A 115353-nucleotide genomic window follows, 5' to 3' on the forward strand; every position below is an offset into this window, starting at 1 on the left:
CAGAGTTAGGGTTGGGAGTGGGGATGGGTTGATACAAGAACAATGGGAGAAATTTGTGTTTATTTGTTAGCGCTAAGCATGTGCAAGGGCATCGGACCTCCCTATATGGCTCCAAACTTGGTGAATGTGTCAGGCGAGTACAACCAATGCATTCAAATGTGTTTAACGCTACTGACCAAAGCCAGATTTCTCACCAACATCCCTGTTTAATAAAAATTATTTTTTGTGATAACTTTTACGTTTTAGAAATGTCTTGCAGTGGCTAGTTACTAAATTGTGCACATTATAATGCCTTAAATCTTCGGGGCTCATGATTTAAGAAATAGTAACGTAAGAAAATTATTATTTTTTGACATTTTTTATGAGGAAATTATAGATTTATGTAGTTTCGTTGGGTCAATGGTAACGTTCCAAAAAGCAAGAAAATATTGCAACTTAGTTTGAAAGCTATAACACGTATACTATACTAAATACACTAATTTGGCCTTCTTTATCCATTTGTTATTTACAAAGGTATGTAATTACCAATAGTACAATATCCATTTTATTCCATTTGACATGTATACCTCAAACCTCTTAAATAATGAGGAATAATACCTGTTATTTCACTGTTTTCTGCTGTTACTAGAATGTAAATTTGAAATGTATCCTTTTTTTAAAAAGAACTGCAGAAATTCCAATTTAGTTTGTTTAACATTGAACACAATGATGAGTTGGTGTCCTGAGGAATCTTCTGTGAAATATAGTTATTTGGTTCACAAATAAATCTTTGAGTAGTGATGACATTAATTAATTTTAATGTGAAATATATCACTTCACAGGTTAAAGCAGGTGTTTTTTTTTTTAGTAAAATTCCAATTTACTAGATTCTCACTTTTAGTGTTAGTTTTAGAAAAAAAAAAAAAAATAATGTTGTTAAACTTGCTTTGAAAATGGATCTTAAACGTATGTTTTTCCAGTGCCAAAATAAATATAGCTCATTGCCTTGATATTTCCTTAATTACTTCAATGGTTGTACACTTTTTCATCAGGAGGGGACCTCATTAAAGTTTATTAACCTATTTTCTATCTCCATTTTTCAATAGCTTTCTAACAATCCATTTTTATTTTAGACAGGTTTGAGAGAAGTGCTGACCTGACACCCAATTTTTAAGTTTGCAGAGATGATGCAGCCAGTTCTGAATGCAAAATTTGATTTTGAAGTGCTGAATTATATTGGATTTCTTGTGGTTGTTTCAAAACCTACCTACTAAAGGCAATATTTGATTATTGGCACCAAATTAGTTTTTGTATCATGATTCAGCATTTTAGTTTACAATATTGATATAATAAAGTATGATATTCACCTATTGATGCCCATGCATATGGCCTCCAATCACAATTTCCTCCTCCTTGAAGATGTTCAGTCAATAACATTTGTTATACAGAGCTTTTTAACATAGTAAAACATACCGGACACTATAGGAGCATTAACAAACAATGTTTGATACCATGCTACACAAGAGCATGGAGTCATACATGACAGAAAGAACATTTTGGCCTACTGTGTTCAAGCTGACCACCAAGAGTTTGCACTTCCTCTCCCCTGATTTAGTGTCAACCTTCTATACTATGGTTATTTTACATTAAGCAATTAACCTATCTACCGGCACATACTTGGAATGTGGGTGGAAATGAGCACATGGGGTGGGTGGGGGGACAACCCACATAATCACAGGAAGTACAAAGTCAATGCAGTTTAGCAAGCAAGGTCAGGATCGTGCTCGACTCACTGGAGCTATGGGGCAGCATTTGGACAGACAATCAGTAGCTATATGGTAGGTTTTAAGGAGCATCTTTGAAAGGGAAGAGAAACATTGTGGGAGACAGTTTTGGAGAGAAGGGAAGACTTCAAACTTGGGGGGGCCCAAATTGATGAAGCAAAGTTACCAATAGTGGGATATAGGAAATTAGGTGAGATTTGTGCACAAAAACAAAACCATGCACATCTGGAATACTCAAGTGTTTTTGGTCAATAATCCTTCAATAGATCTGTGATGCTTTTCCAGCATTATCTGTGTTCATCTTAGTTTTGTGTATTCTATTATCTCTCCCAGTTCACTTTTTGAGCTTAAGCCAATGGCCCAGAAAGAATATGAGGAAGATGGACCCAGTCTCATTTTAATTCATTTCATATCATTTAATTAATTTCATCTTAATTCATTTTAACTTTCCAATTTGTATCATTGGATATTAATCAAATCAAACAATAGATTCAAGGATCTGCAGATGCTGGTTTACAAAAAAACCCAAAGTGCTGAAGTAACTCAGTGGGTCAGGCAACATCTCTAAGGCATGGATAAGTAATGTAACGTTCATCACCTATCCATGTATTTCCATGATGCCTCACCTGCTGAGATTTACCAGCACAAGAACAGGCCATTTGGCCGACTATGTGCCAAATTAAACTAATCCCTTCTACCTGTATATATTTAAAAGTCTCTTAAATGCTATTATTATATCTGCTTCTGCCACCAACCCCTCGCAGCATTTTCTAGGCGCCTACCACTTTTTTTTTTTTAAACGTACCTCACACATCTATTTACAAATCGGTAGAGCAGTGTTTCTTTCTGGTTGCCCTTTTTTAATCAAGACGCTTTGCAGTATATGGCAGTGCTTAAGTAATTCAGTAATTCCCCCCCCCCCCCCCCCCCCACCTCCTTTGGAGAAGGAGGGGGGGAGGGGAAACAGTGTGTTCAAAGATTTGGTACTATTAGTGCTTCAAATTATGTAAAATAATAAAACAAAAAAGCTGTGGTTGACTGCACAAGTAATAATTATAGCAGTTCAATTATTTTTATTCAAGTTCACTCAGCATTATGAATCTTTGAAATTCTCTACTCAAGGCAGTACTGTATTTTATAAGTTTCACTCAATTTTTGGAATCTAAGTGAATTAAGGCAAGAATGGGAAAATCCTGTTTGGGTAGAAAATTGGCCCTGATAATTATTGAATTGACTAATCACACTTCTTATTTGCTTATGGTAATATCTTATATCACTCATGACTTGGGATACATCCTTTGTAGTCACAAAATGTAAGCATTGCATAATTCGGTGAAATGAACTATTCAAAGTGCCTTTAACTGAAGGCTATCTCAGAATAGGTGATATTTTACCTTGTTCCTGAAACCAGTCTTTTACTTTAGTGGAGGTAATGAATACATATTAGTTATGAAATGGTGATTTTATTTTACCTGATAAAGCTGTGTGAAAAGATCTACCAGCCCATAGGAATTTTGGCTATAATCAATCTCAGTTCATGTATTTTGTTCTTTTGTTTAAAATACTATACTGCAATATTAAATGATTGTAAGGTACAAATTGTATCTTCCACCCAAAAAAATTGGTTCATTTAGTTTATTATGTACACAATATCACTTTAATATAAATATAGGTATTAATGTTTTAATTTTTAAAAATCACTACTGAAAAGTAGAAATTTTACTTTCTTGTTTTGGTGATCTGTTTTTTATCATTGGTAGGTGACAGGGACAGTTGCATTTAAGCAATAATTCTGAAAATGTACATTTTGGTGCATGTGGTATTCAAGGTGTCTAAGACTCAAAATTGACATTGAGCTTGTGTGTAACTATGCGCATGAAGTTACAAATATGTTCACACATTAATTTCTAGGCCCAGGATTCATTTTCTTATTTCCACAATCTATTACCACACCAGTTGCGTGCTAACCAGTTAGCGGAAAGACAATACATGATTCCAATCGAGCCAGTCATAGTGTACAGATGCATGATAAAATAAATAACGTTTAGTGCAAGATAAAACCAGTAAAGTCCGATCAAAGATAGTCTGAGGGTCTCCAATGAGGTAGTTAGCAGTTCAGGACTGCTCTCGTTGTGGTTGGATGGTTCAGTTGCCTGATAACAGCTGGGAAGGAACTGTCCCTGAATTTGGAGGTGTGTATTTTCACACTTTTATATCTCTTGCCTGATGGGACAGGGGAGAAGAGGGAGTAGGCAGGGTGCAACTCGTCCTTGATTATGCTGGTAGCCTTGGCGAAAAGGTGTGTGGTATGGATGGAGTCAATGGAAAGGAGATTGGTTTGTGTGATGGTCTGGGCTGCATGCACAATTCTCTGCAATTTCTTGCTGGCTTGGATGGAGCTGTTCCCAATCCATGCTGTAATGCATCCCGATAACAAGCTTTCCACGGCGCATCTGTAGAAGTTGGTGACAGTTGTCGGGGACATGCCAAACTTCCTTAGGGGACAAATCATTAAACCTAAGGAAATAGAGTCATTGGTGTGCTTTCTTGGCCATTGCTTCAAAATAGGTGGTCCAGAAGAAGTTGTTGGTGATATTTACTCCAAGGAATTGGAAGCTTTCAAACATCTCTACATCGACGCTGTCAATGCAAAATGGGGTATGTTTATCGCTTCACTTCCTGAAGTTAGTCACTATATGCTTTATCTTGCTGACATTGAAAGAAAGGTTGTGTAAAAAGAACTCCAGATGCTGGTTTAAATCGAAGGTAAATACAAAATGCATTTTGTGTCTACCTTTGATAGAAAGATTGTTGTCTCGACACCAGGTCACAGGGTTCTCAGTCTTCCTGTACTCTCATCATTATTTGATATCCGGCCCATAATTGTGGTGCCCTCTGCAAATTTATAAATTGAATTAGATTTGTACATGGCTGCACAGTCGTGGGTGTACATGTGTAAAGGGGGCTGAGAACGCATCCTAGCAGAGCACCAGTGTTGAGGATTATCGTACTGGTTGATTTGTCCCCTATCATCATTGATTGGGGTCAGTTTGTCAGGAAGTCAAGAGTCCAGTTACAGAGACTCCCAAGTCCCGCGAGTTTGGTAATGAGCTTGGATGGTATAAGGGTATTAAAGGCAGAGCTGCATTCTATGAATAGGAGTCTGATGTAGGTGTCTCTCCTATCCAGGGATGAGTGTAGGGCCAGGAAGATGGCATTGTCTGTGGACCTGTTGTGGTGGGCGAACTGCAGTGGGTCAAGGCTGCTTGGTAGACTGGACTAGCCTCTTGTAGCATTTCATAATGGTGGATGCTAAGGCCACGGAAGATAGTCGTCTAGGCATCAGATCTTGCTTTTCTTCAGCAACAGGATGATGGTAGTCTTCTTGAAGCAGGTGGGTACCTCAGAATGGAGTGGGGAGAGATTAAAGATGTCTGAATACGCCCGCAAGCTAGTCTGCGCAACTTCTAAAGACGCAGCCAGGAACTCCGTCTGGGCCGGTTGCTTTCTGTGGGTTCACTCTCAGGAAGGCTGATCTAACCTCTGCAACAGTGACCATGGGAAAAGGTGCGCTTGAGTCTGAAGGGACGGGTGTCATCACCGTGTGAGCCTTCTGCTCAAAGCAAGCATAAAAAGCATTCAGTTCATCAGGTAGGGCCTCACTATCACCACTGATGTTGCCTGATCTTACTTTGCAGCCAGTTATCGTATTCAGACCATGCCACATTCTGCGTGTGTCCGAGTGATTACACTGGGACTCGTTTGTCCTGGTATTGTCTGCATTGACACCTGATTTTCCTGTACTTCACCTACACATGTAGTATTTTCAATAGCCTGTTAACCTTCCAGAATGTCTTGAGGAAACCAGAGCTCCTGGGGGAATGTTTGCAAACTGCAAATTTGTAAAAAGGTACTTTGTAAAGATTTTCACCTGCAGCTGTAATGTAGGTAGATAAATGTAATGGAGAACTTTGTTTTTGAACAAATGGTATTTTTAAGGTCATCATCATTATCAGCGTTGAAAATATCAACGGGCATGGTGCCTTACAATGACATGTGATCGCAACGTCTACTGAAGTGTGGATGGCCATTGGCTCACTAGGAGCTCATCTGCCCTTTGACAGGTCTTGTTTTTGGTCCTGCTTGGGGGTCCACAGCCCCCTCCTCACCTGGCAAACCAGGTGGGGGAGACGGTTTAGTCACCGAAAGGATTACATGGTACCCGTGGGGGGTAAATCCTGCCGACCTGACCATTTTTAAGGTGGAGATTGATTGATCCTTGATTAGTAAAGATGTCAAGGGTTGTGAAGAGAATGGGATTGAGAGAGAAAGAGAGATCAGCCATGATTAAATAGCAGAGTGGACTCGATGGGCCAAATGCCTAATTCTACTCTGATTTATGAACATGTTCAGGGAGTATGAGGCAAGATAGTGGGGTAAGGATTTATGGGACATTGGCAAGGACAAAATATTTTTTTGGTAGAATGCTGCATTTATGTTTCATTACATCTTTCAGTAAAGGGCAAAGTTGAAATTGCCTAGAGCTGAGAACATTTGATCTTTAATCTTTGCTGCTTCCTGATTGCAATTTGATGTCACTCATAATTGTTCTCTTAAGAAAAACATGTTTTATGTACAAAAGTAATGTCCTATGGATGTTGTCAATCTAAAGTGACAACAGAAAATGCTTAGTGAGTCAGATATCATGTGAGGTGAGAAAAATAAATATTGACATGAAAGCCAACAAGCTCCTCTGTTTATTTTCTGACTGCAATCCCTTTCTGGACTCGCCAAAGAGCTCAGTTGTGTCCAATGATGTAATTCACCAACTTATTGGAAAATTTGCTCAGATGGTGCAGCAGGCTAAGGGTGCAATGCCCACAGCTCTATTTGAAAGAGATGCCTGCAGCCAAGAAGAAGCAAGGTGAAGAGAGAGGTTCCAAAATATTGCAAATCCTTGAATTTTTACAGGTGGCAAAGCTGAGTGTGAGGATTTACCATCTTTTGGTTTCATGGATGGGGCCAGTTCCAGCCTCCCCATTTCACATGGTCAGGGCTTCTGTTCAGCTCCAGTGTGATTTTGACCAATTGGATTATCCTTGAAGCAGACATGGTCAGTATGCAGTTGCAACACGTTTCAAAGATGAATGTGAGATGGAGTCCCTTGGATCAGAATCTGGATGTGTTTTCTATCAAATCCTTTTGTCAAAATTATTTTTTCCATGTATTGATCTGAAACATTCATGTTTTTATTTCTCATCATAAGATTACATTATAAAGCATACACGAATAATTAAATCTAGAATACATTAAGATAATACAAAAATAACTACTCCCCCCCCCCCCCACCACACCCCCTCACCCCACACCCATCCCCCCCCCGCCCCCCCCCCCCCCCCCCCACCCATCCTCCCCCACGACCGCTCACATTTTAAGCTGTAATAAATCCCTTTTCCACTTGTCATGCATGCTAAATGGCTGCTATGAGTGGATGGGGGAGTTTGAGAGGGGGTGATGCAAGGGCAAGGGGTGGGGGTGGTGGGGGATCAGGGGCGTCACAACGGGAACCCGTCAGCCGCGCTAGTACAGTTGGGGGCTATGCGTGAGTGGTGGAATATTGCGTTGGGGGACCAGGACTCCCATGTGAGAATGGGACCCTACGGGTCCCACCGGCACTTAAGTCTAGTTATCTCTAAAGTCTAAAGACACGAACACCCTTCAGTATTACTGATGTGGACACTTACAGAGAGATTGCAAACTCTTGTATAAAAACTAGTATAAGAAACAATTGGTTCTTCTGCCATGTCCTTGAGGAGCCCTGAAACTCACGAGGACTGCCCCGAACACGCGGCTCAGGTCACTCCCCCACCGTGCGCGCACGCGCGCCAGTCACGCATCCCCGAGCGCGCACGCGCGTCTCGAGGCAGGATCCCCCTGCGCCGGTTGGTCACGTGCATTCGGTCGCCACACGTCATCAACGGCTCCAGTCCGGATGTAAATGGCCGTCGCCGCGTCAATCACACGAATCGGCCCGGCCTTGCCCCAGGACGGTGGCGCGCTTGGTCACCCTCTGTAGTGCTGGGAAAACCCGCAGCGTTGAATGGCCCGTCAGAAAGGCTGGGGGGAAACACACACTAAATAACGGCGGGCGGCTAAAAGCTCCACGTGTAGCCGAGACTGAGCCGCATCGGCTGTTATTTCGTCCTCATTCCTTGTCCGTTCAGTGAAGGAGCCTGCGGACGCGGGGTGCGATGAGACAAGGTATTAAAGCTTTCCATTTCTCCGGGCTGAGCTGCGGATGGTCGTGGCGGTTGGAGTGGGCCAAGCTGGGCCTGTCACTCCCTCCGGCACCGAGCGCCGGCAGAGGCAAGTGGCCTCGGTTCCTGCCGTTCAGGGCTGATGATCAGTCCTGCTGTGGAGGTGACTACATCACCGGTGTCACTCCACCCTGCCTGCCTGCCAATCTCTTTTAATTAAAAAAATATAACAAATCCTAGATTACATGTTCACGAGAGAGCTGCAGGTAAACTGCACTTCGTACCCGTGTGTCGAGAGTGCTGAATAGCAGCCCAATTACTGAGCTACTGAGCTGAACCCTTAACCTGGTTTGTTATCGCCCTCTTCACTGCTTCCAAATCCAGAGATGCAGCTACAAACTCTCAAAATGAGAAGTCACGCTCATGAGAAAATATGTCTGTGTGGCTACATTACGCACAGAGAAATTAGTGCGGTCTCATAAAATCTACCACGATTCACCATTTAGATGGTATGCGATTTCCCCTTTTATATTACACTACTGAAAACTTTCACTTATGGAGAGCGACTTCCACAGTCAATCGTATGTTATTTCCATGTAGTTTCAGAGGTGACTGGTATTTCACAGCCAGGTGCGAATCGAAGCTCTTCGGGCATTTATCTCAAAAGAGCAACCCCGGCAAATTTCACTTGTTTTGCTTTGCACTGTACAAGTGAAATGAAAAAACAATAATTCCTAATTTATTATTTAAATTGTTTTACCAGCAAGAACATGTAAATGCGAAATAAGAGCCCCTTTGAACCTTCAAGCTTGCTCTGTCATTAATCAAGATTATTTATTTGAGAAAATATATATATATTAATAATGAAAGAGTAATGACAGCTACATTTGAACCCAAAGATCGTTATAGGATCTTTGTTTGAACCCACCATCGAATAAGATGGTAGTGAGTTAAACTATTGTACCATTTAAGAAGTCTACTTTGGTAGATTTTTTAAAGTTCCTTTCAACACTGTTATGTTGTAGATCTGCAACATGTAGTTGTTATTTTGTATGTTTATTTTTGATACATTGCATAGGCTTGAATCTTTACATTTTCACATTGGGAGGTAATTAGATACCTGTTGCAGATGGGCAAATCACACTTGGGTGGCATGTATCACTTGCCACAAATCAGCCCATGCTGAACAAGCCTAGCGTTCGGCATAATGTTTAGTTTAGTTTACTGTCGTGCATACCAAGGTACAGTGAAAAGCCTTTGTAGTGTGCTAACCAGTCAGGGGAAAGACTAGACATGATTACAATCAAGCCTTCCACAGTGTACAGATATATGGTCAAGGGAATAATGTTTAGTGCAAGATAAAGTTCAGTAAAGCTCGATTAAAGAGAATCTGAGGGTGTCCAATGAGGGAGAGTAGCTCAGGACGGCTCAATAGTTGTTGATATGATAGTTGAGTTGCTTGATAACACCTGGGGACAAACTGGTCTTGAATCTGGAGATATGCGTTTTCACACTTCTGTACCCCTTGCCTGATGGGAAAGGGGAGAAGAGGGAGTGACTTGTCCTTGATTATGTTGGTGGCTTTGCCTAGCCAGCGTGAGGTGTAAATGGAGGCAATGGAAGGAAGGTTGGTTTGTGTGATGGTCTGGATGCGACCACAATTCTTTGCAATTTCCTTGCCATCTCATTTGTTAATGAGGTTTAAGCCAATATACACATATGTGACTCCATATGTGATCATTCAATTGGGAACTAATACCACACAGTAGCCTCATGGTGCAGCACCAATTTAATCCTTAAGAAGGTAAAGTTGTAATAGGCCTTGGATTTTGGACCAATGGAACTATCATATGTGAAATATATGAAATATATGGGATGTAGTACACTTGCAGTTTGTATATCATGGCATTGCTTTGGTAACTTTGGGGATTGGGGAGAAATCTCAATTATTGTTTTGTGTCCTTTTGTGCTGTAGAAGGAATAGATTCAAATTGCTAAATAGCATCTCTTGAACACTTAAATAACTTGGATTTTGAAACAAGTTTTAGATCAGTGTTAATGTCAAAACAACAAATAACAATTGTAATACTCAAACTATGAATTTAATCCAATTTGTTATTATCAGCTCAGTAAACAGTAAAAAATCAATTAAAGCTGAAGTTTTTGTGAGATTACACCATGTTTAATTACAGTAGTAAATTTTAATTTTCCCTATTTATTTTTTAGATTTTAATGAAATTGCTGAGCCTGAGCTGATCAATTGCCCAAAGTGTACAAAGAAGAAAATACATTTATGGAACCAAATCTTCAGAAAACCTGTGAGGCTGATACAGAAGAAGCACAAAAAAAAGTTGCATCCATAAAAACTTCACAAAGTTCTGCAGACAGCATTTCTCACGTGAATAACAATGGACTGGAACCTTCATCCAGTGCTTTTGAATTGGAGATCCCCGATGAGTGCAGTGTGCATTTAGGCAAGAGCTCTTTGGGCACTTCTGATATTACAGAAAAAGGCTGTAAGCGCTTAAAAAAAGAGGATAATACAGACGGGGATACTTTGCCTGAACCTGAAATAACCAAATATGTTGCAAAATCATTGCTTGCTCTTAAGACATCAGTGCAGCCACTCATAGGAGACATAAAGCTGTGTCCAGAAAACGTCTCAGAAGCCATTTTACAGCAAAGCAATAAAAGAGAAAGACGCAAATCAGTACACCACTCTTTTGAACATGCGCATTCCACAATGGTCAAGGATACTGTGATGCAAACAGAAATCTCTTCAAATGAAACCAATCTCCACCCTAAAACCGTGGTTACACGTCAAAATATTTATCATATTGAAAGGCATTCAAATAAAGGCCAGCCCATTGATCATTCAAGATGTTCTGCAGTGGACAAGAACACTGTAACTCCAAATGAATTTGGGCTTGAGCCTCATTTAACTTCTGATACATTACCTTTACAACAAAATGTTAGCAAAAAAAGGGGGAGATGCAAAAATATTCAAAGTACCTTGGTGTGTGGTCCAGCTGTAGATCTTTGTAATGTTCCAACTGATGGTGGTTCTGGCGAGGTACGGTCAGTTCCAGTAGTCGTACCAGTGAAACTGCCCACTAAACAAGGAAGAAAACCTAAAAGTGCCATGGTAGTAGCAGTGCAGGAAATTCTCAGTCACAGTAACATTGAAAATGGAGATGAGAATGAGATGGGAAGTGTTCAACAAGTGAAAATTACAAAGAAACAAGGAAGGAAGCCTAAGAATTCAAAAACAGTGTCAGTGGAAGAAGCAGTGCCTCAAACACCATCAATGGAGAATTGTTCTAGTTTTGAGAATGGTGGTGATAAGGAGATGGGAATGCCTGAATTAACGAGGATCCCAAAGAAGCGAGGAAGAAAACCCAAAAATGCAAAAGCAGTACCTGTTGAAAAAGTAATGCTGCAAATATCATCAACAGGAAGATATGATAATGCTGGGGATGGAATTGACAATGAAATGGGAGTATCGCCTATGATGAAAATCCCGAAGAAACGAGGAAGAAAGCCTAAGAATATAAAACCAGTACCTTCTGATGTACCACAACCTCCATCAATAGAGGTGTGCATTGATGATGACAATGGTGAAGCCAGTGAAAGACAAATGGTAGTACCGCTGAAGATTCCGAAGAAACGGGGAAGAAAGCCGAAAAGTGAAATGGTAGCCCGAGAAGAGAACACAGATACTCATGGGCTATTGAGACCAATTGTACAAAAATTATTGGAGCATACGGATGCAGATGAAGAACTAAAAGCAAGTGGACGACCAAAGAGAAGGGCAGCCAGAGCGTAAGAATTTTGTTTGCTCTGTGTATGGTATTGTTTATTCCTTATGTGCAGGATGCCCTGGAAGGAGTGCAGAGTTTGAAAATTAGACTTTTAAACTTGCCATGAACAATGTATTTACATACCAAATTAGTGTTTTCAACACTTGAATTAATTACATTGTTTGAAATAACCATAAGGCATGTCTTGATTCCTTACTGCCCTGAGAATATAGAAGCAGCTCCGTGCCATTTGGCCCCTCACCCTCATGTCTCAATGCGTATTCAGTGAGATCTTGGCATATCTTATACCTCAAAATCGTTTTTCTGCACAAACCCCATGTTTTGATTCCCTAAATCTAAAAAGATCTATTTCTTGAATATGATTAAGAAAGAACTGCAGATGCTGGAAAAAATCGAAGGTAGACAAAATGCTGAAAAAACTCAGTTGATGAGGCAGCATCTATGGAGAGAGGAAATAGGCGACGATCGGGTCGAGATTCTTCTTCAGACTGATGTCGGGGGAGAGGGTGGTGGGGAGAAGGACAGGTAGAGGTGGAGGCAATAGGCTAGGGGGAGAGCTGGGAAGGGGAGGGGAAGGAGGGAGAAAGCAAGGGCTACTTGAAATTGGAGAAAATGTTCATACCGCTGAGGTGTAAACTACCCAAGCAAAATATGAGGTGCTGTTCCTCCAATTTGCGTTGGGCCTCACTTTGGCAATGGCAGAGGCCCAGGACAGAAAGGTCGGAAACGAGCATCCTCAGCCATCCTTGGTACAGAATTTGAAAAGTTCTTTACTTTTGCGTGAAACAAATTCTGATGCCCTGAGAGGCTTAGTATTTAATTTTGGACCATGACGCATGTTAATTGACAATTGCATTTCAATTAAGTCACTCACTTACTTAGTTTCACAAAAAAGTAGAGTTGTTTGGCCCATTGGATTCATAGCAAAGTACTCCCATCAGTACCATTCCCCATCTATTTCTCTGTAGCCCCATAATTTATTCTCTCATGAGCCCATCAACTTCCCTTTAGTTCTTTTTGCCATTTATATATACTAAAAGGTAATTACAGGAGCCAGTTAATTTAGCGCCACGTCTTTGCTGTTGTACGACAAATAGATCAAACTCAGATCCCTGGAGCTATGTGTTAGCTAACTGCTGCACTGTCTTTTTTTAAAAAAGGTTTTATCCTTATTTTTCTAATTTCATTGTTCCATTTTGGAACATATGGCAATAAACCACTATTGACTCTCAACTCTCTCTTATTTGTGAACACTGACGTTTCTGCTGATGTACTCTTCGCTTTGTACCCATATTCCTTGCCTCCACTCTTCTATTTTTGTTTAGATCCTTCCTTATCTGACAAACCCACTATCCAAAAAGGTCTAATGAGTAGAGTGAAGGCAGTGTTTTTTTGATTTTGCCCCTCATCACCTCTGGTTGAAATGAGAAATATAAAATAGTAAAATTGACTGCAACATTTGCGAATAATATGCATAGGTAATGATTGGTTAGCACGCAACAAAAGCTTTTCACTGTACCTCGGTACTCCTGGTTGATTTCCTTCTGTCACTGAGGGAAGTAAGTTCCTTCAAGGTAATGTTCAAAATAAAAGTACTTGAAACTACTAGAATGGAAGTGTTAGCTTGCAGTCCTGCTTTGCAGAGCCCTCACATCAATGTGAGGAGAAACCATCATAATCTTGAATCTTAGAACACTAATTTTTGTATTTTTGTTTATCATTTTGCAAAGATAGTGGCAATTTTTAAATGATTTAGGTGCTTATTTTAATATCCTTGCCCTCCCTCATAGATTTTGTATTGAAATGTTCTACATTCAAATGTACAACTGCATTTTATTTGCACCAATACCACCATTGACAATGAAGGTATAGTTTCTCTCATTGTCGAGAAATGGCTTTAACCTGCAACTGCTGAAGACGTAACAATGGAACAATAATGTAAATAGTTGCCACTTCTAAGCATGCTCAGTACTTCAGAAAACAATACCGTTTTCTAACTGCCAATCAATATGAAATATGGGGGAAGCTTAAGAGGTTATCATTAACACGATGTATATCATAAACTTGGGATATTCCAAAATGCTTTATGGCCAACAAATTTGCTAACGTCATAGAATAAGGAAAACGTTAGCAGCTGCCTTATATATCGCAATGAAACGTCCATTGAGTTGACCTTTTTCCTTAGTTCTGTGGTTTAATGGACAAGACTCAGACATCCCAAGGATTGAAACGTTGATAATGCAGCACTCCCACAGCACTGCCCTGGAGTGACAGTCTGAGTTAGGTCACGAGTTCTCTACAATAGATATTGAATCCTGAATCCTCCCACTTACCTCTCCCTAGGGTAGCCAGAAACAAGTTACATTTGTAAATTGTTTTATCTTTATCATTTGTTCCAGTGCCTGTGATCTGCTTCAAACTCTAAAAGTAAAATTTGATGTATAACAACAACCACATGTTTTGTCTAAAACTTACTTTGGTATTCTGATGCAAAAGCTAGAAATTTAGGCAGATGAAAGATGAATATTTCGTACATCCCACTCAATTTCAGTATTAAAATGCTGAAGGGAGAAATTTAACATATAGATTTGCTTATTAAATATTGTTACTGACTTTTTTCAAATAAAATCTCAGCATATTATTTATAATATATTAATTTGCATGTTGTGACTACTGTTATCTTGCCAGCATTTATTGTCCAGTTATTGTTAATGAACACGTTTTAGAGAGCTGTAACCATGAACTGGGCCTGTGGGCTTAATAAGAAATAGGAGCAGGAGGAGACCTTTTTGCCCTTTGAGCCTCCTCTGCCCTTTATGAAGATCATGTTTGATATTCTACCTCAACAGCATCTTTCCATATCCATCTATTCTGCTAATATATAGTAATCAATTATTTTCGCAGAACTCGATAAGTGAATGTCCACAGTCCTCCGGACTAGAGAATTTCAAACATTCACCAACATCTGAGTGAAGCAATTTCCGTCCATTCCCTGCATATTCATCTGTCTATCAAAAAAACTCTTAGACACCACTATCATATCTGCTTCCACCCAACCCCCTGGAGCATGTTCCAGGCACCCCCCACTGTACTTTATAAACAAATCTTGTCCCATACATCTCCTTTAAACTTCTCCCCTCTCATCTTAAAGTTCTGTCCTGTAGTTTTGACATTTCCACCCTAGGGAAAAAAGTTTTCTCCACTAATCCCATCTTAAGTTAAGAACACTTCCACTATGTAGGGTGTTCTATATTTGGACCCTACTAAGGGCTCGAAATTAACGGTTGCCCGGGTGCCAATGGCAACCTACAGTCCCACTGGGCAACCTGAAAGCCATGCCATTTTGCCCCACTTGGCAGCACCCGGGACACCTCTCCTTTAATTCTGAGTGATTCCCCTCTATATCTCTCTCTCTCTCGCTCTCTGTCACTCTCTATCTCCACCCGCCATTTGTGTCCGGGTTTCGGGTCTCGGTTCTCGAAGAAAGGAAGAGGCGGAGACAGTGGGCTGAGGGAGACCTGGGAAGTGGAGGAGAAAGCAGGGACTACCTGAAATTGGAGGTCCAAGTTCATACTGCTGGGGTGTAATCTGCCCAAGCGAAATATGAGGTGCTGCTCCTCCAATTTACGGTGGTCTCACTCTGGCCATGGAGGAGGCCCAGCACAGAAAGGTTGGATTCGGAATGGGAGGGGGAGTTGAAGTGCTGAGCCACCGGGAGATCAGGTTGGTTATTGCGAACCGAGTGGAGGTGTGGGGCGAAGCGATCGCCAAGCCTACGTTTGGTCTCACCGATGTAAGACAGCTGACACCTAGAACAGCGGATGCAATAGATGAGGTTGGAGGAGGTGCAGGTGAACCTCTGCCGCACCTTGAAGGACTGATTGGGTCCTTGAATGGAGTCAAGGGGAGAGGTAAAGCGACAAGCGTAGCATTTTCTGCAGTTGCAAGGGAAAGTGCCAGGAGAGGGGGTGGTTTGGGTGAGAAGGGATGAATTGACCAGGGAATTATGGATGGAGAGGTCACTGCAGAAAGCCGACAGGGGAGGAGATGGGAAGATGTGGCCAGTGGTGGGATCCCGTTGGGTGACAAAGCTGGAGAAAATCAGCGAGTGAGGCAGCATCTATAGAGCGAAGGAATAGGCGACATTTCGGGTCAAGACCATTTTTCAGACTGATGTCGGGAGGGGTGGGGGCGGGAAAAAGAAAGGAAGAGGCGGAGACAGTAGGCTGTGGGGGAGCTGGGAATGGGAGGGGAAGGAGGGAGAAAGCACGGACTTCCTGAAATTGGAGAAGTCAATGTTCATACCGCTGGGGTGTAAACTAACCAAGCAAAATATGAGGTATATATCATGTCTTGATTGGTGAATATGTTTAGTTTGCGACTTTATTTGAAGCAGAAATAATATGTGAATGCTTCATTGACCATAACTGGTCCGAATTTCACTTCGCATGCGTCATGCAATTTCTCACGCACTTCGTCCGAGCACATTATCGCATGCGTCATGCAAGCCGTCTTAAATGACCATCTAAACTGTCATTTTGGCAACCTAAAAAGCTGCTGAGGTTGCCCGGCTGGCAACAGGGAAAAAAAGTTAAGTGAGAGCCTTGCAACTACAAAAAAGAAACAATAATCTATTTCCAGGTCAGGATGGTGTAATACCTGGAAGGGAATACAGTGCTAGTAATTCCATACGTCTGATATCTTGCCTTTCTAATTGGTACAGCGTGAAAGTGTGGGGCGCACCATTGAATAAGCCTTGATGAACTGCTAATCTACATTTTGCAAATTGTATACACTGCACCTAGAAGGGAAAGGATTTGGGATGGTACCTGTCAAGTGAGCTGCTTTGTTTCGAGTGTCATCAAGCTGCTTTGTGTTTTACGAGCTGCTTTTCTCTAGGTAAATGAAGAATATTATGAAATGCCTCTGAATTGTGCCTTGTCACAGCTCTGAGTTATGGAAGCAGCTATATAGAAGGCCATATGGATTGTAAACTGCACGAAAAAAAATCTGTTACATTATTTTGAGTCTCAAACTGGTGTTACGAGTGAGTGGTAAAGTCACAACATACACAAAAATGTAACAATTGAGCAACAGAGGTTAATGCCAACTTCAATGTTCGAGTTGTATTTTGATTGTTGGATTAATGGGCCAGATAGCCTTACTTATCCTGGTCCAAACACTGCTAACAGAATTAATGTGTGGTTGTTAAGTCAAAGTGGATGATTTATTGCTTCTTTGCATGAATTTGTCCAGTGGTGTAATCTTAGGGTCATTTTGTGCCATTAGGTCATAGTTTGAATTGAAGCAAGTCTCACACAATTGTATAGACACAAGAGACTGCACATGCTAGAATTTGGAGCAAAAAACAGACAGCTGAAGAAATGCAGTTTGGACAGTATCTGTGGAGGGAAAGGAAAGGTTGATGATTTGAATCGCAACTGAGTCAGTATGCCCTCTCAAAACAGGGTGATCTTGAAAGCAGTCGCAACTCAACATTTCCTTTCACTCCCAGATGTTGCTTGTTCTCTCAGTCCCTCCAACATAATTGTAATTTTTTGAGATATTTGCTTTCTTGTTGCATTTATTGAACACTCTACATCACATGCTTTCAAAAACTATTCTTCGTTTCTTGAAAATGTGTTTAAAGATGCACTCAAACTGCTACACTTAATTTCTACTTTCTAATTTCCTACACTTCATCACTGAGGTCAGTAACTAACTAAGAAGGTTTATACACATTCATATTGATTGATGCTTTATTCTCACACTATTATACCACTCCATGGTTTAACAGGTTAACCTTTTATTGCCATTTTTATTTCTGATAGCACATATCACCAAGCTTAAAGGAAAAGTCAGTTCCAGAAATGCTTTTCATAATAAGCTGCGTACCTCAAAATGGGGAGCAAATTCCACAACCATTCGATCAACAGCTCTAGATCTCTGCTTCTCTACTGCCGAGTATGCCTGCGCAGTATGGGAGCCTCAGCTCATGCAAGGAAGATTGGTCCTGTGCTAAACACAAGCTGTCGCTGCATCAGTAGATGCATGAAACCAACCAAGACTGAAAACATCTACCTACTCTCTGGCATTGCACCTCCTGGAATCAGAAGAGCTGGTGCTAGTCAAAAAGAACGCTCAGACAATCAGAGGATGAAAGACATCCCCTACATGACCACCCTTTGCTACCTCAGCATTTGAAATTATGCAGAAGTTTTCTCTCTTCTGTCTATCCCCTAAGCTGCAGTGCATCGTCCAGAAGGCTCAAACTCTGGGAAGAGAGACCAGAGAAATCTCCAGATGACACTCACATGGCAATCGATCCCTCCGAGAAACTCCCACCAGGTTCCGACCAACAGATTGCGGGCAGGCATGGGGAGAAGCAAACCGAACATGCTGAAGTGGGGAGCCTCCAGCCTATGGAACATCTCCTGAGTGTTTACATGCTGCATGACACATGCATTGTAAAGGACCTTGCAGAGGCCAATGACGTGGCACTAAAATTTGCTCGCTATTGGCAAACAGTTGTGTGATGACACGAAACAAAAATAAAAATAATTCTGAATCATACAATTAGCCTTAAAATCAGTATCTGTTCTTTATAATGGAGGATATTAGCTATTATTTTATCTTCTGTGTTTTGACCCTTTTCCACAACAGTAAAAGGTGCAGTAGAGGTTGGGTGACTATTTTGAAGGTTAGTCTGCCACTGCAAAGTTCGGTGGAGCGCATGTTCCAAAGCATTGCATATTAGTGAAATAAAGTTACAACCTACGGCACATAAATGGAAATGCAGCACCACCAGTCAATGACATGAGGGTAAGAGATGACTGATGGTTGGAATCCCAATTGGGTCGATGATGTGGTTCAAGACCTGCTGGAATATAGGGATTCGATTGGGGCCTAGAGATTGGGAACTGAGGGCATTGGATGGAGCAAGGTAAGAGTAGCCAGACTTCAATGCCGGGTGGAAGATGTGGGAGGTGGAGGGAAATGGGGAAACAGGATTGGTGAGAATTGGCAAGTTCTTTGACCAGAGCTATTAGTGGTTGGGTTCCGAGCCCACGGTTCAAGTTCTAGTGAGTTTATTGTCATGTGTCCCTGATAGGACAATGAAATTCTTGCTTTGCTTCAGCACAACAGAACATAGTAGGCATTGACTACAAAACAGATCAGTGTGTCCATATACCATTATATAAATATATACACACATGAATAAATAAACTGATAAGTGCAAATAACAGATAATGGGCTATTAATGTTCAGAGTTTTGTCCGAGCCAAGTTTAATAGCCTGATGGCTGCGGGGAAGTAGCTATTCCTGAACCTGGTCGTTGCAGTCTTCAGGGTCCTGTTCCTTCTACCTGAAGGTAGCAGGGAAAGGAGTGTGTGGCTAGGATGGTGTGAGTCGTGGCTTGGATGGTGTGGGTCTTTAGACTTTAGAGATACAGACTTTAGACTTTAGAGATACAGTGCGGAAACAGGTCCTTCGGCCCACCGAGTCCGCGCCAACCAGCAATCACCCTGTTCACTAATGTGCACGCACTAGGGACAATTTTACAATTGCTGCGTACTACATACCTGCACTATTTTGGGGTGTGGGGGGAAACCGGAGTACCTGGAGAAAACCCACGCAGTCATGGGAAGAATGTACAAACACGGTACAGTCAGCACCCATAGTCAGGGTCAAATCCGGGTCTCTGGCGTTGTAAGGCAGCAGCACTTCCGTTGCTGTCTAGCCAGAATGATAATTAGAGCATTAGGTGATTTGGTGCGACTTGGTAGAATTGGAGTGGGTGGATGTATTTGGGTTAACAGCAGTTGGTAACGATCCTGAGAGAGGAGAGCTAAGCAATGTGATTTAATTTAGAGAGTATCCTATTAAAGCATTGGTTTCCCATGCTCAATTAAGCATTTGTACACAGCAATGTTGACAATTTCTCCACCAGTACTGCCATAAGGTGCTTTCGATGAGGGATGTATTTATGAAATAATGTCTAGGCTTAAAAATGTTATCAGTTATGCAAGAGTTGAATTTAGAGTAATAGACTCTTAGCATTGTACAGCAACTCATCCACTAAACTAGTCACATTTCTCAATATCCCTCTAAACCTTTCCTATCCATGTACCTTACCACATATTGTCCAAACATTGTAATTGTTTCTGTCTCCACCACTTTCTCTGGCAGCTCATTCCAGATAGACTCAATCTCAGTGTCAAAATCTTGCTCCTCAGGTCCTCATTAAATTGTCAACTGTCATCTTAAACCAATACTCTCTAGTTCTAGACCTCCCTGCGCTGGGAAAAAGACTGTGACCTTTTTTGTGCCTCTCATATTAAAAAAAAAAAAAACCATGGTCACCCCTTAGCCTCTTTCACTCTGGGAAAAGGGTCCCATTCTATCCGGTCTAAACCGTTTAACTCAAGCCCTCCAGTCCCAGCAATATCCATGTGAATCTTTCTAGCTTAATCACATCCTTCCCATATTTTGCCAACCAGTACGAAATACAGTGCCTTCTCCGCCAAGGATATCTCGTGTCCCTTATTTTCCCTCATGAATTTCTTCTTAACTATACTTCTACATTGTTTATATTCCGCAGGGGATGTGGTTGATCCCAACTGCCCATTCCTGACACGTGGCTGCTTTTTCCTGAACAAAGCCTCAATATTGCTAATCAGACATACCTTTCAGACTTGCCCTTCACATGTTGGCTCTGAACTCTGTCCATTCCACTTTTAAAAGCCTTCCATTTGCCAGATGTTCTTTTACCAGCTACCAACCAACATTTGCAAGTTCCCGATGCCATCAAATTTATCCTTGCCCCAGTATATGGACCGGTCCTACTTTTATCCATAACTATTTAAAATCGAATAGAATCATGGTTACTAGTCCCAATGTAGTTCCCAACTGGCACACCAGCCATTGTCCCACCTCATTTCCCCATTGGAGTTTCATTGTTGTCCCATCTCTAGTAGGACCATCTACATATTGTTTGAGGAAACGTTGATGGACATGCTTAATTTCTTCTTCTTGCGTATGGTGTGCACAGCCTAAAATATTCGACAAGTTGTTCTATTTGATCTTATTTGATTGTGCATGCCGGGTTGATTGCATTCGTCGAAACAGGGCAGACCATGTTGCAATCTCCCACCCCATGCTTAACTAATTCTGCCCGATCTAATCCCCTATCACTGTGGCAGTCCTAGTCAATATTAGGAAAGTAAAAATCATCTACTATCACAGCCACATTATTCCTACACATATCTGCAATCACCTTATATATTTTCTCCTATAATTCCTGCTGGCATTTGTGGGACCTATAGTACAACCCGATCAAGTGATCACACCCTACTTATTCCTAAATTCTACACATGTATCTTCACTGGACATGACCCCCAAAAAAATATAAAATCCTTTCTTAAGTACTACAGTGTTGATCTGGAAATTGGGCACAACATATTCCATTCTCTAAATCTATTTTCATGCATCAAACTAAAAAACGACAGTGCCCAAATTTCTAAGCTTTCATTATATGGGCTTATGCTGTGGTTTATATTCTACAAAATTATAGACAATAGGTGCAGGAGAAGGACATTTGGCCCTTTGAGTCAGCACCCCCATTCAATGTGATCATGGCTGATCATCTACAATCAGTACCACGTTCCTGCCTTTTCCCCATATCCCATGACTCCGCTATCTTTATCAGCTCTATCTAACTCTCTCTTGAAAGCATCCAGAGAACCGGCCTCCACTGCCTTCTGAAGCAGAGAATTCCACACTCACAACTCTCTGTGTGAAACAGTTTTTCCTCATCTCTGTTCTAAATGGCTTACCCTTTATTCTTAAACTGTAGCCCCTGGTTCTGGACTCACCCAACATCGGGAACATGGTTCCTGCCTCTAGCGTGTCCAAACCTTGAATAATCTTATTTGTTTCAATAAGATACCCTCTCATCCTTCTAAATTCCAGAGTATACAAGACACGCCATTCTATCAACATATGACATTCCCGCCATCCTGGGAATTAACCTGGTGAACCTACGCTACACTCCCTCAATAGCAAGAATGTCCTTCCTCAAATTTGGAGACCAAAACTGCACACAATACTCCAGGTGTGGTCTCACTAGGGCCCTGTACAACTGCAGAAGGACATATTTGCTCCTATACTCAACTCCTCTTGTTATGAATGCCAACATGCCATTTGGTTTCTCCACTGCCTGCTTTGGGTTGCAATTCTTTGGGTTGCAGTTCCATTTGGATGTTATTTTAGATAGATTACATTATATTGTCTGAAGTAGCCTATTTTGCCAGTATTATAAACATATACTTATGTTATACATTGTGTTTTCTTTCAGTGCCTTGCTTTACCTGCGTGAAATAGTTGAGGAGATAAAATCACCTTCTTATAAAATTGATGAAGTGACTGCCAGTACAAAGAGTGAACTAGACCAATCTCACTGTAAGTTGTTGTCTGAGACTAAACCCTCCCCTACACAAAGAAGAGGAAAGAGGAAGAAAAAATCTTGTGATGATGATGTTTTTGATGACTTGTCAGATGACAAAGACTTTGTGGTTTCTGATGGAGTATTCGATGAAGATGAAGAAGAAGAGGAAGAAGAAGAAGATGAAGAACTTAGTGAAGTCGACATCCCTGGTGATATAACGGAGTCTGATCTAGATGTTCCTTCCAATGAGGACTATCAAAAACCAAGAAAGAGTCCCATAAATGTAAGTTATTTTCCTCTTGGTCCTACTCTGCATCAACTGTCGGTATATGAATGGGAAAGGAATGGAGGGTTATAGTCTGAGTGCAGGTAGATGGGACTAGGGGAGAATAAGTGTTCGGCACGGACTAGAAGGGCCTGTTTCCGTGCTGTAATTGTTATATGGTTATATGGTTAACTGCATGTAACTATTTCTGGACTATTATTATCATTTCATACTGGTAAAGGATCTTACAAAATTGCCCTTGAGATTTTACTGTATTTGCATGTTTAGTTACCACCAGTTTGGAAAAAAAAATTGGCAGTCATGCATTTTAAATTGTCCTTCTACTTTGTGATTAATATTCTGCTTGCATTCTGACATCTTCATATTTAATATACTTTTTTGATGCAATAACAAAGATATTCACTCAAAATGGCATGGTCCAACTCTATGATACTGAATGGCAGCTAATGATTTAATTAATCCCTGAAATGAGATTCCTGAAGAATAATAAGGTGAATTAATCCTCAGGGCTCTAGAGCAGAGAGTCCCTGGGGCTACAACTACACAGTTCCCCGTAAATGGTGATGCAAGTAATTAGGGTGGTAAAGAAACCATTTGGCACACTTGCATTCATTGGTAATTATATTGAGTACAGGCGATCCTACAGCTGCACAAGACATTGATGAGACCACATATGTGTAGTTCTGGATGCCCTGCTAAAGGAAGAATGTTATTAAAACTGGAAATAGCAATGTTACAAAATTTTGAGATTTCAAAAATCAAGTCTGCAATTTATCCCATCAGATAAAGCATAAAAAGAAGTTTAATTTGACACCTAATTCACTTTCATATCTTCAGTATTTAAAAAGTTATGGCCGTTTTCATACTCGGAAACTAGCATCTTGTTCCCTATTGCTTTTCCATTGACTTAACACAAAAGCTGTGATCGAAGACAGTCAAAAACCCATAACTTTCTTAAAAATCAAGAGAACTGAATGAAATTTTCAGTTATTATTGATTGAAGCATTCTGAAACAAATATAAAACATCTTACGGATGACCTGAAATTAAAGCATATAATTAGTTAATTACCTAATTGTAGTTACAAAAGTGACCGTTGTAACGGAAATAGTAATGAACACCCAGACTGCCTTGAAAATTCAAAAATGTGATATTCTCAAGATCAGAACTTTAATATTATTGTATTACTAGACTAAGTGGGACCCGTTGGGTCCCAGCATCACACAGGAGGTCACACCTGGAGTATTGCGTGCAGTTTTGGTCTCCTAATCTGAGGAAAGACATTCTTGCCAAAGAGGGAGTACAGAGAAGGTTTACCAGACTGATTCCTGGGATGGCAGGACTTTCATATGAAGAAAGACTGGAAAGGCTCGGCTTATACACGCTAGAATTTAGAAGATTGAGGGGGGATTTTATAGAAACTTACAAAATTCTTAAGGGGTTGGATAGGCTAGATGCGGGAAGATTATTCCCGATGAGTCCAGAACAAGGGGTCACAGTTTAAGGAAAAGAGGGAAGTCTTTTAGGACCGAGATGAGAAAATCATTTTTTACACAGAGAGTGGTGAATCTGTGGAATTCTCTGCCACAGAAGCGTAGTTGAGGCCAGTTCATTGGCTATATTTAAGAGGGAGTTAGATGTGGCCCTTGTGGCTAAAGGGATCAGGGAGTATGGAGAGGAGGCGGGTATGGGATATTGAGTTGGATGATCAGCCATGATCATATGGAATGGTGGTGCAGGCTCGAAGGGCCGAATGGCCTACTCCTGCACCTATTTTCTATGTTTCTATGTATCCCTTACCTGCCTTCTATCCATACCCCCTGATCCCCTTAGCTACAAGGGCCACATCTAACTCCCTCTTAAATAAAGACAATTAAGTGGCCTCAACTACCTTCTGAGGCACAGAATTCCAGAGATTCACCACTCTCTGACTTCCCCCTTATCCTTAAACTGTGACCTCTTGTTCTGGACTAAGAGGCGAAGGATTTAAAAGAGAACTGTGAGGAAATGTCCTCATGCTGTGGGTGGTGTGTGTGTGGAATGTACTGTCAGAGGACGTTTTAAGAGGCAGGTGCAATGACAATGTTTAAGTCATTTAGTCAGGTACATGGATAGTAAATATAGGGATATGGCCCAAACATGGGCAACTAAAACTAACTCAGCTCAGATCGGCGTGGATAGAAACATAGAAACAAAGAAAATAGGTGCAGGAGTAGGCCATTCGGCCCTTTGGAGCCTGCACCGCCATTCAATATGATCATGGCTGATCATAATGAGTTGGGCTGAAGGACATCTTTCCATGGTGTATGATTCCATGATTTTAAAAAGTTATGCTGCCGATTGTGTGCATTTCCTAGCAAGAGAAATTAACTGAACAATGATTTATCCTACAATTAGTTCCTTGTGGGTAATTTGCTCAGTTCCGGTTGTCTTTCTCCTCAAGTGTTTGTGTGCTACAAGAAAGGGCAGCAGTACTTGCAAGAAAGTTTGCAAGAAAGTTTAGGATTGGCTTGTGTAGGTCACTGGATAATTCAAATTTTGATAAGAGCTGAGTGCTGGAATTGAGTAGTCTTAAATTATTTGGGTTAGAAGAGGAATTGGTCCCAATCACCTGCATTGCCTTCTGAGTTATGATTCAGGTATTGCCACCAAAACAAATGAGACTCATTTTATTTTTTCTCAGAATTTATGTCCTAGGAGTAATTTTAAATGAGTAACATAGAAAATAGGTGCAGGAGGAGGCCATTCGGCCCTACGAGCCAGCACTGCCATTCATTGTGATCACGGCTGATCGTCCCCAATCAATAACCCGTGATTGTTCAGATGTTTCTGTTTTCCATATTCCTTTCCAAACTCAGTATATATTGATAGACATCTGCCTTACATATTGTACCCTTGAAAATTTGATCTTGAAGTGCTTCAACTTTACTGCAAGCAAAATAACTTTTCTGTTCCACCACTTCAATAGGCAGCAAAGACAAAGCCAGTTTGAATTAAAAGATGGAGGTCATGGCTGCATTGACCTTCTGAACTTCCTTTAGACGATTTAAGCCCCTGTCCCACTATGCGAGTTTACCCAAGACTTTTCCCAAGTTTAAAAAAAAAATCAAACTCGTGGTATTCTATGAACTCCTACGAGCTTCCACGAGTATGTTCACGAGCTCCTACGAGCTCTTATGAGTAAAACGTAAAAATGTTTTTCATCACAAGTATTTTTTTACTCGTGAAGTTTTTAATCCCAAATTGCTCTTGAGAAGACAGTAGTGAGCTGTATTCTTAGAGTCAGAGAGTCATACTATATCAATGATTTCGATGAGAACATACGCAGCAAGATTATCAAGTTTGCAGATGTGCAAAAGTGAGTGGTTTTGCAGACAGCGAAGATGGTTATGAACAGTTTCAGTGGGATCTTGATCAATTGGCCAAGTGGGCTGAGGAATGGTTGATGGAATTTAATGCAGAAAAATGTGACGTGTTGCATTTCGGGAAGTCTGACATGGGCAGGACCTACACAGTGAATGGTAGAGCTCTGGGTAGTGTTGTAGAACAAAGGGGTCTAGGAGTGCAGGTGCATAGCTCCCTGAAGGTGGAGTTGCTGGTAGATTGGGTGGTCAAAAAGAATGTTGGCACATTGGCCTTCATCAGCCAGAGTATTGAGTATGATGTTGGGAAATCATGTTGCAGTTGTATAAGACGTTGGTGAGGCCACATTTAGAGTATTGTTTTCATTTCTGGGCACCATGTTTAGGAAAGATGTTGTCAAGCAGGAAAGGGTGCAGAGAAGATTTACAAGGATGTTGCCAGGACTACAGGACCTGAGCTACAGGCAGTTGAGAAGGCTGGGACTTTATTCCATGGAGAGCAGGAGGATGAGGCATGATCTTATAAGGTGTATAAGATCATGAAAGGAATAGATTGGCAGAAGACAAAGAGTGGCAATAATGGGGGCTTTTTCTGGTTGGCTGCCAGTGACTAGTGGAGTTCCGCAAGGGTCGGTGCAGGGGCCGCTACTCTTCACGTTGTATACTAATGATTTGGACGAGGGGATTGAAGGCTTTGTGGCAAAGCTTGCGAATGATATGAAAATAGGTGGAGAGAAAGCAGGAACTCTGCTGAAGGACTTGGACAGGTTGGGAGAGTGGGCAAAGAAGTGGCAGATGGACTATAGTGTGGCAAAGTGTGGAGTCATGCATTTTGGTATTAGGAATAAAGGCGTAGACTATTTTCTAAATGGGGTGAGAATCCAGAAATTCGAGACGCAAAGGGACTTGGGAGTGCAGGTGCGGGATTCCCAAAAAGTTAATCTGCCAGCTGAATCAGTAGTAAAGAAAGCAAATTATTTATTTCAAGAGGACCTGTATACAAAACAGGCATGTAATGTTCAGGCTCTATAAGGCGCTAGTGAGGCCGCATTTGGAATATTATGAGCAATTTTGGGCAACATTTCTGAGGAAGGAATGATCCCAGGAATGAGTAGGTTAACCTCTGATGAGCATTTGTCGGCAGCGGGCCTGTACTCACTGAAGTTTAGAAGAATGAGGGGGGACCTCATTGAAACATACAGCATAGGCTTGGATAGAGTTAATGGGGAGAGGATGTCTCCACTAGTGGGAGAGTCTTAATAGCCCTGTCCCATGGTGCGAGTTCATTCAAGTGCTTTCCCGAATTTTAAAAAAATCAAACGCGTGGTAAGCACGGAGAATGAACGTAGCGGGTACGTCGGAGCTCGGGGACGTCTCTTAGCGGCTCGTAACGCTAACGGCAGGTACTCGGGAAGACTCGCTAACGGCAGGTAAGCACGGGAAGACTCGTGAAGAACACTTTGAAAAATGTCCACGAGAGCCCCAAGTACCGACGAGTGGCCATTACCGTAAATCTCCGAGTTCGAATCAGGGCAAACTCGGGAGAGCTCTTGGAATTAACTCGTACCGTGGGACAGGGCTTTAAGACTAGCTGTCATAGCCTCAGAATTAAAGGATGTTCTTTTAGGATGGAGTTGAGGAGAAATTTCTTTAGTCAGAAGGTGATGAATCTTTGCCACAGAAGCCAAGTCAGTGGATATTTTGAAGGCAGAAATAGATAGATTATTGATTGGTACAGGTGTCAGAGGTTATGGGGAGAAGGCACGAGAATGGGGTGAGGAGGGAGAGATAGATTAGCCATGATTGAATGGCAGAGTAAACTAAATGGCAGAGTAAATGTCATAATTCTACTGCTATTCCTTATGACCTTATGCACAGGGTCTCTTGCCCATAGTAGGTGAATCGAGGACCAGAGAACATAGGTTTAAGGTGAAGTGGAAAAGATTTAATAGAAATCTGAGGGGTAAATTTTTCACACAAAGGGTGGTGGATGTATGGACCAAGCTGCCAGTTGAGGTAGATGAGGTTGTTGAGGCAGGGACTATCCCAACATTTAAGTAGCGGCACGGTGGCGCAGTGGTAGAGTTGCTGCCTTACAGTGAATGCAGTGCTGGAGATCCGTGTTCGATCCCGACTACTGTCTGTACGGAGTTTGTACGTTCTCGCCGTAACCTGCGTGGGTTTTCTCCGAGCTTTTCGGTTTCCTCCCATGCTCCAAAGACGTACAGGTTTGAAGATTAATTGGCTTGGAAAATGTGAAATGTGTCCCTAGTCGGTGTAGAATAGTGTTAATATGTGGGAATCGCTGGTCGGCGTGGACCCAGTGGGCCGAAGGGCCTGTTTCTGCGCTGTATCTCGGAACTAAATTAAACTAAACTAAAGACAGGTACATGGATAGGACAGGTTTGGAGGGATATGGACCAAATGCTGGCAGGTGGGATTTGTGTAGCTGGGACGTGTTGACAGGTGCAGGCAAGCTGGGCCAAAGGGCCTGTTTCTACACTGTATCACTCTATGCACAAGACTTCTTTAAATGTGATGTAGTAACTGAGTAACTCACATGGCTGAATAAAACCAACTATTGACACCACGTTTCCTTCCATGGGGGAAATTGGTGTGCATTTATTTATTTTTATTAATAGTCTAGCATCTAATGGTAAGTATGGTCAGTGCCAACCCAGAAACTTGCACCTGGAAGGAATTCAGTTGTGCAATTATTTAAGAAGTCAGCTAAAGCAATCTGGATTGCTAATCGGGCAGTATTAATTTTTGAACTCACAATTTCGGTCTCATAGATGTTTATCCTTCGGGTAATGTTTTCTTGGTATTTTAGTAGAGACAAATGATTTATCACTCTAGGCACATTGCTGTAACTATACACCAGTCTCTCTTTTAGCTGAATTGAAGCATTCTTTGTTTGTGTTGCTGCAGTTCCCAATAATTAAATAATTGATTATTCTTGTTTTGAGATTGTTCTTTGTTTTATTAATCTAGAAGAATAGTCTGCAATAAAACATTTAATATTGGAAAACAAAATGACGCTAATGCCTATAAGTAGACCCCAGGTTTGATTATTGTCTTTGCCTTTAATCTTTTCTGAAGCTGCTGCAGCTTTAGGGAAAGTGTTAAAGACAGCATATAACAGCACTGAAATAGGATCCCCACCCAAAACACCGCCCATCTAATTCCCCAGAGATACTACCTAACCTACTGAGTTATTCCAGCACTTTTTTTGTAAACCAGCATCTGCACTTCCTTGCGTAAACAATAATTGTTGTTCTCCTGTCCTCTGCAACCTCACCTGTAGTTAAAGAAGATACACCGTTTTTTGTCAAAACCCCCAGCAATCTCCTCTTCTCAAGAGCTCCATGTTCAGAATATTGTTTGGACTCCTTGAAATTTAAGGAGAACATTTGTCTTGATTTGTTACCCATTGACAATATCAACTATTTCTAGATCAAGTATATCATGACCAAGTTCATTAAATAGTGACATTCATCTTTGCCCAATGGCATGAGAATTATACTCTCAAATACATATGTCTGAGATTTTGATAATGCAAGATGTACAGATCCAAATGGTGTGCATGCAATGCTAATGTGATGTAATTAAGTAATTTATGTTGATCAGATATTGGGTTACTAGTGCATTATGTCAAACATTTTGGCCCTTCGTTGACTTCTAAATCCCTTTAAAAATGACCTAGGTTGAAATTCTCAATGCAATATAATATTATCAATGCCTTCATCTTGTCAATAGGCTAGGATAACATTTTGACTATTTAAAAAAAATGTTCTGGCAACATCCTTGTAAATCTAAACTTATTTCACTTTGCTTTGAACACTAAATTTAATAGAATGGCATGGTTATAAAAAAAATAACTCTGATAAGTATTTCATTTTCAGGAACAATCTCGTAGTGCAAAACGGCGATTATATGGAAATTTTGCGAATGGCCTACCTAATCATATAATGGTGCCAGTATGGGGAGCCACAACAATTACAATAAAGCAGTAAGTTTCAGAACTTTTTTCCAGTTAGAAAAATAAACTGGGAGCAAAATTGTTTTAATGCAGTCAATGTTATGATTACATTTTGTACTTCAAAAATAGTTTACATTCTATATTGTAGAGGTGCCCGACTTATATGCTTATGAACAGAGCAGAAGACTGTGGCTTGAAATTACTATTGGCCCATCTACGTGTGTGACATTTTGGAGCTTAAAGGGTGATGGACATATATTTGAGCCAGGATTAAGTTATATGGGGCTTCATGGATAATTGCAATGGAGTGGTTATGGTTAGGACCAAATAAAAATCTTTAAAATAATCTATGTGCTGAACCTCACAATTACTTCACTTGTGTAGAAGTCAACTTTTCCTGACGTTAGGATCCAGGTATTGGTCTGAATTATTCTAGGCATCTGTGGCAATTAGGCATAATTTCAAAATATGTAGTTATCAAATTGGGTGGCAATAGGACATCATCAAATTAAAGGAGGAGATTAATAAGACTTGTAGTATGTGCAAATTGTTGCACCCTGGTCGGAAGATTGTGAATGTCCATTATTATTTGGAGGTGTCTGTTGAGGAGCAAATGCTCCCTGAGTTTTATATGCACCTATCACTAAAAATGCACCATTCTAAAAACAATGCACGCCAAGTGATATGGCTTATTTCTGAAAGGGTAAAATTAAAGATAGAAAGCTATTTGGTAGTTTAATAATGACCATTATTAAATTTGGCTTATCAATGCCTTCACCGTGCCAATAGGCCAGGATAACATTAATTAACAGGATAAGTTAGATTTAAAACACTTGAAATACTCCATATATTACTGATTTCTTTATTAGAGAACTGGAGAGTCTGCAGAGTAAAGGGCCTGTCCCACTTTCACGACCTAATTCACGACCTCAGCCGAGTTTGCCCTCGACTCATACTCGCAGCATGGTCGTCACGAGGTCGTAGGTAGGTCATGATGTTAGTCGTAGGCACTCATGGCATCAAGTAGGTCGGGGCGTTTTTCTAGCCTGAGTAAAAAAGGTCATGAATTAGGTTGTGAAAGTGGGACAGGCCCTTAAGGTAACAGAGCGAATGCCAAAAATATGAGGTTGTATATTTGAGGAAAAGGTAAACAAACTCAGCAGAAAGGAATTAAACCCGTTAACATATTTTGATAAAATGGAAGAAATCCAATAGGAAATTTCAGAGAACATTCATTAGCCAAAGAGTAGTAGACAAGCATGTGAGGAAGAAGAGAGTAAAGGATGACTGTTAGATTTAGTTGAGGAAAGATGGGAGGATGTTTGAGTAGAGCAGAAACACTGCGTGCCTGATTAGGTCAAATAGTCTATTTCTGTGATGTTCCAATAAACTGTTATCTGGTTGTTCAGATATTCCAATGCTCATTTCCTGTGCTCCCGTGAAATGTACTAGGTAAAGTGGAAAATCTATTATAATATGAGACAATGCAACATTTAAAAAAAGAAATTTTAAAGAATGTTGAAAAAAAATCCAAGAACCACAAAATCTGCCAGTGTGACACGACCAAAGTCCAAAATGTGCTCAGATTAATGGTTTCCCTGTTAATTTTTTAAATATTTAAATTGGTGTAAAAAAGACGCCACATAACTCCACATGCCCAGGTGTTAGGTTACTTTGCATGCCAGAATGTATTCTGATGTAGTTTTTTTATATTCATCATAAACATGTGATAGCTTGAGGTATTCAGAACACCTGATTGTCTAAAAAATATTTCTTATCTGTTATACCAGAATTGTTCCCGAACAGTCTGTGACCCCCAGCGCTGTGGCCATAGGGCTATCAGGGCTCTCACAACTTTTTTTCTCTGTTGTCAGCCGGGCAACCTAGGCAGCTTTTTAGGTTGCCAAATGACAGTTTAGGTGGTCATTTAAGATGGCTTGCATGACGCGTGCGATAATGTGCTCGGCCGAAGTGCGTAGTTACCAGTCGGAATTATGCTCAATGAAGCATTCACATATTATTTCTACTTCAAATAAAGTCACAAACTAAACATATTCACCAATCAAGACATGATATATACCACAATGACAAGCAGCAAAATTATAATACAGTATCTCAACTCTTTTTACACATTGCAATGAATGCAATTTCTATTATTTCTTTCCACTTCCAAACAGAAATGTAGTTGGATTATTCAGCGTATGATCACCCTGTGTCAATAAATCCTGGACCATGGTAACATATATGCTTAACCATGCACACTACAGATTGATGCAAGCATGTTTTCTGTGCAGGACTGAAAATTATCAGGACATGGCCATAGCATGGGTCGTTTTTGCTATTGGTACAGAAACACTCTCGCTTCCCACATAATTTATCCACAACAAAATATACAGGTTGCAAGGACATTTCTAAAGGCATTTTACGATAATAATATGTTAAAACCAACTATACCCATCTAACAGATTAAACATTAACTGACAAGAGATGGCCAAAGGACATAACTGCAGCAAATGTTCTTTTGGCAATATGTTTAAAGGTGTCAAAAGGCCGCATTACCAGACATTCAGATTAGATGTATGTATGTGACCAGCAATGAAGATGCCAAATTTGTACCCACCAGTTTTTAAAAAAAATTATTGATAAACGCGGTTTCCATCATTCCCACTTTAGAATTGACGTTAAAATTTCAACTGAATGTCCGGTGATGTGGCCTTTTGACACCTTTAAACATATTGCCAAAATTTCAACTGAAATATCTCCTGACCAAATTTGCAATGTACATGACCAACTGTAGAAGTAAAACCTGGATAAATCCAACAAATAGTTGTGAATGTTGCTTATTAAATAACTACGGTACTGATACTCCATATTAAGAGCAATGATTTGCCATTAAAATGATTTCTGTAATAACGTGCCAATGGTAGCAGTGACAATCGAACACTGAGGTTTTAATGTTTCACGTGTTCACAATTTAATGAATCCATCTTTATGGGTTAAAACAAATAATAACATTGGGAATTAAAACATATTTGATTGTATTCGTTATCAAACATAGTCAATGTTCGCTCTGAAGACATTTCCAGCCCAGTAGGGTCGGGGGTCTTAGTTATGCCCTGCCAGACTTGCGGGGGGCGGGGGTGAATCAGAGCGCTGCAGGTGCTTCAGACGGTGGAAGGGGACCTCCCCCTTCCTCCCTCCTCCCAGCCTCGGCGTGCGGGAGGGTTTGTTTTGAAAGCGGTTATCACTTTTAGCGGAGTAGCACGCAGCAGCCGCTATGAGGGTGAGTGGGGTGCAGAGGGAGGTGGAGCCGCCATCTCCGCTGCTGCTGCTGTAGTGCGGGGGCCTGTCATTCGCTCCGACTCTCCGTGACCCCGCGCTACAGCCGTCGCTGCCGCTGACCTGAAACATCACTTATCCCTTTTCTCCAGAGATGCTGCCTGACCCGCTGAGTTGCACCAGTTTTTTGCGTCTATCTTCGGTATAAGCCAGTATCTGCAGTGTCAAGCCAGGCAAAATGACCGGGCTTTTAAGTTGCCTGGCGGGACATTAGGTGGCCATTGGCACCCGTGCAACTGTTAATTTCGAGCCCTGGCTATGTTTAAAGCCCATAACACTATGTTTAAATCCCATAGCGCTGCAGCCGGTAGTGTTATATTTAGAACCCAGAGGGCTGCAGCCGACAGCTTTTATTTTAAATTCCCATGCTCTCAGCTGATAGTGCCCTGTTTAAAACTTTGCACGCCAAACAGGCAGCGCTGTATGTATTGCTTTATGCACCAAGTCTGCTTTATGCGCCAGTCTGCGGCTGATAGCGCTTTGTTAGCAAAGGGGAGGGGGGGGGGGGGGGGGGGGCCTCGCTTGGTTGCAGTCCCCTGCCATTGGTTCTAATTTGAATTTGAGAGCAGCGTTATTGGCCAGGACTTACCGGTGGTTATTTGAACGCCTGATTTCTTACCTGTATAAAGGCAGGTGCCAGTAAGCCCTGAGTGAGTTCATGTACAAGAGGGGTTCACTGATGGGCTGTCGCGATCAGCTCCGTGGACGGAGGGGGAGGAGAGGAGAGGGGAAAGAGAGAGAGAGAGAGAGAGAGGCAGGATATGTGAACAGAATAGAAAATGTTTGGTAAAAAGAAATAGCAAACGAGATGGTACAGGTGCAGGCCAAGCACCTCGCAATGTGCTGCTGTCCTCAGTGCAGGGGAGCCTGCAGTAGGCCATGGGGCAGGCGGGACCAAGAACGCCGAGCCTTCAAGCTCCTCTAATGCTTTTAATGGGTCACAAGTGAGAAGTTTATTGTTGTAAACTTCACTGGAATGGATCAACACTGGCATCTGCAGGATTTGATCGACTCGTATTGTTTTGGAATGAAAATGGCGACTGCGATAATTATGCTACATTGGGAGGCCACAGTGGAGCAGTGATGCAATTGCATTGTAACATGGATGGCAGCATGCTTTTTACAGCATCAACAGACAAAACTAGCAGTGTGGGACAATGAAACGGGTGAAAGAATCAAGAGACTTAAAGGTCACACATCCTTTGTGAATTCATGTTATCCAGCCCGACGGGGACCACAGTTGGTCTGTACAGGAAGCAACGATGACAGTGAAGTTATGGGAGATTCTGAAGAAGGCTGCAATCCATACGTTTCAAAACACATACCAAGTAGTGGCAGCAACGTTTAATGACACAACCGATCAGATTGTCTCTGGCGAGCGAAGGAATAGGCGACGTTTCAGGTCGAGACCCTTCTTCAGACTCGACCCGAAATGTCGCCTATTCCTTCGCTTCATAGATGCTGCCTCACCCGCTGAGTTTCTCCGGCATTTTTGTCTACCTCTGATTTTTCCAGCATCTGCAGTTCTTTCTTAAACAGATTATCTATTGATGACGACATTAAGGTTTGGGACCTCTGACAAAATAAGTTAATTTGTACCATGTGTGGTCATACAGACTCGGTGACTGGTTTGACCCTGAGTGGGGTAAAAGAGAACATCACTAACCTTGCTGACCACATCCAGGAAACAGTACCACGACTACAATCCCTCGGGACGATGGTGGCCTTTCGTGATGTTTGGAGCCTAGTGGACAACAGTGGTGCACTGGGGACTGACCATTGGGACAATCTTGTTGGCCATAATATTAAGATGTTGTATGTGCGGATTGGCATCACGACCACATGGACTTTACTCTAGCTAATAAAACTGATTTGTAACTAAACAGCCGAGTGAGCCTTTTTCTGTTCTGCTAGTCAGATCCTTGAACCTGTTCCCTTGAAACATTATCTTTGTCAATTGTAGTTTTGCACATCATAGTAAAAGCTTTGTAATTCGGCCCAATTTACTCGTGCTGACCAAGGTGCTCCATTTACATGAGCCCTACCTTCTTGCTTTTGCCCGTACACCTCTAAATCTTTCCTGTTCATTTACCTGTCCAAATGTCTTTTAAATGCTGTTATCATATCTGCCTCAACTACGTCCTCTGGCAGCTCATTACAGATAACCTACCACTCTCTGTGTGAATGAGTTGCCCCTCAGATTCCTACTCATTCACACTAATTCCATGTTATCCCACTTCCGCATCCACTCTCTACACATTGCGGACCATTTACAGAGCCCAATTAACCTACAAGCCCACACTACTGAGGAACCCGGAAAAGCCTGGATGAAAGTGCCACTTTCTGCCACAGGTAGATAAAAGTGCTGGAGAAACTCAGCGGGTTAGGCAGCAGCTATGGAGAGAAGAAATAGTCGGGACCCTTCTTCAGTCTGATATATGTTATATTTAGAACCTGAGATGAGCGGGGGAGACAGGTGGTGGTATTTTTGATATAGGAGTTAAGAGTGTGAGTATGCCACACAAATTTGCCTATTGATTAAAAACTGGGGACGACTGGGGGCACTCCTGAAAGCTGGTTAGAATAAAGGGAAAAAACTATGATGTGATGAGGAGCAGGAAATGATTAGGTAAAGAAGAGCAAAAAGCTGTTGATGCTGGAAATCCTAACTAATCACAATAAATGCTGGAAAAACTCAGCAGAGGGAATAATTGTATTACATTTTCAAGGTCAATGCCCTTTCATAAGAACTTTCCTAACGTTCATCTAGTTGTGATGAAAGCACATTGATTTGAAGCATTAGCTTCTCTCCACAGAAGCTTTGTGAACCTTTTATACTATTTTTTAATATTAGATGCATAGAAGAGTTAGTTGGACTAGTCCAACAGATAGACTAAATGTTGGAAAAGTTTAAATCCCACTACCTAATTTTAATTCTTAAATTCATAATATGTTGTTAAATAATAAAAGAACATAATTGAATAAAAAAAAACATTTTCTATTATTTCATTTTGTTCAGTCGAGAGGAGCATCACTCCCCATGGGTATTTCCGGATTGGATTCCTTCAACACAAGCCTGGAGTTTTATTTCCCAAAGGTAAGTGCAAATTTACTTTTTACTAGGAGATTTTTGTCTATGCAGGAGCTATCAAATCATAGTGGGACTTGTGTGAAGTATTGTTGTTTCATTAAAATATAATGATTTGTGTATGAATACGTATACACATTAAAATCATTTGTGGGTTATAATATTTGATTTGGAAAATGCTCTATTTCCTCCATAAGCCAATGTATAAATGTATGAGGCTTAGTGTCGAAAGCAGAATCGCCAAATGAGATGGGTACTCTATAACAAACATCACTATTTCTCAGTATAAATCTCGCTGAGATAAATGCTCATTGTAGCATAAATGCTAAATTGTCATTGTCTGTAATCTTATAATTTATCAAATTGAAATCATTGCAGCTATCCACAAGAAGGCAATAAGGGGGATTAGTCAGATACAATTCATTCCTTCAAGCATACCATTTATCAGTTAATGTTACTTGCCATTTTGTTGTTTAGGACCTGATTTTAATGTTACAAAAAGAAAGTAGAAGTGCTAATAAAATACATGATAAGGTTGATGCCAGAATCCAGAAGGTACAACAGTCGGAAACATCGATTTATTGTTGAAGTGAAACAGGGTAATGTCCATTTCTGAGTTGCTGCAGGTCCTTTTGGATATTCATCTAGGTGAGAGTTATTCTTGCATCTTTATGATTCATGTGGGCAATGCCACACACCAATGCCCCCCCCCTCCCCCCACCACTCACCCCACTTCTTACATGGACAATGTTGTACGTAAGAACATTTAATAGAACATGGTTGATCTTTTACTTCAGTGCCACTTTCTTGCACTAATCCCCTTTCATTTGATTCCCTTAATATTACATAATATCCAAAAATATATTGATCTCAGTGATTAAGTCTTCAGGAGTAGCTTCATTATAAGGAAGGTGAAGAAACTTTTTCTCATTGCAATCCTGGGCAGTTCACGGTTTATTTTGTGATTGTAATCCTTCGTTTTGGACATCTCGGCGATGGGAATGTCATCTCTGCAACTTCTATTTTTACCTCTAGGTGGCATACAAGTTGTATTCAGTGGCTGTTTACTCACAAATTATGACATGTTTTTTTTACCATTAGTGAATCGCTTAAATATTTGCCAAGTGAAACAAAGTCACCATATTTTAAAATTAAAAGGGAGGGACATCGAGATGATTCCACGATTCAGAACCTGAGCAGGTAACTTAATTTTTCTGATGTGAGCAATGTTGATTTGCTGGTTAACTAAAGGTAACGTAAAATCTAATTAATGTTCCGTAAGACAACTTTATTGAAATGATCATGAATCATATGTATGGGTGATAGTTTGAATGTTAAGCTACTTCCCAACTATTCACTTAATTGGTTTGGTGTTTGAGCGATTTTGTAGCCCTTTATGCAGTAGCCCTCAAATTAAGTTGACTTAGGGAGAGATGGAGGCCCACTAGTCTATCACCATAAATTCAGTAAAGGATTGTCGCAGTTTTCAGGAAAATTATGCAACTTACTTCCTGCATAGTTTCTGTTACAGAAGGGAATGTCTGATTGCGCCTCTTGTTTAATTTGTAATATTGAAAGCTCCTCGGTATTTTCAACATGATGAATTAGTCTGAAGTAAGATAAAGTGAACAAAATTGTTGTTATTGTATGATTCTAATAGAAAATAGCAACAGGATTTGATTGCAATTCTATGGTTGTCTTACTATGGAAATATATTTCATTTGCAGATTTCAGTCATTACCAGCTCACAAGGAAAGTTGGGATGTAAACTTCTTTGTTGGTGGCCCAATATGGTGTCTAGAATGGTGCCCAACCCCAGAGGGTTCAGCTGCCTGTCAGTATGCTGCTATTTATTGCAACAAAGGAATGGATGATAGACATAAACTGATGTGCCAGCATGTAGAGCCAACATTGCTTCAGATATGGCAATTGGGTGATCTCCAGCAAGAACATTGGTGAGCAGGAAGCAATAGAGTAATGTTATACTTTGGATTCTTCTGTTTGGAAGCAACATTGCGAAAAATGGTTTGTTTTGTTTAAGGGGCTGTCTCACTCGGCGAGCTAATCTGTGAGTTCAGACGAGTTTGCCCTTGACTCATATTGGCAACATGGTCAACACGAGGTCCTAGGAGGTCTTGTTAACTTTCCTTCATGCTCGAGAGTAGTGCCCACGTACTCGAGGCCTCAGCTAGGTCACGGCGTATTTTTCAACAAAGGTCGCCATGGACAAAAACAATACATCAGGATACTTTCGTTAGTGCATCTGTAAATGTTTGTGAGGATAATTGGTGACCTGCAGGATCTCTTTAAACTTTTCAGAAAGTAGATGATGATTACATCAGGACAAGTCACCTGAGGTGTTAACTTCCAGGAATTTGAAGGTGCAAACACTACTGCCGACCCACCAATGGAAACTAGCACATGGTCTCCAGACCTCCAATTGCTGGAGTCAATGCTTAGTTCCTTGGTTTTGTAGATATAGAAAGAGAGGTTGAGGAAACACCATTAACACTATTCTTTCGTGTTAATAAATACTGATCATTATATTGACATTAAGTGGCTTTCACTCCATCCGAGGTTGAGTGGTGCCATCTGCACTTTGCAGTTTTGCTCGACTAAACTGGGCGGATGAGCAGTAATTAAAACTGATCATAATCTGTGTGAAATATTATGGAACATTAGCAGTCAACAGTGGCCTAGACATTGCACTCAGTGGTAAATGATTTGCACTTCATGTATGTACCTTTTATTCGTCCACATTGGTTTTAACATGGTTTATTGGAAATCCTTTATGATATAGTCCAATGTTACCAGTTACCAGTAGTTACTAGTACCAGATTACCAGTAATTTTATTAAGTGTTTTGCAGGTGAGTACCACAACTTAACACCTTTTATGACTTTAATGGAAAATCTTTGAAAAATTGGCAACACAAAATTTCTGGAGTGGCAGCACAATTCGGCATTAAATGCTCAACTTTGTATTAAATGTTTGGAGAAAGTGGAAATCAGTATACAATTTATTCTAATGACCTCAAGAGCTCATTATTTCATCATCATTGTTGTCTCACATTCCAGGCAATCAATTAGATTCATTTATTGAATGGAGAAGCAGGTGCCTGCTAGAAATGCAAACTTTATTTGATCTGCATATTTTGTGATTTAAAAGAAAAAAGTAAAATACCATTGTTAAGAAGGGTCTTTACCCAAAACGTTGTCTATTTCCTTCGCTCCATAGATGCTGCCTCACCCGCTGAGTTTCTCCAGGATTTTTGTCTACCATTGTAACTTTTGGAATTGAAAAGATTTTGAACCTGGTTTTGTGGGACAAATTAACTGTGTAAGGGCCATTGAATCAACAGAATGAAACTTGCTCTAGGCATTCATGCCGAGCTTAATACAGGGTATTGAACTTATTGTGTATTTGGAAGAAAAATGAAATATATTTTGTAACTTATTTTATAGCCCACAAACGAATGCTGCTTTAGCTTATGGTATTGCGACAGACCATGGATGTATTTGGGATATGAAGTGGTGCCCCAGTGGGGCTTGGGAACTGCCAGAAACCACTAGAAAGGTAATTAATATGCTCAATTAATATTTTTATAAACTTACTATAAACGTTTTATGAAGATAGTTTTGATCAACAATTTTAACATGCTCATTGCTCATTGAAATATTTCAAATATAATCCAAATTTAGCAAAGCTTAAACGTAACATTGGAAAAAACTGATGCATGCTTGGGAATGCCGGCCGCCGAATACGTCTTACTTGCAATCATAAGCAATACGTCATGCTTTTCTGTGCCTACTCTTGTGACTATTACATTTCATTCATCCTGCAACTGTTTGGTTACATTACATTACATTGAATATCTGAAATTTAGTGGCAACTGCTGTTTGGATTATTCATATAATGAAAATTATGATGCTACCTGAAATATCATTTTGCACATCATATTTAGCCCCCAACAAAATGTTCAGTGCCTGGACCATTTAGAACTAGTTCTGCAGGTTGTTTTCAGATTTGTTAAAGAATGTGGATATCCTTGGTACATTGAAAGACCAGTCTATTGGGAAGCAAATGGGGAAAAAAAGCATCCTTGCCACCAGTTCTCACCAGCCATACCACCGAAGTGAGAGTATTTTACCTTGTCTCATTATCTTGCTGCAATTCAACTTCACAGCTCTGGCCTTCATTTGATTTTGAATATTAATGGTGTCAAAACAAAAAGAACATTGTTACAGCTCAATTTGTATCTATATTACCTTTTATGGCATTGTATTAAAACCATATCCTATGGCCCCTTTGAAGACATCTGCAACAATATGCTACATTGAGGAGACCATCATCTGCCTCCAATGAATGACTTGAGGGCTATAACATGCAATCTCTTGATGTGAGCTGGAACCATTTAACTCAGCTGGCAAAGTGGTGTTGATAAAGCCACAGACTGAGTGAGTGGCAGAGGCAAAGACATATTGAAAGAGGTAGTGCATAAATATGCTCCATATGAGGACCATTTTATCAGACAGATTTGTAAAGTGCTTGCCAACATTGTCTTGCCATAAGAAAGATTTGCGTTCATGTCTTCCAAGGGGTATCATATTCAAAATTTGAATGCTGAATAGTTTAGAAGGTTTTTAAAGCTTGTGGTTTAGCATTTGCACAGACAGGATGAAGACATGGTGCTGAGAAAGAATGTATGCACGCCGATATGTGTGTATGTCCTTTGGGAATCATGAATAAACTGTTCTTGCCAGTTTAGGACTGTGGGGAAAATATTTTCAATTGTACTATATAGAGTAAGGAACCTTCCCTGAGGAGCCTCTTATTCATAATCACTATACCACATTCCTTTGTTATAGTCGGTGGGGGCGCTGCGAGCCGACAGCCTTTCCAGCAGCGTGTTAGTTTTTCTACTTTTTTTGTTTTTTTTAGTGTGTCTTAATGTGTGTGTTTTAATGTCTCTCTGTGTGTCTTGTGTGTGTGGGGGGGGGGGGTGGTAAGGGGGAAACCGTTTTGGTTCCCTCCTCCATGGGGAGGCAACTTTTTCCATGTCGCCTCCCCCGTTGCCTAACATCGAGGATTGGTGCGGCCTTTCCCAGAGACGTGCCCGGGGCTTCAGCAGTGGGCGCAGCGAGGATGCTTTCGTCGCGTAGTGGGCAAGCCCTCACCGGGGGAGCGCTCCGTTCGCTGGCCCGTGGCAGCCTGAAGCCACGGTCTGCGGAGCTCCAGTTGGCATGGCGTCCGGAGCCTGGGATCCTTTGTTGGGGACCCGGGAGGGGAACAGCTCCGACCGCCGGCCCGCAGCCAACTTCTACAGCGGGCGTGGCGGGGACTTACCATCCAGAGCGGGGTCCCTCGCCGGGGATCCCTGGAGAGGAGCTCAGACCGCCAGCCCTGCAGTTTGCGGTGGTTCTTGCTGCGGCGTGGCGGGGACTTTAGATCTTCGACCGCCGGCCTGCGGCCTACACCAACTTGAAGCCGCGGTCTCCGGTGGGGAGGCACCGATTCAGGACTTACCTGCAATTACCTTGTCTAAACATCTGGACGCCCGCAGCGGCGACTGTGGAGGATTGAGGTCCCGAACATGGGGGAAAATGGAGGAGGACTGGTCAAATTTTGCGCCTTCCACCACAGTGATGAATGCTGTGGTGGATGTTTGTGTAAATTTTTATTGTGTATTGTGTGTTCTTTTTTTATTGTACCTCTGCTGGCAAATTAATTTAACTTGCACTTTATGTGCAAGTGACAAATAAAACTTGATTTGACTTGACTTATGCCCATTTCAAACTAAACTGGTGAAACAGAGGTGAAATTTGAAAACCCACCACTGGCCTGTCCCTGACTTTATTTACTTTGAGGCCATTAGAGTTCTGTCTGTTTCAAGATTGTCCAGAAAATGGTGTAAACACAAAAGACTGGAATTTGGATTTGTATTAGCTGCACAATAAGCATGATAATAAGAAATAACTTCCAGAAGGACAATAGTCAACAACTTTTCACAGACAGCAACAGATACATTGTTTGTTAATTTATGTTACTGATGTTGACTACAAAAAATTATGATTTGCCACTATAATCACTATACCACATCTGCATATGCTCTAGAAATAGTTCTGTTAAATATTTTTTTACCCATTTGAATCAGAGGACATGCCCTATATTTTAATAATTTATCCAAAAAGCAACACCCTGATGATGTGGCACTGCCTCAGTAGTGCACAAGAGCATTAGCATTACTCGTATCTCTGAAGTATTGCTTGAAACTACAGTATGTAATTTGTGCTCAGTAGCTCAGAGTCACAGGTTAAAAATAAATAAATTCAGGTAATAACATTTCATTTTTCCTTTTACAGCAACCTCAGATGTCGAGACTTGGGATCATAGCAGCTGCATTTTCCTCTGGAAAAGTTGTTGTCTACAGTTTGCCACACCCAGAATCCCTACATATGTATAAAATGAAACTTTTAAAAGGTATGTGATCAGCAAAGTTAATTCTGGTTAACATTTGAAATTCTTATGGAGAACAATGATATTTTTTTTCACTGTTGTAGTGAAAGTTATTCTATTGGAGGGAATTATAGAGGGCTGCTTTTTAATAAACATATACATGTGTTTCAGACAAGGGTGTAAAGATTAATGACAATGGAGCTCAAAATAGCTGTGCTGTGTGCATTAGAAATATAGATTAATCCACATTGCAGTCCCCCATGGTGAAAATGGTATTTATATCCCTTTCTTCATCGGTATTGCAAAATAATGCCACCTGAGGGCAGCAAATAATTATTCGAAGTAACTTAATCCAAAGCAAATTGGTACAACTGAAATGAAATGGATTGCTATTGTTGGCATTTCGAGACATTGTGAGAATGAAATGCTTGGGACAAATGCAGAAGAGAATATGAAATGGAAGTTTGGTACAAACCTGGATTAATTGTCAAGAGTTGCCGCCTCAATGTCTGTTGGTTTGGACTTAGGAGGAAAAATAGGTGGGATATGATAGGTGAGGTGGGTGAAGTAGTAGGGGAAGGGTTAAGAGATTAAGAATGTGAAAAATAAATTTGCCTTAAATCAGCAAATGGGGAGGCCAACAGCTGCAAAATTGGATAGGCTTAAATCCAGCAATTCTAGCAGAGGGTGTGACAGGGTGGAGTAAAGGGATGTGTAAACCAAAGATCATAGAGAGGAGCAAGATACTCCACTCCTGCGTAATCCAATGCACTAAGGTGTAGTACGTAACGGAGCATAACGGCCGCCATCTTAGAAAGAAAAACGCGACTTCCGTTATGCCTCTCGTAGTGTAATCAGTTGTAGGGGAACAGTATGTGTGTGATATAGCTCATCTTTCAATTCGCGTATTTTGGTTAATTTTCTTTTAAAATGTTTCCCCCTGCTTAATAGATAGATAGATAGATAGATAGCCTTTTATTGTCATTCAGACCGAAGTCTGAACGAAATTGCAGCAGTCATACATATAATACAATACAATAAAACAACAATAAACACACATTAACATCCACCACAGTGAGTCCACCCAGCATCTCCTCACTGTGATGGAGGCAAAAGTCTTAGGTCGCAGTCTCTTCCCTCCTCTTCTCCCTCTGCGCTGGGGCGATCCCCCCCCCCCCCCCCCGGGCGATGTTAAGAACAGTCCCGCGGCTCAAACACCGCGGCCCGGGGTGGTTGAAGCTGCCGCCCACCAGTCCTGCAGAAGCAGCTGCTGGCCCGCGGCCGAACCCCGGACTCAGGCCACCGCCGCCAGAACACCGTCCCAGCCACCCTCACGTGAGTACTGTGCCGTCTTCAGCCTCGGGCTGGGCCGCCCCGACTTGGGCGCCGAACCTCCCCCCCGGACCGGGCCGCCCCGACTTGGGCGTCGCTTCTCCCCCCGGACCGGGCCGCCCCAACTTGGGCACCGAACCTCCCTCGGGCTGCCAGCGCCGCACCTTCCCGAGCTCGGCCGCTCCGACGGGAGCCTCGTTCCACCCTCGGGCTGGCCGCCCTCACGGGAGCGTCCCAGCCTCTTCCAGCCCTGAGCCGGACCACCCTCACGGGAGCGAGCTCAGAGCGAGTCCTGACGGTTCTCTGCCTCCGGAGCCTCGAGGTCGTCAGCTCCATTAGGCCTCAGCGCAGACGGAGGCAGAGAAGGGGAATACGACAAAAAGGTCGTATTCCCCCGCAGGGAGAGACTGCAAACCCCGTTTTCAACCCCCCCCCCCCCCCCCCCCCACCACCAAAAACACAAACTAAAACCAAAAAGCTAAACTACCCAAACAAAATAAACAACATAAAAAACACAAAGACAACGGGACCGCTGGTAAGCCTCTGCAGCCAGCGCCGCGCCGCCACTTAATCTATCTTTCTGCCCATTTCCGTCCCATCCTTCCTCCCCCAGCCCCCTCCTTTGTGCAGTTTCCCTTGTATTGTTTTAACTCACACTACACACAAATTTAACATATATGTGTTAACTATATATTTATATATAAGACAAACTGGGAACCGTTGGGTCCCTATCACACAGGAGGCGTGGTCCCCCAACGCAATATTACACCATTCGCCTAAGGAGAGATTTAGGGAGATAAAGTGGGCCCTGTCCCCAGGGGGGGGGGGGGGAATGCATGGCATCTGCGTTCACCCTGGAGAAAAGCCCCCAACAACACCCTCCCCCCCCCCCCCCCCGGAGTCAATAACCCCACACAAGGAAAATTATGGAATTTATGAGGCAATCAATCGTCCCCGCATTGGGGGAGAGGGGGTGGGGTATGGGGGGGAACTAGGAGGAGGGTCAAGACTGTTTTATTGTCATATGTCCCAGATCGGACAATTAAATTCTTGCTTGCTTGGCGGTAGGGAAAAAGCTGTTCCTGCACCTGGACCTTACAGTTTTCAGGCTCCTGTACCTTCTTCCCGATGGCAATGGTGAAATGAGTGTATGACATCCCAGGAATCAGTCTGGTGAACCTTCTCTGTACTCCCTCTAGGGCAAGAATGTCTTTCCTCAGATTAGGAAACCAAAACTGTACGCAATACTCCAGGTGTGGTCTCACCAAGACCCTGTACAACTGCAGTAGAACCTCCCTGCTCCTATACTCAAATCCTTTTGCTATGAATGCTTACATACCATTTGCTTTCTTCACTGCCTGCTGCACCTGCATGCCTACTTTCAATGACTGGTGTACCATGAAACCCAGGTCTCGTTGCATCACCCCTTTTCCTAATCAGCCACCATTCAGATAATAGTCTACCTTCCTGTTTTTGCCACCGAAGTGGATAACCTCACATTTTTCCACATTATACTGCATCTGCCATGCATTTGCCCACTCACCTAGCCTATCCAAGTCACCTTCCAGCCTCCTAGCATTCTCCTCACAGCTAACACTGCCCCCCAGCTTCGTGTCATCTGCAAACTTGGAGATGTTGCATTCAATTCCCTCGTCCAAATCATTAATATATATTGTAAATAGCTGGGGTCCCAGCATTGAGCCTTGCGGCACCCCACTAGTCACTGCCTGTCATTGTGAAAAGGACCCGTTTACTCCTACTCTTTGCTTCCTGTCTGCCAGCCAGTTCTCTATCCACATCAATACTGAACCCCCAATACCGTGTGCTTTAAGTTTGTATACTAATCTCTTATGTGGGACTTGTCGAAAGCCTTCTGAAAGTCCAGATACAACACATCCACTGGTTCTCCCTTATCCACTCTACTAGTTACATCCTCGAAAAATTCTATAAGATTTGTCAGACATGATTTACCATTCATAAATCCATGCTGACTTTGTCCAATGATTTCACCACTTTCCAAATGTGCTGCTATCCCATATTTAATAACTGACTCTAGCAGTTTCCCCACTACCGATGTTAGACTAACTGGTCTGTAATTCCTCGTTTACTCTCTTCCTCCCTTTTAAAAAAGAAAGACGGGATAAACTCGGCTTGTACTCGCTAGAATTTAGAAGATTGAAGGGGGATCTTATAGAAACTTACATAATTCTTAAGCGGTTGGACAGGCTAGATGCAGGAAGATTGTTCCCGATATTGGGGAAGTCCAGAACAAGGGGTCACAGTTTAAGGATAAGGAAGAAATCTTTTAGGACCGAGATGAGAAAAACATTTTTCACACAGTGAGTGGTGAATCTCTGGAATTCTCTGCTACAGAAGTTAGTTGAGGCCAGTTCATTGGCTATATTTAAGGGGGAGTTAGATGTGGCCCCTGTGGCTAAAGAGATCAGGGGGTATGGAGAGAAGGCAGGTACAGGATACTGAGTTGGATGATCAGCCATGATCATATTGAATGGCCGTGCAGGCTCGAAGGGCTGAATGGCCTACTCCTGCACCTATTTTCTATGTTTCTATGTCAATCTTTGTCTCATCTGTCCACAAGACCTTTTTTCCAGAACTGTGGTTGCTCTTTTAAGTACTTCTTGGCAAACTGTAACCTGGCCATCCTATTTTTGCGGCTAACCAATGGTTTGCATCTTGCAGTATTTCTGTTCATGAAGTCTACTGTGGACAATGGTCATTGACAAATCCACACCTGACACCAGAAGAGTGTTTCTGATCTGTTGGACAGGTGTTTGGGGATTTTGCTTTATAATAGAGAGAATTCTTCTGTCATTAGCTGTGGAGGTCTTCCTTGGTCTGCCAGTCCTTTTGCGATTAGTAAGCTCACCAGTGCTCTCTTTCTTCTGAATGATATTCCAAACAGTTGATTTTGGAAAGCCTAAGGTTTGGCTGATGTCTCTAACAGTTTTATTCTTGTTTCTCAGTCTCATAACGGTTAATTTGACTTTCAGTGGCACAACTTTGGTCCTCATTGGGGATGACTGATTGGGGATAATCAACCATGATCACATTGAATGGTGGTGCTGGTTCGAAGGGCCGAATGGCCTACCCCTGCACCTATTGTCTATTTTCTCATGTTCATAAACAGCAATAAAAGTTTCCAAAGGGAATGGAAAGACTGAAGGAAAGACGAGGTGCTGTGAGCTCTCTTATACCTGCATAAAGGAGGCAATTAAACACATCTGAGCAATTACAAACGCCTGTGAAGCCATGTGTCCCAAACATTATGATGTTCTGAAATGGGTGGACTATGCATAAACACAATAGACAATAGGTGCAGGAGTAGGCCATTCGGCTCTTCGAGCCAGCACCGCCATTCAATGTGATCATGGCTGATAATCCACAATCAGTACCCCGTTCCTCACCTCCCCATGTCCCTGACTCCGCTTTCTTTAAGAGCCCTATCTAGCTCTCTTGAAAGTATCCAGAGAACCGGCCTCCACCACCCTCTGAGGCAGAGAATTCCACACTCACAACTCTCTGTGATGAAAAAGTGTATCCTCATCTCCGTTCTAAATGGCTTACCCCTTATTCTTAAACTGCCCCCTGGTTCTGGACTCCCCCAACATCGGGAACATGTTTTCTGCTTCTAGCGTGTCCAAACCCTTAATAATCTTATGTTTCAATAAGATCCCCTGTTATCCTTCTAAACTCCAGAGTATACAAGCCCAGCCACTCCATTCTTTCAGCATATGACAGTCCTGCCATCCCGGGAATTAATCTTGTAAACCTACGCTGCGCTCCCTTAATAGCAAGAATGTCCTTCCTCAAATTAGGGGAACAAAACTGCACACAATACTCCAGGTGTCATCTCACTAGGGCCCTATACAACTGCAGAAGGACCTCTTTGCTCCTATACTCCTTGTTATGAAGGCCAACATGCCATTCGTTTTCTTCACTGCCTTCTGTGCCTGCATGCCTACTTTCATTGACTGATGAACAAGGACCTTGAGATCCCATTGTACTTCCCCTTTTTCCAACTTGGCACCATTTAGATAATAATCTGTCTTCCTGTTTTTGCTACCAAAGTGAATAACCTCACATTTATCCACATTCAACTGCACCTGCCATGCATCTGCCCACTCACCCAACCTGTATAAGTCACTCTGCATTCTCATAGCATCCTCCTCACAGTTCACACTGCCACCCAGCCTTGTGTCAACTGCAAATTTGCTAATGTTACTTTGAATTCCTTTATCTAAATCATTGATGTATATTGTAAATAGCTGCGGTCCCAGCACTGAGCCTTGCGGAACCCCACTAGTCACTGCCTGCCATTCTGAAAGGGACCTGTTTATCCCTACTCTGTTTCCTGTCTGCCAACCAATTTTCTATCCATGTCAGCGCTCTACCCCCAATACCATGTGCCCTAATTTTGCCCACTAATCTCCTATGTGGGACCTTATCAAACACAGCTGTCATTTCTACATGGTGAAACCAAAATGTTAAAAAATGGTCTTTAATAAAATCTGACAATGTGCACTTTAACCACATGTGATTTTTTTATATTACATATCTCAATTGTGGAGTACCAGAGGCAAACATATAAATGATGGGTCTTTGTCCCAAATATTATGGAGGGCACTGTAGTTCCCCATTTCAGGGCACCATAATGTTGGGGACACATGGCTTCACAGCTGTTTGTAATTGCTCAGGTATGTTTAATTACCTCCTTCATGCAGGTATAAGAGATTTTTGATAACCAACTTCTTTACCTGCTTTGATGTCTTCTGCAAACTTGTTTCCTACCATGAAGTAATTTCCAAGTTCAGTTAGTTAGCTCTCCATAGATTGAGAGCAACCTACCATGCAAAACTTTAGTAAAGGCCTTGCTGAAAATCATAAAAACTGCATCTACATCCTTGCCCTGCCCTCATCAACTTCATTAATTACTTCTTCAAAAAACACAATTACATTTGTAAGGCTCCATCCCCACATGCATAACCATTTGATGATCTCCAAATAACCCATGTCTATCTCTATGCATGTTTATTTTATCCCTCCGGTAACTTTTCTGCTGTATTTTCTTTGCAGCTCTCCTTACATAGATGCACAACATTAGCAACCCTCCAATCTCTTGGCACCTCTCTCATGTTTAATGACACAATATATGTCAGTGGGGCTCCTGCAGTTTTTTCTCAAGCTTCCAGCATTGTCCTTGGATGGTTCTGATCAGATGTGACATTATCTATCTTCAAACGTCTTAGGAAGTCCAACATCTCCTCAATTGTCCTCAAGACATCACCATTAACTGTCCAAAGTTCCATAGTCTTCATGTGTTTCTCCATGAAAGAAATCAAGAAGAAATCTTCCCTGAGGACCTTGTTCATCTCCTGCTGCTCCACACATGGAATGGTCGCGTGGGTTTCTGAGGGGCCCTATTGTGTCTCTAGTTGTTCTTTTTTCTCTTATTTTACTTTTAAAACTGTTTGGATTCTCCTTGGTCTTATCTGCCAGAGCTATTTCATGCCCCCTGTTTGCCATCCTGATTTCTTCTTAAGTATGCTACTCAATCCCCTATGCTACTCCAAGAATGCACTTGATTTCAGCTGCCTTTTATTGACCACGCCTACTTCTTTTTCCAGGGCCTCAATTTCTCTTCTTTAGGGTTCCTTGGACCCACCTGTCTTGCCCTTCACTCATGCATACCTTGAACTCTCCCTCACATTTTTAAATGCATCCTACTTTGGGATATCTCTTTGCCTGTAAATCAATGGGCAAAGTTCTGCCTCTTGAGGGACATCCTCAAATCAAGTCTTGCAAGTTCTTGCTTAATACAATCAAACTAGTCCTTGACTCAATTTAGAACTTGTGACCTGGCTCAGTCTTTGCCAATAAGTATTTTAAAGCTACAACTGTAGTCGCTGGTCCCAAAAGTCTTGACCACCGATACTTCAGTCACTTGTCCTGTGCAATTTCCTAAAATTAGATATAGGTTTTCTCCCTCCCTTGTAGTCCCTCTACATATTGCCTGAGAAAACTTTCCTGAAGATATTTGACAAATTTCACTCCATCTAAACCGTTGGCACAATGGCAACCCCAGTCTATATTGGGTCCCCGACTATGACAACCCCATTAGTCTTAAGCTATCTGCAATCTCCCAGCATCTTTATTCCTCCAATCCCCAATGACTATTTGGGCGTCTATAGAACAATCTCACCAACCTAGTCATCTTGTTTTATTTCTCGACTCCATTCCTATGGCCTCACTGGATGGTCCTTCAGTAATATTTCGGAATACTACCGCAATAAAGCGACTCCTCCTCTTTTATATCGCCTCTATTTCACCTGTAACACCTGTATTGTGGCACATTAAGCTACCAGTCCTGTCCCTTCCTTAGCCAGTTTCCATTAATGGCTATAATCTCCCAGGTGCATGTACCTATTGATCTGCATAACCTGTTTGGCCTCCAGAATTGAAATAAATCAAATTAATCCAACCATGATTGCCACGATCCCAGCTATGCTCCTGCCTATCTTGTCTCCTGATCTTGCTCTCATTGTCTTCTGTATTCACTTCTGTACCGACTTCCAGCCTCCCCCCCCCCGCCTCACTACTGTATTGAGTCCCGTCCTGCTGCCAGTCAGTTTAAACTCTCCCGAGAAGCATTTGTAAACCTGCCCACCAGAATATTGGTCACCCTACAGTTCAGGTGCAATGTGTTCCGCTTGTACTGATCACCTCTGCTCTAGAGGAGATCCCAATGGTTAAAAATGAAGTATGAATCCCTTTCCCATTCCCTGCTCCTGCTTGTAATACAAGCTCAGTACTTAAAAGTAAACAGATTTACTGAATTGCATTTTTCTAATTCATAGTTGGTTTGATTAACTTTTTGAGCTTTGACCTTTCTGTGCAAAAATTGCAATTGGGCGGAACTGAATTGTTTACAGTTGGAAACCAAATTGTTCTTGCAGATAATTCTAATGGTTATCTAATAGTTTGTCCTGTTTGCCACAAAAACATATCTGCTGATAGAATAGAGATATCGAAACCTGACTTCTAATTGGCAAATCTTAGTTTTGAGATCCGTGATGCAACCTGGTCGTGTTCTAAAAACCTGTGCGGACCAACTGGCTGGAGTTTTTATGGACATTTTCAACCTCTCACTTCTGAGGTCTGAGGTTTCCACCTGCTTCAAAAGGGCATCAATTATACCAGTGCCCAAGTAAGGTGACGTGCCTCAATGACTATCGACCTGTAGCACTAACGCCTGTGGTGATGAAGTGCTTTGAGAGGTTGATCATGGCGCAAATCAACTCCTACCTCGACAAAAACCTGGACCCACTGCAGTTCACTTACCGCCACAACAGATCAACGGTGGATGCGATCTCGCTGGCCCTCCACTCCGCTCTGGACCACTTGGACAACAAAAACTCATATCTCAGGCTGTTATTCATTGATTACAGCTCGGCATTTAATACAATCATCCCCTTCAAGCTGGTTACCAAACTCGCAGAACTGGGTCTCTGCACATCCCTCTGCAATTGGATCCTCGACTTCCTCATTCTCAGACCACAGTCTGTTCGTATTGGTGGAAATGTGTCAGACTCGATAACAATCAGCACGGGAGCACCTCAAGGCTGCGTGCTCAGCCCCCTGCTGTACTCACTCTATACTCATGACTGCGTAGCTGGTCATAGTGCGAACTCCATCATCAAGTTTGTTGACGACACCACTGATGTGGGACGTATCACTGATGGGGATGAGTCGGAGTATAGAAGAGAGATCGAGCAACTGTCCATATGGTGCCAGCACAATAACCTGGCCCTCAACACCAGCAAAACCAAGGAACTGATTGTGGACTTTGGAAGGAGTAGGATGGGGACCCACAGCCCCGTTTATAACCCATTGGTTGAAAGGGTCAAGAGCTTCAAATTCCTGGGCGTGCACATCTCTGAAGATCTTTCCTGGTCCGAGAGCACTGATGCAATTATTAAGAAAGCACATCAGCGCCTCTACTTCCTGAGAAGATTACAGAGAATCGGTTTGTCAAGGAGGACTCTCTCTAACTTCTACAGGTGCACAGTAGAGAGCATGCTGACCGGTTGCATCGTGGCTTGGTTCGGCAACTTGAGCACCCTGGAGAGGAAAAGACTATAAAAAGTAGTAAACACTGCACTGTCCATCATCGGCTCTGACCTCCCTTCCATCGAGGGGATCTATCGCAGTCGCTGCCTCAAAAAGACTGGCAGTATCATCAAGGACCCACACCATCCAGGCCACACACTCATCTCCCTGCTACCATCAGGTAGAAGGTACAGGAGCCTGAAGACTGCAACAACCAGGTTCAGGAATAGCTGCTTCCCCACAGCCATGAGGCTGTGGCTCGGACAAAACTCTGAACATTAATAGCCCATTATCTGTTATTTGCGCTTGATCAGTTTATTTATTCATGTGTGTATATATTTATATAATGGTATATGGACACACTGATCTGTTTTGTAGTCAATGCCTACTATGTTCTGTTGTGCTGAAGCAAAGCAAGAATTTCATTGTCCTATCAGGGACACATGACAATAAACTCACTTAAACTTGAAAAAAGCAGCGATCTGATGACTCTTAGCAAGTTTGTGGAATTGTGAGGTGTATCAAAGTGGTTTCAAATTCACATGTGGTCAGTGACACAAATTCATACTTCATTTTTGAATCTAAAGCTTTCAGTTCTTATTTAGATGGATACTGCTTGAGAAATACTGTATATGGTTCTAATTTCGCCTCCCACCACAGTGAGGAATGTGTAGGTCACTGGTGGGATGTTCATGTTAAAATGTGTTTTTTGAGTGATGTTGCTTATAATTGTATGACTGACCTGGCCAATGAAATTCCTCGTATGGTGCAAAACATACTTGGCGAATAAAGTGTGATTCTGATTCTGATTCTGATGATGTGGATGGAGGTCATTCGGTAATCAATTTATGCTGTCTCCTCGATATTAGAACAGCCTTTAAACATTTTCCTGCAGTATACCCTCCTCATGCCCTTCACCCCACCCCCTCCGCCGCCCCCATCCGTGCGCACACACACACTCGAACACACAATCACTCACACACACTCTCACATGCACACTCACACTCACACATGCCAATATGACACCCTTAATTTTGATCCTTATTTATTTATTTGGCATTGTTCCACATTCTGTTTCAATGACATCGAATTCTGAGTCACCATTTCCCCTCGAAGCTGTTGAAGTTGGGCTATTCAGAATTTCCCAAATGGGATATTTGAATGATGCTGGTAACACATTGTGATATTGAGGATTTTAAAAAATGGTTTTGGTATATCGGGATAAGGACGCAATCAACAATGATTGCAATACATGGTGGAACTGGTGCAACGGACCTAGTGGGTTTTTGCTTATGACTTAAAACAGAATTATGATACCCGTTCTTTTCTCAAAAGGTAGGACCTTATCAGTGGTTCTTTATTATCACATGTACAGATGTTACAGTGAAATACAGTTCAGTAAATTATTGCCATCCCTAAGCACAATCCCCGATTAATACAAAGTGCATATAAAATAGTCCACTGAGACAGCATACAAGAGTCGCCAGGTTTTCACGCCATTTTTGAAGTCCAATCCATGTGCTCAAAGTTCTGGAGCAGCGCCCAATCCAGGCGAGCCCCAGGTTGCTGCAGGGCCTCCAGCCGTTGCCTGTGTTGGGATCGTCCAACAAACCGTGGTCCCTATCCTGCCCGGCGACTTTTGTGCCCCCAGGGCGCCTCCCGCAGCTGATCTTGAGGGCATGGAAGGTAATACGTAGTTCACTCTCTTACTGGCCCTTGCTTTTGTGTCCGCTGTCATCGGCTTCATTTATCCTCCTGTCCGATCCTCGGGGGACGAGCAGGAGCCGGCTCGGTGGCTTCCCCCCATGGGCTGCGGTCAGTGGTCCCTCCTCCTGGCCCACGTCTCGCCGGTTAAGTAACAAATTGGTACCTCTTGTTTTTCTTTCTGTAATTCACACTTAAAATTTTGAAACTTCTGAAAAACTGTTAAGCAAGTGTTAAGCTTTCAAATTACAATATGAATAAAGGTACGATATTTTACTTAATGATAATTTTAGCATTTCAACCCTTTAAAGGCTAGGTAAAATAATTTACCTGCAACCAGCATGTGCAGTTCCTTGTATCCAAATAATTTTGCATCTATTTTTAAATTTATTTTTGTATAACTCAATAGAATTAGTTTCAATTTGAAGATTGCAAAGTTTTCTTCACCATTTATGAACTTTGAAGATAGCCAGTCTGCTGTGCATGTGTCATAAAATACCAATATTTAAAGATAAAAATGTAATTGAAGGTTTATGGATTTCTAGTTCATCGCTATGAAAATCCTATTGAAATGGGAGATTATTCTTCCATACCGCGGACCATAGCGGAGATTGTTCTAAGTGTGATGTTAAGAATAATCTTGAAATAAAATAGCACAATGAAATATTGACTTTTTATTGCCAAGGTAATCATTTCAAATGTAAGTTGGTTTGCAGTTCTTTTATTTCAAAGGTATGAATCACAGCAGCATGAATGTTGTAGTTAATGCAATGGTAATTCATTTCAGATTTTTCAATTGGCATTAGAAATTGGTATATGTATATGTATATGTATATATATATATATATATATATATATATATAATATATAATATATATATATATATATATATATATATATATATATATATATATATATATATATATATATATATATATATATATATATACACACAGACTAGACTAAGTGGGACCCGTTGGGTCCCAGCATCACACAGGAGGGCTGGTCATCCAACGCAATATTCCACCTCTCCACCAATTCTAATATTGGTGGCCAGTTGGGGGGGGGGGCTTTCTGGAGCGCTAGTATGGGTGTTGTGGGCTGAGGGGACTGGTTTCCACAGGGCTAGTATGCAAATTGTACGCCAAATGGATTCTTGGGCTGGCGTCTCAGTCAATCAAGCCTGTTGTGCTGGCAACTCACTCACTCACGGGTGGTGGGCTGGTAGTTGACTCACGGCTAATCCTTGAAATTCTATTTCAAGCAGGGTATAAGGCCACCAAATTCAAGTGCAGTTTCTTACCACTTCTAGCAGGGTGCAAGGCCACCAAATTCAAGTGCAGTTTCATACCATTTGAAGTATGGTGCAAAGCCACTAAAGACAGCGAGTCGTGACCTCTCCCTCTTCCATCTTGCAGAGACTGAGCCACACCCACATTTCCGGGTTTTATAACCCCCCCCCCCCCCCCACCGGAAAAGGTGGCTTTCATGGAGTGATTGACAGGAGAGAGATTCTCAACATTTTTTTTAAAAACTAATAACACTTTTATTTTTCATTGATGGGAAGAATTCTCTGCATCTGCTCAGCGGAGGGGTACTGAGTAAGATGGCCAAAAATCACAGCCGTAAGTGGTAGCGTTTTATCTAAAATCAATATACAGTGCAAACAGAAAGTAAGTGCATTTACAGTAGTGCCTTTTAACTTCAAGCCAAAGCACCCAAGCCACCATTTGCAGTAAGTAGTGCATTTCAACTTCATGCCACCATTTGCAGTAAGTAGTGCTTTTCCAAGCCACACCCAAGCCACCATTTGCAGTAAGTAGTGCCTTTCAACTTCAAGCCACACCCAAGCCATCATTTGCAGTAAGTAGTGCGCTAGTATGAACCATTTTAGAACCAATAGACTTTTTTTTTGCAAGCTTTAGAACCAATAGACATTTTTCTGCAAGCTTTAGAACCAATAGACATTTTTTGCAAGCTTTAGAACCAATAGACATTTTTTTTGCAAGCTTTAGAACCAATAGACATTTTTTTGCAAGCTTTAGAACCAATAGACATTTTTTTGCAAGCTTTAGAACCAATAGAGACACTTTTTGCAAGCTTTAGAACCAATAGACATTTTTTGCAAGCTTTAGAACCAATATACATTTTTTTGCAAGCTTTAGAACCAATAGACATATTTTTGCAAGCTTTAGAACCAATAGACATATTTTTGCAAGCTTTAGAACCAATAGACATTTTTTTGCAAGCTTTAGAACCAATAGAGACATTTTTTGCAAGCTTTAGAACCAATAGAGACACTTTTTGCAAGCTTTAGAACCAATAGAGACATTTTTTTGCAAGCTTTAGAACATTTTTTTGCAAGAGACACCTTTTTTGCAAGCTTTAGAACAAATAGAGACACTTTTTGCAAGCTTTAGAACCAATAGACATTTTTTTGCAAGCTTTAGAACCAATAGACATTTTTTTTTGCAAGCTTTAGAACCAATAGACATTTTTTTGCAAGCTTTGAAACCAATAGACATTTTTTTTGCGAGCTTTAGAACCAATAGACACATTTTTTGCAAGCTTTAGAACCAATAGAGATTTTTTTGCAAGCTTTTTTTTTTTGCAAGCTTTAGAAACCAATAGACATTTTTTTTGCAAGCTTTAGAACCAATAGAGACATTTTTTTGCAAGCTTTGAACCAATAGACATTTTTTTGCAAGCTTTAAAACCAATATACATTTTTTTTGCAAGCTTTAGAACCAATAGACATTTTTTTGCAAGCTTTAGAACCAATAGAGACATTTTTTGCAAGCTTTAGAACCAATAGACATTTTTTTTGCAAGCTTTAGAACCAATAGAGACACTTTTTGCAAGCTTTAGAACCAATAGAGACACTTTTTGCAAGCTTTAGAACCAATAGACATTTTTTGCAAGCTTTAGAACCAAAAGAGACATTTTTTTGCAAGCTTTAGAACCAATAGACATTTTTTTGCAAGCTTTAGAACCAATAGAGACATTTTTTGCAAGCTTTAGAACCAATAGACATTTTGTGCAAGCTTTAGAACCAATAGACACTTTTTTGCAAGCTTTAGAACCAATAGACATTTCTTTTGCAAGCTTTAGAACCAAAATAGACATTTTTTTGCAAGCTTTAGAACCAATAGACATTTTTTTGCAAGCTTTAGAACCAATAGACACTTTTTTTGCAAGCTTTAGAACCAATAGACATTTTTTTTTTGCAAGCATTTTAGAACCACTAAGGGCACTTACATTTGAGTAGACATGTGTTCTGTGTTATTCACAGCTCAGAGAAATGTGACCCTCTGCCATCCTCCATCTTGAAGAGTGTGTGGCACACCACTTCCTGGTTTTGTAGTCCCTCCCCCCTGCCACCAGCGGGGGCAGCAGAGATAATGGGGAATTTTGTAAAAACATTAATATCTCTGTCATTTTTAATCGACGGGAAAAATCCTCGGCACACATGCGGTGGAGGGGGGCTCTGAGCGAGGTGGCCAAAAATGACGGCCGTAGGTGGCGGCGTTCTCTCGGAAATCGCAGCACAGATGGCCAAAACCGGTCAAGAACAGACATTTAGTAATATATAGATAGATATATTGCCAGCTGGATCTATTTCTATCTGGACCTTCTTTGGTTTCTGTTATTATTTTCACACTTTTGTTAAATGATTTAATTGGATTATTTTCTGCCTTTTGTCTTCTCTCAAGTATATTTTTCAAGACTACATCATCTTGAAGTCTGAATTTCAGAGTTGAAATATAAGGCAATGGCAGTTGTGAATTCAAATAATTCTGACTGACATTTCACCTATTTTGAAATGGAAAGAAATAGAATGAAGAGTAATATTTTGACTGATGCTACTTCATGAGTTTCAGTTCAAACTTTTCAAAATATTAATGCTCTCTTTTAAAAATGTATATCCTGTGCATTAAATGGACTTTGATGATGGTTTCATGATATTATTAATCAGAAAAATGTATGTAAGAGCACAGATTTTTCTGGCCACAGATTTCATAAGCTACCCTTTTCTAATCCATTTTTTTCTAAGTGTACTTGATATTGAACCAATAATCATATATTATAGGAGCAGAATTAGGCCATTCAGCCCATCAAATTTACACTGTCATTCAATTATGGCTGATCTATCTTTCTCTCTCAACCCCATTCTCCAGCCTTCTGCCTGTAACCTTTGACACCCTTATTATTATATTAAACTTGACTTTAGTTTTCTCTTATTCCAAAGTAAGACTAATTGTTTTTAGTGGATGGAGTCTTTCCAATGATGGAATATACACCAAGGAATCAAATTCTGTAAAACAAAGCAAAACTGATACCATACTGATTTGAGAAGGAAACAAAACAAATCTATTTTATGATTCTTAGATGCAAGAATAAAATTAGGAATATTTTCAGTGTTTTTATTTTCAGTTTAATTATGCTGTATATAAAAGCTCAGTTTATCTGGAGAAACTTCTGTTGATTTAATCTTGGTGATTCATACCGTCATATAGAACCAACCTTTGGGTATATGAAGAGATATGAATTGATAATAAAATGCAGTATGACTTTGTTGAAGAGCAAAAATGTAAGAATCTTGATAAATACAGATTGATGGATCACAGTAAATGTGCCTCTGCTGTGCATGTATTTCAGAGCAAATGCTTGGTGGATGTGGCAAATGCACCATTTGTCAATACTAAGTTTCATCATTTTGGCCCCAATACAAAAGAACAACCCCATCTGAGCTGCAGGACACCATCCTCCCACCTAAACCTAAATGAGAAAAGTTAAATTTAGATAAATAAGATTGGTGTTCTTCTCTGCTTAGATTGAACAGTAACGTTGTCAACTGTTTCACCTTGAGAACACACAGGCTTCATGTCAAGGATTTTAATGAAGACAAGTAACTGCAGATGCCAGTTTATAAAAAGAGACAACGTGCTGGAGTAACTCAGCAGATCAGGCATCATTTCTGGGAATGTGGATAGGTGACTATTCAGGTCAGGCCCTTCTTCAAACTGATTGTGGTGGGCAGAAAGCTGGAAGAGAGGCAGAGGCAGGACAAAGTCTGACAATTGTAGGTGGATACATGTGAGGGTTTTGTGTTTGGCAGATGGTTGAACAAAGGCCAAGGATGAAAAGACAAAAAAAAGTGTGAACAATGAGATAAGCAGAAAAGAGGCATGAATTGTGGAGCTAGAAGATGGAATATAGGTGGCGAGGGGGGATTGTGGGAAATGGGGAAATGGACATACATCCTTGTGGGGCACAGGGAAGAATGGGGGTGCAGGGGCAAGGTGGTGTTCTCATCCCTCGCCTGTATCCACCTGTCACTTGCCAGACTTTATCCTGCCCCCACGTCTCATTCAGTTTTTGCCCCCAACCACATCAGTCTGAAGGGGTGTCCCAATCCAAATGTCCCCTATCCATCTTCTCTGGAGATGCTGCCTGACTCCAGCACTTTGTGTATTTTTAATCTTCTATTCTCTCTATTATGGTCTTCTGTCCTTTTACTTTAAGTGCCATGCGTAGTACCTGTGGTCTTTACTTCCTAGGTATAGCAAACATCCGGTAATTTAACACTTTTGGAGCATTGGCAATACCGAACCAGCTATTTTTTTGCTTTATTAGATCTTACTGCTATTAAGCTTTTTGCATGATTCGCAGCAGTATAATAATCGTTCCATCAAACCAGTGCATTTAAAGGAAGTGGAAATGTACAAGTTTCCCAAATATTCCTATGTTCCTGATCCCTGGTGTTCCAGACACAAATCCAGGCGGTGTGTGTGTGTGTGTCTCTGTCTCTCTCTGTCTCTCTCTGTCTCTCTCTGTCTCTCTCTGTCTCTCTCTCTCTGTCTCAGTTTTACCATAATGCTCTCTCTCTACGTTAGAGAATTTCACTGCAGAGAAAGGAAGGATCGTTTTGGATTGTTTTCTCTGGAACATCGGAGCCACAGGGGTAGCTTGATAGAAGTATATGAAATGATAAGAGGCATAGATAGGATAGTCAGAACCTAACAAAACTAACGGGCATTTCTACATAGTGAGAGGGAGGGGGAAGTTTAATGGAGATTTGTGGCGCATGTTATTTATACAGAGAATGGTGGGGGCCTGGAAGGCACTGCTGGGGTGGTGGTGGAGGCAGAAACTATAGTGCCGTTTAAGATGTTTTTGGGTGGGCACTGAAAGTGCAGGGAATATAGGGATATGGATCATGTATGCGCAGATGACATCAGTTTAACTTCAATCAACCTTTATTGTCATCTTGCAAGCAACAAGTACAGTGCAAAATGAAAAGACTTTTCCCAGTGAATAGCGGAGCCTCGCACATGAAATTTAAAACACTTCTCACATAATAACACTAAAAAAAAAACAATCCAGTCCCTGATGGAACAGAATAAATAGTTAAAATCAGGTAAAAAAACACAATGTTAAAAACAGTAAACCAATCATAAAAAAATGTCCGGGGCCGCTGATTTGAGTGGCCAGTGCCAGTTATTAAAGTGTCCGTGCCAGCCGCAGAGTCAAGTCAAGTGACTGTGAGTGCAGAGTGACTGTTTAGCAGCCTCACAGCCTGTGGTAGGAAGCTGTTTAGCAGCCTCGTAGTCCGGGCTTTGATGCTTCGATATCTCTTGCCTGATGGCAAGAGATCCAGGTGTGTGTGGAGGGGTGCAGTTTTGTCCTTGGCAATTCTCTGTGCTTTCTTCAGACAGCGGCTCTGGAACAGTTCTTGTACCGAGGGTAGGGAGCCGCCAATAATCCTCTCTGCTCCCCTCACTACCCTCTGCAGAGCCTTCCTGTCCGAGCAGTTGCAGGTGCAGTACCACGTATTGATGCAGTACGTGAGTACAGACTCCACCGTGCCCCTGTAGAAAGTCCTGAGGATGTTGGTGGGGAGTGAGGCCTGTTTTAGTTTCCTCAGGAAGTGCAGTCGCTGATGGGCCCGTTTGACGGTCCCAGTGGTGTTCCTGGACCAGGTGAGGTTGTCCGTTATCTGCACACCGAGGAACTTTATGCTCTCCACTCTCTCCACTGCAGTGCCACTAATGTTGAGCGGTGTATGCTCTGGCTGCGCCCTCCTGAAGTCGACAACCATCTCCTTAGTTTTTTCGACATTCAATTCCAGGTTATTTTTGCCGCACCAGTCCACCAGTTGTTCTACTTCCTCCCTGTACCTTGTTTCGTCATCTCCACTGATGAGTCCCACCACTGTAGTGTAACTTGCCATCATGTGCAGCATAAACATTGTGGGCCGGAGGGGCCATTCCTGTGCTGTACTGTTCTGTGTTCTGTTTTGTCTTAAGGCAACGGGTATCATATTTCACAAGATATATACAACATACAAGGAGGGTATTCAGTGCATCAAGTACATGACTGCTCACAGTACAATGCATTGCACCATTAACTTTCTCTTCAACCTTGTCTCCCTATGTCCCATCAATCTCCACCAAAATTTACCACACTCCTATGGTCCAGGGGAAATTTAAAGGGGCCAGTTAATCAGCTAACCCATGGGATGTGAATGGACACCAGCATACCCAGAGAAAGTTCATGTGGACAAAGAGAAAGCTTGCAAACTCCACTAGCACCCAGTCAGAATTGAACCTGGATCACCAATGATATCAGGCAGCACCTTTACCTCAGTACCACTCTAATAGAATAGAAAATGTTTAGTTACCATATGCACCACCAATAGAACAATAACATTCTTACCTGCAACAGCTTAGCAGCCTACAACACAATACACATAGATATATAATAAACAAAAACAAATCTAAAATAACTGCAACACTAGTGTAAAATAACCCTGAAGTGCTTAATGCAACCCAAGAGTTCATAATTGAGTGTTGTGTGGTGTTCATTAGCCTGATGGTTGTTCGTAAGATGTTGTTCCTGAACCTGGCAGTCACAGCTTTTGGGCTCTCTAAAAGTGAAAAAGGCCTCCACCACCCTGACTCCATTTTCAAGTGAAATGACAATGTAGTCAGGGTGGTGGAGGCCTTTGATGGTACAGGCTGCCTTTTTGAGGCAGCTTCTCCTATAGATTCCTTCTGTGGTGATGATTTCAGTATCTGATGGCCCAGGAACTGTCCACATTGTGTAGTTGCCCATTCCTCTGCATTTTAATGATGCAGAAAATATTACATGCTTTTTTAATTGCCGATAGCAGGAGAAATGCATTTAGTGTATATTTATTTCAACAATTATATACCATTGCAAAAATATAAATGATCAGTAGGCAGGCATGAAATAGTCCAATGTTCAAATTAGAGTGTTGTCTGTGGGAGATTAGCTGAATGGAGAGGCAGGAAGGAAGTTTCTACTGGGTTCTGTACTCTTTTGTTAGAAATGAGAATTGTTTGCACTATTTGTGTTCAGAAAGTGGGGTCTGCAGATGTCAAGCAAAGATAATTTGGGCTTAGCTGTTATTGATCCACTATTGAATAGTCTGCTAGTGTATACAGCCATAGCTTGCAAGTGAATATTGACTATTATAAAATATACCACTCAGTGACCATTACAAAAGACTAGATTCCACTAAAGTGCCGGTACCATCAGGAGGAAATTGCTCTTTTAAAAAATATTGCTCAGTGCTAAAATATTTTGATAATGGGAAGCTGAATTTTGCCTTCCCACTACATTTAAGAAAAATGTCTGCATCATTAATTTAACAAATTAATTAAAAAAATTAAAATGCTTATGAACACAGCCAGGCTTTTAAATTAATCAATTTAAAATTGTAAATTATCTGCAACTTGTCTATGACATCTGCTATTCTCTATTTAAATGTAACTGCAAGAGATCATCAATGAGTCGTCCAAAGTCTGTACATTCAGAATGACAATGGTGACTGCATATGCATGAATCACAAATTTCCTAATATTTAACTGTGCAAATGCTGGCAGTTCCATGTGGAACTATTGTCATTTCTGAAGAACTGTTTACCTAGTTTACCTTTCCAGTGCATTCCGGTTGATTTTTATTTTCCCCATTATTTACCACCAAAGTCTGTGGCAACGCTATTTGTAGAGTGAGTTGTGGCTTGGAAGATAAGAGCTCCTGAAGAGGGTCTTGGAAGGTTAATTAATGCTAAGAATCTTCTATCATCAATTTAACAGACGGTTTTTATCTTTAGGTTTGCAGTGCAACTGTAATTACAAATTTAAGCCAGCCTCTAAATGATATTGAGAGCAACATAAATTCTCCAGAGATTTACTTGCTTGCTTGTGGCTTTATTTAGAGAACTGATTAAGTATAAATCTGACACTGGGGAATGTTTAACTTTTGCTGCTTGGATGTACAGCACCTAGATAAATCGATTGTTACATATGCAATAAGATTGCCTCGTTTAATCAGGTTCCCAGTGAAGATGTATGCTTGGATGTTAGACCGCAGTGTATTACTGTGCACCGTGCAATCTCTGGAATTCTCTGCCACAGAAGGTAGTTGAGGCCAGTTAATTGGCTATATTTAAGAGGGAGTTAGATGTAGCCCTTGTGGCTAAATAGATCAGGGGGTATGGCGAGAAAGTTGGTACAGGATACTGAGTTGGATGATCAGCCATGGTCATATTGAATGGCGGTGCAGGCTCGAAGGGCCGAATGGCTTAAACCTGCACCTATTTTCTATGTTTCTATGTAAGAGTACTTTTTAAAACTAAAATAGAAAGTGTAAGACTTGAACATTCAATGTCCTAACTTAAATCAGGGCTGCCAACACTGAGTGAGAGTTGGGAGTGAGGAAGTGTGAGAGAACAAGCCCGATGGAGCATAGTGATGGGGGGGGGGGGGGGGGGGGGGGGGGGGTCCCCCTGCCACGGTACGGAGCTTTTGCATTTTATAGCTTGAAATTGTGCAATCTGGTGCATACCGTAGCGAGTCTTTTAATTTACACTTGAATGCAACATTTATGCTTTAAATTGGATTAGCTATGAATAAGGTTAGGCTAAATTACATTCCTAATTACATTCCACAGTAGAGCCAGGCTCTGATCAACAGGTGCAGCACATGAAGTATCTTAGCATATATTCATGTATGGAATTCATGTATGGAAATCAGACAAGCACTTGGCCCATGTTGACCAACCTGGGTCTCACTGCACACCTGGTACTACTCCTGACCCTGACTCCAGTTGCATACCTTTTTTCATTCCTGACCCTGAGTCCAGCCTTACACCTGGCCTCGTATTCTACCCTGATCATTGCTGCTTACCTGCTTAGGATCCCAGTGCTGAACACTCCCATTGTCCCAGCTTTGACTGCACACCTAGTACTATTCCAGACCTTGACTCTGGATAGCACACTTGGCCTTGCTCCAAGCCCCTCTGCTCTGACAATATATCGGGCCCACACATAAATCCCATATCTGACCCCCTGGACTTAATCTTGTACGTTTTAAGTCCACAGGTGCTTAACTAATGCGGTAATCTTTTATGGGGCACTTCACGGACCAAATTTTGTATAACAACATCCATTGGCTTCCTTGTTATCTAACATGCTAGTTACTTTGTCAAATAAGTCATCCATCAATTGATTGAACACAATTTATCATCCATAAAATTATACTCAGCTGTATAAGTATTCTGTTACAATTTCCTTCATTTTCCTAAACATTTAATCATGGAGGACTATTATAAAGCTCAAGGCAATCATTGAAATTGTTGCCTGAACAAAAATGCTGGACATTCATAGTGTGAATGATATCAATTGGTGTGCAGAGCTTCATTTGATGTCAGGTGCCCAAATGCTTGTCACATATATTTTAAATCCGTTAAAGCCTGCTTCAGTGCTGCATCAATGCCCTGAAGTTACCTGGGGCCTGTGATATCCCGATACCCACTGGCAACTATCTCTACAGTTATTCCTATTCTATTCTCTCTGGCAACCAACATTGAATCCATGCCATTATAAAAATCTGATCCCACATTGTTTAATTTTGCATATCAGTATCCATGTAAAATTTTATCAAAGGCCTTTTGAAATCTACATCCACTATTTCTCCCTCATCTATTCTATATCCTCAAAAAAAAAACACTCAGTAGGTTTATCAAATGCCATTACCCTTTCAAAAACGTTTGTTGGCTAAACATGTTGATATTTTATGAATGTTCTGTTGTGACATCCTATGTAACATTTGCCCAACTACTGATGATGGTCCAACCAACCTATATTTCTGTGTTCTCTCTTTTTTTAAATAATTAGGTAACATTTGCAACCCCCTAATTTTTAGAAGCAACTAATAGTTAATACGTAAATTTAAGTTTGTTTATTTAGGCAACAAAATCAGCTTGAAATGTCATTGATTTTGTTGCCAGCCAAACAAAATCAGCTTGAGATTTCAAATGTTGAAATTTTAAACCTGGTGTTATAGATATAAACCCAACTTGAACTATAATTTCAAAGATTAATTTTAAAATGTCATGATACCAAGAAACATTTAAGTATTGGTTTAAATGTAATATTTTACAAAAAGTGGAGAAAAGTTGGTGAAAGATATGTCCAAAATAGTTATGACGATGTTAGACTATTAAAACTAAATCAGCCCCAGACGTGCAAATTATACCAATTAAATATTTGATTTTTATGTTTGAATTTATGAAGAATGACCAGATGTTTTAAATGTTTACATCTGTCAGGATGAAAAATCCACAGAACGTTATTTATGCCATTTGTTAGTTTGTCCAACATTCTTTATTGTCGTCTTGTTTTTTTATGGTTACAGCTTCGTCTATGCAAGGACCAATCATCTGCAAGGCAAGTTCATTTACTTAAATCTACATAAAGCAGAATTTACAACAATTTTAAATAACAAATTCTTCACTAATTTTGTATGATTCCTTACTTTAAAATGGAACAATTTATGAAATTACTTTTTTTGTAGGTTCAGTGCACTGTAATTTTAGAGATTGGATCCGTTCAATATAGTGGGTCGTCACAGTGTGGACAGTGTTTCTGCCTTGACTGGATGCCCTCTGAGGAACATCAATGTTTGGCAGCGGGTTTTTATGACGGTATGTCGCAGTCTAACTGTGGATCTTGATAACCCTTGCCTAGCAATTAGTTCTGACGTGGAGTGCCAACCAGCTCCACTGTTTTTCTATGTCATGCAGATGCATTGTTTAAAACATTTGCCAGTTTCCTTTTCTGGCCCTTGTTAGTCCGAACTGTACACAAAAAAATACTACTCTACATCCTAGGTAGACAAAAATGCTGGAGAAACTCGGGGGGTGAGGCAGCATCTATGGAGCAAAGGAATAGGTGACCTTTCAGATCGAGACCCTTCTTCAGACTGATGTGGGGGTGGGGGGCTAGGGTGGGACGAAGAAAGGAAGGGGCAGAGACAATAGGCTGTGAGAGTGCTGGGAAGGGGAGGGGAAGGTGGGAGAAAGCAAGGACTACCTGAAATTGGAGGTCAATGTTCATACCACTGGGGTGTAAACTACCCAAGCAAAATATGAGGTGCTGCTCCTCCAATTTGCGGTGGGACTCACTCTGGCCATGGAGGAGGCCAGGACAGAAAGGTCGGATTCGGAATGGGAGGGGGAGTTGAAGTGCTGAACCGCCGGGAGATCTGGTTGGTTAATGCAAACTGTGCGGAGGTGTTGGGCGAAACGATCGCTAAGCCTGCGCTTAGTCTCATCGTTGTAGAGCAGCTGACACCTAGAGCAGCGGATGCAATAGATGAGGATGGAGGAAGTGCAGGTGAACCTCTGCCTCACTTGGGTCCTTGGATGGAGTCGGGGAGGGGGAGGTAAAGCAACAAATGTAACATTTCCTGCGGTGGTTGCAAGGGAAAGTACCAGGGGAGGGGGTGGCTTGGGTGGGAAGGGACGAATTGACCAAGGAGTTATGGAGGGAGTTGTCTCTGCGGAAAGCCGAAAGGAGAGGAGATGGGAAGATGTGGCCAGTGGTGGTATCCCGTCGGAGGTGGCATAAATATCGGAGGATTGTCGGAATATCTGTTGCATGTGACGGCTGGTAGGGTGGAAGGTGAGGATAAGGGTTACTCTGTCCTTGTTAAGAGTGAGGGGGTGGGGAGTGAGAGCAGAGTTACGGGATATAGAGGAGACCCTGGTGAGAGCCTCATCTATAGTTGAAGAGCGGAACCCCCGTTCCCTAAAGAATGAGGACATCTCCGATGCCCTGGTTTGGGACACCTCATCCTGGGTGCAGATGCGACATAGACGGAGAAATTGGGAGTAGGGGATAGAGTCCTTACAGGAAGCAGAGTGGGAAGAAGAGTAGTCCAGATAGCCATGGGATCAGTGGGTTTATAGCAGATGTTGGTCAGTAGTCTGTTACCTGCGATGGAGATAGTGAGATATAGAAACGGTAGGGAGATGTCGGAAATGGTCCAGGTGAATTTGAGTGCCGGATGGAAGTTAGTGGTGAAATGGATGAAGTGAGTGAGTTCTGCATGGGTGCAGGAGGTGGCACCAATGCAGTCGTCAATGTAGCGGAGGTAGAGTTTGGGGATAGGGCCACAGTACGCCGCGAACAAGGATTGTTCGACGTACCCTACAAAGAGGCAGGCATAGCTGGGGCCCATGCGCGTGCCCATAGCTGCACCTTGGATTTGAAGGAAATGGGAGGAGTTGAAGGAAAAATTGGTGAGGATAAGGACCAGCTCCGCTAGGCAGAGGATTGGTTAGTTCTGCGGTCGAGGAAGAAACAGAGGGCTTTAAGACCCTCCTGGTGGGGGATGGAGATGTAGAGTGACTGGACATCCATGGTGAAGATGAGGGAGTGGGGGCCTGGAAAATGGAAGTCATGGAGGAGACGAAGAGTGTATGAGGTGTCTTGGACATAGGTAGGGAGGGAGTTGACCAGGGGGGATAGGGTGGAGTCGAGGTATGTGGAAATAAGTTTGGTGGACCCCGTGATGGGTGGTCAGGGAGGAGGGGGATATGAGGACTATAGTGTGGGTGGGGAGAAGCTGGGGTCACATGGTACAAGGGGGAAGGGGAAGACCAAGTGGAACACCCACTGAGGTTCCCTGTGTTGGTGGGGGGGGGGGGGGCACTAGGACCCAGCACAGTCAGACCCCGTGGCATGAGAGTCTGCAGTGTGGAGACTTCAGGCCCAATGCTGAGCCTAGGACTCGTGTAAGGCGACGGCTGCGGCCTGCTGGTGGGCGGTGGAGTGGTGAGGGTGCAGGCCGCAACCGTTGCCTTACCTGAGTCCTAAGCTCAGCACCGGGTCTGAAGTCTCCTTCTTCTTGCGTGTGGCGTGCACAGCCTAAAGTTGTTGGACAACTTGTTCTATTTGATCTTATTTGATTGTGCACGCCGGGTTGATTGCATTTGTCGAAACAGGGCGGACCATGTGAAGGTTGCAATCTCCTACACCGGCCTGAAGTCTCCACGCTGCAGACTCTCACACCACTGGGCCTGACTGTGTTGGGTCCTAGTGCTCAGTGGTAGTCTGAGTCTACGGGTCTGAGGCCAGGCACCAACTCTCAGACACCTCCTCCTACTTATCCTTGGACCATGACCCCACAGACGAGCACCAGGCGATTATCTCAAACACCATCACTGGCTTCATCACTTCCAGCTTCCTGCCCTCCCAAACCTCCAACCTCATCGTTCTCCAGTCCCGCACGGCCCGATTTTACCTTCTCCCCAAAACCCACAAACCTGACTGTTCTGGCAGACCCATTATTTCTGCTTGTTCTTGTCCCATTGAACTTATTTCCACATACCTCGACTCCACCCTATCCCCCTTGGTTAAATCCCTCCCTACCTATGTCCAAGACACCTCACACACTCTTCGTCTCCTCCACGACTTCCGTTTTCCAGGCCCCCGCTCCCTCCTCTTCACCATGGAGGTCCAGTTAGTCTACACCTCCATCCCTCACCTGGAGGGTCTTAAAACCCTCCGTTTCTTCCTTGACCGCAGAACTAACTAATCCCCTTCTACTAATACTCTCTTCCGCCTCGGAGCTGGTCCTTACTCTCAACACCTTTTCTTTTGACTCCTCCCATTTCCTCCAAATCCAAGGCGTAGCTATGGGCATGCGCATGGGCCCCAGCTATGCATGCCTCTTTGTATGGCACGTAGAACAATCCTTGTTCGAGGCGTACCGTGGCCCTATCCCCGAACTCTACCTCCGCTACATTGACGACTGCATTGGTGCCACCTCCTGCACCCATGCAGAACTCACTGACTTCACCATTTCACCGCTCTTACATCCGGCACTCAAATTCCCCTGGACCATTTCCGACATCTCCCTACCGTTTCTTAACCTCACATCGCAGGTAACAGACCACTGACCGACATCTACTATAAACCCACTGACTCCCATGGCTATCTGGACTACACTCCTTCTCACCCTACTTTCTGTAAGGACTCTATCCCCTACTCTCAATTCCTCTGTCTACGCCACAATTGCACGCAGGATGAGGTGTTCCACACCAGGGCATCGGAGATGTCCTCATTCTTTAGGGTATGGGGTTCCCCTCTTCGACTATAGATGAGGCTCTCACCAGGGTCTCTTCTATACCCCGTAACTCTGCTCTCACTTCCCATCCCCCCCAACTCGTAACAAGTGCAGAGTCCCCCTGTCCTCACCTTCCACCCTACCAGCCATCACATACAACAGGTAATCCTCCGAAATCTTCGCCACCTCCAAAGGGATCCCACCTCTGGCCACATCTCCACATCTCCTCCCCTTTCGGCTTTCTGCAGAGACAGCTCCCTCCGTAACTCCTTGGTCAATTTGTACCTTCCCACCCTAACCACTCCCTCCCCTGGTACTTTCCCTTGCAACCACCGGAAATGTTACACTTGTCGCTTTACCTCCCCCCTTGACTCCATCCAAGGACCCAAGCAGTCTTTCCGAGTGAGGCAGAGGTTCACCTGCACCTCCTCCAACCTCATCTATTGTATCCACTGCTCTAGGTATCAGCTGCTCTACATCGGTGAGACCAAGCTCAGGCTTGGCAACCCTTCGCCCAACACCTCCACACATTAACCAAATAACCAGTTCACATTAACCAACCTGATCTCCCGGTGGCTCAGCACTTCAACTCCCCCTCCCATTCCATATCTGACCTTTGTCCTGGGCCTCCTCCATGGCCAGAGTGAGTCCCACCGCAAATTGGAGGAACAGCACCTCATATTTCGCTTGGGTAGTTTACACCCCAGCAGTATGAACATTGACTTCTCCAATTTCAGGTAGTCCTTGCTTTGTCCCTCCTTCCCCTCCCCTTCCCAGCTCTCCCATAGCCTACTGTCTCTCCCTCTTCCTTTCTTCTTCCCGCCCCACCCCCCACATCAGTCTGAAGAAGGGTCTCGACCCGAAACGTCACAGTTTCCTTCGCTCCATAGATGCTGCCTCATCCGCTGAGTTTCTCCAGCATTTTTGTCTACCTTCGATTTTTTTTCAGCATCTGCAGTTCTTTCTTAAACATACTCTACATCCTAGATACTACCCACTTAACACTTGAAAAAGTTTCAAATCTGAAATAAACAGCAATAATCTAAGTTGTTCTCCATCAGTACTAAACTGAAGCTATTTATATGTCATATTCGGCTGTTAAATTCACACAAATATCTTCATGCAAGGTGACTGCTGCAAGAAAAACAATGCTTTCATTACCATTAACCTAAGTAGAAACAAAATTTAAAGCGTGAAACAATGGACGTTTAGAGGTTATATGGTTTTTTTTTAATGAATTATCATTGATCTGTCAGTCCAAAAGGAATTTATTTGAAGCTGTAAATAAAAATCCCTAATTGAGTGTAGATCATTAAATAAATGGCAAAATTAAGTCCGATGGAGTCATACAGCACCGTGGCCATGTTGACCACCCAGGATCCATCTATACTAATCCCATTTACTAATACAGTCTATATCCTCTGTGCCTTGGTGATTCGTGTTCTTATTGATATTTCTTAAATGGTGTGAAAGGACTTCTGGCAGTGTGTTCCAGACTTTGGGTGAAATTATTTTTCCTCTTCACTTGTAAACCAGTTGTCTCTCTCCCTAAATCTATACCTTTATTGTAGATTCTTCTACTATGGTGAACATTTTTATACCATCAACCCATTTTTTTTTCAGGTCTCCCCTCAGTGTTTTCAGGTCTCCTCTCAGTCTTTTTGCATTCATGATGTGCCCACTCCCCTGGTTTTCATTTATGCGCAACTACTATAAAAGCTGCTTTTAATTTGCTTTATCCAGCTCTTCAAATCCATATTTTTTTTAAACAACCGGCTGTAATTCTATCGGTTGCTGACACATTTGGTAAACTGTTGGAGGTGATTACACACAATCAATTTTTAAAAATTATCCAAGCAACTATTAGATGCCAGCAAAACCAATTACCTGATTTCTTAAAAATATATAAGCAATGAACATGAAATTTGTTTGCATGACGTTGCTTTATATTTTTGATACAACACAGGTAAAAATCAGTTATTTCCTGAGCAGAATGCAATTGCATCAATATCCATATCAAATTGTACGATTTGGAAGTTTCCCAGATACTTCCAGCTCTGATTTTGCATGCTAGAATGCAATTTCTGCATCAGATGTGCAAGGAATAACAATGTTCCCCATACAGTGGTCATTTAGAAAGCAGCCTGGGAATTTTGACAGTCTCATAGGCCAGATCCCCCACATTGCCCTGTCTTGCTTCCAAGCATAATAATGTATTTTACATTCTCCACAATGACACTACTGCACACCATGCTAACCTATGTAGAGGCCCATCAGCAGCGGTAAATGCCTTGGACCCAAAGCAGCTGTTGACCATCATCAACAATTATCGTGTATATCTTCGCTGACGTAAGCTAGTTTCTCAATAGTCTACACTACCATAATAATGATAGGTTTAACAGTTTTGTTAAATGGTTTTTGTTGCCGTAAGTCCGCAGAATTGATCACTTTGAACCTCGGAAAGTCGTAATCTTTTTATTAATTTACTTGCTTCATATCCACTCTATCACATCAGACAACAATGGCCTGAGGTTCAAAGAGGTCAATTCTGCAGTAGCAGCACTGTGAATGCCTATTAACAGAAGCTATTAAACCTGTTTTTATTATGAAGCTAGAGCACAGGAAAGTTGATAGTTTGCTGATTATTGATGTGGAAAGTTCTACAAGACATGTTAGATCACTTTATAGAAATACCTCAATTTCTTTATTATCAATTAGAGACAGGACATTTCTGTTAATTCTGTGTTTGTGGGCAGAGTACTGAAAAGATACCTCTTTGATAACAAAGATAACACTATTCATTTATAAGTGTTGCCTCTTTTCCTTATTTTTGTTAACATTATCTTACTCTCTACTGTTCTCCAATTACATCCACAGGCCAAAATGAGAGGCTGACAGCCTCTTATTGAGTAACTAAATTGTGTGACTTTATCATAAATTCCCCAGTCTTATTCTGAAGATAATCAGGGAAACCCCAGGAGTGTCTGCGATTTCTGAAACTAATTTATCTTGCTTTCCTTCTGAAGTCATATTGTTAAGAATGCAGTGCATGAGGGCCTGCATAAAAAGTCCAGATATTGTCTCCAGAATCTTGATCCATATGTCAGTCGTCCTTCAGGGGAGAGTAAAACTACCTAATAAAAGCACATTCAACTTTGCTATTGTTTTCTCTATTTCACCTGACCTCCTGTCAAATATTATATCCATTTGTACTTGGCTAAATCATATCCTCTGCTAAATCAACTTAAATTTCCTATTGTCATCCAATGAATAAAGGGACATTAGAAGGTCTTTCTTTTTATAGGAGGGATTTTGGAGATCTGGAATTGTAATTTGTTGATGCAAAAATCATAATAACCCTTAAAGAACTATTTATTTAAAAACGGGTGAAAAACCTGCAGGAAAGATCCAGGGAATGTGCCTGAGAGTTGCTTTAATTTGATTCAATCAGTTGGTTCAAAACTGGTTTGGAAAAACCCTATTATTGGTTTTAAGCTTGCACTTTTCAATGATTATCTGTTCGCTCCCTATTCAAGGGAGATAGTTCATGATAAGATAATAAATGCTATGTGCAAAAATATTTATAAAATGCAATATTTTGATATCATCTTAGACTTAGAAGTACTTAGAAGTACAAGATAAAATAGGCCGAAGTCAGCACGGGTTTGTGAAGGGGAGATCTTGCCTGATGAATCTGCTAGAATTCTTTGAAATAAATAGCAGGGCAGCCAAAGGAGTCAGTGGATGTTGTTTGCCTAGATTTCCAGAAAGCCTTTGATAAGGTGCCACATGTGAGGCTGCTAAGGAAGATGAGAGCCCATGGTATCAAAGGGCAGATACTAGCATGGATAGCAGGTTGACTCGATGGCAGAAGGCAAAGAGTGGCAATAAATGTTGGCTGACAGTGACTAGCTTCTGTAGGGGTCATGTTGTATATTAATGATTGGGATGAGGGGATTGTAGGCTTTGTGGCCAAGTTTGCGGATGATACGAAAATAGGTGGAGGGATAGGTAGTGTAGAGAAAGCTGGTCCTCTGCAGATGGACTTGGACAGGTTGGGAGAGTGGCAGATGGAATATAGTGTAGCAACATGTAGGGTTATGAATTTTGGTAGTAGGAATAAAAGTGGAGGCTATTTTCTAAATGGGGAGAGAATCTTGAAATCAGAGGTGCAAAGGGACTTGGGAGTGCTGGTGCAGGATTCCCAAAACGTTAATCTGCAAGTCGAATCGCTAATAAAGAAAGCAAACGCAATGCTGGCAGTCTGCACTGCCTGAGTAGTGAGTACATACTGGGAAGGCCAGCATGAGACAGGATCTCGGCGTTGGACACTCTGTCTTGCCAGGATATGACCAGAATACGGCAGATGCTTCGAAGGTGGAAGGTGTTGAGACTTCTCTCCTGTCTGGCATATGTAGTCCATGTCTCACTGCCGTACAGCAGCGGCTGTTGACACAGGCATTGCAGACTGCTATCTTTGTCTTCACCGTCAGCTTTAGGTTGGTCCACACTCGAGTTGTGAGGCGAGCAAGAGTTGTAGCTGCCTTCCCGATCCTCTTATCAATCTCTGTGTCCAAGGAGAGGTTGTCGTTGATGGAGGAGCCGATGTACGTGTGAACTGATGGACGGCATCAGTCGACGATGGTGATGACAGGCGGTGCCTCTGTACCCTGCCCCAGGACGTTCATCTTCTTCAGGCTGATGGTGGGGTGGAAGATTGCAACCTTCACGTGGTCCGCCCTGTTTCGACGAATGCAATCAACCCGGCGTGCACAATCAAATAAGATCAAATAGAACAAGTTGTCCTACAACTTTAGGCTGTGCACGCCATACGCAAGAAGAAGAAGGCTGATGGTCAGCCCGAAATCCTTGCAAGCCCGATAGAAACGGTCCATCAATCACTATAGTTCTTGCTGGGTGTGGGACACAACTGCTGCTTCATCGGCAAACAACATGTCTGATGAGAGCTTCATGTACTTTTGTCTTTGCTCTGAGGTGGGTGAGCTTGAACAGCCTGCCATCTGATCTAGTACGCAGGTAGATCCCCTCTGTTGCATTGCCGAAGGCATGTTTCAGGAGCAGAGCGAAGAAAAGTGGGAGGACACAGCCTTGTTTGACACCCCTTCGTGTTGATTTGGAAGGATTTTATCATGCTCTGCAGTTTTGGTGGCAGAGCCTTAAATAGGCTATCTCTGTTGACGAGGTCGAACGCCTTGGTGAAGTCAATTTTACTAAATGTTAGGTATATTGCATATTAATATAAAAGGAGAATTTAAAATTGCAGAGATCTTGATTGCAAGCTAAGCCAGAGGAAAAATGTATTTAATAACTTCATGATTCAAATAAAATTCTTAAGTAGCACTGCACCTTGTAGCAGCTTGTCACAGGAGGGCAGTTTTTATTTTTTTTAATTTCCATATTTGATTCTTCTTTCTTATCATAACCTCTATTGATGCATGAAAAGATGCTAATTCCATAAATACCACTCCTACTTGTATACAACCACCATAAAATTATGTTCAGGTTTACCAACTGTTACACAGTGAAGTGAGCCTGAAATAATTTAATTTGTTGCTGCATAGCCAAGATATCACGTCTTTGTCATCTCAAACCCTTCATGTGGTAATGTGATTCCAGTCAATTCTTTAGAGTGGTGCTTGACAGCATTGTAGCTATGTGGATTATAGGAAGAATGCACCAAAAGTGATGATTATGCAATGAAGTTCAACTGTAGTGAATTTAAAGAAACTTTTTTTTTCTTTTAATAATCATTTTCTCAAATTAGGTACGGTTGCTCTCTGGAATTTGAATACAAAATCATTACTGTTGCGAGTTCAGCAAGGCGATGGAAGTTTGAAAATCTATCCTTTCCATTCCTTTGTGGCACACGACCATGCTGTCAAAGCCATTGCTTGGAGTAAAGCGAACAGGTAGGAAATTAAACCGAGAAAAATGTTGGAAAGTATCTTTACTCTTGAAATACATTTGAGAATAACGAGGATTGAAGACATATTATAGGGCCAGAGGAGAAAGAGCTTAACTCTACATGTGAGGAAAACATGAGGCAGATTCAGAAACTTAGTAGAAATTCATTTTTTCACACAACTGGCAGACATGATAAAAACTGAAAACAAAATTCAGTTTTTGTGTTATTCAAGCATTAAATGAGTTGCATAAGCCAATCAATCAAATTAATTGACAAAATAAAATATTGCAGATGCTGGATGCCTGAAACAAAACTAGAAAATGCTGGAAGTACTCACCACGATTATTGGCAATGTTTTGATAGCAATATGCAATTTCCAGGTTGTCTGTGAAAATAAGCACTATTTAGAGAGTTAAATAATTTTGTCACATTCTCTCACCTTATGCTGTGAGGCATGAATAATTAGCATTTGTAGAATCTGTCATACACCGAGCCAAATCCTGCAAAGCCTTCACCAAAAACAAATAGCAGATTGAATCCTTTTTCCTCATCATTCATTATGTACATTTCTCACCAACACAGCTGCAGTTTACACTGTCTTACTTTTACAGATTGTGAAAACCATCTGCTTTGGGGCTCTGAATTTGGGCTCAATTTAATACAAAACTTGAAGAAAAAATGGAACTGGTTTAATTTACTTGATGTCAATAAACTATACATCCACAGCTACACAAGCCAACTAGTGTCTTGTATAATTGCCCAGCCACGAGTAAGACGATTTAGACTCTAAATTTTAGAGACTGCAGCAAGATACTTTATTTCCCATCATTAAGAACACTATTCTCCTTCCCCTTCAGTATTTTCTGCTTTCCTTTGATGCTGTGTACCATGCTGCTAGATTTAGCTTTCACAGTTGCATTGATAGAACTCTGTTCTACCTTTCTCCTGCCAATTTCAGTTCTAAATTTGTTGTTATGGTAACTGAAGCCAGATTTAATATAAAATAATTAGTGGGCCAAAGATTGCCTCAGCTCAGTATCATGAAAGTATCCATTTTTTTGTTCTCTTGAACATGTACCTATCTGTCTCTCAGATGAACTGCGCATACTAAACAGGGTAATGTGTGACACCAGCATACTCACAAACCTTTTCAGTCCCTATGTTATTAATTGTTTTCCCAACTGTGTAACATGGACCATTTAGACCCCTATCTTTCCTCTCATGCTGAAACCATAAATTTTAACTACATCTATTTTAGAATAGCCGTTTTCCCCAGTGCTCTCAATAATGCCAACATCTTCCAGAAGAGGAGTTGAGGCTAGATAGATCAACCATGATCATATTTAGATTCTAGAAGTACACATTCGTCTGAAGAAGAGTCTCGACACGAAACATCACCTATTTTCTCCAGGGATGCTGCCTGACCCACTGAGTTATTCTATCAAATTCCCTCCCTAGATATTGTTTCATTTTCTTCTTTGAAATATCTTTAAAAGCTATGCCTATGTCAAGTCATTTATCAGCTGACCTGCTATACCATAATGAAAAATTAATGGTGCTCCAAAAATGCTACTTGTTTATGTAAAAGACATTAAAGAGATTTTAAAAAAACAGCAGATCATGCAGCATCTGTGGAGGGAAATGGACAGACTATGTTTTGGGTTGGGACCCTTCTTCAGATTTGTAGAGCAGATGGGAGATAGCTGGTAAAGAGGGGTGAGGAGAATGAGTGGGGCAAGAGCTGGCAAGTTATAGTTGGATCCAGGTGGAGGAATGGATAGGCGGATGTGTCACATTTGAGAGGGGGGGCGGAGATAGAAACCAAGGCTGGTGGTGAAAACAGAGGGTGCAAATAGTGGAATCTAATATAGATAGGTGGGGAGTGAAATGTAAAACCAGAGGGAGGGATCAGAGCTATAATATAGAATCAGAGATAGAAGAGAATGGGCGAGGAGGAGTGCGTAAAAAAAATGGGGGAGTAGGAAAGGGTGGGTGGTGAGCAGATGGAGGAGGAGATAAGAACCAGCTGATGGACATAGGAGTGGGAAAAACGGGTACTCATGGGGAAAAGAGGAGAACTGAAAAAACAAGGGGGGGGTGGGGGGTTACCTTAAATTTGAGAGTTTAACTTTCATGCTATTAGGTTGTAGGTTATCCAGGCAGAATATGAGGTGCTGTTCTTCCAGGTTATAGTTTCCGTGTGACTTTATTCCAGCAGTGGAGTAGGTTGGGGACAGACAGGTTGGTATGGGAAGGGGAAGTAGTTAGCAACTGGAAACTCCAGCTCAAAATTCAGGCAAAACCACCTTCGCTAATATTAAATACACAGTTAAGTAGTCTGTATTTGAAGTAGAAAACTCTGTTTTTAATATTTTATTTTCACAACAGAAACAGCTTTCTCCTCATAGATATGTGGGGCCAGCTGATTCTCAACTAGCTATAAATAATCAGTTTCAAAAGATGTAATTTATTGAAGCCTTCAACTTATGGAGTATTTATTATTACATGCTCTTTTGCCCGATTTGCCTTGTGCTCACAATAAATTGCAGTTTCCATAGCAAACCCCGAATGTCATTCAATATTGAAGCATTCACGGTTTCCATGGTCAATCAGTATTCTCTCAAAAATAATCAATTGAAAATAATAAGCTCATCAGGAAGGCTGGTTCCATCCTGGGGGCAGAGTTTGATTCATGGATGAGGGAGGGAGGGAGGATGCTCCTCAAAATGCGGGAGCATCTTGGACAATACAGCTCACCCTCTCCATGACACACTGGTCAACCTGAGGAGTTCCTTCAGCAACAGACTGATTCCACCAAGATGCAGTACAGAATGCCACAGGAGATCCTTTTTCCCTGGGGCTGTCAAACTGTACAACTCTTCCCCATTCTGTTGTGCAGTAAACTTCCCTCACCCCCCCCCCCAATTTTTACACATACCCAATCCTTTCCATTCACCACTTTAATTTCATGTTTCATCTATCTTGTGTTTTATCACTGTTGGCAGATCAATTGCCCTCCTGGGATAAATAAAGTTCCATCGCATTTTATCTTTCTTCTTATCTATTAGAATAATTGTGAATTACCCAATTTAGTCAATAAAAATTATAACGGTCAGGTTAAATAAACAATACATTTCCATATGTATTTGTGCAAATTTGTTAATCAGCAGACATTATTACTTTACGTGTCAATAGTTAAACCCTAAAAAAGGCCAGTTATTTTCATTTCTACTTTCAAATAGTTCCTACTTGGAACACACCTTGCCTGCAGCAATGATTAAGAAACACTGTTCAAGCCAGAGAATGGAAATGATGTCACTGAGAATATGCAGAATCTTTTCATTAATTAATAAGCCCTGGGTGGAAAACTGGCAATCAAACTTGACATGGAAGGGATAGAGCTGCTGGTTACATTTACAGCAGTTGAGTATTTATATCCATGCTTGTGCTCCAAGGAATTGGACTCTCTCCTATTTTCTCAGCACTGGCATTTATCCAAAAATGCATTAAAAAAAAAAAAGAAATTCAGATAAACCAAAGGTTTAATAATTTAATTTCAAAATTTACAGCAGAATTGAGTATGGTGTTTGTCACCAGAATATATAGTGATAAAGAACCTTAAATGATCTAAATGTGTCAATGTGGAGCTCAGACTCTATATTGTGATCAATAAAATCTGCCGTTTCTGTTTTTATAATGCAGATCATTGCAATTTTTAAGAACTTTTTCCAAGACTACATTGCAGTGGTATTTTATAATATAGTAGATAAAAACAGCAATCTAAGCAAAAAGAATGTATGTGATATTACTGAATCTTTATAAATTATTCTGACGTAACTGAAAAGGGGTTATTTAAGAGGAATGTTTAAAAATGACATTATAAAGTGGAATCTAAAGGTATGTTTTTCTTCTGTATCAAAATAGAATTAAATGCAATCAGTTATAAGAGAAATAAACTAGCAATTTATGACAGCAAATTTGGCATTATATGTGAAAAGATGAATACTCGTGTATATATGTTAGTACAGAAGTGATAATCTTGTTAATTCATAGTGAATTACCAGTATATTTGAAAGTTAATCGTATGAAAATAAGGGGAAGACAAATTGAACAGTCTGGTTTTGTTTTTTTTATAATAAGAGTGATCAGAAGTGCCATTTAACTATCACCAATGTGTAACATAAATTGCATTTTAAGTTTTTATTAATGCTGTTTAATTTCCATTTGCTTTCTCTCAAATTGTCTACTAATAGCAATTTTCTAGTGACAGCTAGCCCTGACAGGAAGATCAAGTTTTGGGATCTCAGGAGAACATACCAACCTGTCAATGATATCAAGCGAAACTTAAACACTGAAGTAGCTTGGTTGTTGCCCTGGTGTGGAGTTATGGTGGCACAAGAAAATTGTTATGCAGCGTAAGTTTTAACTTGGGTGACAAATTGTTTCATGTAATTAAAGTGTATATTAATGTCCTCGTATATATTGCTAGTTAATTATAGTTTTAAATTTTAGAGTGAGGTTGGCTTCCTCAGTGTAAACTCATAAAATGACAGAAATACTCAGTCAGGTAGCAACTGTCGCAAGCAAAATAGAATTAATATTTCAGGTCAAAGTTCCTTCAGCATTTGTAGTTTTATTTGTTTTTTCGCTATCTTAATACACCCATTTTTGGTGCAGAATGACCACATGACTTGCTAAAGAAATGCAGATCATAATTTGTAATCATGCAATATTATAATTTGATATTAATGCAATTCCACTTTTTAATCTTAACAAATCCAAAATTGCACACAAGAACGTCTGGGTAACGGGGACCAGTAGTAATTGTCTCTTTGTGACTTAAAATTGATCTGCATTCCAATATATCTTTTTATGCCTTCACAATACTATTCTTCCTAATTGAGGCTCTAATATATAAATAAAAGGAATATAGTCTTCACATTTTGGCATTGCCATGTTTAAAATAATGTGCATTGATGTAAGAGTATTATGGCTTTTCATCCAAATTTACTCATGTTGACATAAAAATAAATTCTGTAATTCTGCCATTTGGATGGAACATCTGGATTTAACAGTGTGAATATAAGAATTTGTGAACAATTGCTGGTCTTCTATAATCTGTATAAAAGTGCTAGTGTAAAAGGTCCTTAATCATCATTTCACTAATTGGAGGTTATGCTGATAGTAGATACACTGAAAAGTTGCAGAACCTGTAGAGGTATTAACAAATACTCCAAGTAGCATTCCAGCAAGTTTATTAGCATATAATAAAGTTACACTACAAGTTGTCACCACTGTGACAACATCCCGACTAACCGCTGGTGTCTGGAATCGCTACCCTCACTCATACGTTACAAGCTCACATCTCCATCCTTTACCGGCGAGAACTGTGAGACCGGGGGCTGTTGGAGCACCGGAGATCCGAGAGACAGGTGAGGTGAGACTGGACACCGACCGTGGTGACGAGAAGGCAGGATACATGCCGGGCACAGACTCCGCAAATGGCCGCTGGCCCGGAGAGGAGAGAATAATGGTCGTGCAGTGACACGGTCCGGGAACATCTGGAAAGGGGATCATGGGTTGCGGTTCCTTCACTAGTAGAAGGTGTTGACGGTTTCTCCGGTAAGTCCCTCCATTTGAATCGACCTTGTACGAACATGGTTCTGATGCAGCGCTGCGGATTAAACCAAGGTGTCCATGACCCTTGTCAGTTTGAAGTCGTACAACTTGACCACTTGCCAGCGGCTCGAGTGGCCTACTTGTTTTGTCGTTCGAGTGTTTCTGGATCTCGCGCTTATGCTGAAGTTGTGCTTGAATTACCGATGGCTTGAGAACCTGTGGTTGTAGTAGTTGCTTGGGTACGGGCAGCGTGGTAAGGGGCCTGCCTTGACATGAAGCGTTGGGCAGGAGACCCTAGCAGTGGGTCGCGGGCAATGTGTCTTAAGTTGAGTAAGTCCAGGTAAACGTCAGATTGTGCCAAATTAGATCTTTCCATAACCTGTTTGGCACTCCAGACTGCCCGCTTGGCCAGCCCGTTCGATTGAGGAAATTCGGGACATCTGGTAATGTGACGAAAGTCCCATCATTGGGCAAAATTCTTGAAACATTGGCTGGTGAACTGGCGTCCGTTGTCAGACAGGAGTTTTGCGGGCGCCCCGTGACTTGAAAAGTGTTGCGCCCGTTTTTGAAACACCACTGCTGAAGTGGGGCTGGGAAGCAGATCGATCTCAAACCAGCCCGAGTACAAGTCGACCAGAACCACAGGGTAACGTTGCAGGCAGTTTTACATCAAAGTAAACCAAAGTCGGGGCACAGGACAACTGCTGTTTTAGGGTATCGAATGCTCTCTTGTGTTGTGTGTACCAGGACCAGGATGCGTCCTTGTGCGTTAGCTGCCGCAGTGGTGCTGACAGCTCGCTGAAGTTCGGAATGAACTTATCAGGGTAATTCATCATGCCTAGGAACCTTTGTAAGCTGGTTACGTCTGTGGGAACCGGCAGTTCGTTGATGGCAATGGTCTTGGAAGGATCTGGTTTGAGTCCATCACTAGTGAAAACATGTCCCACATACTTCACTTTCCTGACACAAAATCTGCATTTTAGGGGGTTGAGCTTGAGGTTGATGACCTTGCCACGATCCAGTACTGTCTTTAAATTGGCATAGTGTGCTGACATATTGTGGCCAGCAACGAGAATGTCATAGAAAATAATGGCACAGGAGTGTCCTGCGAACAGCTGTTCCATCGTGCGCTGGAAGACTTCACTGGCGGAGTTGATGCCAAAGGGCATTCACAGAAACCTGTAGCGGCCAAAAGGTGTGCCAAAAGTGGTTAGTTCAGACGATTTGTGGTCTAACGGGATTTGCCAGAATGAACTTTTGGCATCTAAAACAGAGAACACAGTTGCATTGCCCAAGTGTGCTGCTACCTCTTCTACTGTGTGCATTGGGTAGTGTGGGCGCTTGATCGCAGTATTCAGATCTCTGGGGTTGACACAGATTCATCTATCGTCCTTGTTTTTCTTGGTGGCCACTACCATGGTTGAGACCCAATCCGATGGGTCATTAACTGCAGCGATGATGCCTAGGGATTCCATTCTATGAAATTTGTTTTGTACGCGATCGCGCATGGCATGCGGAATTCTGTGAGGGGCTCGGACAACGGGCATTATGTCAGGGTCAGTTACAATAGAGTACTTGAAGGATAGTTAGCCAAGATTGTTATCGAAGAGTTCTTTGTACTGAGAGAGAGAATCTGTTCAGTGGTATCTTGGGCTGGAGAAAGTTGAGGTACTTCTTCTACAAAGCTTACCAATCCCAAATCCTGACAGGCATCAATACCGAGTAGGGTATGCATTTCGTTGTCTCTGTACTGTACACTGACAATGACAATTAAAATTGAATCTGAATCTGGGTTGCTACATTTCCTGGGACAATGGAAAAAGTTCAGCTTGTGCACATGTGTCGCTAGGTGGCACTGCACGTCAGCCCTGCCAACTGGGTGAACCTCTCCCCCTCCAAAGGGAATTAACGAGGCTTTTGTGTTTACAACAGTTTCTGCGTTTCTGACCCTGGAAAACTCGACCAGAGACATAACATTACAGTGAGCCCCAGTATCGAACTTTGCCACAGCGGTAGTGTTATTGATTCGAAATGTGACCGGGATCTCGCAGTTTACATGAAATCTCGGTTAGAGAATGTATGTTTAGGCTGGACATGTCAGGTTCCGTCAAATTCCCACAAGGAGACGGTATAGCTTGAGTTAGATCGGTCAAACCGTGGGAACCATTTTGCTGCAGCAGATTTACCTGCTGTCTGGGTTCTGTACGATTTCTGCGGGCATGACAGCACCGAATAAAGTGGTCTCTTCGTTTACGGTAGTGGCAAACTTTCCCGTAGGCTGGGCATTGCTCGTGGATAGCAGAGTGTGAACCACCACAGTTATTAGATTGAACAAGTACCCCGCTGGGCTGTCTCTCTTGTGGCAGGCGTTGGGCACGGTAGAACGTGTTGGCAACACTCACATGGTACGATGAGTGCAGACCCGGCCCTGCGAGGCGGGTATGAGAGTCAGTAGCTTCAACAATGCGGCAGACATTCTCTGCTCCGATGAGAGTTAGATCAGCATCCCGTAGTAGTTCACTTTTCACTTCATGATTCAAGATGCCACTCACCAGTCTATCACGGACAAGCTTGTCGCACAGGTCTCCAAGACGACACCGGTTTGCAATGTGTTTTATTGTACTGATGTAAGCCTCGACAGGCTTGCCAGGGAGCTGGTTTCCTTGATAGAATTTGTTGTGTTCCATAACTATGTTGGTCCAAAGTTCACACAGGTGTCTGAACTTGTTCATTAAACAGACTGGGTCGTTTATAGACTCTTGAGGGGTGATCTCCTCATTGTTGTCACCCATCACAGCCGGTGCATAGTGGAACAGCTCAGCTCGTTGAATAGCTTCAGACCCCGCGACGTTGAGAAGTACCGCAGCTATCTGGTCTGGAGGCGCTCCGCGATGGGCAGCTCGAATGTAGACATTGAAATCCTTTTCAAAAATCCACCAACGCTCACTGAGGTCGGCATCGAAAACGAGGGGATTGAGCTTTTTAAACCATTGAGCCATAATAAAATGGGAAGGGGAAAAAATATACTGGGGAATGAAAATGAAAACAAAACAATAAAGTAGGAACAGAATGGGTCCAAAAACTCTGACACCATGTAGAGCTATTAACAAATACTCCAAGTGGCAATCCAACAAGTTTATTAGCATATAATAAAGCTACACTACAAGTTGTCACCACTGTGACTACAACGTGACTAACCGCTAGTGTCTGGAATTATTAGCAATACATGGTGACTGTATGGTAAAACCCGGTCTGGATTATATATCCGAATGACGTGTAGCATGTGTGACCTAGTATTCGGTAGAGCAGATTTACAGAACCTACAATGGTGTGATAAGTAGATGATCTGTGATTTCTGGCCTTGATTTCCATTTTCAAAGCCATACAACAAATTATACTGCATTTAGTGAATGCAGAAATTTGGAAGATTTATCACACCAAATTAACTGCCCTGTTTGTAAGTATAAATGATTTTGTTAATCTAATGATGGTCACGCTGTTGGATCTTTTCACTGCTGTTGTACTGTTTCAGACCTAGCAATAAAATCAAGTATTTAGTCATTTATATTAGTTACTTATTTAGTTACTTTGTGAACAAAAAGAAAGCAGTGAGATTTCTTAGTGTTGTATTATCTTGTTACGGAAATAGAAATTCTGGTCAGACCCAGGTAGAAGATAGATGAAGTTAAACTGAATGCTCGAATCTTGATAATTGTGGGCCAATTTATTATAACTCCCTGGTCAATTCTTCCCTTCCCACCCCCTCCCCAGGCACTTTCCCTTGCAACCGCAGGAGATGCTACATGTGTCGCTTTACCTCCCCCCTCGACTCCATTCAAGGACCCAAGCAGTCGTTCCAGGTGCGACAGAGGTTTACCTGCATCTCCTCCAACCTCATCTACTGCTCTAGATGTCAGCTGATCTACATCGGTGAGACCAAGCGTAGGCTTGGCGATCGTTTCGCCGAACACCTCCGCTCGGTCCGCATTAACCAACCTGATCTCCCAGTGGCTCAGCACTTCAATTCCCCCTCCCATTCCGAATCCGACCTTTCTGTCCTGGGCCTCCTCCATTGCCAGAGTGAGCACCACCGGAAACTGGAGGAGCAGCACCTCATATTCTGCTTGGGCAGTCTGCATCCAGGTGGCCCGAGCATTGACTTCTCCAATTTCCGGTAGCCCTTGCTGTCTCCTCCCCTTCTCAGCTCTCCCACAGCACTCTGGTTCCTCCTCTTCCTTTCTTCTTCCCGCCCCCCCTGCATCAGTCTGAAGGAGGGTTTTGGCCCAAAACGTTGCCTATTTCCTTGGCTCCATAGATGCTGCCGCACCCGCTGAGTTTCTCCAGCATTTTTGTCTACCTCTGATGCAGAGAGAATGTTTGTCAAAGAGGATGTTTGCACTGATGATGTCACCCCCAACGCCGTGCGACGCCCAAATTCTGTCAGCCCGCCTCCTGCCCAGCTGATTGGTAGTATGATGCAAATGACATCACGCGCGAACTCCGCTTCCGTTTGGTCGTGCCAAATGCATGCAATCGCATGCAAGTGGGACAGGCCCTTAAGGGTGTTAACGATTACGGGGAGAAGGCAAGGGAGAATGGAGTTGAGAGGGAAAGATAGATTAACCATGATTGAATGGCGGAGCAGACTCGATGGGCAGAATAGCTTAATTCTGCTCCTGTGACATAATTTAATATAGTTAAGGAAGTGTCGACGTTAGATTTATGGCATGTGTTTTCTTGCAGGTTTGGCCTCAGTGGAATTCACTTTTTGGATGCTGGTTTTCTTGGATATAAGCCTTATTTTGCTGCTCCAAGAACAGGAACTGTGTGGGTAGGTTTGTTTCTCCTTTGATGTTTAGAAAAGTTAATTGATTGCTTTGCTACAGAAATATATTTTCTTCTCCCAAGAGGGAGAATTTATTTGGCTAGCAATGTAAGAAAGTATTTTTGTAGTTTACACTGTAATTTTAGTTTGAAGAACTTTTGTAGGAAAGACTTAATTTATGAAGTACAGTCACTGATGCAACATGGCAATTTCACTCGGCCATCTACTGTTTCTATGTCCAATTGCTGTGAGATGCTTGTAGGCTTTTTCAATCAAAAATGCACAACTTTAAAATGTTATCCTTTTACTTTTATGTATTTTACTACTATCCTTCATCTGAGATGACAAGAGGAGTTGTTCAGATATAACTTACCCAGAGGACCTTTTGGGCTCCAGGAGATATCATATCCCGATCCCTATACATCCAAGAAGATTTGGATATATAATTTGCACTTTTCAAACGGAACAAATCTTTATTTTAATATTATGGCAAGAGTGAATGTCCTTGATTATCAAATGTTGGCATGAGCAGCTTTTATTACACAAAGTGTTTTTCATAAATCATAAGTGTTTCTTTTATTTCAATAAATATACAAGCAGTAGGGACTGTTTGTGGTCCCCAAAAACAGTGCCCTCCATAAAGACCCTTAAGTCTCTGGACTCCACAATTTGAGATTTGTAATAGATAAAATCACATGTGGTTAAAGTGCACATTGTCAGGTTTTAACAAAGGTTATTTTTATACATTTTGGTTTCACCATGTAGAAATTACAGTAGTGTTTATACATAGTCTCCCTCATTTCAGGGCACCATAATGTTTGGGACACAGCAATGTCATGTAAATGAAAGTAGACATGTTTAGTATTTTGTTACATATCTTGCATGCAATGACTGCTTGAAGTCTGTGATTCACCCAGTTGCTGGGTGTCTTCTCTGGGAAGCTCTGCCAGGCCTGCATTGCAGCCATCTTTAGCGTATGCTTGTTTTGGGGGCTTGTCCCCTTCAGTTTTCTCTTCAGCATATAAAAGGCATGCCCAATTGTGTTCAGATCAGGTGATTGCCGGCCACTCAAGAATTTACCATTTTTTAGCTTTGAAAAACTTCTCTGTTGCTTTAGCAGTATGTTTGGGATCATTGTCTTGCTGTAGAATGAACCGCCGGCCAATGTGTTTTGAGGCATTTGTTTGAACTTGAGCAGATAGGATGTGTCCATACACTTCAGAATTCATTGTGTTACTACCATCAGCAGTTGTATCATCAATGAAGATAAGTGAGCCAGTACCTTCAGCAGTACATACCATACATGCCCAGGCCATAACACCCCCACCACCATGTTTCACAGATGAGGTGGTATGCTTTGGATCTTGGTCAGTTCCTTCTCTCTTCCATACTTTGCTCTTGCCATCACTCTGATATAAGTTAATCTTTGTCTCATCTGTCCTCAAGACCCTTTTCCAGAACTGTGGTTGCTCTTTTAAGTTCTTCTTGGAAAACTGTAACCTGGCCATCTTATTTTTGCAGTGAATCAGTGGTTTGCATCTTGCAGTGTAGCCTCTGTATTTCTGTTCATGAAGTCTTCTGCGGACAGTGGTCATTGACAAATCCACACCTGCCTCCTGAAGAGTGTTTCTGATGTGTCGGACAGGTGTTTGGGGTTTTTTCTTTATTATAGAGAGAATTCTTCTGTCATCAGCTATGGAAGTCTTCCTTGGCCTGCCAGTCCCTTTGTGATTATTAAGCTCACCAGTGCTCTCTTTCATCTTCATGATGTTCCAAATAGTTGGTAAGCCTAAGGTTTGGCTGATGTCTCTGACAGTTTTATTCTTGTTTCTCAGTCTCATAATGACTTCTTTAATTGGCACAACTTTGATCCTCGTTGATAAACAGCAATAAAAGATCCAAAGGTGATGGAAAGACTGGAGGAAAGACAAAGGTGCAGACAGCTCTCTTATGCCTGCATTTAAGAGGCATTTAAACACACCTGAACAATTATAAACACCTGTGAAGCCATGTCCCAAACATTATGGTGCCCTGAAATGGGGGAACTTTGTATAAACACAGCTGTAATTTCTACATTGTGAAACCTAAATGTATAAAAATGGCCTTTATTAAAACCTGACAATGTGCACTTTAACCACAAGTGATTTTTTTTCTATTACAAATCTCAAATTGTGGAGTACAACGGCAAATAAATAAACGATGTGTCTTTGTTCCAAACATTATGGAGGGCACTGTATTTACTAGTTACATAATACGATACAAAACAATAAAACTTTATTCATCCCTGGAGGGAAATTGGTCTGCCGGCAGTCACAACACACAAGGTACACAAAAACTTGAAATTGAAAGTGAAAACAAAAAGAAAAAGACAAGCGACTGTTGGCTGGCTGCCGTGTGCACAGCACCTTCACTGGAACAAACAAACAAACACAGACATCCTCTAGACAGGGGGTTTTAAACTAGAGTGCTTCCCCCCCACATTGGGTCCCCCGTTTGTTCTCCAACCGTCCCTCACAACGGTCCCCCCACGCCGGGTCCCCAGTGTTCTTCACGGAGGACTCCCCACGGAGATCCCCTTTGTTGTTCACGCCAATCCCCTCATGCCGGGTCCCCATTGTCTTACCCTCCTCCCTCACGCTCATTGGCCACGAGGCCCCACCGCCACCGAGGCTCAAGTTGCCGGAGAGGTAACGACTAGTTATTACCCAATAGTAAAGGCTTGGATTGAGTAGATGTGGAGAGGATGTATTGACGAGTGGGGGAGTCTAGGACTAGAGGTAATAGCCTCAAAATTAAAGGACATTCCTTTGGGTTGGAGATGAGAAGGAATTTTTTTAGACAGACAGTGGTGAATCTGGAATTCTTTGCCACGGGAGGCTGTGGAGGTCAAGTCAAAGGATATTTTTATGGCAGAGATAGATAGATTCTTGAATAGTATGGGTGTCTGGAGTTATGGGAAGAAGGCAGGAGAATGGGGTTCGGAGGGAGAGATAGATCAGCCATGATTGAATGGTGGAGTAGACTTGACGGGCCAAATGGCCTAATTCTGCTCCTATCACTTATGACCTGGAGAAGGGACAAGAATGTAAGGTAGCCAAGTGTGCTGATGACATGAAAATGGGTGGAATGGCCATGTGGTGATATTGTCACTACAATGGAATATAGATAGATTAAGTGGACAAAATGTTGGCAAATGGAGTTTAATGTGGGATAAGTGTCAGGTCATGCACTTTAGAAAAGGGAATCAAAAGACACATTATTATATAAATGTAAAGAGACTACGAATGTGTGAATCCAAAAAGTCAGCAGGGAGTTTGAATGAGAACCAAAGTGGCTATTAGCATTTGTTGCAAGGGATTGGAGTTTAAAAATGGGGAAGTTTTGTTACAGTTGTACAAGTGTGGTGAGGCTTTAACCGGACTATGGCGCACATCTCCCCTAAACTAAGGGATATAGTAGCTTTGGAGGGAGTCCAAAGGAGATTCAATAGTCTCATTTCTGGGATTAGTATACTGTCTGATCAAGAAAGGTTAAATAGGTTGGATCCAAATTCTTTGGAATTTAAAAGAATGAGGAATGATCCTATTGAAACATACAAGATCGTAAGGGGCTTTGACAAGGTAGATGTCAAGATGTTTTCACTTGTCAGAGATTCTTGAATGTGAGGACATGGTTTGAAGGTAAGGGCCCTGTCATTTAAAAATTCTCCTCACAAAAGCCAACAAATCCCTGGAATGTTCTACCCCCACTACCCCCAAAGAGGTGTGGAGGCTAGTTAATTTAAAGGTGAGGAGATTGAGGAATATGGGGATCTGGCACAAAGGAACTGGGACAGGCATGAAAGCCAAGTGGCTTAATCTTGTGCGTGTGTGCATGCACGCACAGAGACAGACACACACACACACACACACACACACACGCGCGCGCACACACACACGCACACACACACAGACATCACACCACGCCACGCACACACACTTTTGTTACATTTGTCTGTTTCCTATAAAACATTTCCTTGTATTCTGCCTGTAGAGTATTTCTGGTTCAGATTGGCTAAATACCTGTGTGTCTGGAGACAATACAGGAGAAGTAATAGCTGTCATCCTTCCAGACTGTATGAACAATACCATGAACATAAAGCGACCTAATGAGCGTCGATTTGTGAGTATTCAAGAGACATGAAAAACAACCATGAAGAGTCTAGTTCAGTTAATATGGTTTAATGGTGCCAAGTATTTGGAGCTATAAGCTCTATACAAGTAATATTAATTAAAATGGCAGCATGGTATATTACAAATGATCAAGTATTTTATTTAATCAGAGACTGTAACAATATTTCACCTTGGCGCGCTAGTGTGGTAAGCTTGGTAACTTCGGTTTTATATTACAAGAACCTTTGTCAGCACAACAGGAGAATGTTAGAATCATTAGGAAAGCAAAACAAGTTCCAGTTATAAACAGACTGCTGGAGGAAGTCAATAGGTCAGGCAGAAACTGCAAGGAAATGAACAAATATGTTTCAGATTGGGAGCCCTGTGCAGACTAGTGAATCAGCAAGCACCAATAAAACAATCTATCAATTTCTTCTGGTACATTAAAAACAAGTTCATTGGTCTTAATTAATAGTGCTCGCTGTAACAATTAATTTCAAATGTCTGAACTTTAAATTTCATGAGGGACAATGCATTTCCAACTATGAATGAATTCTACATGTATGAAAAGAAAGTAGACTGAGTATTTTACAAGGACCAGTGTGAAAGTTACATTTTGCACATGTTAGCTCAACCAAGAAGTACTAAAAGTAAGAAAAAATTAAATAACATTTTTATAGTTCTAAATTCTAAATCAATCATATTTTGGGATTATGCATTTTTTATTACTCTGGGGAATTGATGTTTATTTTGAGTCTAGACCTTGTCTAGGAACCAACTAGGAACTAGATTAAGACTTCAAATCATTTCAAGCAGCGAGCAATAGAAACAAATCCTTCATTCCTTCACTCAATGATATTTGAAATGAAATGTTAAGACATACTTCAAAGAATCTTGAGCTTTTTTTTGTTGTACTCTTGCTTAATAATTATTATTTTGGTGCAGCCTATTTATAAAGCTGACCTCGTCGATCGCTGTACTGCAAGCAACTATTCAGCTCCCTGTTCAAATCAAAAAGAGAAGGAGGCCAAGATTCATAAAAGATCATCAGGAAAAGAGAAAGAAGAGTTAAATTCCAGCCCTATTGCTGAACCAAAGACATATAGTGAGACAGTGAAGAAATATTACGTGATGTTTGATGACACCGACCTGGTGAGCAAAATAATTTGAGCACTATCTATTTGTGTTCAACTTAATATTATGCAATGTGATAGTTGGAAGAGGTCAAACATGTAATAGCTATAGAGCGTGGTTGAGTTTCTGACCACTCGCTAACCACATATCCTTGGACCATATGATCATCTCTCATACTTTCCATTTCATAACCTACCCACTGCCTTCCTGCCACTGTAACCTTCCCCATAGGTTATTGCCCTCAACCCCGCCCCTTCCCCCACACTTGCACACACACACACACACACACACACACACACGCACACAACTGCATCGATTCCAAATATGTTTCTCAACACAGCTGTAGAGTGGATTTTGCATAGGTGAAGGATCTCTGCGGCAGCTTACACCCTCTCACCATGCGGCAGAATATGGTAGCCTGATATCTTCATCAACTGGCCCCGCACAATGCTACATGTTTCTATGTGCATCCCAATTTCTAGCCCTTGAGTTAGTGCAGCTAAAGTAACACCTTCCCAATTATCAAAAGCAAGAGAAAATATGAAGAAGCAAAGAATAGAGTGAATGATGAATATGAGCTGAAGTGTATGAAATAGTAAATGAGAGAATATGATAATTGAATATTTCAATCAGTATTGGAAAGGACAAGCATGACCAATTAGAAACCAAGCAGGTAATCTGTCCATAAAGGTAGATGACGTAAGTGGAAAAAAATTAAAGACACCTAAAAAGTATACCTGGTCATGGAAGAGGATTGTGTGAAGGGGAGATCTTCCTGATGAATGTGTTATAATTATTTGAGGAAGTAAATAGCAGGATAGACAAAGGAGAGTCAGTGGGTGTTATTTACTTGGATTTTCAGAAGGCCTTTGATAGGATGCCACAGGTGAGGCTGCAAATAAGATGAGAACCTGTGCTATTAGAGGGAAGATACTAGCATGGGTAGAAGGCTGGTTGAATGGCAGAAGGCAAAGAGTGGGAACAAATGTGTTTTTTTCTTGTTTGGCTGCCAGTGACAAGCGATGTTCTGTTCTGCAGGGGGCTGCTACTCTTCACATTGATTTGGGTGAACGAATTGAAGGCTTTGTGAATGTTTGTGGATGATACAAAGATAGGTGGAGGGGCATGTAGTGTAGAGAAAGCAGGGACTGCAGAAGGACTTGGACAGGTTAGGAGAGTGGGCAAAGATGTGCAGATAGATTACAGCATACCAAAGTGTGGTGTCATGCATTTTGATAGTAGGAATAAGCATTCTTTGTTAATGGGGAGAGGATTCAGAAATCAGATGTGCAAAGGGACTTCAGAATTTCCAAAAAGTTAATTTGCAAGTTGAATTGGTAATAAAGAAGGCAAATGCAATGTTATGCTTTATTTCGAGAAGACTGGAACATAAAAATAGGGATGTAATCCTGAGGTTTTATAAGGCACTGATCAGTCCACATTTGGGGTATTGTGACCAGTTTTGGGTCCCATATCTGAGGAAGGATGTGCTGGTGTTGGAGAGGGTTCAGATGAGGTTTACAAGAAAGATCCCGGGAATGATTGGGTTAACATATGATGAGTGTTTTACGGCACTGGGCTATTCTCGCTGGAGTTTAGAAGATTGAGGGGGAACTTCATTGAAACTTACCGATTAGTGAAAGGCCTGGATAGAGTGGATATGGAGAGGGTCTTTCCACGAATGCTTCTATAGCTTAATAAAAGGCGTACCTTTAGAAAGATGAGAAATTTCTTTAGTCAAAGGATGATGAATTGTGGAATTAATTGCCACGGATGTTGTGGAGGGCACGTAATTTGGTATTTTTAAGGCAGAGTTTGACAGATTATTGATTAATGTCAAGGGTAATGGGGAGGCAGGAGGACGGGGTTGACTTATGACATGAACTTATGAGGATGCTCCCAATCTATCAGAAAAAGTGGAAGTTAAAGAAATAAAGAAATAAAGGGTGAGATCGATATTCTTCAATAGTATTGGTCGAGTTAGCTGTACCTAAAGTAAATGGATCACCTGGTCAGGATGGGATGCATCTTAAGATGCTGTGGGAAATGTGGCTGGTAATTACAGATTTGCGAAACAACCTGCCTTTATTTTGCTTAATACAGGGGAAGTACCAGAGGATTGGAAAATAGTCAATTTGGCATCCTTATTCAAAAATAGGTGTAATAAAATTGTTGACAACCTAAAGAGTTAAACCTTGGTTACGGAAAAGCTTTTAGAAGCGATAATCATGGAAATAAATAGGCACTTCAGAAGGTGAACCACCAATAATTTGTTAAAGGTTAAATGGATCTTTTTAATTTTAGTAAAATTACAGAAGAAAATGCAATAGTTAATGTGTGAATTTTCAAAAGTCATTCGATAAAGTGTTACATTAAAGGTTGGTTCCTAAAATTGAAGTCCATTGGCAGCATGGATTAATAAAGAGATTGACTTGAAAACAACAGACCATCGGATAGCAAATTTCTGTTTTGTATATGAGAAGATGAGAGACAAAATTGTTCCTGAAGGACGTGTTAATGATTTGGGCAATTAGTATTTTCTCAAAATTTGCAGGCAATACAAAATGTGGAGGTATGGTGACCAATGACAAGGTAAAAATTGATTGTAAGAGGCCATAAATTGACCAAGTGGCCTACTGTAAATAAGTTAAGTGACATATTTTGGCATGAACAATAAAACCAAATGGCATGGTTCTGTAGCTCATGTAGAATCCAATGGGGCCTTGATGTATATGGATATATCTTTGAAATTGGTAGGACATGCTTAGAAAACAATTATAGGCATTAAAGGCACAGAATATTAAAGCAGGAAGTATATGTTGAGACTTTTTGAAACACAAAGTAGTATGTCAATTTCTAGAGAGGTTGCAAAATAAATGTATCCAGAATATTTCCAGAGATGAGGGATTTTGACTGTAAAGAGGAGATTTAAGGGAGCTATATAAGATCACAACAGGTTTAGATTTAATAATTAGCTACAGGTGCACAACCTTTTATCCGAAGATCCAAATAACTAAAACCTCCGAATAGCGGACATTTTTTCGGTCCTTGAAGAAAGGTCCTTGAAAACGTTCACCGAGGGCGGCACGCAGAGGTGACAGCGGAACCTCCGGTTGGTCCTCGAAGAAAGGGGAACTAAATCCCCATTCATAAAAGAGGTGAGGGTATATTGCGCGGGAGGGTTAATAATTGACAATATGCTGCTGCCTGCTCGCTGAGTTAAAAAGTTCCCACGGTAGACTCACGATACACAGTGTATCATGAGTCTTGCGTGGGAACTTTTTAACTCAGCGGGTAGGGAGCAGCAGATTGTCGCTCTCTTCAGTTTCACCCCACCTACAACCCTCTGCTTCCCGGCCATGTGTGTGACCCCCTTCCCTCCCCTCTCCAGCTTCCCGCCCATTGCGCCGGCGCAGGGGCTTTGCACTGTCTTCACATCGGCGATGCCAGCATACAATGCCAGTCACCGGAGACATCAGGACCAACGGGACACCGACCCCCAGGCCCACTGCAAGCACGGAGATCCCGGAGACCCACAGCCAGCAGCAGCCCAGCCCCGTTCCAACTCCAGAGGAAAACTGCAAACTGGCCGGAGATGTCAGGACCACCAGAAGCCGCTCCCCGATGGGCTGCAACGGCGACAAGCGGCAGTTCGCCCACAGCCCGAGCTGCGCCCCCTCGTCGGGACACCGACCTCCAGGCCCACTGCAAGCACGGAGATCCCAGATCAGCAACTCCAGCCCAGCCCCGCTCCAACTTCAGAGGAACACGCTCCCCGTATGGGCAGAAGCTGATGGTGTGCAAGGTACGCCTTGTTCTTGGCGTCGTGCAACTCGGGCTGTGGGCGAACTGCCACTTGTCACCGTAGCGGCCCATCGGGGAGCGGATTCCTCTGGAGTTGGAGGGGGAGGGGGGTATTGTGCTGTTTGATCGCCCCCTGCTATCCCAGGGACAGGGAGACGACGTTCACCGAGGGCGGCCCGCAGAGGTGACAGCGGAACCTCCAGTCGGTCCTGGAAGAAAGGGGAACTAAATCCCCTTCATAAAAGAGAAGTAGAGGGTATATTGCCCGGGAGGGTATATCGCCTACCTGGAAGAAACCGGACATTTTTTCCAGGATGTCGTCTGCACACCAAAGCTCACCGAAGCTCACGTTTGGTGCCAAACGCACGTCACCTCTGCTGCACACGGATATAAGAGTGTGAAAATGTCGCCTTAGGCCGCCTAAGGGCATGTAGCCCCGCTAGGGTGACATGAGTGCGAGAGGTGATTCAATGCTGCGGTCACATTTACAAATTTAGGAATTCATTCAACACTGCATTTCATACAGACATTTATTCTGCAAGAAAAAACTACATTGAAGACTCAAACTCGTGACCGAGGAATTGCCGGGATCTAGGCGCAAACTCGTGACCTTGCGGATATGAGCCGAGCACTCTACCACTGAGCCAGCCATTAAAATCTACGCTAAAAAATTTCCATTCCGAAGGCCGACAAATTCCGAATTATGAAAAGTGTCTGGTCCCAAGGCTTTCGGATAAAAGGTTGTGCACCTGTATTAAAATTAGCAAATTGTTCAAGGACCAAAGAGCACACATTTCAAGCAAAGAGTAAAAGGCAAAGTGAGGATGTAAATGAAATGTGTAGAGAGTTGAAATTATCTGGTTCTTTCTCTTTCTCGAGGCAAAGTCAGGAAAGACTTTGGGATAAGTATGAGGCATGGGCCAGTATAAATTACTGCACATGAAAGTGCATGAACTCAAAGGGCTGTATCAGCCCCTATGGTGTAATGGTTCTTATTTTTCCATGTAAATGGGATTGTAGGTAAACAAGAAAGTCTCTTGTGATACCTTATTCAGTTAGAAATTGTGACAATTTAATGATAGGACCGCTTACAGAATGCAGGGGTGAGACTGGACAGAAAGCATAATTAAATGATATGTAGATTGCAGCAGAATTAATAAACAAGAACATTATATGATTTTAATCTGTTGATTTCAAAGAAATTAACCACGGAGGCTGATTTAACATGCCCTTTCAATAAAAGCTGAGAAGTACTCAGCAGATGGTATCAAAGTAGTACGGAGGCATCAAGGTGTTCCTCGATCCTGTAATAATAATTTGGTTGGTTGTAGAGTGAAAAGACATAATCTGGGGAGGCTAATGGTAAATAGCAGGAAGTGCTTGTGTGTAATGCACTTTTCTGTCAGTGTCATAGTTTCAATTGTCAGTCCCAATGACCAGATGACCAGTGAAGATTGTATTTAGGAATGTGAGCAATCATTAAGCAGACTAATTCTCAGGGAATTAGTGCTCAGGGTGGGCACAGGATGGTGGCTACACTATCCAAACATGTGAAATCTATCCTGATATATTTTATCATGATGTGTATTGATGCTATAATTAGCAGCTGTTCTGCCGCTTTTTCTTGCAAACAAAAAAAATAATTTTGTGTAATATTGTTGGTACAGATTATTTTTGAGGGGCTAAACTTTCCCAAATGTACTATTTGTAAATATGTATGCAAAAAACAAACATTGCATATTTTACTTAAAACAAAAGGTAAAACAAATTCAGAATGAGATTGCTTGTAGCCTGAGGATAATATAGGCTTTGAGTTGTAAAATAAAAACATTTGTTCTTCACTGTATTGCAGTCAACAGGAAGTTTGTGGAGTGAATAGAACAGAACAGATGGCATGGCCTGGGCAGAGCGAGAGAGATTAATTTTTAAGTTAATGAAGTATGAGACATTTAATCAACAGAGTGCCTGTCAGATTAGTCATTGATAGTGCCTTTTGATATCTGGCTTTTTAGTGACGTTGTACATTCTTGGAAATGTCCTTACTGTTATCTGAAGTGTATCACAAGGATGACCAAAATAATACATTCTTTCTTTTACAGATGATTAATTGTAATAGTAAATGTAAGGACCATTTTGAGGCTTACTTAATTCAGAAGCAAACTTACACAAACTGTGGTTTTCATGCAGCTAAATGTTGCCAGGCATTTCATGTTTAATGGTTAGATACGGTTAAACGTATAGCTGTCTACCATACATATTTTTAGGTTACGCAGTCGTTGATCATCCTTCCAAAAGGAAACTGCACTGATTGTCTATTTTGCAACATTGCTGTAGAATATGCCCAGAGCTGTTGAACTACCCTTTGATAACTGGCTGAATGACCAAAAATGAACGAGGAATTTTGGGAACTGTGTTTTGGATCATTAACCTTGCAGCTGTTATGCAGATTTGATGTGATATAATGTAAGTGTTTGCAACCTAGCCATCCGAAGTGGAATTTCAACAGATAATGAACAGATAAGCATTGTGAACCTACATTGGTCCAGCAAAATAGATCACAAAAGGCCAGTTGGGTGCAGTAAATGTATTTTTTACCAGTGAATTGCTGACAGAAATTCAGTGTACACCACAACCTGATATACAAAGGGTATGAAGGAGAAAAAGAACTATAGAAACTTGGGTAACAGTAGACTGATGCAATGGGCCAATAAAATTATGCTTCATTATATATATATATATATATATATATATATATATATATATATATATATTATATATATTTATATATATATATATATTTATCCCCATATTATATATACATGTGTATATATATGTATGTATGCACATGTGTATATGTGTATATATATATATATATATATATATATATATATATATTGAATAGGGGTGTGTTACATTTTTTGGACTCCTATACCTTGTTCCCTATGGAAGAATTAGATATGTGAAGAGGGAAAAAATAGTTAAGACCAAAGTTGGACTCTTGAAGATTGAATCAGGTGAATTTATTATGGGGAACAAGGAAATGGCAGATGAGTTGAACATGTACTTTGGATCTGTCTTCACTAAGGAAGACACAAACAACCTCCCTGAGGTACTAGTGGCCAGAGGATCTAGGGTGACAGAGGAACTGAAGGAAATCCCCATTAGGCAGGAAATGGTGTTGGGTAGACTGATGGGACTGAAGGCTGATAAATCCCCAGGGCCTGATGGTCTGCATCCCAGGGTACTTAAGGAAGTGGTCTCAAAATCATGGACGCATTGGTGATAATTTTCCAATGTTCTATAGATTCAGGATCAGTTCCTGTGGATTGGAAGGTAGCGAATGTTATCCCACTTTTTAAGAAAGGCGGGAGAGAGAAAACGGAATTATAGACCAGTTAGCCTGATATCGGTGGTGGGGAAGATGCTTGAGTCACTTATAAATGATTAAATGGCGGCACATTTGGATAGCTGCAACAGGATCGGTCCAAGTCAGCATGGATTTACGAAGGGGAAATCACGCTTGACTAATCTTCTGGAATTTTTTGAGGATGTGACTAGGAAAATGAATAAGAGAAAGACAGTGGATGTAGTGTACCTGGACTTTCAAAAGCATTTGATAAGGTCCCACAAAGGAGATTAGTGGGCAAAATTAGGGCACATGGTATTGGGGGTAGGGTACTGACATTGATAGAAAATTGGTTGGCAGACAGGAAACAAAGAGTAGGAATTAACGGATCCCTTTCTGAATGGCAGGCAGTAACTAGTGGGGTACCGCAAGGCTCGGTGCTGGAACCGCAGCTATTTGCAATATACATTAATGATTTAGATGAAGGGATTAAAAGTAACTAGCAAATTTGCAGATGACACAAAGCTGGGTGGCAGTGTGAACTGTGAGGAGGAGGCTATGAGGATGCAGGGTGACTTGGACAGGTTGGGGCAAGTGGGCAGTTGAATGGCAAATGCAGTTTAATGTAGATAAATGTGAGGTTAACCACTGGTGGCAAAACAGGAAGGCAGATTATTATTTGAATCGTGTCAAGTTGGGAAAAGGGGAAGTACAAGCGATCTGGGAGTCCTTGTTCAGCACTGAAAGTAAGCATGCAGGTAAAGCAGGCAGTGAAGAAAGCAAATGGCATGTTGGCCTTCATAACAAGAAGAGTTGAGTATAGGAGCAAAGAGGTCCTTCTGCAGTTGGACAGGGCCCTAGTGAGACCACACCTGGAGTATTGTGTGCAGTTCTGGTCTCCAAATTTGAGGAAGGACATTCGTGCTATTGAGGTAGTGCTGCGTAGATTCACGAGGATGGCAGGACTGTCATATGTTGATAGAATGGGGCGGCTGGGCTTGTATATTCTGGAATTTAGAAGGATGAGTGGGAATCTTATTGAAACATATAAAATTATTAAGGGGTTGGGCACGCTAAAGGCAATAAATATGTTCCTGATGTTGGGGGAGTCCAGAACCAGAGGCCACAGTTTAAGAATAAGGGGTAAGCCATTTTGAACGGAGATGAGAAAAAACCTTTTCACACAGAGGGTTGTGAATCTGTGGAATTCTCTGCCTCAGAAGGCACTGAAGGCCGATTCTCTGAATGCTTTCAAGAGAGAGTTGATAGAGCTCTTAAGTATAGAGGAGTCAAGGGATATGGGGAGAAGGCAGGAACAGGGTACTGATTATGGATGATAAGCCAAGATCACAGTGAATGGCGGTGCTGGCTCGAAGGGCCGAATTGCCTACTCTTGCACCTATTGCAACTGCAACTGTGAAATGTGAGTGCAGCCAATGTGGTTTTGGTCTCTGATGATGCCCTTTTGAGGCAGCGACTCCTGTAGATCCCTTCTATGGTGGGGAGTTCTGTACCAGTGATGGACTGTGCAGTGTTCACCATTTTTTGCAATCTTCTTCGTTCCTGGTGTAGAGTTGCCAAACCAGGCCATGGTGCAACCAGTCAATATGCTCTCCACTATGCACCTATAGAACTTCAAGAGGGTATTCGGCGACATAGCTAATCTCCTCAGTCTTCAAGAGGAAGTAGAGAATGAAGAATGGTTTAGAGGGATCAGAATGAACTATAATTCTGAAGCAAGTGGAGATCAGAGATTGGAGAAAAGATGATGGTTGGCAGTGGGGTGTATAGAAGGGAAGTAGGATGACATTGGTAATGAATGAAGAAGAATGTATGGGAGAGTAATATTGGAGGCAAGAGAAAAATACGACGGCCCAATTTGTGCACATTGCAGGGGGTCATTGGGGTCCACATTGGGAAGAGCTGTGGCTGGAAACCAGATCAAAGGCCAGAGCATGAGCTCAATTTAGTGACATCTGAGGATTTGTCAAGGAGATCACAAGAATTGAAGGTCACGTCTATGATGGCCCACATCTAGGTGTATGGGTGTGAGGGTGCATCGATTAAGGAAGCACACTGAATATAAAGGTTAAATAGGAAGGCTCTTCACTATTGCACTTAGCAATCCTTTCCTCCGTTTAGTTGTCAAGTTTCCCTTGATCTGGAAAACAAATTCAAGATTAATTTTAAAGAACAGTTACATTTGCAGCAGGCAGCCTCTTGTTTTACCTAGTCAATCAATTTCCTGGGAAGAAGTTGTAGCTTCTTTAACCAGATGTACCTTCTTGCATTTTTAAAAAAAATCAATTTAATGCCACCTGTGATTCAAAAGCCCCTCTCCCACCCCTTTTGGTTTTCTTTTATTTATGCAATTATTGAAAAATTAATTATCAAATTCACTATCTAGTGTGTTTGTATCAAATGTAAATGCAACAAAGTATGTTCCAAACTCATCCTGTATTTTGAGTGCAAAAATCTGCTCTCCTGCAAAATATTTTTTAATATTTTATAGAAAAGTTTCAAGAACTTATTTTCCAGAGGACCTTTTAAGAGAATGCAGACAATAGACAAAGGAAAAACATATCCTGACAGAATGCCACTGGAATCTGTACATAAGGTAAGTTGAACATCAGTATTTCAATGTTTCCATATGGCTTATCAAAAATAATCTACAAAAATTCAAAATGTTTTAATATAAACTGTAAAATGTATTTTAAAGTTGATGCTCAGCTAAATTTCACAAGCCTAGGCATTGCTCCTCACTTTTTTCCATATTATAGAACATAGAACAGCACAGAAACTGGACTCGAAGGGATTGGCAATTCTGCTCACAGTTAGTATGCTGGTGCAATATTGAATCAATAGACAATAGGTGCAGGAGTAGGCCATTCGGCCGTTCGAGCCAGCACCACCATTCAATGTGATCATGGCTGATCATCCCCAATCAGTACGCCGTTCCTGCCCTCCCCATATCCCCTGACTCCGCTATTTTTAAGATCTAGCTCTCTCTTGAAAGCATCCAGAGAACCTGCCTCCACTGCCCTTTGAGGCAGAGAATTTCACAGATGCACCACTCTCTGTGAGAAAAAGTGTTTCCTCGTCTCCGTGTTTCCTCGTCATCACTGTTGACTTTACATTAAGATGGACAAGAACAAATGGGGTGTGGCGGCTCCCAAGGGTCGTGCCATCACAGTGTCGAACCCCCCGGCACAGGAGTGGTTCAGTCCGGAGGCAGCCCTTAGCCGGAGGCTTTAAAGGCAGGGGTTTGGGTGCCATCTTCCTCTCGTCTGGTCTTCCCTACAACCGGGAGGAACATAATAAAAAATGCTTCTCAAAACACTGGACTTCGTGCTTCATTTTGAGACCCACGCACTACAGGGGTGTATAAAGAAAATAATTTACTTTTACAATCTAGTGTCTGAGTCTGTAATAGCAGCGTTGGAATGTTATCCACCGCGTATTGATGATCTGACACTAAATGAACACACTTGCTATTTGCAGCCCTCTTTTGCACGGTTGAAGATACAAAACATTATCCAAAGCCTAATTATATTTTCGAACGTTACACTTCAGACATGTCCATCAGATTCCTGGATTTAAAGAAGGACCTTCTAAGTGTTGTTAACCATGTCGTTTTACTCGTATACAACAAAGAATAGCTATCAATAATGATCAAGTAAATATTTAACAGGGTGGATTAAATCAATTTAGTTAGAAACGGTCTCCACTTACCTTTTTCTTGTAAAATTGCGTATGATTTCTTGATTTTAGCTATGCATGTTTATCATCTATTTTAGATTTCTATTTTGCTTTTTAAGTTCACACCTACATTTTTGTATTATCTGGGCTTTTCTGATTAAGTATTGACCCTATGTTTCTCTCTCCACATATATTGCCTGACATGCAAAGTATTTTGAGCATTTTGTTTGTTATTTCAGGTTTCCAACATGTAGCTTGTAAGCTCTTAGAATTTTACATAAACCTTTTTATTTTTACTTGTTTTACTCAATAGCCAAGAGACAATATACAATTGGTACAGGAGTAGGCCATTCGGCCCTTTGAGCCAGCACCGCCATTCAATGTGATCATGGCTGATCGTCCCCATTCAGTACCCCGTTCCTGCCTTCTCCCCATATCCCCTGACTCTGCTATTTTTAAGAGCCCTATCTAGCTCTCTCCTGAAAGCATACAGAGAACCTGCCTCCACCGCCCTCTGAGGCAGTGAATTCCGCAGATTTACCACTCTCTGTGAGAAAAAGCGTTTCCTCGTCTCCGTCCTAAATGGGTTACTCCTTATTCCTAAACTGTGGCCCCTGGTTCTGGACTCCCCCAACATCGGGAACATGTTTCTTGCCTCTAGCGTGTCCAAGCACTTAACAATCTTATGTTTCAATGAGATACCATCTCATCCTTCTAAACTCCAGAGTGTACAAGCCCAGCTGCTCCATTCTCTCAGCATATGACAGTCCCGCCATCCCAGGAATTAACCTTGTAAACCTACGCTGCACTCCCTCAATAGCAAGAATGCCCTTCCTCAAATTAGAGGACCAAAACTGCACATACTACTCCAGGTGTGGTCTCACTAGGGCTCTGTACAACTGCAGAAGGACCTCTTTACTCCTATATTCGATTCCTCTTGTTATAAAGGCCAACATGCCATTCGCTTTTTTCACTGCCTGCTGTACCTGCATGCTTACTTTCATAGACTGATGTACAAGGACCCCCCCAGATCCCATTGTACTTCCCCTTTACCCAACTTGACGCCATTTAGATAGTAATCTGCCTTCCTATTTTTGCTACCACAGTGGATAACCTCACATTTATCTGCATTAAACTTCATCTGCCATGCATCTGCCCACTCCCCCAACCTGTCCAAGTCACCCTGCATTCTCATAGCATCCTCCTCAAAGTTCACACTGCCACCCAGCATTGTGTCATCTGCAAATTTGCTAATGTTACTTTGAATCCCCTCATCCAAATCATTGATGTATATTGTAAATAGCTGCGGTCCCAGCACCGAGCCTTGCGGTACCCCACTTGTCACTGCCTGCCATTCTGAAAGGGACCCGCTAATCCCTACTCTTTGTTTCCTGTCTGCCAACCACTGCTCTATCCATGTCAGCACTCTACCCCCAATACCATGTGCCCTAATTTTGCCCACTAATCTCCTATGTGGGATCTTATCAAATGCTTTCTGAAAGTCCAGGTACACTACATGCACTGGCTCTCCCTTGTCCATTTTCCTAGTTACATCTTCAAAAAATTCCAGAAGATTAGTCAAGCATTATTTCCCCTTCGTAAATCCATGCTGATTCGGACCGATCGTGTTACTACTGTCCAAATGTTCAGCTATCTCATATTTTATAATTGACTCCAGCATCTTCCCCACCACCGATGTCAGGTCTATAATTCCCTGTTTTCTCTCTCCCGCCTTTCTTTAAAAGTGGGATAACATTAGCTACCCTCCAATCCACAGGAACTGATCCTGAGTCTATAGAACATTGGAAAATTATCACCAATGTATCCACAATTTCCAGAGCTACTTCCTTAAGCACCCTGGGATGCACACCATCAGGCCCTGGGGATTTATCAGCCCTCAGTCCCATCAGTCTATCCAACACCATTTCCTGCCTGATGTGGATTTCCTTTAGTTCCGCTGTCACCCCAGATCCTCTGGGCACTACTATATCAGGAAGATTGTTTGTGCCATCTTTAGTGAAGACAGATCCAAAGTACCTGTTCAATTCATCTGCCATTTCCTTGTTCCCCATAATAAATTTGCCTTTTTCAGTCTTCAAGGGTCCAACTTTTTTCCTCTTCACATACCTAAAGAAGCTTTTACTATCCTGCTTTATATTCTTGGCTAGCTTACTTTCGTACCTCATCTTTTCTCCCTGTATTGTCTTTTTGGTTATCTTCTGTTATTCTTTAAACATTACCCAATCCTCTTGCTTCCCTTTCATCTTTGATACATTGTACTTCTTCGCTTTAATTTTTATACTGTCCCTGACGTCCCTTGTCAGCCATGGTTCATTACATAACACCAAATCCAGAATTGGCTTCTCCCTGGTAGGCTCCAATACAAGCTGTTCAAATAATCCATCACAAAGGCACTCTACAAAGTCCCTTTCTTGGGGTCCAACCTGATTTTCCCAGTCTACCTGCATGTTGAAATCTCCCGTAACAACCACAGCATTACTTTTACTACATGCCAATTTTAACTCTGTGTGTTTTTATTTGTACTATCTGGAGCAATTTTATTTATTCGCCATTTATTTGGTTTTGCTATGTTATATTTTCTCTTAATAGGTCTTTTGCCTTCCCAATTTACTTGATTTCATATTTAGACCTAATATTTAGTAGTTTACACAGTTTTGACAAGTATTTTTTTTTCCTACCAGGTCCGTTTCAATCCCAACCTGGATGCCCATGGATGGGTGATCTCTGCTGGGCAATCTGGCATTGTCCGAGCCCACTGTGTGCGGTGCCTTAACACACACGTGAGCAGGAGGTTGATCAAAGAATACCAAGCACAATTCAATTCTATGTTCCAGCCTGCAGTAACAAGCAACTGAGAGTTTCATGTTTTCAAACATCATTCACACTGTAGAAACAGCAATGTAAACATAATATGAAGCTACCACTCTTGTATTGATATGCCACCACTTTGAGTTTTCCAAGTAACAGATGCAGTCGTGACAAAAGCTCTCAGCTCCTGGGTGCCACCAGGACACAATACCTGAATGCGGCACAGCTATGCTGTTTGCTAGGTTCAGCTGTGTATGTTTTTTCTAAAATTTGTTGTGTAGAATAATGTCTTATTTAAATGTATTGCAGGAGTTCAATCTAATGAATCAGACACATAGGGTAGAAACTTGTCTTTGGTTGCAGACACTAAATTGCCATAACAGTCACCATTTACACTTCCCATCAGCATTTAGTTCTGTCAGCTTCAATGAATCTGGATATTGAGCACAGGTGACTAATGCTCTGATCCCTGTTTCGCACATGTTTAACACCAGAACTCAAATTCTGCCAACAATTTTTCAAATTTAGTAGTAAAAAAGTTTCACTTTTGATGTGACGATTTTCTTGAGTCTTAATGAGATATTGTGTGGTAGGGAGAAGCATTGGCATTGTATTAAACAAAAATAGACAGGGTGCATTTCTGATTTCACAAGATTGACAGGTTTTAGTTCCTAGGAACTATTTTACAAAATCGATGTTGTTAAAATCATGAAATGTCATGCAATCATTTTTGTCAGCAGTTTTTTTTTAAACATTGAACTGGAAACAAGTGATCCTTGCTTTCTTGCCTTCTGTAATAAGCTAAGCTCCTTCCCTTTATTAAGGCAGCATTTGTGTTATATGGTAAAAAATATCAAAATATCTGGATGAAAATGGCTATGTTTTGTCTCAGAATTGGTCCTATGGTTGGTGGCTTGTTTGAAACAGGTCAGATTATCTAAAAAAAGCTGTTGTGAAGACTGAATTAAACTTTTAGTCTATGTACAGTAAGTAGTCCTGGGTTTTACAATTATACATGTAAAATAAAACATATTTGCATGGCAATAAATTTATTCCTGGTCTTAACTATAATTAGCAGTATAAAGTGAGTGATGAGTCTGCAGGGCTTGGTGCAAAATTTGGTGCACCCTCACTAAATGATTGTGCTGTATTGCTATGATGTTGGCATGGAGTTGATATCACTCTGAATGCATCCACAAAGGTCCCTTTAATTTTGGACAAAAGTGTAATTTCCCCCAGATTGCGTTGCTTTTTTCCTCATAGATGATTAGCCTCAAGTATGACTGATGTTGGAGTTTGTGACTTGTCAAGCATGCTGGTAAAGAGCCCATTAAGTGTGTGGTTGTTCATAGAATAAGTATGACATTTAGCAAGAAGTTTCTTCTAAATGAATTTACTGGAAACGGACTCCCTTTCCTATTTTGATCAACATTTCATGATTTTTATAACATGGCTATTTGTAAAACAGGCAATGGTCAATTTGCTCACACTGAGCATTGCTGTCATTTCCATACTGCTTTTTCAAGGTTAAATAATGCACTATGTGTAACATTTGGCTGTTCGGCTGTGAACCTTTATAAAGAATGCTTTGAGCAGTTCCTGATCTCCCTTTTCCCACCTGCAATCCCCTCTCCCAAAAAAAGAAATCCTGTAAAAAATAATTCAGAATTTGTAGTTTTTCAAGTTGTTTTGTATAAGTGATGTTTGTTTTATAATAATTATAATACAACCTGCGGTATAATTACCTTTTTAATTTCTCTTGGCTTTCTGTTTTATGCTGTGTGTGTTTAATTTACTTACTGCTGCATGCAGATTGGGCATTCAAATATCTGTAAAACTGAATCTTGCTGATGTAGTTGGATGCACCTTGTTATACAACTACCTCAAACACAGAAAACAATAGACTTACCATCACGTTTCGTATATGCTTTGTTGTGAACTTGTGGATTTTGTAATGTCACCACATGGTACTGTTTAATTGTTTCACATTCCTACCTTTGACCCAGTTTTAACATTGCTTCCCTTGTCCATTTATGACACATTTGCACACAGGAGTTGTGTTGTATAAATGGAGTGGTCTAAAATATACATCAATTCCTACATCTCTTGCACAAAAATTGCCTATCTATATCAAATATTAAATTCCCTTTGGCCAGTAAAAATGTTAATGGTTGCCTCCCCTGTTGTGGCAAAATCCCAATCTAGTCCTCTTTTATTGTGTGCACTGAAGCTGATATTGAGAGGCACTTTCTATATATAATCATCTAAACTATCAGTCATACATAACTGCTTTTTCCTCAGTGGAAAGTATATGATATTTTAAATTGCTTTATTTTTGAAGGTACTGCCTATCCTAGTAAATTGATTCTATTCAGATCTGCAATGCCTTGGATTGCTTTGGCCTTATTGCATACATCAAAAGAAAACAGCTTCACATCTATTTTTAAATTATTGTAAGCAGAAGGGAAATTGCTGTTAAAATGTAGTATTTTCAGACAGAGTGTCTGGTGGCATGATGCCTCTATACCAGTGCTTTGTCCCCAAATGCTGTCTCCCTTATATTCATAAATTAATTTCTTCACCTTCTAATCTTGATAGGAAATGTATTCATGATCTGTTGCATTTTAGGTGCATATAAATAACATTTTAATGCATTTCTTATATTTTGTTTTATCTTTTTACATCTGCCCAAGGCTACAGGAAAGTAGGTTGTTCCCAGATCTCTGCCAATGCTGCTTTGCAACCAGTCAATAATTTCTAAGATGACACAGAGGACTGCTGCTTTTGAATAATATGACTCAAATATTCTCACTTGGCAAATTGTAATTGTAATTCTGGCAATCCGAGTTCAAAATATTGATATGCTAACACACCATTGCTAGGATATACTAAAAGTGGTTTAAATTAATGCACAGTATTTAGATTAGTGAACTGTATTCATCTCATTTATACTTTTTTACAGATCTCTTCAGTAAGCCCTGAATTCAGTAAACTGCCTTGAAAGTTCAATGAACAAAATTTCACCTTCAAGACATTAAGTCCATAGTCTAATTTAAATAGTCTTATTTAACTATACTATAAAACAACATCATTTTCCTTCCCAACACCATCATCTTTCATTAACCGCCAAGAAAATCCTCCTTATCTGACTTGGCTGAGCTATGCGATGGAAATATCAAATGTAAGATTTTAATTTTTTTAAATCGCATTCCATGTTGCTCTTTCCTCCCACCCAGCATACTGCTACTTATGTTTTTTGGTCAAGTTCAATGCCTTTTTTTAAATTTTGGAGTTCACTCGCAACTAATCTGACTTTTTAAAGAGTTCTGAAATGGTTAAAAGCATCGTGTAACATGGATTGCTGCAAGCTGAAGAGTAGAATGAAAGTCGCCTTTAAAATGTGGATTTAAAAGATTGACAGAAAATACAGCTGCTGATACAGTGTGTTAAATATTTCTTTTCAGACATTAAAGATGTGGCCTTTTGTTTTTAAATGTTCACTTTTGTTTCACTATTCTCTCTGAGCCATTGTACGTCTCTGCACCAGTATTTCACAGTTGCACATTCAGGAAAGCCGCAGTCTATGATGCACTGATCTGTTGGGCATGCAGGATAGTTATATTGTAGAATTTTTATTGTTGGGTAACTGACTTTCAAACTAGGAGAATTTAGCTTGTAAAAATAATCTGGGCAATTGGCAGTTTCATGATGTATGGTGGCATTTTCGACTGCTTCTGGAAATCATCCAGTAACATGGAAGCAGAGGAGAACATGCTGTTTCATTAAAATAGAGCAGAGGTGACATTTCTAGACAACAATCTTTTTAATCGGTATTTGTGTTATTGTAGAAATACCAAGTTAATCCTATATAAAATCTGCAGGTGATCAGAAAATGTCCCACTTGAAAATAACTTTAATTTGGAAAGTCTAGCACAGTGTTCATGCACCAATCTCCCAGATTTTTATTTTAACTCTTTGTTGCAATATGATACAGGCTGATGTTTTACTCTGTAAATTATTCCATTGGCCAATATCATCTTTGTGGCTGCTACATTTAAATGACCCAGTGAATCCTTCACATTGGTAAGATTTTGTTCTGTTGTAATGAAGCAAGTCATTTATTAAAATATGTGGAGGATATTCTTACACCTTTAAGAATAGTGCTGCATTCTGCTATCACATTCTGGTTCAGTAAATTTATGTGCTGGCCACATGGATGTGCAATCCAAGTTCTAATCTTTTTTTAATTGAAAGTTCATCATAAATAGGAAAGACAAATTTAGGTAGGAATTATTGCTTCTCATCCATGAGTGTATTTTCTAGAAGGGAAATATGGTTTCTGGTATCTTAAGCCAAAGTATATGCCCATTTATTTATTTTTCATCGATTACTGATCCATGAAGATAAGGACAAGTTTATATATCCATTCCAATTGATATTTCACCTTGTCTAATGCTATGTTTTGATTCTTGTCAATATGTACCTGTACTTTAGTAATTGGAGTATAATTAATACTCTGATATTCTTGGGTTTTAATTCTGAGTGGTTATGTCCTTTTATATTTAAATGTTACTTTGGTCGTGAAGTTAAATTAAACATTTTAATTTTTCTAAATGTTTTTTTCCCTATGCTTATTTTGATAATTTACTGCCCATTTAGTAAATAAAGTTTTGACTTTCATTTGATGCAGTGATGACAAAGTTACTGCAATACGTAAATGGGCATTTCTTGGTGCCTAGATTGTCCTCCAATCACCAAGAAATAAAGCCTGACATCTTGAAAGAGGGGCAAGGGAGAAGGTGGGGCGCTGAGATTTAAACTACCAGCTGGGGTCAGGAAATGTGTGGTTTTTCTCAGCAAGTTCTTCAATTATTTCGAATTCTAACTATCAGCCCAGTGCTTTCCAATGTGAAATTGATTGATATGAAACAGAAATATTTAAACCTCAGTCTGTCCTGAGTAGAATGAACTTGTGCACCATCGTACATTCATTAATTCCAACCTCAGGGTGGGGTGGGGCTCACCCTTGCCGTCCCGCCTGAAGAGTGCATGTCTGGAGGTCCTGTGAGGTCAGAACAAAGTTTTGTTGCAACATCCCTAGTCAGGTAACCTGTTACTTGGCTTCAGATTCAGATTCAGATTCAATTTTAATTGTCATTGTCAGTGTACAGTACAGAGACAACGAAATGCATTTAGCATCTCCCTTGAAGAGCGACATGCAAACGGCTTTGAACCCTTTAAAAAACTGAAATAAATAAGTGTCTTTGGGGGGGGGGGTGATTGCAGTCACCGAGGTACGTTTGTTTAGTAGAGTGACAGCGGGCCGGAAAGAAGCTGTTCCTCGACCTGCTGGTTCGGCAACGGAGAGACCTGTAGCGCCTCCCGGATGGTAGGAGGGTAAACAGTCCATGGTTGGGGTGAGAGCAGTCCTTGGCGATGCTGAGCGCCCTCCGCAGACAGCGCTTGCTTTGGACAGACTCAATGGAGGGGAGCGTGGAACCGGTGATGCTTGGGCAATTTTTCACCACCCTCTCAATGCCTTCCGGTCGGAGACAGAGCAGTTGCCATACTATACTGTGATGCAGTTGGTAAGGATGCTCTCGATGGTGCAGCGGTAGAAATTCACCAGGATCTGAGGAGACAGATGGACCTTCTTCAGTCTCCTCAGGAAGAAGAGACGATGATGAGCCTTCTTGATCAGAGTAGAGGTATTGTGGGTCCAAGAGAGGTCCTCGGAGATGTTGACTCCCAGGAACGTGAAGCTAGAACCACGGTCCACCTCCGTCCCGTTAATGTGGATGGGGGTGTGCGTGCCGCCTCTGGACTTCCTGAAGTCTACAATGAGCTCCTTGGTCTTCTTGGAGTTAAGGGCCAGGTTGTTGTCAGCACACCATGCTGCTAAGTGCTGGACCTCCTCCCTGTAGGCCAGCTCATCGTTGTTGCTGATGAGGCCAATCACCGTTGTATCTTCTGCATACTTGATGATGGTGTTTAGTACCATGTACAGGTGTGCAGTCATAGGTGAAGAGGGAGTAGAGGAGGGGCTCAGCACACAGCCCTGAGGAACGCCGGTGTTCCGGGTGAGGGTTGAAGAGGTGTGCTTGTCTAACCTCACAGACTGGGGTCTGTTGGTTAGAAAGTCCAGTATCCAGTTGCAGAGGGATTCATTCACAGGGGTCGATGCCCAGGTTACCGAGTTTGGTGATCAGTTTTGATGGCATAATGGTGTTGAAGTCTGAGCTGTAATCGATGAACAACATTCTTACATAAGTGTCTCTGTTGTCAAGGTGGGAGAGGGCGGAGTGAAGTGCCGTTGAGATGGCATCCTCCGTACTCCTGTTCTTGCGGTAGGCAAACTGATAGGGATCCAGTGTGGGGGGTAGGCAGCTTTTGAGGTGTGCCAGGACCAGCCTCTCGAAGCACTTGGTGATGATGGGGTAAGTGCAACTGGGCGGAAGTCGTTGAGGCTTGCCGCAGTGGAGTGTTTTGGCACTGGCACGATGGAGGTGGCTTTAAGGCAAGTGGGGACAACTGCTTGGGCAAGTGACAGGTTGAAGATGTCAGTCCAGACGTCTGTCAGCTGCGCAGCACAGGCACTGAGCACGCGCCCGGGGATGCCGTCAGGGCCAGCAGCCTTACGTGCATTGGAGACACACAAGACTGCAAATGCTGAAATCTTTAGTAAAAAACAAACTGCTGGAAGAACTCAGTGCGACAGGCAGCATCTGTATAGGGAAATGGACAGATGGTGTTTCGGCTCAGAACCCTTGTTCAGACTGATTTATGATCAACGTCTTTGTGATTAAGCTCAGCTCTCAAGAAATCCATACAGATCTTGTTTGCCCTATGTTAAGTGCATAACTTCTTTGAAGACAGTTGCCAAGAATTGGCAATTGTAGACATTGCAGATGTCGCAGTGGTGCTTGGGACATCTTATGTGCTGGAGTCAAAACAGTAGGAACTAGGAAAAAAGCTAATAGAATGTGGAACATCCCCACCTTCCAAGATGGGGCAGCACCTGAGGAAAGTGAAACAGCTCATCGTGACTAAGATACTTAATCGAACTGCCTGTCCTACTCAAGAGTTTCCGGCATTGTCTTTTTCATTCCTTTCATAATATTACCTTGTAGTGTTAACTAAAGTTCATTGGCACGATTTTTCTACTTTCAGTGACATGTCAATTCCTCCAAGTCCAATGAAGTCCTGTCAAACTGAAGATATGTGTTCAAGGGCAATATCATTACTTTTGACACTATTAGCTTCATTTATCCCGTAACATGCATTTAATGCTTGATTATATGATTAAAGGAACCTGTCCAGAATATCCTTCCCAGAAAATGAATGATAGTTGCACATTAGATAATACGTGTGGATTTTACCTTCAGTTTGTGTATTCACCATGATACAGAATTTTTTCACAGATGCCGATTGTATAATGTGTGTGTGTGTATGTGTATATATATATATATATATATAATATATATATATATACTATATTAAAACTGTGTGTGTGTGTGTGTTTCTGCCTGACTTGTGGTTGCCAGCCTTTGATTCGTTGCTACGCCAACACCAGACGCAGAAATGCCGAGATTTTTTCCATTTCAGTAGAGATTTCACTTTTCATTCCAAGTATCCACTACTGATTAAATTTTGTCGTGATTATGTACACATTTTTAATAAAATCCTTAAATCCCCCTTCCTCCTCTCCCCCCCCCAATTAAAAAAAAAACAGCTCTCGCCCATAGAATGTTGGTGAACGTTCCATTGTGTGATGTCACAATGCCCAATGCTCACAGATGTCCAATCGGACATATGCCTTTTGCAGCAGCCCCAACCGCAGCCTGTGTCGAAGCGCGTCATCACGTGTGTGGGAATAGAGAAAGACGATAGGGGGTGATAGGGAATGGGGAACAGATGGACTGTCCCAACCCCTTCTACTCTCCCTCCCCACTATTTCCCCTCTCTCCCCCACCCCTCTTCCCCTCCCTCCACACTCTTACCCCATTCCCCCCCCATCTCTCTCTCTCCCCATCCCTCTCTCCCACTCTCCCCATCCCTCTCTCCCCTCTCCCCCCCATCCCCTCTCCCTACCCCTCCATCTCCCTCTCCACCACCCCCCCTCCCCCTCCTCCCTCCCCCATCCCTCTATCCCCCCCCTCTCCCCCTTCCCTCTCTCCCCCACCCCCTCCCCCTCCCCCACCTCTTTCCCCCTCTCTCCCCCTTCCCCCTCCCCACTCTTCCCCCTCCCTCCCCACTCTTCCCCCTCTACCCCCTACCCCCCCCCTCCCTCCTCTCGCCTCCCCCCCTCCCCCACACCTCTCTCCTCCTCCTCCCCCCCCTCTCCTCCTCTCTCTCCCCACCCCCTCTCTCCCCCTCCCTTCCCCTCCTTCTTCCCACCCCCTACCTCTCTCACCCCACCCCCTGATCCCTCCCCACCCCCTTCCTTCTCTCCTCACCCCCTTCCCCCTCCCCTTCTTACTCCCCTCCATCCACACTCTTCCCCCTCTTATAGAACCTACCCCATCTCCCTCCTCAGCCTCCCTGCAGGAAGATTGTTCCCGACCTCTCCCCCTCCAGAACAAGGGGTCACCCCTCTCTCCCCCTAAAATCTCTCCCTCTCCTCCCCCTCCTGCTCCATTTTTCCAGAGAGTGGTGAATCTCTGGAATTCTCTGCCACAGAAGGTAGTTGAGGCCAGTTTCATTGGCTATATTTAAGAGGGAGTTAGATGTGGCTAAAGGGATCAGGGGGTATGGAGAGAAGGCAGGTGCAGGATACTGAGTTGGATGATCAGACATGATCATATTGAATGGCTGTGCAGGCTCGAAGGGCCGAATGGCCTACTGTTGCACCTAATTTCTATGTTTCCCTCTCCTCACCCCTCTCCTCCTCCCACCCATCCCTCTCTCCCCCATCCCCTTCCATCTCTACCCCATCTCTTTTCCCCCCCCCCATTCGTCCCCTCTTCCACCACTCTGTCCCTCTTCCACCACTCCCCCTACCCTTCCCTCCCCACTCTTCCACTCCTCTCTCTCCCTTACCCCACCCCTCTCCTCCCTCCATGTCCCCCCCCTGACCCCCTTCCCCCACCCCTCTCCCCTCTTCCCCACTCCACTCCCCCTCCCCTCCCCTCTCTCCCCCCCCACTCTCCCCCCTCTCCCTCCCCCTCTCCTACACCCTCTTCTCCCCTATACTCTTCCCCCTACCCCATCTCCCTCCTCCCCCACACCTCGCTCCCCCTCCCCCCCTCCTATCTCCTACCATCCCCCACCCCTCTCTCCCCCCCCCTCTCCATCTCCCTCGCCTCACCCCTCTCCCTCTGCTCCCCACCCCATCCCCCTCTCTCTCCCTCACCCCCTTCTCCCTCCCCCCACACTCTCTCCCTACCCCCTCATCTCCCTCCCCCACCCCCTCTCTCCTCCCCTCCATCTCCCTCCTCACCCCTCGCCCCCCTCCTCCTCCTCTCACCCCATCCCTCTCTCTCTCCCCCACCCCCTCCCTCCCTCCACACTCCTCTTCCCCCCCTCTCTCCCCCACCCCATCTCATTCCTCCCATCCATCCCCCACAACTCTCTCTCCCCACCCTTCTTTCCTCCTCCCTCTTCATCTCCCTCTCCTCACCCCTCCCCCCCTCCTCCCCCTCCTGCTCCTCCCACCCCATCACCCTCTCTCCCCCTCCCCGCCCCTACCCCCTGTCCCCCTCTTCCACCAACCCCTTCGCCCCCCTCCCTCCCCACTCTTCCCCTTCTCTCTCCCCCCCTACCCACCCCCCTCTCCCTCTCCCCCCCCTCTCTCTCTCTCCCTCCCCCCCCCCTCGCTCCCCTCTCCCCCCACCCCCTTCTCTACCCCCTCTGTCCCTCTTCCACCCCCCCCCTACCCCTCTCCCCCCTCCCTCCCCCACTCTCACCACCTTCCCCCCACCCCCTCCCTCCCCATTCTCCCAGTTATCTTCCCCCCACCCCCTCCCCATCTCCTCCCCCCCACCCCTCTATCTCCCCCCCTCTCTCTCCCCGTCGCCTCCCCCACCCCCCTCTCCCTCTCCCCTCACTCTTCCCCATTCCCTCCCCCTCCCTCCCCTCCCCTCCATCCTCCCCTCCCTCTCTCCCTCCCCACCCTCTTTCCCCCCCACCCTCCCTCTCACCCCCTCCCACACCCCACCCCCTCCCTCCCCTCTCTCCCTCCTCCCCGCCAAACCAAACCCCACCTCTCCCCCCCTACCCATCTCTGGCTCTTCCACCACTCCCCTCCCCCTCTGCCCCTCTTCTGCACTCTTATCCTCCCCCCTCCCTCACCACTATCCCCCTCTCTCCCCCACCCCTCTTCCCCCTCCCATCCCAATCTCCCCCGCCCCCTACCACTCTCCCCCCCCTCCCTCCACACTCTTCCCCCCTCTCCCTCCTCCCCCTCTCCCCTTCCCCCCAACTCTCTCTCCCTCCTCCCCTCCCACCCCCACCCCCACCCTCTTCACCCCATCTCAACCCCCCACCCCCTTCTCCTCTCTCTTGCACCACTCCCCGCTACCTCTCTCCCCCTCTATCTGCCCTCCCCGCTCCCCTCTCCCTCCCAAATCTTTCCCGTTTCCTCCTCCCCCTTTCCCCTCCCTCCGCTCTTCTCACC

The 115353-nt window shown here is 42.1% G+C and overlaps 1 protein-coding gene across 1 annotated transcript; it reads left to right on the forward strand.

Moving 5' to 3' along the window:
- The first annotated feature begins 7670 nt into the window (after window positions 1–7670).
- Window positions 7671–108235, forward strand: gtf3c2 (general transcription factor IIIC, polypeptide 2, beta). The gene is made up of 18 exons (XM_055635489.1): window positions 7671–8024; window positions 10247–11842; window positions 22199–22571; window positions 29841–29947; window positions 36276–36353; window positions 37446–37544; window positions 38072–38299; window positions 39808–39919; window positions 42706–42823; window positions 65689–65720; window positions 65848–65977; window positions 75191–75335; window positions 79585–79746; window positions 85694–85781; window positions 89808–89936; window positions 90872–91078; window positions 100723–100827; window positions 104612–108235. Exons 2-18 carry the CDS (start codon window positions 10314–10316, stop codon window positions 104783–104785), a joined length of 3816 nt encoding a protein of 1271 aa, XP_055491464.1. The 5' UTR covers window positions 7671–8024; window positions 10247–10313; the 3' UTR covers window positions 104786–108235.
- The last annotated feature ends 7118 nt before the right edge of the window (window positions 108236–115353 follow it).

This window comes from Leucoraja erinacea, chromosome 5 (assembly GCF_028641065.1).
Source record: "Leucoraja erinacea ecotype New England chromosome 5, Leri_hhj_1, whole genome shotgun sequence".
NCBI classification, from domain to species: Eukaryota; Metazoa; Chordata; class Chondrichthyes; order Rajiformes; family Rajidae; genus Leucoraja; species Leucoraja erinaceus.

Bases quoted from the DNA above. Each gene is read 5' to 3' on its own strand.
- gtf3c2 (XM_055635489.1), top strand. From the start codon at position 10,314: ATGGAACCAAATCTTCAGAAAACCTGTGAGGCTGATACAGAAGAAGCA. The intron at 36,354-37,445 runs GTAAGTGCAAAT...TTTTACCATTAG, and splicing joins TGGAGTTTTATTTCCCAAAG to TGAATCGCTTAAATATTTGC. The intron at 65,978-75,190 runs GTATGTCGCAGT...TTCTCAAATTAG, and splicing joins GGCAGCGGGTTTTTATGACG to GTACGGTTGCTCTCTGGAAT.